We start from the raw sequence: 121,896 nt of genomic DNA on the forward strand, positions 1-121,896 counted from the left end.
TCATAGCCCTTTGGGGATCCCTCATTGGTGTGCTTTAATTGCCCATAGTATAGTGGAATGAGAGTCTGGTTTGAAATTGCAGAACATGAATTTGAATCTCATCTCTGACACTATCTGTGAGACCTTGGATAAGTCACTAGTCCAGGCTAAACAACTAAGGAGACTGTTCTCAGATTCTGTTTACCTCAATCTGCTGATCTATAAAAAAAGGAGGTTGTATTAGACAAGCTAGGTAGGGTCTCCTCTAGCTCAAAATCTACAATCTCAGGGCTGCAAATTTACTGACGCAGGGTCTGTGTCATATTTGTATACACAGGGATTTTACACATTAGGAGCTTAATATTTATTTCTTGAATGTATGTTCCTTTAAAACAAATGAAGCCTCAACTCAACTCAATTCCATAAACATATATTGTGTCAAATTTGTGATTTACCATATTATCTGCTGGGAAGATGTAAAATTTCAATAAGAAAGTCCTTTCTCTCATGCTGTTTATGGCATAGTAGAGAGATAAGGCACAAAGATTGAGTATAATACACTAAACTAAATCAGAATATAATAACAAACTAAATCAGAAATATGAAAAAACAAAGGGTACTAAGTGAGGTGCAAGGAAAAAAGTTATTCCAGGGATAAGACAAGTTTTCCTGGAGGATGTTAACATTTAGGCTAGGGTTGAATAGGTTGAGTTAGTGTACAGATGAGAAAAGTAGAGGATTCTAGGGAAAGGGAAAGAACAAAAGAAGCATTTGTATACTGCCTACTATGTGCCAGGTGTTTGTGGAGGGAAGCAGTAGAAGGCTGGAAAGGTAGAGTGGCACCAGTATATCTTTTCTTGTATTCCCAATACCCAGAACAGTACTCTCTTACATGTAGAAGACACGATGTTTGAATTGAACTGAAATTAAATGATTCAAAAAAAATAAAAAAAATAAAAAAAAAATAAAAAAAAAATTAAAAAAAAAAAAGAAATTAAATGATTCTTCATTCATTCATTCATCTATCAATCCATTACTGAGAGCCTTGAAGCCAGGCACTGATGGGGAGATATGGGCATAAGTAGTTCTGCCCCTGAGGGAGATCACCATAGGGATGCCTCTTATCTCTAACCAGCTTGAGGTTTGAGGATAATGTGAGCACAACTAACTCACAAAGACTCAGTAAACGTATGGTGTTCTGTCTGTGAACTCTGTAAAAGGCAGGTCAAGGACCTTATTCCTCTTCCTCTTCATTCACCAGTGCTGAATAACAGGCTTGTTGTATTCTGTCAGAGCTTTCAGCTTAGACTCCAGTAGCATAGTGGGAGTATCTCTCCCTCCTCCTCCTTCTCCCTCCAAGCTCCCATATTTCTAAGTTTTCATTTCTCTTTCTACCAGGCATAAGGAACCAAGTGGTCAAGGGAGAGGTGAGAAGCATTTCAGATGTTAGGAAAAGAGCTTGTATCTGTTGGAACAGAGAACTTGGTAGGAATACACTAAAGTTCTTGAGGATTGAGGGGGAGGATATTTAGGGCACCTGGAAGGCAAAAACAGCCACTTAACATTAGGAAAACCTAGAAACACCACAAAACTTGATTTTTATTGGCTATGTGCCCATGGAATGTCTCAACTTAGATGAGCCTCAATTTCCTCATCTGTGAAACAGATATAATATCCCATCTACCTCACAGGTAAAAGGAAGTACTATACAAACCTTAAAATATGATAAAATGCAAGTCAGGGAGAAAAAATTTGGGGAGGAAGCAGTTTCTGTAAGCTTACTGGGCAAGGAGCTAGGGGTAAGAAAGTACGCTGCTCTGGCTCCCCATTTCATCTGGGGTGTTGTTCTGGATGGAATGAGGGCGGGCCAGGCAGCACTGATTCAACCAGACAAACCAAACCGGCTACTGGGTGTTTCCTGGGGAGAGAATGCTGGCTAGATGCCTGCCCTACTCAGGGATATTCAATGTCCCTCAATCTCCCACCTTTAAGCTGTTCTCCCAACATCCAGGATACTTGGGTCTTCAGGGAACTACCTCATCTTTCAAATTCAGGATTTAGTTAATAAGGCCCCATTTCAACAGTGCTTCTGGTTGCCAAAACCCTTAGTGTAATTAGTATTATATCCATTTTACAAATGAAGAAATTGAGGTTCAGAGAAAAGTGACTTTTTTTTTTTTTTTTTACTGAGGCAATTGCCGTTAAGTGATTTGCCCAGAGTCACACAGCTAGGAAGAGTTAGTGTCCGAGACCAGATTTGACCTCAGGTCCTCCTGACTTCAGGGCTGGTGCTCTATCCACTAGGCCACTTAGCTGCCCCTGAAAAGTGACTTCTACACAAAGCTCACAAATAGCAAAGTAAGATTGCAAATACAGGTCTCTCCAACTCCAAATTCAAGGCCTGCATAGCTTATTCTACACGGGACTTTTGAGTCCGTGGCAGGGTAGGGAAAGCTCAGGGCACCTTTTTCAGGGAACCAGCAACTTCCCTAAAACAAAAGATGAGGTGGAGGTGGTGAAACCTGTAGCAGGTGACCACCCCACCCATTAGGGACAACTCGAGCATGAGAAAACTGGCGTCCTGACTCACAGGAGCCAGTCACAGGAGCTCCAAGGGGAGGGGCTCAGCCCTCACAGCCACACCTCTCCACCCTGGGCTGGGGATACTCTCCATGAATCTCCTACGGAGTCAGCTCTGGGTGGAAAAACCGGAAAACCAGAACCAAATTCGCTCCCTACATCATCAGTCCCGTCTGCAGAGGATAAAGCCCCAGGTTTAAGGGAGCCTTAGTGTGGAGGCCAGGATATAGGGACTCGGAAGGGGAGCCCCTTCCTGGGAATCTGTAAAGCCAATCTAGGACTTGAGGTTTACGGTCCCGGCACCTGTCCCACCCCCTTCCCGCCTCCCCTCGGGGTCTCTCCCCACCGGCCCCCTAACCACTCCACACTCTGGGGAGCTGGCCGGCCTCTCGGCTAGCTGGAGCTACGTGATTTTGGGGAAGGTGTTCCCAGATGCTCTCTAGGCCTCGGGCCTTCGTGTCCAGCGCCACAGCACGTCCACACCCCACGGTGGGACAAGCCCCACGCCCCCATCCATCCCCGCCTTCCCGCGTGTCCCAGCAGTGGCGGTCACTCCAGGTACCCACTCTCGCGCCGCCTATGTTCCCGTGCCCCGCACTGGCCGCTGCTCGGCGCACGCTTCCGTGTCCGTGGGCCTGCCCCACTCCTGTCCTTCCCAGTCCCGTGTCCCAGGGTGTCACGGCTAGTCTCCATCTCCACCTCAAGGATACTTGGGCTCCTCCACTGGCCAGGCCCCTCCCTGCACTTCCCCCGTGTCTGCGCCCTCAAATCCCCGTCGCAGGACCCGCTGCCCTCTCCCCCCTCCCCCCGCCCCTCGCGTGCCGGAGTGCTCGAGCCCCCCGGCTTCCCAAGCCAGTCAGCTCCGTGCTTGTGGGCGTCCCTGTCCGCGCGCGCTCGGGACCCGCGACCACTCCCGACCCCCGTGCGCATTAGTCCGGCCCCCAGGGGGCACTCACCTGCGGCCGCCGCCTCCGCGAGAGGATAGTCCCTCCGCGAACTCCAGCCGGCCGCTGTCGGGGCCTCCCTCTCCCGCAGCGGCGCCCAACAGAGGGGCGGGGCTGAGTCCTGAGGAAGACCAATCGCTGACCGCCTCTCGGGCCTCTGAACCAATCAACGCTCTTATAGAGTCGGGGTGGGGTCGGCGGGACACATTCCAGAGGGATCCCTCCGCCTCGTCCAGCCTCTTCTTCATCCACCCCACCCCACACTCCCCCGTTCTCTGTCAGCGTGAAGCAGTCCTACCTCTCTAAGTCACGATGGGCCATACCACGTAGGAGGATTCATAGGGGGAAGAAGGAAATACTCAAGAGCAGAGGCCTAAAACTCTGAGCCAATCACAAGAATGGAGAGGAAGTGTGAAACCAATCAGATCGTAGGATTTCAGAACCACGTGCTGCACACTGGGTGTCAGTCAAAAGGGTGTCTGGAGACTGGTATCCACGGGACGGGAATCTAGTGAGTGAGGGTGGAGATGAGGGCGCGGACCCCGGAGGCAGAAAAGAAGTCAGAGACCGGAAGAGCGGGGGCCCACTCTAATGGCCAGCATTAATTCTACCCCTATAGGTCTGGAGCAAGGCCTCTCTAAATAAGAATAAGCTTTACTCTTTACATTTCCCTAGCGCCCTAATGTTCGCAGTTATTTTGGCTAGCGTCAGCATCTCCATATTGCAGCTGGAGAAACTGAGGCACCAGGAGTGAAGACATTTACCGAAGGTCGCAAGCTGGTAAATGTCAGAGCCAAGATCTTTTTTTAAATTTTTACTATAGGAAGTAGGGAAAAGTCGGAAAATCCCTCTACCAATGCAGTTTGGCAGGCCCTCAGAAACTGGAGAGTCCGTAAGAACTGCCTAAAGAGAGTTTAAGTCACTTAAGTTAGAATTAAGTCACCCAGTTAGAATGTCGCCATTTGCGTCTTTGCAACCCATTTGCAACTTTGTTGCGGCTTTGCAACCCTTAAATCACTAAATTCTTGTTGCTGTTATTAGTTAATCAAGATGAGGGCGAATTCCACTACATCATGCTGGGTTTTCCTAAAATAGCCTCCTCCCAGCCTGGGGCTCGAGATTCCAGATCCTAGCGCGGAGTCAGGAATTACCTGTTTCAAATTCGTCCTTAAGACACTTAGTTTAGCAGTGTGATCCTGAGCAAGTCACATACCTGCGCCTGCTTCAGTTTCCTCAACTGTAAAATGTAGATCAAAATAACACCTATCTCACAGGGTGGTGAGGATCAAATGAGGTAATTATAAACCACTTAGCACACTGCCTGCCACCACCTAGCAGGTGCTTCATAAATGCCTGTTCCTTTCCCTTCCGCTTAGCCTTACTTTCATGCTGCTGCGAGGGAAAACAGGGGCCATTGGTAGGCAGAACCTTATCCTCAGAGCCTCCTTCCCCTTCCCCTAAAAAGCCCAATAGAAAACACTGAATAGAGTTTTAAGTGCAAAAGCCTTGGAGCAATGAGATTTTATGAATCATTCCTGTACATCTGCAGGAAGAATAGGGCTCAATAGAAAAAGCTGGGTAAATTTCCTTTGGGACTTTCTTCCACTGTAAAATGAGAAAGTTGGATTAAATTATCTCTAATATTTCTTCTGGTTCTCAGAGAATTGGATGATCCATTCCAGGGATCTAAAAGATAGCTTTTTTAGATCTAGATAGAAAAGGAGTGAATTTTTTAGTAGGCATTCTGGGAATGGTAGTTTTCTTAGCCTCCCCTGGGAAATAGGCAGAGTGGGTGGTGTTTGTTCCCCTTCCCCTTTACTTCAAGATGGAATTAATTCTTGCAGTTCCCAGGCAGAAACGAAAGATGGGAAGCTGCTCTCGGAGCAAGTTTTTGGGACAGACTAATAGACTGAGGGATTTGTGGGTTATAACTAGCAAATGGAGGAGCAAAATAGAGGAAAAATCCACAGGAGAAATGGAAGCATCTCCTACTATCACCCCTTTAGGGCAAACAGATCAATCTTGTGTATCAGGAAGTTAGGAACAACAGAGTTATTGTTCCCTCTCCCTGCTGGGATAGGGTTTGGTGGGGGTGTGGGGGGTGTATAATCTCTGCTATTCCAGTGGAGTGACTGGTTGTCATAGTGAATGGCAACAATACTGTGGGGTTGGCAAACCAACTAGTCCCCCAGCACCACAAACTTGTCTCATCCCAGCAACACTTACAGGATCTAGAACAGGAAGGAACCACAGAGAACACTGAGTCCTCTCCTTTTACAGAAGAAGAAACTGAGGTTAAAAATGAAGGGACTTGGCTCAGGTCAGGCAGCTAGTAAGAACTAGTGAATCGGGGTTGTGGTCCCTTTAAGATCCTTTCAGATTGATTTGTGAATCAAAGGAGTAAATGCATCAGCCAAGAGGGGCTGGGAGTAATCTGAAAGACAAATCAATCTGAAAGAATCTTAAAGGGACCACAATCCGCTTCACTAGAATTCAATACCAGGTCTTCTGATTCCAAATTCAGTGTTCTTTCCACTGTTCCCCACCTGGGTTTGGAATGGGAAAAGTATGGATAACAGGAGACAGACAAGGACTAGCAAGAGTCACCTGTTCCTAAGGGATTGAAACTTCCGAAGGCAATCAATCAGTAGGGAGCAGTGGGAAAGAGCCTGGATTTGGAGTCAGCCACACATATTAGGCTTATGTTTTTGGATTACGTGCTCTACCTCTCTGTTTTCTCTGTTAAATATAGACCTAAAATCCCTTTCCGTACCAAATTCACTATCCTAAAGATTGGACTTAGTCTAATTTTGCCACTTTATGGACAGGTAGAATTAACCACACAGATTAAGTAGCACAACTGAGGTTCTAATTCATTTCCTCCCCTACCCCGGACTATAAATCAATCCAGGGCATTTTGCTTGTTAGATAACCTCTAAGCTCCCTCCCAGTTCTAAATCCTATCATTTGATGACCTCTAGATACTTTGCTTAAAAGTAAGAACACCATTGCGTCACCAGGGAAGGGGTAGAGAGGGATTGTGAGGATGAAGGAAATGAGAAAATAAGTTCCTCTGGAAGGGAAGACCCTAAAGAAAATGAAAGAAGCCTGGGCTGGGAAGGGGCTGGCCCACAGAAGCCTGGAGGGCAATAAGAGATTAGTTTGCCATCTTCCCACCCCCACCCCCCAATCTCTTTTTACAGGTGAAGAAACTGAGATCGAGATCAGAGGCAGTAGCTCACCCAAGATCACATAATAGCAAATTAGAGAAATGGGATTTGAATGTGGGTCTTTCGATTTGCTCCCCTCACCCCTTTGCCATTTCCCCACCATTCTAGGATGTACTTTATTGATATGCCTGAATGAACCATTTCAGTGTTCATGCTGCCCTTCCTGAGGCTCTAGCTCACCCAACCAGCCCAACAGGATCAGACTGGGCAAGGGCACTTTTGGGAAAGGAAACCTGAGGTGGAAAGGCTGGAAGCAAGGGCAGGAATTCAGGACAGAGCCTTTTCTTGGTCAAAGAGACCAACCCCAAAGCCAAAGGGATAGCAAACCTCAGGAAAACAAGCAGGATTTGCTTTTAAATTCTGGGGTGAGGATGTTCAAAGAGTGCATGGAAATAGGTGAAAACCCCATTTGGAATCAGTTAGGCTGACTCACTCAGAGATCTTGTGGTCTAGTGGAAAGGGCCCTAGATTCTGCCTCAGAAGGTTTGGCTTTGTTTCACTTTTTAACATTCTTTTTACCTGAGTGACTCGAGCAAATCTCTCTGGGCCTCTTCTGAGGCACAAGTTGTACTAGATTAATCAAACAGCACTTATTAGAAGCTTATTGTGTAGCAGATCCTGTGCTATTGGAAACACACAAAAAAAGGCAAAAGAAGTTCCTGCTCTGAAACAGCTTACATTTTAGTGGGGCAGACTGCATGTAAAAAATGACACATATAAGGACAAAGAATAGTTTGAAGAAATCAGAGTAAGGTTCTAGCAACTAAGCAGGCTGGGAGGAGGAAGGAGGCAGGAAAGCCCCCCTTTAGAAAGTGATCTTGCATGGGATTCTAAGAGGTAGGGAGTGAGGAAAGTGAGAAATCTAGGTATACCAACTGCTTCATGCATGTTACTTATCTTCTGTGACCCTCAGAGTAGGCCTGGTGTGGCTGGAGTGTAGAGTGCAGGAGTGAATGGAAGGAAGTAAAGTGTGAGAAGACTGGAAAGGCAAATTTAGGAATAGCTTTAATACCAGAACAAATGACCTTAATTTCTAAGTTCTCTTCCAGCTCTTCTGATTCTGAATACTGTATTACGAAGAGAACACTGTATTGATGAGCAGAAGACCTAAATTCAAATTTCATCTCTGCTGCTGTGTGAATTTTACTCAAGGCATTTTATCACTCTCTGGGGTTATTTCCATCTATAAAATGAGGGGACTGGTCCCTTTCAGCTCTAAATTCTTTGATTTTCTCACTGACTTAAAACGGGCATTTTCCTAGATGGATGAAAGGCAGTTTAGTATAGACAGAGTCCTGGAGGAAGGTCTGGGTTTGAATTCTGCCTCAGAAGTTTAGCAACTGGGATCCCAACTCGACTGAAGTACAGAAAGTGTTTGGGAAAACTTAAAAAAAGATTTTATATATCTATATCTATATATCTAGAGGAGGTTATATGAGGGTGCCTTCCAGCTGACAATCTAGGATTCTGGTCCTGTCTCAGTAAAAAATTATCAAGTACTTGTATGTAGACCTAGAAGCAGGGATGGGGAGAGGAAAAGACTAGAAAAATGCAGGCTACCTTTGGCAAAACCTTTCCTGAGCTTTCTAGTCACCACCAGAGAGGCCAGGCATGAAAGAGCTAAGCTGCCAGTTCTCAAGTCAGATCACTGGGGGCACAGAGGGGTTAGCTTTAAATTCCAAAGCTCAGCAGAAAAGGGCATTATCACCCTCAGCTGACAGCACAGCCACTGAATTCCTTTCAAAGCCAACTTCCAAGCCTACTTTACATGAGCACTAGCTTTCTTCCTCTCTAAAAACTGACTCCTAATCTATTTTTTTTTTTGAATCATAGGATTATTTATTTTCAAATTCCATTTTAATGACAAACATTTGAATTTGTAATGCCAATGAATGAGAATATAGTGTGACTCCTAATCTAACCCTTGTCCTGGGAGATTCCCTACTAAGCTCTGGGAATGAGTTCTACACCAGTCCCTTCCTGAAGAGGGATCATGAAGGTCTAGAGAGGGGAACCCATAACAGCAATGAAACCAAAACAGGGACTGGAGTAAGATCTAGAGCTGAAAGGACCCTGGGAAATTGATTGCAATCCCTATATATGTAAAAGAATAAAGTGAGGTCCACAGAGATTGTGACTTGTATAAAATTGCACAGGGTAAGTAGCCAAGCTGGGGTTTGATCCATGTCTTCTGGCTCCAAATCAGTCCACGATTTCCATATTAATGTGTTAGTGACGCCAACCTCATATTTTCATCATATATCTAATCATATATCATATTGTATCTCATCCCATAAAAATGTATTCCCAAGAATAGAAAGTTTCATTTTAATCTGTGTACTGTGCCTGGCACATAGCAGGTGAATAAATGCTTCTTGATCAATTTTTAATCAGAAAACTGGAGCTTGTGGTATAATCGGTCAGTAACTTTATCCTTCCAAACTTTTTTGATCTGAAAATGAATTGGGTATTGTATGCCCCAGAAGATTCTCATAACATTCAAGGGGTAGAATACATGCCAAGTCCTCGACCAAACATGCAGATGTCAATCATATGATTATAGGGTATGCAAACTGTTTCATGCATGTTTCTGAGACCCTCAAAAGTAGGAATCATTCACAGGACTTGCCCTAATCACACAGCCAGAAGCTCCACACGTCGAGGTCTCTCTTAAATTTGGCCTCTAGTATGCCATACTTCTACATGTAAATAACTTTCCACTCTGCTAGACAGCTGAATAAAGTAGTTGATTGGAAAGGATTTCCATCTCAAAGTACCTTCAACTTCCAACAGAAAACTACCTTTAGCCCTTCCAGGTCAAGGAAGTCACACTTCTGATCCTATCACCTTGTCTTTTAAGGTCACCTCTATTTTTTTGCCTTTAAACAAAGCTCTTTTTCACTCATTTCAAGGCTGATATATAGTGGTGCTTGTCGTTAGAAAGGAGGGGGACTGGTAGTTGTGTTAGAAGAACTTCAAGAATTCATAAGTTCCTCTTCAGTATGTCAACTCCTTGAGGATAGTTTATTTTTTGTATCCCTATAGTTTAGAGCATGGTAGATGTTTGACAAATTTGCTTGTTATATTGAAGTCTTTAAGCAGGAAGCAGGCCATATCATACAAGAAATTGGTCAGATTCAGGGTTTGATTTATTAGGACCAAAAAAAAAAATATATTCTTAGGTCAGCCCTAAACCAGCCAAAACAGCTACTATTTACTCTAGGAAAAAAAAAATCTAAGTTTTCAGAAGGGTTACTCTCTGGGTAGATTCCCCAGGTGGAAGTAGTTAACACAGTGGCTTTAGTTAATAATTCAGGTTTAACTATTGCTTCTCAAACCTGACTACTTTGTTTTTAATATTTGAACTGTACATCTGCCTTCCAAGGAAGTGGTCTTAAGAACCACTGTAGAACTGGTTCTATGGCAATCAAAAACCCTCAAGAATGCCTGAAAAAATCGGAGGATCTTTTATCCACAACTAAGTCTTCAGGCCTTAAGAAAAAAGGTCTCCTGGTCACTTCCCTGCATTCCCAGCCCAGCCCAGCCCAGCCCAAGTAGTCCCACCCCTCCAGATCTAGAATACCCCCCAAACAGAGTCGTGGGAAGGCTTTCCTGGGTTTAGCATCAGTCTTTAATCCTGACGTACTGCACATTGACAAGTCATATGCTTTGGTCTCGTGTCTGCAGCAGCAACCTTACAATTAAATCTATAGGCCTGAGTACCAGACCCATTTCCAGGGAAGAGACAAAGTTGTTCCAAAAAAAACAACCCCAAAAATTTCATTTTAATTCCAATATGGCCCCATACAGAGAGCAGCAGCTGTAATGCATTGGGTTTTTTGTAAGTGCACACCAAATTTATACAGATTTATACAAAAATTATTTACAGAAGATCCATGGTGCTCCTGTATCAGAAGCAAAGACCCTTTTATCAAAAGGGATTATAACTAGGGCTGTGCTAAATTCAAAAGGATTAGATCCCTTTGATAAGAGTCCAGAGTCCATTTCTTCAGATTGGGTCAGGGGTTAAGGGATTCAACGGGTTAATGCGAAATCCTGTACATCCCAGGTGAGCCAATAAGAGGAAAAGACAATAATGGACCCCAGCCTATGAATGGGCTATAAATGACTAGAGAATTTTAGAATGCCCCACTGGTTACCCAAGCCAAGTCTCCCATTTTCTCCCTTTTTGTTGGCTTTTGGACACCATCAGGGCAATTCTCAAGGTAAATTATAAGGTTTCAATCTGGGACAGCAAGAAAGGATGTAATTATTTTCAGAAGCAAAAATGAGACACGTGAAGACAAAGTTGGAATAAAATACATATCAGTAACACCACAAACAGCAATGAGGAGCAGAAATGGTCTTGTAACCAGGACTGTACTCCAGGCAGACATCAACTAAGAGTAAGAGCCAAAAATGCTAAAGAACAGCAGAGTCCAATTATGGGTCTAATGCTTTCCATCTAAAGGAGGGAGTGTGTATATTCGAGGGTAGTTGATACAACTCAGGGTCTGAGCTGGAGATGACAGAAAACTTAATTGTTTCTGGGAAAAGGGGGAGGAGGTTAGTTATACTGGCACCATTAAAGAGGGTCAAATTCCTTGGAATGCTTTTGTGCTACCCCATTACCTGTGAACCTATTGTTTGAAAAACCACTGAAGCCTAATGCAAGACTTTGAAAGATTGTAATATATTCTCTGGAAACATTCAGCATATGAAAACCCTCTGTGGTCCCTCCCACCCTGGGGGCCCACAACTGTTGGAGATGGTCCAGAAAACCTTGAGTTTTGGAAATGTCCTTGGTTCAGTCCTTGAGGAGCAGAGATTGCTATATAGGCAGGATCTGCTCCAGGACGGTTCTTGAAGACGGGGGAATTCTGTCAGGGAAATTCACTTCAAATTCAATAATGAGGTCCCCACGTTTTTCTGGTGTTTTGGGGAGGGGAAGGCCTTCTCCAGGAACCTTCCGCCTCATTCCGGGCCTGATGACATCCTTGAACACTATGGGTATGGTCCTGCCATCCAGCGTTGGGACATTCACTGTACAGCCACACAGGGCCTAAAAGCAAAGGCATATGATTAAATAGATGAACAACTAAGGAGGAGAGTGTTCTTCTATAAGATAGCTTATAGGACTTTATACAATGTTAGTAACTAAATATTACTAACTAAATGTTAGTAACTAAAGCTTTCACTTCAACTTGTTTTATAGGAACCCCTAGTACCGGTTCTAGAAAGCGTGGCATAGTTTGCACAGATCTGCACAGCTAACTACACATGAACACTCAAAATATAGAATTCCTCTAAATTGTGCTGAGAGTGTTATGTCTCTAGTAAGGCAATGTAGTGTGGAATCAAAAGATCCAAACCCATGTTTCATTACTGGTGGTCACTTTCAGGCTCAAAGTCAAATTCTCTAAGATTATTAAAGTCCAGAATCCTATGACTATAAATCACAGCTGGGGACCTGTGTCTTACCTCACGGAGGGAGATCCTTGCAGGGTAAATCACATCAGACCCATCTCTCTTAAATATATTGTGTGGCTTGTCCTTTAAAACAAAGACAATGTCAGCTGGAATGTTGGTAGAGGTTTGGTCCCCCTCTTTTGGGAAGGTAATCTTGGTCCCCTCTTTCCACCCTCTTTTCACTTCAATGGTCAGGATCTTGTCCTCATTGCGGATGCTCTTCCCATCAGGGTTAAGCCGCTTGTGGGAGATCTTCATCTTTTTGGTACAACCACTATAGATCTCCTCAAGTGAGACCCGCAGATCATGGGTGACAGGGGGATCCTGTTTTCGGCGGCTGTGTTCCTGGGTGGGGCGGGGTCGGCTAAAGTTCATATTGGTAAAGCCACCCATGCCCACTGGGAAGCCAGAAAATGGGTCATCAATGTCCATGCCTTCTTCCCCGTTTCGTTGACCAAAAAAGGTGTCAAAAGGATTGCGGCCACCAAAGAACTCAGCAAACATAGCATGAGGGTCCCCATGGAAAGTGTAGCTGAAGGAGGCACCGTTAGGACCAGTACTGCTACCACTACTAGGGCCACCACCCTTCAGTCCTGAAAAAGAAAAAAAAAAAAAAAACCAAGAATTCAAAATGTTGGTCAAATAAACAGCTCTTCTTGCTCTAGGACTCCTTCCCCACCCCCCACCCCCCAACTAAGGAAAGAAGAACATCTGAACATCATTAGAGAATTAAAAAGCATTGCTTCTATTTTGCTTGTTTTTCCCATTTAGAAACAATCTTGTTTCAGGACAGAGAAACAGTCTTATCTATAAAGAGGATGAAGAAGTTGCTAGGTTTTTTGCATCCTAGCCTTGAACTGCTAAGCCTGTGAGGGAAATTGCTAGAACATAATATAGTGCTAGCCTGAGCAATAAAGATCGAGAATTTAACAGGTTATTATTGACTTCTATTCTCCAACCTAGATTTCAGCTGGTTACTCTTTGAGGTCAAGATATAAAAGCCATCCCCAAAAGTTTTATTTCAGTTTTAAGCTTTATAAGGTTAAATTTTATAAAGAATTCTGTTGCATCATATAGAAGAATGGTCTTGTTTTTCCTAAATGGCAAAAATCGCAATTTCCAGTTATTTATAGTTAACCCTTTAAAAGAATGGTTATTGTTTTATCCCCATGCCCTTTCAACCCTGACTGACAGATCAGTACTTTTAGATTTTTCTCTTACAGACCTTTAAGGTCCGTAAGAAGCTTAGAATTAATCATTTTACTTGAAGCTGGGGAAAAAAATTAATCTCCCCTCCTTTTTTCAAAGCAAAGTTCACCTAGTTATAGCATCCTGCAGTTCTGCAACTCCTGACTGAAATACTTCATATGCAAGACATCTCTATCTTTCTTTTACTGGAATGAGGTAGAGAAAAGCTCCAGGTTAACCGCTGGATTCAGAAGACAGCTTAAACTATCATTAATATTCTCATATGAAAGCATTCTAGGTGAATTTCCAATACCTATCCTGCAGGAAAATGGAGATGAGGGGAGTCATCAAACAAGTCTGCTCAAGAGTGGGGAAGATGAAAAGCAGGCCCCGCCCAATGTACCAGTAGATTCTCCAGTCCACACCCAAAGGCTGGGGAAGCCCGCAGTAAAACCTGACAATCTCCCTATCTCCTGTCTAACTTCTCTCGGGGAATGACTAACAAACATGCTAGAAGCTTCTACAGACATGACAGCCAGCTGCCGAGCCAGCCAGGTCTCCACCTCTCATCCAAAGGCTGCCAATCGGAACGCAGAACAGCACAGCCAATGGGCACCGGGGTCGGGGGCCAGCAACCCCAACGGGTTAGAGGGGTAAAAGTAACTCTTGTTTATTGCAAAACCCACAGCAGGTCTCGGGGGCGGGCAAGGGCCGAGCAAACGTCAGAGGCGCCCCATCCCCCGGCAGAAAGGCTCCAGGAGGACGGCGCAGGCTCGCAGGGGCCCGGCCTCGCCGCGAGCGCCGTGCCCGGGCCCAATGACTCCGACCTCAAGGAGACGCCTGGTTTTCCGGGAGCGGCCTCTTGCAGCGCCGCCCGGGCCTCTCTCAGCTAACCCCGCTCCCGCTTCCGCGGGCCCCGGACTCACCCTCCTCCCCGTAGCGGTCGAAGATGTCCCTTTTGCGCGGGTCGCTGAGCACGTCGTAGGCCTCGGCGATCTCCTTGAACTTCTCCTCGGCGCCAGGCTCCTTGTTCTTGTCCGGGTGGTAGCGTAGCGCTTGCCGGCGGTAGGCTCGCTTGATCTCTTCGTCCGAGGCGCCCCGGGCCAGGCCCAGCGTCTGGTAGTAATCCTTACCCATGGCCCCCACCCTCCCGCCGCCGTCCCTACGGCTCCGCCGCCGCCCCGGCCCGGACGCTATATACCCGCCCGGCGGAAGCTTCCAGAGCCCGCCAGCCCTCTCCAGAACCTTCCGCTCCGCCCCTCGCGCCGCACTGCCCAATCCCGGGCGCCCGAGTTTCAACACGTGATCATGGGGGCGGGGTAGGATTGCCAACGGTTGCGGGCTCGAGACGCACTCCTCCGCCTTCTTTGCTCCTCCCTTTTGCAACGCCCCCACCCCCCGCGGGGCGCGAGTCAGCTCTCCCGGGGCCTTCTGGGACCTCCACCTAGTTCAACAAGCTCCACCCCTTGGCTCCGCCCTCCTCGAATTTCTATTCTTCCGGAGCGTCGAAGACGCAGCCTCCGTGCCCTGCCCACACCTGGGGAATCAGAACAAGCCCCACCCCCTCGCCTGGATCTCAAGGATAGACCCTGGCTTAGGCAATTCAAAGGGACTGGAGATCTGATCTCTTTGAACAGAAAAAGAAATTGAGGTTTGGAGAAGGGAAGGCACACATTCTGGACTTGTTTCCTTTTTGTCTCTACCTAACAGACAAGCCTTTAAATATTTGCTTCTTGAACGACTAGTAAGAGGCAGAAGGAAGGATCTGTTGTTTTCGATTCCAAATTCGTTGCTTTTCCCTTTAGGATTTAGTTTAGCTCCACATTTTTCTCCAGTGACACTGTCACTGCCCAGGTGCAGGCCCATCACCTGTCTGCCTCCAGTCCATCTTCACTCAATTCAGCAGCAAAAGGGACCTGCCTAAAGCTCAGATCTGATCGTGTCACACACTTGTCATTTTCAGAATCAAATACAAAATCTTCTGGCATTCAAAGTCCTTCATAACCTGATTTTTTTTTTTTTTTTTTAAACACTTATGTCTCCTATACTCTCTTAGATCCAGGGAAGCTGGCCTCCCATTCCACAAACAAGACACTCCATTTCTTAGTTCAGGCATTTTCTCTGGCTGTCTCCCCAGCCTGGACTACTCTCCCTCTTCTCTCCTGGCTTCCCTGGTTTCTTTCAAGTCCTAATTAAAATTCCATCTTCTAATGGAAGCCTTTTCCAATGCCCTTTAACACTAGTACTTTCCCTCTATTATCTACAATTTATCTTGTATATAGCTTTTTCTATATATTTGTTTACATGTTGTCTCTTCTCCATTAGACTGTGAATTCCTTGAGAGCAGGGCCTGCTCTGCACCAACACTTACCACAGTGCCTGGCATATAGTAGTCATTTAATAAATGCTTGTGACTTATTAAATACTTATTGTGTGCCAAAAAAGAAAATATCTGTCCTCTTGGAACTTACATTCTATTGAGGGGAAAGGGAAGAGAATGAGGTAAAGAAGTAAATACAAAATTTATACAAAATTGGGGGGCCTTTAGAAAAGGTTTTTTTTTTTTGTGAGAAGTGGCACTGAAGCTGAGCACTGAAGGGATTCAGAGATTCTTAAATGAAGATAGGACAAAAGGACAGAATTTCTTGTTGGGAAGTGATTTTGTTGCAGAAGCAGCAAAGTAAATATGTCTATGAAGAGGCTATTATAAGTATTGAATTTGGCTAGAATGTAGTGTGTGTGTGTGGCTATGAAATCAGTCTAGAAATAAAAGTTGGAGACAAGCTGTGAAGAGCCAGAGCAGTCTACATTTTATCCTGTGGCAACAGGGAGCACTGAACTTTCTCCAGAAGGGAAGGGACATGGTCAGACCTGTTCTTCATCAAGAATAGCAATTTGGCAATGGTGTGGAGAAAGAATTGGAAAAAGGAGAAAAGAAAGGGAGAGCAATTAAGAAATTACTAAAGTAGTCAGGCATGTGGTAATGCACATGCAGCTTGTAGCTTGATTGAATCTAGAAGTAATGCATATTTGCAACTGATTGAATATGGAGGGTGAAAGAGGAAAAGATGAGTAACTGTGAGAGTTGAGAATGGGAGTGACTTGGATAATAAACTACCTATGATTCCCTTTCATTAAACATTTGAGGGAGAGCCAATTTCCTTGATTCTCCCAGTTTCCATCAGAGCACTCAGTTCCACTTCTATGGACCTGACTTTTTCTCTTCGGAGAGTTGTATTCAACTGGGACACATCTGAGCCAGGGTACTTTTCTCCAAAGCTGCTTTTCTGAATTTGTTGAAGAATCAAGAGGATTTATTTAGTACATCCTTTCATTCTAAAGATGAGAAACCTGAGGTCCAGAGAGTATGAATGACTTATTCAAGCTTATAAAAGTAAGTAAAAAATAAAAATCTGGGATCTTTCCAAACTCCCATTTAGAGGTATTTACCCTTCTTAAATGTAAAGATATACTCAAAAGAATAAGAACAACAATGATAGCAGCAGGAATTTGTAAATTACTTTAAGGCTTGTCAAAGTACATCTATTATCTCATTTGATCTTCAAAATAAGTCTCTTGAATCAGATGCTATGATTATCCTCATTCTAAGTTGGGGCAGAAATTAGGTGTCACACAAGTATCTGATGTCATGTTTGAATTCAGATCTTCCTGATCCCAGGTCCAATGCTCTGTCCAAGTCATCTTTAAAATATGCCTCTTCATTGAAGTCTTTGCTCTAGAAAAGGTTAGTTTTTACCCTTTTACACTCTATCAAGGATGACTTCTTCATATATTTTCCTACAGGCTAATCTTTGGACTTGGAGTCTAAAAAGGAATCTGAAGAACTGGACAGATACTGGAGTGGGGAGATAAATTGGGTGGACACATACCCAGTTCCCTGAAATAAAGTTAATGCAACTATGTAACCCTTTCAAAGAAACCTGTTCTCTGGGGAACTTTGCAGCATTAGAGATATGGAGTTCCAGATGAGTGGCTTTTGGACCAAATGAAGAGCATGCACAAATCCATGACGTGAATTTTGTCCTTCACTGATACTGTGAATTGTGTGGACTGTACAGATTTGGGTAAAGATAATAGTTCCCTAACAATACTAAACACTTTCTAATTTTAAAGTTCTCATCCCCTGTGTAGTACTATAAATTTGGAAGAGTGCATAGATCCCTGAGAAAAGTAGAACATACTGGACAGGGAAGGATAATGGTCTTAACTGTACATGGCTTTGTGTACAAGTTCTTTGCAAAGCCTGTGTTATATGCCAACTTTTATTAGTTTCAGTGATTTCAAGGGAGCTGTGTAGGCCTTTTCCCTTTTATTTTTGGTGGGAAAAGGGAGAAAAGTTTTAACTATGATCCAAATCTTAAGGGAAATCCGTAAGTGGGGGGCAAGAATCAAAGGGATCAATATTTAGTAAGAGACTTCTAATGTTAAAGCTAGTCCATGCAAAACAAAGTACTTCAGTTCTGGGTCACAAGTTACAAAATTATAAGACATCCTGGTGTCATGACTCTTGAATTCCATAGTCCTGACTGTGCTTTTCCTGAGAGACATAACAGTGGATAAGTAATTTAAGCCCTTGATTTTCTCATTTGTAACATGGAGAGACTTGCCAAACTTAGGGTTGAATAGGGTTGTTGATAAATAAAATAATGTATTTGAAAACTTTGAAAAAATCATCATTATACTTCTACAAATAGCATTTATACAAATAGTCCTAATCTCTCATCTGAAATGCAATCATTTCTCCAAGTAGACATCTTTACTTATATGTTCTGCTCACATCTAAAACTCAAAATTAGGTACTATACTATACTCATCATAATTCTCACAATGCCTGACAAATAGTATGCACAAAATAAATAACTTTCTTGCTTCCTTTCTTTTTCTTTTATTCTACTAATTCTGTTGATGGTACCCACTATCAAAATGGTGGAGTCATCTATGACATTTTGCTGATTCTATCTCTATAATCTTTCTCATACTTGGCGCCTCCAATCTACTCATAGAATCTTAGCATTGGAAACTATCTGAAAGACCAGAGATCTAACTTTATTAGGAAGTCCCTCCAGCTTTTGCTTGAAGAACTTCAGTCAGTGGGAATCCACTACTTCTGGGAGTATTTGGCTCCCCTTTTGGACAGTTCTAATTGGTAGGAAGTTTTTGCTTATATGGCATCCTAATACATCACTCTGTGAATTTCACTCATTTCTAGTGCCCTCTGCACCTAAGAAAACAAGTCTAATTTCTCTTTTACACAAAAGCCTTAGGAATATTTGCAGACACTTATGAAGTTCTCCCAGAACTTCTTTTCTTCAGGATAAACATACATAAATCCTCAAATGCTCCTCATACAATTGAGAATAGAGGACCTTTGCCATTCTGATCACCCTCTTATAGTAACTTTACAATTTCTAAATCCCCTTCCTAAAATATGGTACCTAAAATGGAATGCAATATACTTGATATGGTGTGACCAGGGCAGAGTACAGCAAATTCTTATTATGTCACTCTTTAGAAAGCTTACAGATTCATTAGCTTTTTTTCAAGTTTATATCAAGCTTTTGGTCCACTAAAATCCCAGATTTTTAAAAAGATGAACTATTATCTAGACAAACCTTCCCCATTTTGTACTCGAAAGAAAGAATGAGATTTTAATGACGTCTTTGAGTTAGCAAGGCCTAGGTTCTAATCTGGCTTCATATACTTCCTAGCTGTGGGGTCCTGGGCAAAGCCATTTAACCTCTGTCTCAGATTCCTTAACTGTAGTCAAGATTATAATAGCATCTACCTTCTCCCAGGATTGTTGTAAGGATTAAATTAGATATTTATAAGGTGCTTAGCACAATAACTGCACATAGTAGGTACTTAATAAATGATTATTCCTCCTTATGTCTAGTTCATGTGACTATTTGGCATCTACGCCTTTTTTTTTTTTTTTTTTTGCTGAGGCAGGTGGGGTTAAGTGACTTGCTCAGGATCATACAGCTAGGAAGTCTTAAGTGCCTGAGGTCCTGAGGTCAAATTTGAACTCAGGTCCTCCTGACTTCAAGGTTGGTACTCTATCCATTGTGCTACCTAGTTGCCCTCTCCAATTCATTTTATAGCAGAGGAAGCTGAAGCAAACAGGATCAGATGACTTGGCTAGGGTAAGAGGTAATTTGAACTCATGTTCTATTGACAGCATTTTATCTACTATGCCACCTAGCTGCTCCCATGTTTTCTCTTATCAAATTTACTTTTATTGGATTCAGTCAAAATCTAAGAATCCTGTATTATTCACTGTTAACTATCCTTTCAGCATTGTCATCCACAAATTTTACAAACATGCGATTTATACTTATATCCAAGACATTAATTAAATAGCACTAAACCAAGAATAGATCCTAAGGACCATTAACAAGAGTTGTCTAAGTTGACACTAAGCCATTCATGATGATGGATTGTGATCTGGCCATCAAACTGCTCAAATCCCCTAATTGTTAGGAAGAGGCAACCTGGAGAACTTGTTATCAAGACTTTATCCCAATTCTGTCATTTATTAAGTGTATAATCTTAGGCAAGTTCTTTCTCTTTTCTAGGATTCAGTTTCCACTTCTGTAAAAAGAGACTTGTTAAGAGGACCTATAAGTATGGGGAGGTGGGGGGAGGCTCCTTTCCTGATCTAGATCTGTGAGACTAGGATCCCTTTCAACTCAAAATCTGAGTTTATTGTTTAATCTGTATCTTTTTGATCTGAATAGCATTAGAGATTTTGTCAAATGCTTTGCTAAAATCTAGGTTAACTGTATCTATAGCATTCCTCAATCTACCAGTCTAGTGAATCTGTCAAAAAAAGGAAATGAGGTTTATCTGGCATAACCTATTGATGAAGTAATTGTTAATTTTGTGATCATTTGTTCCTTTCCCACATGTTAACTAAGTATTTCTTTAATAATATGTCTTAGAATTGTATTGCAAACTTTATTCTTTAATTTAAAAAAAAAAAAACTGGGACATTTGGTCTCTACTCCAGTACCTCCAGTTTGATCTTTTAAAGATCAAATCTGCCAGTTCTTTGAAAATCCTAGGATACAAACAAAGCAATTTTAGTCAAGTGATTTGAATTTGAGGGCAGGTTGGCATTCTTTCATGATTGCCCTAGTTCTATTGGCTAATGTAAAGTTGATGTCCATTTTTTGTTTTTGTTTTTTTCCAGGTTCCCATAACATTCTCCTTGAGAAATAGAATAGAATTCAAAGCATTGGGACAGCCAGTTCTTACTTCTCTCTTTCAGTATCTCTTCCTTCTTCATGTTATCTCACCTCTTTCTCATATTTCCCCTCCCTTCCATAGCTTTGAAGCTCCCTTTTGGTTGTTTTGTTTTCCCCATCAATTTCCTCTTTACTGGACCATGCCATACTCTTGTATTGATACTGCTTGCTACTTGTTCTTCTTGGTTCTTCAGCATTTTTGCTTTTAAACTCAAAGTTGGCTAGGGAACTCTCTATGTAGACTATTGTACCTTTACCTCATTTGAGTTGCTTTTCTTTGTGACTTCAGAATTTCTAGAAAGCTCCCTAGCTTTCTTGGGCTGATTTTCCCTTCAGAATTTTAGTCCATTTAAATCAACAATTCAATGAAAAAAAAAAAACATTTATTTAGCACTAATGGTATGCAAAGCACTGTTCTAAGTGCTGAAACTATTTTCTACTTAGGCAGAAAAGTAAGACAATTTCTGCTTTTAAGGAGCTTACCTTCTAGAAATGACACACATAGGAGCTTTTAGTTGCAAATCTAAGGGCCCAGTAGGGATGGGAAGGCCCAGTAACACTGAACCATTTGAAGATTCAAAGAATTCTTCTGGTGAGAATTTTATCTGGTGATTCTTTAGTAGGGGCTGCCGAGTGAGGACAGCACCATCTGCAGAGGTCATTGTTGAGCTTCATCTCCATAGTGTTATTCATCCCTTGAATTGGGAAAAAAGTTCTTAGTCTAATGGGCGGGGAATACTGCTGTCTCATATAGTTCTATTAGGGGCTTTCCTGTCTGGTGCAGGCAGTTGATGATGGCAGGCATGTTGGGTCTCTTCTTCTCAAGAGTTGATCACTTCAATGAGGGATACAAGATCAGATTGGAAAGAGAGTTGGGATCCTGCACAGTGTTGCTACTGCTACAGCTTCTGAGTTCAAGGTCTTCACTGGCAGGCTGTTTTCAGTTGAATCTGAAGATTGGAAGTGAGGTGGGTTGGCTCTTCTGGCACATGTAGTCCTTATTTTCCTCAATTAGTGTTGATGCTTCAGCCATTCAATAACACCCACAATGTGGAAAGTGTTATTTTAGTAGCAAGGGAGCCAATGTAATGAATTTTGATTAGGAGTGTTCCTTTGATCAATTTGATGAACTCAAAGGGAATGAGCCTTTGTCTAAGGACACACTAGCAGCTCCCCGTGGAGACTGGGCATGGCTTTTGGTGATTTGTTCAGAGGACAGAGAGGGTTCCTGATTGAGTTTCTAGGGTTAAGGCTGAAGCCTCAAGGTGATTGGTTGGCTGTATTTTGGGAGAGTGGACTCTTATTAGAGAAGCCATCTTTTTAAAAAGACCTATAAAAGACAGCAACAGGTTGTTTGCCTTTTTATTTATCTTTCTCATTCAGAAGACAGATCAACGACTACACTGATCAGTGTAGTCACAGAACAGACCTATTTTCTTGTGTCAAAGCACACCCTTTCCCCATAATAGTTGCTCTGGGTTAGAAAGATATGGTTGTTGTATACTGCTCTACAGCTTTCTGTTCTCTCAGTCTGAGAGTGCCTAAGAGGAGTGTTTCCTAGCCCAAGAGAGGCAGCAGATAAAGTTCATATAGAAGCACTTGAGCAGATTGTAAGAGAAGCAGAAAACTGGGAAATTTTGTTTTACATCCAAGGGTTCTGACAAAAATTCCTAACATATAGAGAACAGACTCAAGTTTATAAGAATACAAACTACTCTCCAAGTGATAAATGATCCAAAGATGTGAACAATTTTCAAACAAAAGCAAGTTATTTCTAGTCACATGAAAAAAATGCTCTTAATCACTATTGATTAGAGAAATGCAAATTAAGACAGCTTTGAGGTACCACTTTCCACCTCTCAAATTGGCTAAGATGACAGGAAAAGATAATGATAAATGTTGAAAGGGATGTGGGAAAACTGGAACACTAATATATTGTTGGTGAACTGATCCTAACATTCTGGAGAACTATTTGGAACTATGCCCAAAGGACTATCAAACTGCATATCCTTTCATCCAGCAATGTCTGTATTGAATCTTAACCCAAAGAGATCATAAAAAAGGGAAAAGGACCCACATGTGCAAAAATGTTTGTAGCAGTCCTTTTTGTAGTGGCAAGGAACTGAAAATTGAGTGGATGCTCATCAACTGAGGAATGACTGAATAAGTTATGGTATATAAATGTTATTGTTCTATAAGAAATGATCAGCAGGCTGATTTCAGAAAGACCTGGAGAGACTTACATGAACTGATGCTAAGTGAAGTGAGTAGGACCAAGAGAAGATTATACACAGCAACAAGATGATACAATAACCAACTGTGGTGGACTTGACTCTTCAACGATGAGATGGTTCAGACCAATTCCAATAGATTTGTGATGGAGAGAGCCATTTGCATTCAGAAAGAGAGCTGAACATGGATCATAACATAGTATTTAAATCTTTTTTTGTTATTTGCTTGTTTTTTTTTTCTTATTTTTTCCCCTTTTGGTCTGATTTTTCTTGTGCAGCATGATAAATGTGGAAATATCTTTAGAAAAATTGAACATATTTAATCTGTGTTGGATTGCTTGCTGTTCAGAGAAGGGGGAGGTGGAGAAGGAGGGAGAAAGATTTTGAACACAAGGTTTTGCAGGGGTGAATGTTGAAAACTAGTTTTGCATGTATTTTGAAAAATAGAAAGCTATTATTTAAAAAATAAAGAAGTACTTGACAGAAGTAGACATACAATATTCCTGAATCCCAATTTCCCATATAGAGGAAGGCTTTTTTTCTCTCTGCCCCTCTCTCCCCACCTCTTGAACAGCAAATTTTGTAATCTGGCCTTCTAGTCAGAGAAGCGGGGGTTTTCCAGGTAGCATGATTCTGGATTCTAGATTTCTAGTTTAGAAAAAGGAACTGTAACACTGACACTCTTGGGGTTTGCCTCATGAGTAAAATACAAATTAAAACACAAGTTCAAGAGTATGGAGACCTGCAAAGGATATGAACTGGCAGTTTACAGAAGAAATCAAAGTTATTCATAGTCTTATAAAAAATATTCCATATCATTACTGATTAGAGAAATGCAAAGTAAAACAACTGTTTAGATACTATCTAACACCTATTAGATTAGCTAACATAACAAAAAAAGGAGAGGATATGGAAAAATTGAGACATTATAGCACAGTTGGTAGAATTGTTAATTGATTCAATCATTCTAGAGAGCAATTTGGAACTATGCCAAAGGGCTATAAAACCTTTTGACCCAGCAATACTACTATTAGATCTATATCCCAAAGAATTCAAAGGGGAAAAAAAAAACGCTATAGATGCAAGAATATTTATAGTTGCTCTTTTTGTGGTGGCAAATTATTGAAAATTGAGGGGATGCCCATCAATCTAGTAATGGCTGAACAAATTATAATACATGATTGTGAAGGAATATTAATGTTCTATGAGAAATGATGAGCAGGATGGTTGCAGAAAAACCTGGCAAAAACTGTAATGCCAGAGAAACTGAGGCAAGACAGCGATTGGTTTTTAATCTTTTAATTGTGGAGAGTTTAGACTAGCCAATCAAATTGAACACATGTTCAAACATCATTCAGTCCAGAGTGACTGGGGAACAGTGTTTATATAGCAAAGCAAGCAGGTAATACAGAAGCAAAAATAATGCAATTAGGTCATCAGGTAGCTGTTATACAAAAAAATTAAATTTCTCATAGGCTAAAATAATAACTGGATGCATTCAATGATGGAAATGGGTTTGGGTTTGGGATGTATACAATAATGAGAGTAACAGGATGGGAATGGGCTCAGGATATAGACAATGATGGGAATGAGCTTAAGGGGACCTTCCAGGGTCATTTTTGGGGAATGATAACTGATCTTAGCTACAGAAGCACTTCACAGGTGATACCCAAGTAAGCAGAAGAACAGAAATAGACAAGGTCACGCTAAGGTCATACTTGTCACTATCTAGTGTATAAGGCTAAGTTCAGGTTCTTATGAGAAACTTACAAGGTCCTTTTTGGTTCAGCAAGACTTATATGAACTCATATGCAGTAAAATGAACAGAATCAGGAGAACATTGTACACAATCAAACATTGTATGATCAATTGTCAATGACTTAGCTTTCCAAACCATTTCTGAAGGATTTATGATAAAAAAATATTGTCCACCTCCCAAAAGAAAACTGATGGAGTCTGAGGGTAGATTGAGGCATATTTTTCTCCACTTTATTTTTCTTGTCCATTTTCTCCCTTTCTTTCACATCTCTCTCTTTCTCTTTCTTGCAACATGGCTAATATGGAAATATGTTTTGCATGATTTCACATGTATAACTGCTGTCACATTTCTTATCTTCTCAATAGATGGGGAAGAGTGAGGGAAGAGAGAAAAATCAGGACCCAAAATTTCAAAAAATGTTAAGATGAATAAATAAATTCATTAAGAAAAAACAACTATTAAGGGATAATTCCTTTTTAGAGAAAGAAGGCAGTTGCTTATGTGATCCCTGCTACAAAAAAAAGGCTTAAAGGCCAATCACAGGAGAGGTAGGTAAGAAAGGAGGCAAGGAATACATACATACATACATATATATATATATATATATATATATATAGTTTTTTAAAATGCAGGTCCAATGGGATAACAGGATAAAAGATTGCCTGCTTAGCAGCTCCAAAGCCTGTTTGTTTTCTAGAGGATGATCAAACTTCAGGGTGACATTATGTATCTTAGAAGAATGCTGAGCATTATAGGAAAATTAGGAATACATTGTAATGTCAAAGGATTGTTCCTTTGACTCAAATTCAGTTCCTTCAGAAAGAGGTTACTGTGAATGCTCTAGGTGTTTTCAGTAGTTTGGTCAGACTTGGTTACCTATGCTTTCTGTGAGGTGAAATAAAGGCCCTTTTATATTTGATTTGCATTTGTTATCTTGAGGGTTTGGATGAGAGATACAAGTGATATTTGGAGATTTTTCCAGAATTCTGGGTGAAGGCAAAAAAGCCAAAGAGAAAATATCATTCTCTTGGGTTAGTCCCTAAGATTGGATCTAGTCTAAATGAACCCAGAGCTCTGGGTTCATGAGGCCATGAATAATCTAAAGTCACAAATGAAATGATTCCCATATTCATGGTGATGTAAATTGTGTCCTCTTTAACCTTTTGGGGGGGGCCTGATGTAAACTGTATTCTCTTTGGGGGGAAGAGTGATCCTGACTCTCAAATCCTGGGAGGGGCACACCTTTCCCAGACAACTCCCAGATAAGTAATCTCATTCAATTGGAAATCTCGGCCTGGGGCATAGTCAATGTCTTCTATTGAGTGACTCAAACTGCTCCCCAGCCCCCAATATATAATCAAGGGTTGTTAACCCATCTTCACTAATTCCTAATCAGGAAGGTCTGTCATTTGGGACTTAGTCTACTGATGGAGATATTTTCTTCTCAGTGTAAACCCATCTTTGCAAAATTATCTTTACAGGATTCTTTGTCTACTAAGAAAGCTGTCTTTTTAGCAAGCTGTTTTCTTAGTGTAAATAAATCCTTTCCCCCCCTCCCCCCCCACAAACCTGTATTAGGGTTTGCAAATTCTTTCACAAAACCTGCACAACCGACCAAAGGGATCCCATTGCCATTAGGGTATCTCTTACCCTCAATTCTCACACCTCATTATTTAGTGGCCTGTACTGTATCCCCAAGAGTCTGGCTGAGGTAAGCCCCTTTTTGCTGGTTATCTATTCTATAGCTAGGACACCCAAATTCCTGGGGAAAGTTTGTGTTGTTTGGAGCTCCATGCTTAGCAGAATTCTCTGTCTGGGGACGCTCAGACAGGAATTCCTGCGTTCTGACAAAAAATCCCCTAATCATGGAACAATTTTATCATCTCTCTCTCTCCCTAGGGATACCTAGGAGAATGAGGAACTATAGAATTGGAGAAATCTAAGGCTTGTGGCAAAATGGGACAATCTACTTCTGTCTCTATCCCTAAGGATTCTTCCTTAGGCCATCTCTTAAAAAACAGACAAATTCGGCTTAAAAGATCTCAAAACTAAAAAGCACTGCAGGATGCTACTTAAATTTGCTAGAAGGAAATAAAATTCCCTCCTTCCTGCTCCTCTAAGGACACAGGATCCCTTCTCTGCACCCCTATGCAGTCCTTATCAAGAGGCTTTTGAATCCCTTCCTGAACAGGATCTTATGTCTGACAATATTTCTTTTTTTTTTTTTTTTTTTCTTTTTATTATAGCTTTTTATTTACAAAACATATATATGGGTGATGTTTCAACAATGATTCTTGCAAAACTTTCTGTTCCAACTTTTATCTTCCTTATCCCCACCCCCTCCCCTAGATGGCAAGTAGTCCAATACATGTTAAATATGTTAACATATATTTTAATCCAATATATGTATACATATTTATATAGTTATTTTGCTACACAAGAAAAATCAGGTCTAGAAAGAAAGAAAAAAAACCTGAGAGGGAAAACAAAAATGCAAGCAAACAATAAGAAGAGTGGAAATGCTACAACAATATTTCTTTAACTCTATCTCCTTTACCTCCTGAACCAGATCCTGAGACTTTCCAGCCTCCACTCCTCAATCTCTGTGATACAAGGAGTGGGACCCCTTTTTCTCCTTCTCAGGATGCTCAGGATTCAGCTACCCCTTTTAACCTCTGCCCCCTGGGAGAAGCAGCAGACTCTTAGGGAGAGACACTCAGAGCAGAGGTACCTCTTTCAATGTCAAAACTCTCCCATTCTATTACTGTTCTGTAAGAAATGACCAACAGGATGATTTCAGAAAGGCCTGGAGAGACTTACACGAACTGATGCTAAGTGAAATGAGCAGGACCAGGAGATCATTAATATACTTCAACAACAATACTAGATGATGACCAGTCCTGATGGATCAGGCCATCCTCAGCAACGAGATCAACCAAATCATTTCTAATGGAGCAGTAATGAACTGAACTAGCTATACCCAGAAAAAGAACTCTGGGAGATGACTAAAAACCATTACATTGAATTCCCAGTCCCTATATTTATGCACACCTGCATCTTTGATTTCCTTCACAAGCTAATTGTACAATAATTCAGAGTCTGATTCTTTTTGTACAGCAAAATAATGTTTTGGTCATGTATACTTATTGTGTATCTAAGTTATATTTTAATATATTTAACATCTACTGGTCATCCTGCCATTTAGGGGAGGGGGGGGGTAAGAGGTGAAAAATTGGAACAAGAGGTTTGGCAATTGTTAATGCTGTAAAGTTACCCATGTATATATCCTGTAAATTAAAGGCTATTAAATAAAAAAAAAAAAAAAAAAAAAAAAAAAAAAACTCTCCCATTCTAAGGAAAAACTTGGCCATTACTCTGAGGACTGCACCCAATTTTTTGAGGGATCCAAGGTCAATGCCCTCTTTGATCTTTCCTGGAGAAATGTTAATAATAAACAATCTTCCCCAGATATACAGAGAAAGCTGCAGAAGCCACCTTTGGGCCCTCAAATTTATCCCCCTCTGCTGTTAGAAACAGCTCTTGGAGTTTTTAATAATAGGGATCAAACTGCAGCAGAGGAAAAAGAAGGCAAAGACATGGTTTTTAAAGCAAGACATGGAGAATAATCCCTATTTTTGGCTGCTGATATTTCCAGGAACCATAGAGGTTTCAACTAGGAGGGCTGCCTACAGGGGACAAGCTGCATCCCCAATGCCCTGCCTTCCAGCAGGAGTTTGGGGTTTGGTCAAACTCCCCCTCGATCCATCACCATAACCCAACACCCAACAGCCCCGCACTTGGATGTGTCCCATAAGACTATTGGATTTCTTTTTGCTATGGGGACGTCTTTATTTTTGCTCTGGTACTCTGGTTTCACTTGCTCCTCTCCCCATAGAATGGGTATTTCAGGGGAACTTAAGAATTGTTTGGAGACTTTCCTTCTTCCTTGCCTGTTTGGTGACCTGTTATTTAAACACTCATTTCTTATTCCCTCCTATACTGCTCCCTTATTGGGGCATGATTTAATGGTGAAATTGAGGACCCAATTTTCTCTTTTCAGACCTCTTGAAAGTCTTTTTGTGCTATTCTCAAAGCTCTCTCTCCCATATTCCCTCTGAAATCTGGGAGAAAATATATTCCTCTGTTTGGGCCACTCCAGCTTTAGTCAGGATTGAGAAATTTCTTAAGCACAAACTTTTAGCTAAAGAGTTAAGAGATTTGGAGCCACTTAACTGCATTCTTATCTTGATATAGAGTCTTGAAAAGCAGGACTGGGACATCTCACACCAGTTGCCTATTTCTCAAAGGAACTATACTCGGTTTCCCTAGAATGGCTCTTGTGCCTTAGAGAAGCAGCCTCAAAATTTACCCCAAGGCACCAAAGCATTTTAGAAGCCAAAGGGCATCAGTGACTTGCTGGTAGGAGGCTTACTAGATATCGGGCTCTTCTGTTAGATACCCCTGACTTGATTCTCCGGGTGTGCCATACCCTAAATTCTGCCACTTTACTCCCTGACACCATTCAGTCAGGAAACATCACTCATAATTGTTAGGAAGCTTTAGATTCTGTCTACTCCAGCCAACCTGACTTAAGGGACATTCCTCTTGACAATACAGATGGTGAATGGTTTACAGATGGGTGGAGCTTTCTTGAAAACAGGGAAAGAAAGGCAGGATATTCTTTTGACTCTGAATAGCACTCTGGAGGCTAAGCTACTTTCCCTGGGGCTTCTGCCCAGAAAGCCTAACTCATTGCCCTAACCAGAGCTTTGGAACTGGGGAAGGGAATGAGAGTGAACATCTATACTGACTCCAAATATACTTTTCATATTTTGCATGCTCATGGGGCTATATGGAAAGAAAGAGGGCTTTTGACAGCAAAGAATTCTCCTATTAAATATGCAGGAGAATTTCGACAGCCACTATAGGCTGTCCATAGACCCAGAGAGGTTTCAGTCCTATTTTGTAAAGAACACCACAAGGGAGATTCACCTGTGTCCTCTTTTCTCTCACTCTCACTCTTCTATGTAATTTTTTCTCACTCCAAGGATGAGAACTTTGCTCTTAGCATCTTCTCTCCAGCTTTTATTGATGTCATTCTATAGTCCCTGCTAGTAGTTAACTCCTTCTTAGCCTTTCAGCTAGGGAATTCCATGGGCAGCAGGGTCATTCAGGATTGCCGGGTGAGCCATCAGCATTCTCAGGGCAGCCCACAGATGGAACCCGATGCACTATTTGCAAAGGCTCCATTCCCATTCCCAAACATCATCATCTCCACCATGGATGCCACCTCACTTTTAATCTGCTCCTGAGATTTGTTTTCTCCAGGCTCTAAGTGAACTTCTAACTACTCCTTCAACCTAAAATCATGGGATACTCTACATCTCCTGGCCTGAATAGCTGCTATCTTCAGATCTCACACTTCCCCTCCTGGCCTGAACCCCCACTGAACATAGTGACAGCTAGTTCTACGACCCTTCAAACTGTATTCAGCTTGAAGCAATACAGAAGATGAGACCTTCGTCCCGTTGTCCCAAATGAATCTCGGGGGGTACTGCTTGAAGGGGGAAAATGATTGGGAAAATGGGGTTGTAACATGTATTTATCCTGTCTCTGAACTTTGAAATCTGCCCTTCCAAATTCTAGAATGCATGTCTATGTTCAGCTTTCTTCTCTACTACAAATTCTAAAGTTGAATGTTGACATTTACCCTAACGGTCTCATTATTTTTATCATAACCATCTGTTCTTCCTTGATGATTAGTTCCAGAATAGAATCTTCTAGTCTGCTGTTAGATGCTGTACCTTTTGAAGAAAGATTTTAAGGCAAAGCAAGACATAATTAGCTGTTTTGCTTTTGGCAGAGAATAAACTTTAGTAGCTGGGTTAATGAATGCCCCCATCATTGCTATATCTTGAATACTGCCTTTTTCTTCTTTCTCTAGTGAAGTGGTCTCTATGTTGATTCTTCCCCCCAATGCTTTTCACTTAAATGCTCTTCACTTTGCTTCTCTCCTTTGGTTGCTAATTTCCTCATGAAAATATTTTCTTAAAATGCTAGGCTGTTTCTTTCTCTTACGTACTTATTTATTTGGAATACAGTGCTCAATCTGGGGTACCCCAGTGTCAGTGCCCTGATTTAGTGATTCTAAGTCTGATTGAGGTTTCATATTCCTATCAGTCTGTGTATTTGCATAAACCATGAGTCATGGCTCTCATTCTACCAAGTTTCAGTAATACCTATGAAGTCAAATTTGCCTCCTTGAATTAGGATCTTTTATTACTCATGCTTTGCAGCTGTGTGTATACAACTAGGGATTTTATTACTGGTTCATTTCTTAGATTTTCTTTCTTGAAAACTTCTGGGTCTCTGTGATAGAATGAAACAAATCTAGTGTTTTTGGTTCTTTTTGAGATTCCTAAGACTATATGAGTTTGCCTCTGCTTTGGAAATCCCTCTTCTTCCTGGCTGACACCCCTTCTTCTCTCTGCCACTTCTTTTCTGGAATCCTGAATCTTCCTTATGTCAAATCTTACATGCTATCAACTTGAAGTTTCATGTTATATTCAACTGGGTCCTTTTAGTCAATTCCTGATGCCCCTTTGCCTGTGACATCAGAGGCAGGGGTGAAATCAGACCCTATAGTTTCCTGGAGACCCTACTCTTTATAATGTCCTTTACCCCCATACCTTATCACCTAGCAGCATTCATGTATGAAGGATGGAACCCAGGTATTTTTATATTGAACTAGAAGGAAAGGTTTGATGTAATCTGGGTAAACTAATCTAAAAGACAGCCTCAAACAATTCTATGAAATGAATTTAATCATTCAAAATAAGCATGACCAAGAAGATTTGCAACCCCTTCTAATGTTGACAATTTTCTTAAATGCTCAATTTAAAAATTTCATGACCTGGTAGAAGCCTTTCCTCCCTGGTAGGACCTGCTAGAGCTTCTGTTCCGCTGGAATAACCTTTAAGAACTCAGGATCACTTCCAAACAATTAAAAGATCTATGACTTTTAAAGTACAAGAGAACTTTTTTTTCATCTTCAAATTAGGAAGGGAACTTCTTCTTGTTTGACAAACTCACATATGGAAACAGAGAACTGGTTAAGTGATGTGCCAGTGATTCATACGGGTAGTAAAGTAGTAGAGTTTGAATTTGAATCTAGTTTTTCCAACTGTAAACTCACTGTCCATTCTAGAATCACAGAATCCCAGTGGTCATCTACTCCAACTCATGCTGAAAAACAAGCAATCAAATATCAAACAAGTAATCATCCACATTCTCTGCCTGAAAGTCAGTCAGGGGAAACCATCAGCTCACAAAGCTAGTTCTACTTAGGGATACCTCCAGTTATTAGAAATGTTTTCTTAATTTCATGTCTATATTTGCAGCATTTCTATAACTTCTAACTTAGTTGGTCATAGATGCAGCCTAATGCTTTGGTCTATCAAAATCTTTTTGGATCTTGCAGTGTGCTAGTTTTATCTTTCATATTTGTGTCATTTGTAAACTACATAAGCCAAGTCACTGATGAGAATTTAAAACAAACTGTCCATAGCTATGATTTAGCATTACTACTACTAGGAAAAGATAAGGAAAGAAAGGACTTATTTATATGTACCAAAATATTTCCAGTAGTTTTTTCATAACATAATCACACCCCTTTACTGAGAATGGCTAAATACATATTGAAATAATACAAGATGACAATGGAATATTACTGTATTATAAGAAATGATGGAATAACTTCAGAAAAAACAGAAGACCTCTATGAACTTAGGTAGAATGAAATGAGAAAGTACATGAACAATTTATAAGATGATTAAATTAAGGGGAAAAAAACAACAATTTTGAAAGACTTTAGAACTCTCATTGATGCAATGATAAACCATGATTCCAGAGAACTGAAGATGAAACATGCTACTCACCTCTTGCTACTAAGGATACTAAGGAGATAGACTTGAAATGTAGAATAAAACATTTTTTCTTGCCAAGATCTACATTTTTGGACATGACTAATATAGGAATGTTTATTGGATTATGTATATTTGTTTTTTTTTAATTTTCTTTTTACTGCTCATAGTGGGGGGAACTTGGGGGAGGTAATTTATAAAAATGAAAAATAAAAACATTAAAAATGTAAAAAGGGAGGCCAAGAACAGATTTCCTGGGGCACTTCACTGGAGAATTCATTCCTAGCTAACACTGAACCATCAAGAATTATTCTTTGAGGGGCAGCTAGGTGGTGTAGTGGATAGAGTACCAACCCTGAAGTCAGGAGAACCTGAGTTCAAATGTGATCTCAGACACCTAATACCTCCTCTACCTGTGTGATCCTGGGTAAGTCACTTAACCCCAATTGCCTCAGGAAGAAAAACAAAAAGAAATCAAGAATTACTCTTTGAGTCTATTGCAAGTATACTCAACACCATTCTACCAGTTTCACCTAATTTGCGTTTTTCAGTGTCTCAGAATTAGGTTAAAATTAGCTTTGTGGCCTTGGATACATCACTTCCTTTTCTCTTGGCTTCACCTTCCCTAATTGTGAAATGAGGGAACTAGATGTCTAAGGTCCTTTTCCACCTCTGTTTATGATCAGTATATAGGAAAACTTGATGGAAAGACTTACATGAACTAATGCTGAATGAAGTCAGCAGAACCAGGAGAATATTTTAAAACCAAGATTATGTGGTGATGATCAACTATGATAAGACTTCACTCTTCTCAGCAATTCAGTGATTCAAGACAATTCCATCAGATTTCGATTAGAAAGTGCTATCCTCCCTCATCTAGAGAAAGAACTATTAAGACTGAGGATCAAAGAATACTATTTTCACCTTTTCACCTTTTTTTTTTTTTTTATTGTTTTATCTTTTCTTTCTCATGGTTTTTCCTTTTTTTGTCCTGAATTTTTATTTCACAACATGACAAATACATAAATGTGTTTAAAATAACTAAATGTATAACATCATATTGCTTATTGTCTTGAGGAGAAAGGAAGTTGGGGAGGGAGAGAAAAATTTGGAACTCAAAATCTTACAAAAATGAATCTTGAAAACTATATTTACATGTAATTGGAATACATTATTTAGAAGAAAAAAAAGTTAGTTTAAAGGCAATCTAGAAGGGAAAAATCACAGGTAACTACCAGGAGTATGTGGAAAGGAGAGAGACAATTCTACTTTTTTTTGCCTTGGTGAATACATTTGGTAAAACTAAAGTAGGCCAAAATCTTACATTGTTGGCACCTGGATTTCTTACTTCCCTACTTATACCTTTAATGCTCAGATAAGCAAAGAGGGATGGACTTTGGACCAAATCTTAAGCTCACACTTGAGAAGTGTGGTCTCCTCTTTATCTTCTAGAGTCTCTCCCATTACTGAGAAACACCAAAGTGCTGGGACCCTTAGAGCATAGGTTCTGAACTTATTAAGAAGTGAACTCAACTTGGTGATTCTAAACTACTTTTATCACCTACAGGATATGGCTGCTCTGGGAATCTCCACAGCAGAAAGGAATAGGCATCATTATTAGGAATCTTCAGTTGGGAAAATTCCATTGTTATTTCCATGCCAGTTTTCACAGGATTTCAGAACAAGCCAGACTAGAGCTGGGGAAACACCTCTACAGATCCTGACGCAGCAATTCCTTTTTCACTAGCCTTGGCCTGTCCTGTGTTAACTCCACCTTCTCTTCACATAGTTCTGAGAATAGTCTAGCTTACATGCTGAAAAACAGCCAAACTAGGATCTAATTAAATTATGATCTAGAAAAGCTGGAAAAGTCCCATCTTATCCACCCAATGGGTTTGTTTTGAGGTAACATGAAGAACTATATTTTTTCAACTATAGCCCTTTGTAGTTTCCCAAAACTTCAAAAGACCATGTAGGATTGTTATGAACAGTTTCTTTATCTATGCAAACCATAGTATCACTCTACATTTTAGTCAACTAGTGGTCTATTAGTGATGGTTACCTTCCAGCAATGAGGCTTTCTGAACTGGAGGTCCGCTGTTCTTCAATCACAGATTGAAAGTTTATCACCAGACTATGACTTAAAAGTCTTTTTTGAATGATGGGCCCTTTTAGAAATTATACAACATTGGCAATCTCCACCACAGGATCAATGAAGAGTACTTTAGTGAGGAATAGCAAAAATGTAACATTATTAGAAGTAGAAACATATACCTGGTGAAAAATCACATATGATGCTGCTTATCTTCCTACTTCTTTAAATTAGCTTTTGTTGTTATCTTTACAGCATCTCTGAGAATATCTTCCTACTTCTTTAAATTAGCTTTTGTTTTTTGTTATCCTTACAGCATCTCTTATGTATATTCCTTTTCACTCCACTCGCATAGCCATCACCCTAGTTCAGGACCTCATTACATCTTGTCTGCACTATTGCAATAAGTTTCTAATTGATCTAACAGCTTCAAGCTTCTACTCAGTTGGAAAAGTGATTTTTGTAAAGTGTACGTTTGACCATTCTATTTTCCTGCTTAATAAACTCCAGTGGCTTCCTACATCGACATTTAATGTACTTCCTTTCCTATCTTTCCAGCCTTATTACTATACACTTAGTCATAATGGACTATTACCATTCCTCATCAGCTTCTGTCTCCATGTCTTTGCACTGATAGTCTCTCCATATTCTTTCTTCTTCAGCTTGTTAGTATCTTTGGCTTCCTCAGGCTCAACTCAACTATACCTTCTTTAGGTCTTATCTCCTCTAGTTGCAGGATTTATCCAGTTACCTTTTTTGTATGCTGTATCTTATATAAACCTGTTTATGAACATATCTATATTAGAATTTAAGATATCTGAGGACAGAGATTATTTTTGTCTTTTCTTTGTATCTCTGGCAAAGAGTAAATTTTCAATAAATACTTGTTGACTGAATAATTACCACATTTATAACTCTATAACAAATTGAATTGACTGAATGATTACTAGGTTTATAAACCTATAACAAATTGAAAGTAGCAAGGGAGAGAACTACAAGAGTCAGACATTCTGCTAACACAGTTAGAAAAAAAGCTGATAAGAAGGCAAAAAATATGTTAAAATGGAGACACTTCAATATTTCAAAGATCTGCAAATTACCATGGCTTCTACCTTGACAAATATAGACTAAGACCTCTCAATAACTTTTTTTTTATGCTGAGGCAATTGGGGTTAAGTGATTTGCCCAGGGTCACACAGCCAGGAAGTGTTAAGTATCTGAGGTCAAATTTGAACTCAGGTCCTTCTGACTTCAAGGCTGGTACTGTATCCATTACACCAACTAGCTGCCCTTCTATATCTTTTTTTTTTTTTTAAAGTTTCTCATTATGTAACTTATTAAATAATCCTTGAGAATAGCTGTGACTAAAAATCACTGAGCAAAAAGCCTGATGATTGGCTGTTTTGAATTTAGGAGGTCTTGTTATCAGACAAATTATATAGTCCATTGACCAGGACCAGAAAAAACAGGCTTTTAAACTTTAAAAAGCATCATGGTTTGGGACCATAAAATGAATGTATCAGCAAAAAATTCTACACATTTAAATAAGGGCTTTTTTTTTTTTTTTTTTGGTTTTCTATCAGTAAAGTGTGATAATTTATGTTTATAACCAGATCTTGAGTCATTGAGAAGAGGTTAAATTATGTTTGGTATATTTGCTTTACAAAAGCGAAGAATAAGGGGGGCAACTAGATGCTGCAGTGGATAGAGCACCAGCCCCCAAATCAGGAAGACCTGCATTTAAATCTAGCCTCAGACATTTACTAGCTTTGTGTCCCTGGGCAAGTCACTTAACTCCAACTACCTCATCAAAAAATCAACCAATCAAAAAAAAAAAAAAAAAAAAAACCCAGAGGCAAAGAGTGTGTGATATGTTCTTCAAAGATTTTCAACCAAAATGGTTAAAAATAAAAAGATTTCATTGTATAACAAGTTATTTTAAATTTAATTTTTAAAGATGTCTTCTTGACAAGTCATTGTAGCATGGAAATGACCCTGGACTGTTTTTCTTTTTAAAATTTTATTTAAAACCAAATAAAATGGGGCATCTAGATAGTGCAGTGTATAGAACATCAGCCCTGAAGTCAGGAGGGTCTGAGTTCAAATCTACCTTCAGACCCTTAATATTTCCTGGTTGTGTGACCCTGGGCAAGTCACTTAACCCCAATTGCCTCAGCAAAAACAAACAAACAAACAAAAAACACCCAAATAAAATGAGCATTTCCATCTACAATGTAGAACAGAAATGGGAATCTCTTATTAGGAGATACAGCTTGTTTTTCAAAATAAGTTCAAGATATAACTTTTAAAATCTATCCTGCTTGATGGTGATTCCTTCAATTCTTTTCTATTTTTGTTTAAGAATTCTGTTGTTAATCCCTTCTCCCCTTTTATTCTGTCCTCTCCCTTAAACCAAAAAAAAAACCAAACCTTTTTGGTAAATAAGCATAGTCAATCAAAACAAATGTCCACATTGGTCAGTGTAAAAAGGTGTCTCATTCTGCATCTGAAGTCTGTCATTCCTCTGTGAAGAAGTGGGTAGCATGTTTCATTACTGGTCCTTTGGTATTGTTATAACTCTGAATTCTCGAAGGCTCTGCTATTGACATTCAGACATTGTGGTCAGTCCAATAGGGTTGTGCTCTCTGCAGTAGAGTTGGAGTGCTTACTAGTTTGGTTCAAGAAAGGACCTCTGTCCTTTCAATATCAATATCTCTGTCAGATCCTATCCAGTCTGAATGATTATTATTATAGACCTGGGAAAAGTGTTCTTGCCAAGACTTAGTCTAGCTAAACTTGGAATCAGGTTAGCTACCAAGGGATGATTTTTTGGTTCCAGAAACTTACAAGAACAATTTGTTCTGGTATAGAGAATAGTCACATCAAGAAAATATGTTTTGGAGAAAATATTGCCCTCAGGCTTGGAATGTGTTTGTTTAAGAAAACTAAGTTTTATAACTTTTATAGCCATATAAAGAGGTCTTCTCAATCTTCTTAGGTTGTTCCAAGAAAAAATGTATCAAAACTGCCCTACAGTGACTGATAACAAAGCTTTAACATTTAGAAAGCTTCTCAAGACACCTGGGGGCTGCTAAATCCCACTGCTGCTTTCAGTGTAATGATGACTTTATGGCCTGAGCTTCCTGTGTGCAAGGTTTCAAACTACAACTCCCAGTATTTCTGTACCTACTATTTCATCACTTGCCCATCATCACAGGACTTTAAGATTGGTAGAAATGGTATGGTGTTGTTTTTTGAATCTTGTGTAAATTGGATTTAGATGAGGCATTGCTGCACAAAGTCATCAGGCTTTATTTATGCTCTCTTCCAGTGGTAGGACAGAGTCAAGAATCAAGTTGCAAAAGATAATCTTGGTGTTTTCTACATCTAACCAAACTCTAGGCACTCCACAGCACCTGCTTCACTTGCCTTCATGGCCATTGGAACAAACTGTTATTTGTTCATTCTGGAAGCCTTCACATTACTGTAGGGTTTGAGACTCCTTGGTTACTCTCAACCTCATTTAGCCTGTCTGCTGAAATGATTTATTGAGATGCTGGGCATGCTACAGTTTCTTAGAGCCATAGGTAAGAGTTAATTAGATCAGGTGAACACCAAATTGGCCCTGTAAAGGATTTGGCAGCCCTCATTTCAGACATACTAGTTTTCCCTGACCACATCCTCCACTCAGAGGTTGGTCAGAGAAGTTCATTAGTATAGTAAATGCATTTCATGATGACATACTTGCCCAGGTTTCTGGACAATGGACAATGCTCTTCCACTTTCCCAGTCACCAATGGAGTGAAACAAGGCTGTGTGCTTGCTCTCATGTTTTTTAGCATGATATTTTGATGTCTTCAATGAGGACAAATATAACATCAAGGTCAGCTATCACATTGATGGTAAATTCTTCAACTTGAAAAGATTATAAGCCAAAACTAAGGTGGAGGGAGTGTTGGTGCATGATTTTTTGTTGGCAGATGTTGTGTACTCAATGTAGCCTCCAAAACAGAGATGCAACAAAGTATGGATTGATTCTCTGTTGTTTGTGCTAATTTTGGCCTAAAATCAACATCAAGAAAACACACGTGTTCCATCAGCTCACGCCACAGCATCTCTATGTGGAATTATCAGTTACAGTAAATGGAGAAGTCTGAATGCTGTGGATTCAGTTCACTTACCTTGGCAATATACGTTCCAGGGATGAATACATGATAATGAGGTTGACACAATCATTGGCAGAGCTAGCTCATTGTTTGGAAGGCTGAAGGAAAGTATGGGAGAGGAGAGGTATTAGATTGACTACCAAACTGAAGGTCTACAGAGCTGTTTGTGCTGACCTCATTGTTGTGTGTCGGGAAACCTGGACGGTATATCAACACTATGCCAAGAAACTGAATGGCTTCTTTTTAAATTGTCTTAGGAAGATTCTGAAGATCACCTGGCAGGATGAGATACCAGACACTGAGGTCCTTTCTTGAATTAAACTGGTAAGCACTCCAACTCTACTGCAGAGAGCACAACCCTGTTGGACTGATCACAATGTCTGAATATCAAGAATACACTTGCCAAAAAAGTATTTTATGGAGAACTCACACAGGATAAGGGTTCACAGAATGCTCAGAAAAAGTGATAGATAGAAGGACTTTCAAGATTTCTTTTAAGAACTCTAGAGTTGATTGTATGACATGGGAGACAATGGCATGTCTGCCCATGGTATGCCCTCATCAGAGAAGGTGCTGTTGTGCACTATGAGCAAAGCAGAATTGAATTAGTTCAGAATGTAAGATGTGCAAAGTTTGAGAGTCCACCCCAAATGTTCATAAGAATTACTTGTGATCAACCTGTAGCAGAGCATTCTGATCAGCAATAATCAGACATACTAACCTGACTCTAATATAGAAATGTCATTGTGTTCATCTTTGAGAACAAAAGACAACCAATAACTAACTACAATTTATAATGCATATATTGTATCTAGTGTATGTATATATCTTTTTATAAATACCCCATCCCCATATATTTTATATATGTGTGTGTCTGTATATACATATGAACATATAATCATATATTTTACATCTTTAATACTCATGGAGACTTACCTTCCTCTGAAAGACAATGTGCCCTTGACCCTCCTTTTAAACAGGGCTTCTTAAACTTTTTTCACTCTTGACCCCCTTTTTTACCAGAGAAATTTTTGCGTGATTCTGGGTATTTAAAATAAATATGCAAATCAAACATTTACTGATAAATCATAATTTTGTGACTTCCATATTCAGTTATGAGAATCCATATGGAGTTGAGTGTGTCCTGCTTTGCAAGACCCTACATTTCTGATTAAAATTGAGCTGATTTGTACAGAACCTCACCAAGAGCCCTCATTTGGGCACCAAATGTAAAGTCTGGACTAGCTTTCTGGAGGGCCTCAGGATCAGCCCGAGTCCTTGGTCTTAGTGGAGGAGTGAAGGAGGCAGGAGAGCCACCATGAGGCTGGTCATACATAGATAGAAAGTCTATCTTCCGGTCCTTTTTATCTCTTATATATTATATTATTATCATTACAGCATACTGATTATGTGTGAATTTAGAGAACCATTACATCACCATACTAAGTATTTGAACTAGAGAATCATCATCTCATCAATTCCACTAAGTTAACACTTTGTTTCAAGTATACTTCTCCTGTGTTCCAGCCGGCTACAATTGAAACCCACAGTTTAAGAAGCTTCGCTTTACTGTCCTGGAAGTTAACTACTTCCAAAATTTCTCTCTGCTGTCATTCCTTGGTAACTTCTCTATCTGCAGCTCCATCAAGGCTAACTCTATCCAAATATATCACCCAATCCAGATTTGGGTGGCAATTATCTTATCAACACCAAGTCATTCTCCCTCCTTTTCCCCAAGTACAACAGTACTTGTTTTCACAGAATCCCCTTCCACCTCTAATCCTGCCCTTTTACTGGGGTATTTCAAAATGCACATCAATTTCCCTCAAATACTCTAGCTTCACAATTCTTCTATCTCAATTACCAAGATTTACAGTGGCACTCTTAATTCATAGTCAATCCCTTCAGCTAGCCATTAACCACACAATTTCCACTTCTATGAACAGAAATTCTTTCATTCACACAGAGCTACCTTATGCCTCACACCTTGGTTTTGTTCTCACCTCATTCCCTCTCAGTACTCTCTCACAAGCTATTATCCTTACTCTGGCTCCACTTTGTTCTCTTACCTAGGACCTGCACCAGCTCAGTACTGCACTTTCAGTTTTCTCTTTTTAAGCTTCCCATAGCACCACTCTTTTCCCACTCTCTCAATTATTGATAATTACCATTGTTTGCTGGGAGAAGAGCTTCCTCTTCCCCCATCATCATTCAGTGGAATCTACTCCAAAAATTAAAAGATCTCCATCGCCAAATCTGATACCATTTTCTTCTCCTTTGTCTTTCCTGATTTCTTGACAACACTTTTACCTCTCTTGGTTTTTTTAATTCTATTATCTCTTAGTTATTCTGTGTGACCTGCTCCTTTTTATTTACTTTAAATAAATCATCATTTATTTCATACTCACTAACTGTGGTTCATCAGTCAAAGCTCTGTCTTGGGCCCTATTGGTATTTTTTTTTTTTTTTTTTTTAACATATTTCCCTTCTTGGGTGACTTTATAGTTCAATGACTATTTTTGTGTATAGATATATAGATCTCACTCATCTATAAACAACAACAGTATTTATATAGCATTTTCTTATTTGATTCACATTAACAAGTGGCAAATGCATAGTGTATGAGATAGGATTTAAACTCAGGTTGTCCTAACTCCAAGCCTAGCAGTTCATCTTTAGCAACTTTGAAAGTCAATGCTTGTATGTTTAGCCATAGTCTCCCTTTTGACCTCCTATCCCACATTACCAACAGCCTACTGGGCATTTGGAGATGTAGGTATCTCCAACATCCAACAGAATTCATCACCTTTTTCCTCAAACCAGCCCCTCTTCTGAATTTCTCTATTTCTGTTGAAGGTGCTACCTACCATCTTTCCTGCCATTTAAGTTCACAATCTTGGAATCAGTTTTCTTCAACTCATTACTCTTCCTCATTCCACTTATTCATCATTTCTATCTCCATGACATCTTTTCATCTTTTTCCTTTTCTCTACTAATATGTCACTACTGTGGTTTAGTTCATCCTCATCTCTAGCCAGGATTGTTATAATGGCTTCCTCAATGCTGGCTGCCTTTTGTAATCTTATGTTCCACACAGCTGCCAAACTGATGTTCCTAAAGCACAGGTCTGCCTATGCCACTTTTCTGCTCCACAAGCATTATTGGATTTCCATTGCTTTTAGGAAAAAAGTGAACTTCTGAGTTCAGCATTTAAGGTCCTTCACAAACTGGCTTAACTGTCTTTTTCTAGCCTGAAAACTCATTCCTCTCCCTTTAGGCAGAATGGCTTACTTACTGTTCTCAGGGCCTTTGAGCTTCTTTCTCCTGACAGAGGAGGGAGTCTCTCCCTGTTTACTTTCACCCCTGGGAATTCTTTGTTCCAGGGACTCAGCTTCAGAGTTGCTTTCTTCTGTGTAATTATTTTGCATATATCCCACATGTACTTATCTTTGAATACCATTCCTCCTAGTAAATTACAAATTACTTGGAGACAGAGATTTTTCTCATTGTTGTATTTGCATGCTTAGCACTTATACAGTGTCTGGTTAAGTGCTTATTAAATGATTATGGCTTGACAGAGAGGAACTACCTGAGGCCAAAGAGAGCAGAGGAATTTCCTAGGAGCTGTAGAAAAGCAGCAGTTTAAGCTGTGGATGGAAAGCAGCTAAGAAGAAATGCAGGCTCCATAGGAACACTATATTACCTGTGATTTTATTGCTAAGGAGTGAACAAACCTTATCAATGCAGATCAGCAGCTGCTGCACACTGGAATAGTCTTCGAGTCTCCAGGGGATCTTTAAGAGGCTGGGTAATTGTCTAAGGTCACAGTGACTAAATGTGCAGAAATACAACTTGAGTTTTGGTTATCACCACTCCAAGACCAGCCCAACAACTTGCCCTGTCATGTTTTCTACTATCATTTTACTTCAGTGCTATACTTTATATTTTCTTTAAAGAGTTTTGACCTTTATCGAATCCTAAAATCACCCCTTGATTTAGGGATTAGCAAATAATGAACACTTCTATGGAATTTAAGATTTGAAGGTTGTCACAATCATTAGTGAAAAATCCAGGCGGATACAATAAAACTGATGACATTGTTTCTATGACCTTACAGATTTAGCCCAATACCAAACTGCCAAGGGGCTTCTTTATAGAGCAAGACAAAATCAGAACAAAATCCATCTCTCAAAGGATGATCTCCAGATCTGTACAGTGATAGGTGGTGTTAAGACTGGACTATAGTCTCAACTCTCACACCAAGTCTTCTAGATATCTTGAAATGGATATCTTGCAGTCATATCAAGCTCAGCATGTATAAAATATCCCCCTCCTTTTTTTCTTAAACTTCCCTATTAATATTTTAGGCACTACCATTTTTTCTTAGTCACTCAGGCTCAAAACCTTGGGACCTCCTCAGCTCCTCACTTACTCTGTGTCCAGTCGGTTGTCAAAAACTCTTTCATATGTGTCCCTTTATTTCTTCTCACAGAGTCACTCTTTGGATTCTCAGCACCTCATAAAATCAAAATTGCCATAGCCTTCCAATTGGTTGCTCAGCCTAAGTCTTTCTTTACTCTAATCCATGTCCTACACAGTTGCCAAAATGACCTTCCTAAAGTCTGACCTTGTTATTCTCCTCATCTGATATATTCTACTGGCTCTTCATTACTTCTAGGATCAAATATAAAGTCTTCTGTGTAACATTTAAAGTACTTCATAATCTAGTTCCTTACTATATTTCCACTCTTCTGAATTTTATTTCCCCTTACACCTAAGTACTGACTTCCTTTCTCTATCTCCTATCTCTGAATCTTTGCATTTGCTGTTGTTCCCCTTGCTCAGTTCTTTAGAATCTCTTGCTTCCAATGAGTCAGCTCAAGCATCATCTTTTGCAGGAAGTTCACATTCTGCTATTGCCTTCTCCTCTATGGCTATATATTTTTTAATGTAGCTAGTTATTTTCATGTTGCTTCTTCCACAGAATGTGAGTTTCTTGAGGGTGATGATTGTTTTGCCTTTCTTTGTATCAAACAATTAGCATAATGCCTGGCATAAACTATAACCCTAAATAATTGCTTTTTGACTGACTACAAAATATCTATAATATCAAGTGAAACAATGAAGAAAGTAGGACTAAACTGCTCTCTCCAAAGTGACTAACAATCTCTTTATTGCCAAATCTTATGGTCAATCCTCATTCTCTTTGACCTCTCGGTTGATTGACTTCAATACTCTCTCTTTTCCTTGATATTCTCTCTTCTCTCTAGGTTTGCATGAGATCCTTCTTACCTGTTTCTCTGCTTACCCATCTGACTGATCCTTCTCAGTTTCCTATATTGAATTTTTATCCATAACATTCTCACTAATTATGGGTGTTGCACAGGATTCTGTTCTTTCTCTATTTCATTTAGTGAACCCATCATCGCCTATGGATTTATTTATCATATCTGTTGATTCTCAAATCTACTTATCCAGCCCTAATTTACCTCTATTATGACCTTTAATTTTGCATCTTTAACTTTCTTTTGGACATCTTAACTGGACAACTCAAACGCAACATCTACAAAACAGAACTCTTTGTTTTTCCCTCCAGGGGTCCTCAAATTTTTTAAATAGGGGGCCAGTTCACTGTCCCTCAGACTGTTGGAGGGCCGGACTATAGTAAAAACAAAAACTTTGTTTTGTGGGCCTTTAAATAAAGAAACTTCATAGCCCTGGGTGAGGGGGATAAACGTCCTCAGCTGCCGCATCTGGCACGCAGGCCATAGTTTGAGGACCCCTGCCTTCTAAACCATTGCCCTTTCCTAATTTTTCTACTATTGTTTAGGATACCATCATCCTTCCAGTCATCCAGCTCACAATGTAGGTATCAACCTCAGCACCTTACTCTCTCACCTCTCATATCAATTTATTTAAAAAGCCTGTTTGCAATATTGTGCCTTCCTAACACCTTCCCTTTTGCTCTTCTGACATTGACCCTACATCAGCATAATTTCAATAGTCTTCTGGTTGGTCTTCTGCCTCAAATCTCTCTCAGTCCATCCTCCATTCTTCTGCCAAAGTTATCTTCCAAAAGTGCAAGTCTGTCTAAATCACTTCTTTAGCCACTTCCAGTGGCTCCCTATCATCTCCAAGATCAAATAAATAAAAAATTCTCTCTGGAGTTCTCAGTCCTTCATAACCTTCTCCTTTATTCCCCAGTTCCATTCTTATTATATCTTACACCTCCCCCATACCCTTTGATCCTAGTATTTCCTGATGTTGGGCATTTTAGTGGGTATCCTCCCATGTCTGGGATTCTCTCCCTTTTCATCTCTGCCACCTGGTTTCCTTCAAATTTCAGCTAAAATCATATTTTCTACAGTCTTTTCCAATATCTCTCACTTCTAGGACCTCCCTTTTATTGAGCTGCAATTTATCCTGTATTTAGCTTATTTGGACATAGTTGTTTGCATATTGTATTTTCCCCATTAGTCTGTGAGCTCCTTGAAAGCAGTGGACTGTCTTTTGCCTATGTATCCCTAGTAGTTAGCACAGTAGTAAGTGCTTAACATATGTTTGTGGCCTGCCAACAGACCTTAAATTATATAAAGCACTAACAATAAAAAACTATTTGGTACTGGCTAAAAAAAGTAGAAAAATACATCAGGAGAAGATTAGATAAGAAAGAGTCAGAAACAAACCACAAATGAACTCAAAAATCTGATGTTTAATAAATCCAAATTATCTGGAGGATTTCTATTTAACATGAATTAATAAGAAAACTGGAAGAAACTTTAAAAAATTTGTTTTAGGCTAATATATTATTTCGTATTTCACAATAAATTAAAAATGGGTCTCTATGACCTGTGGACATAAAGACCACAGCATAAAAAGAATAGAGGACCACCATATTGGAAACTTTTCACAGTATAGATTAATGTGTGAAGTCTAATGAGGTATAGAGACAACCATAAAAAGATAAAATAGATCATTTTAATTACAGAAAATTGAAAAGAATTTCTAAACAAACAATATGAATACAACTGGAATAAAAGTGATTGATTGGGGGAAAAGCTTTATATTAAATATCCCTGACAAAGATCTGATACCCAAGACATAGAGTCATCTTTAAAAGTCTTGTTGTACAACAAGATTATACAGTGCTCAATTCTGATGGATGTGGTTCTCTTCAACAATGAGATGATTCAGACCAGTTCCAATGATCTTGTGATGAAGAAAGCCATCTACACCCAGAGAGAGGACTGTGGGAACTGTGTGTGGTTCACAACATAGTATTTTCACTCTTTTTATTGTTTGCTTGCATTTGACTTCCTTTCTCAATTTTTTTTCTTGCTTGATTTGATTTTTCTTGTGCAGCAATACAATTGTATAAATATATATGCATATGCTGGATTTGACATATTTCTACCATGTTTAACATATATTGGACTACTTGCCATCTAGGGGAGGGAGGAGAAAATTGGAACACAAGGTTTTTCAAGGGTTAATGTTGAATGAATGCACGTTATTCCATGCATATGTTTTGAAATATAAAAACCTTTTAATAAAAAAAACTAAAAATAAACAAAAAGTCTTGTAGCTTAGCTTAAAACTGCACTAAGATTTTTGGGACTCCCTGTATATGCAACTAAAATATTCAAAATAAAAATATTTCCAATAGATAAATGATCAAAAGATACTACCAAATTGTTCTAAAAAGAATTGTAAACCATTAATAGCTCGTTCCCATATAAAATAATGTTTCAAGTCACTAAAAAGAGAAATGCAAATTGAAACAACTGAGATTTTATCTCACATTCAGCAAATTAGAAAAGATAGGAAAAGTCAATGTAGAAAGGGTTGTGGAAAGATGGCACACTATAATGCACTGGAGCATATAATAGGTTTAGCCACTCTGAAAAGCAATTTTGAAATATGCAAAGAAAGTTATAAAAATGTTATTTGATTATTTATATACATAAGCATATATATATATATATGTATGTATAAAACTTATGCATCAGGCACTGTGCTAAGTGCTCTACAATTATATTTCATCTGATCCTCACAACCACCACAGGAAGTAGTTGTTATTATCCCTATTTGGCAGAAGAAGAAACTGAGGCAAATAGGGTTAAGTGACTTGCCAAAGGTCACATAGCTAATAAGTATCAGAGACTGGATTTGAATTCAAGTATGGATCATCCCAGCATTCTATTCACTTCCCCTTTTAACCCTGCCAGCTCTGCCTCCTCCTCCAATTCCTTTACACATTGACCAGAGAGATCAATGACAAAAAGAAAGGTTCCTTCTATACCAAAATATTTGTAATATTTTTTGGAGTGGCAATAAAGGAAACAGCCATCTGTTGACTGGAGAAGAGCTTAACAAACTGTGATTTTGAAATGTAATGGAATATTATGAAAAATGATAAATGAATACAAAGAATCACAGAAAGAAAGACTAGTGAATTGATACAAAGTAAGCCAAAACAGAAAAAATAATACACATAATGATTATTACAATACAAATGGAAACAAAACAACTGAAACAAAACACTGGGAAATTATAATGACCAAATGCAGCTCCAAGAAAGAGATGTGGGAAAACACCTCAGCCTTTCTTTTCAAAGATATGGGGCTCTGGGCCTGGAATACTACACATAATATCAGTCTTCTCAATATCGTAGCTTTGCTGAACTGTTTTTCCCCTTATTTAAAATTTTTTTGCTTTCTGAACACAGGGGGGAGGGATTTGTTAAGAAAAGTAGGTGAAACAAAAATGAAATCTATGTCAATAAAATTTAAAAAACATCAATATTAGATTGTTTTCTTCAAGACACATTTGTGATGTAAATAATACATTGTTATTGCTGTTCTGTGGATAAGGAAAATGAAGCTCAGAGACAAATGACTTGCCAAAAAAAGTTAAGTAGTTAGGGATACAGTCAGGTTTCTTGACTCCAAATCCTGTGCTCTTTTCACTCTAACATCAAATAACTAACTTAATATTATCTCTTTATTCCAGATTCAAATTTTCACTGAAATTCTGTACCACTGTCTCATCCTAGCCTGCAGGTGAGTCATGCTGGGTTCTCAGAGCCTCTATTAAGTGAACACAAACTCTAACAGGTCCTACCAAGCTGGAAAGCTTTTCCCTGTTGGATGACTATCATATAGATGGCCTACCTAAGATCAGAAATGCTGGACATCTGGTAATTAAAAAAAAAATTTTTTTAGACATGCCAACTTATTAATCTTTATGAAAGATACAAGAGAAAACTGAGGTTTAGAAAAATTAAATCATATTGCTTCTGGTCATTCTTAATTTTAGTGCTTTCTACTTAACAAGGACAGGGACTGGACCAATGATTTCACCATATAGGTAATTCTTGGAAGAGAAAACTCCCTCTCTCTATGTAGGGTCAGCATCTTCTCAACTAATTGTCTTATTGCCTAGCAGATTCATTTAAGTGACTTGCTGAGTGTCCCATATCCTGTAAGTGTCACAGGTAAACCCTGAACTCAGTTCATTTAGGCTCCAAGGCCAATTTTCTACCCACACACTACACTGCTATCTCTTTCTACTGCTATCTCTTTCTAGAGCTCTATTAACAGTTTTTTGGGACTAGGACCAGAAAACTTATTCTTTCCCTCTGGAAAATAAGCAAAAAGATGATAAATTGGTATAAGACATATGACTTCCCGATAAAAATATACTAAAAGGTAATGGAAAATCATGTTTTTCAGAAGACTAGACCAGGATGACTCACTGACATAGAATGTGCCTGAAGCCCTGTTTCTCTGTAAGTCAGGAGGTTACCTTTGCTGATTTCTGTGTCTGCCCATGCCTTCAATCCAGGTCGAAGTTGCTTGCAAGTTAGATTCAACTACCAGAAGCTGAGTAGTTCAATGCTGATAAGTGGCTGGATACTGTCATTGGAGGAAAGAATGATGAAAAAGGTGAAAAAATGTGATCTTCTAAACATTCTACAGGTCTGCTCCCACCTAGTTAAACTTAGGAGGAAACATATGCCATTCTCAGCTTTCTAAGACCCAAACCATGTCATATAGTTGATGAATCTGAGCTAGAAGGGACGTTAGAGACCCATCCATAGGAGGCTTCACCAAAGTCACACATAATAAATGAGGTGAGATTTAAACCCAAGTCTTGTGGCTCCAGTTGTAGTTCTCTTTGCTCTGGATTTTGCCAGATCCCTGCTAAAAGGGGGGGCTCCCTTCTCTTTAGGAGTTGGCCATTTCCTATTGATCTTTGGGAATTGAAAGAGAACCCAGTGCACAATGAGTTCCTAGGATATCACGTTCGAGATCATATCTGGCCTTTTGATGCCTTGCACTCTGCTTTCTCCTTTTTGATCCTGCTATCTTTCATGTCTTAGAACTGCTACAGAGAGGCTTGCTGGAATGTTTTCCAGTTGGAGCTGATTCTTACTATTATGGACCAAGGTAGGATGACTGTCCAGATAAGAAAGGCTCTAGGCTTCATCCAATTCCATGCAACAATCATCATTTCAGTAAATTTCCTCATCTGTAAATTTGGCCCTGTAATTTAGATAGTCCAATATATTCCTGGCTAAGCCTTAGGGGACTCCCAATTAAATACTAGTAAGCAGGCAGATGAATATATTTTAAAAATATGCATAGATAGATACCCATACATGTACACCATTCCCATAACAGAGGAGTAGCTAGGTGGCTCAGTGATAGAATACCGAGTCTGGAGTCAGGAAGAGTCATGCTCCTGAATTCAAATCCAACTTCAGACACTCACTAGCTGTATGATCCCGTTCAAGTCATTTAACCCTGTTTGCCTCAGTTTCCTTATCTGTAAAACGAGCTGGAGAAGTAAAGGTACACCCTTCCAGCATCTTTGCCAAGAAAACTTCAATTTGGGTCACAGAAGGGTGGGACACGACTGAACAACAAATTATAACTGTGTATATGATTACCTGCAGGAGTTAGGGGCCATGCAGTTCCTCCCCCTCCCCCCCTAAAGCCCGTAGAGATGGGGAGGCCTCTAGGGCCCCTTCCCCTGCGGCCCAGGGGGCACTACGCTCCCCCGAGGCCCTCTAGCCCGCCGGGCCAGCCAGTCCTTATCCTCCTGGGGCGGGTCTCTAAGTCAGAAAAACATCTCTGCGCCTGGGGTCCGGAGACGCCCACCTATTATTCTCGCACCTGGGTTCCCCCACCCGCCATGTTTGCTCCTCCTTCAGCTCGTCCCACCCTCCTGTCACTCAACCGCTCCTTTCCCCGCCCCCAATAACCGTCGCTGCCTTTGGTTTCCATAGGGAAGCGTGGGGGTGAGGCAAGGATAGCGCTGATTCCCTTTTCTGATAGGCTGCCTCCCCCCCCCCCCCCCCCCCCCCCCCCCAGTCTCACTACCCCCCAGCGGCCGCCGGTTCCACGAGCTCATTGGTCCTCAGTGTGGCGCGTGGAGGTAGCCCGCTAAGGTCCAGCTGAGCCTCTTGCCGCGGGTCTAGGTCAAAGGTGGGAGAGCTTCCCTCCTTCCGTCCCCTATCCCCGCTCCGCGCCGTCTCTTCCTGCTTGGCGTTGATTGGTCGGCCGGGCGCGCGCACGAGGCGGGAGGGGGAGGGGCAGGGGGCTGGTGGGCGGGCATCGTTGGTCGCCGAGGCCGGGGAGTGAGGCTCTCAGTAGTAGTGATTGTCGCGAGCTGGGAAGTGGCTGTGGCCCGCGAGTTAAGAGGGAGCCATGAAGCACTATGAGGTAAGGAGAAACAGACCCCTATAGCTGCGGGGAGGAGGGGGAGGAAAGTAAGGAGACGGGGAGGGACGTCACCGACATAGGGGGAACTCTACTTTGCATCGAGGAAAAGACCCCTGCCATTAAAAAAAATTAACTACTCAGCGCAAACCTTAAATAGCCCCGTGACCCCCAGCCCCAAACAGCCCCATGCTCTGTGGCTGCGAGAAACACGCAGGCGCAGTTAGCGCATGAAGTGCCTCCGGCCCCTGTTCGGTCTCAGTGCGCATGTTGGGGAAGGGTGGGGGGCGGTATTTATGACCTGGAAATGGAGCCTGGCGACCGGAGGGAGGGGAAGGGTCCCAGCTCTGGCTGTGTGCATGGAGCAGGTTTTAATTCTCCGAGCTGGAAGGGTCTCTTTGTAAAGAAGGAGAAATTAAGGCCCAGAAAAGGCAAAATGACTTGCCACAGATGATACTGCTAGTGAGGGACGGGTCTAGGGCTTGGGTCGAGGTGTCCTGAACCCACTTTCCCCAGTACCTTTGCAGCTCTGGCTCGTCATGGATTGATCGATCCTATTCCTCGTTAGGAAGAGTTCCCGGTCTCCTGATCCTGGTGGAGGATGGGAGGGAGGAGAATTTGCCCCAAGCCTGCTGCTCCTTTCGGGAAGGGGCTTCTTTCTCACCTTTCACCTGTTTGACCTTTGTACACCTTTTTTTTTTATCCCGCCTCGTGAGCTGTGCAACTTGGTGTGGTAGCAAGCCTTGGTAGCAGCATCTCCAGACTTGTCCCGGATGATCAGTACAGTTGATAAGGCTTCTTGGTGATCTTAAAATTTCACCATCTCAGTCAGGCCAATCTGCCCATTTCACAATTGGTAAAGATGAGTGGGAAGTAGTTTGTAATTTAGCTTACAATGTGGGTTCCGTCAGGCTGAAGTTACTGCAAGGGATGCCATCAGAACTTTCCCAGTTCATAGGAGCATGACGGGCTCTTCATGTAATCTCATTCCTTTGTTTTGTAGGAAACTGAGGCCCGAGTTAACACGGGTAGTAAACAGATCCCAAACCTCCAGGTTTCTTTTAACTCCACATCCTACCTCTTCCTTACTCAGTCTGGGACTTTTGTGTCATCATCATGTCAGTCTAATGGATTGTAGAATCATTGGTATTTGGAAGAGACGGTGGAGGTCATCCAACTTAACCCTTTTCATCGGGGCTTGGGAGAGATTACGTTAACAAAACTGAGTCTGAGTCTTTCCGACTACAAGTCCAGTGTTGTATCCACTCTGTGTTTTATGCCTTTATTTTTTGGGAGATTGCTGTCTTTTTCCCTTTTAAAAAGGGTTTTGTGAGAATTCTTCCTATAGGACCAATTTTTTATTTGTTGGTAAAATTAAAGGCAGCTAAGTGGGTGAAGTAAGTAGAGCTCCCAAGAGGCAGGAAGACCTGAGTGCTAATCCAGTCTTAGACACTAATTAGGCAGTATGGCCCTAGGTAAGTGACTTCTTCTCTTTCCATAAGTTTCCTCATCTGTAAAATGAGCTGGAGAAGGAAATGGCAAACCACTCCAGCATCTCTGCCAAGAAAACCCTAAATGAGGTCTCAAAGAGTTGGACATCACTGAAACAAATGAACAAATTAAGGGTGTTGTATCAGATCTCAAAGTTCACTTTTTAACTTTATGCTTGCTGTGACTTTCTAAAATAATCTCCTTTTCCTTTTCCTTGCCCTTGTTGTAACATTTGTAAAAAAGTAAAGTTTGATTTGATAATGTAGGATTTATATGTGCCCAAGTTAATTAGGCTGCTTTTGGGTTTTGTTGTATTTAATACCATTGAAATTAAAATAGTTCCCCTCACACAGGTTATATTACACAGAAGACATTGCACTCACCTGCAAATAACTCCAATTTTGTATTCTAACAATAAAAGATCTCTTGGTTCCTTTTAAGAAAGAGGTTGCTTTGTATCCATTGTTCACAATGACTGAACTTTGACAGGACCTGGGGGGAAAATATCATTATTTGTTAGTAATTCATTAACATCTGTGAATGTGTTCTTCCCTGCAGAGAAGGGATAGCATTCTTAAAGTTCTATAGTTTATAGAGGAGCATATGAGTCACCAGTACCTCAAGTTGGCAACTACAGAATCAAAATGTCAGAGCTAGGCTTTCCCAGACAGATTTGGCTGTGGAACAATTTGGGGTCAGCTCTTGATAGAACTTGTAAATCCAAAGGATTATAGGACAGAGAATATGCAGCATTTAAAGCAGCTCAGAGCTGTTAAAAGTTGGAAAGAATCATAGAAGTCTCCCCATGTCTTACAGTTGAAGACATTTTAGGCCCAAGATGTTAAGTAACTTCTAAGGTGTCACAGCAAGTAAGAAGCTGAGTTGGGTCTTCTAATCCTCATTTTGTCTACCATGCCTTTATTACTGGGATAACGCAGAGATTGAGGAAATTTTAGAGCAAAGTAGGGGAAAATAAGCCTATTTTCAAACAGAAAAAATTGCTTCAAAATTTTTTTTTACTCAATTTAATATTTCTAATGCTTAGCAGAGCAGGAACTTAATAAATGATTATTGAAGGAATTAGTATTTCTATGAAAACTCATTATGGAGTAAATATGCCATGAGGTGACTGGAGACTGCTGTGAGAGAGAATCTTTTGAAGGGACTAGGGGTGATTATCTTGGAGAAGAGAAGACTTATCAAGTTGCTGCTTTCTTTAAATTTTGAAGGGTTATTGTATGGAAGAATGGTTGGCAGAACTAGCAGAGACTGGAAGACCTTTCTGTGAAGTAAATTTCTGTGAAGTAAATTTCTGAAAGAGTTTGAACAATAATATGGATCATCTTTGGCAGTAGTGGTGCCTGATCACAGTTTGGAAAGTGACAATTCAAGTCAGCTTCTTCATTTCATATTTATAGTGGTTCAAGTAAGAACTAGTATGGATATCTATTGTATGTAATGTATTGATTGTAATTCATCATGCAGACTATTATTTGGGCCAATGAAGAGTCATTGATTGTTCAGTGGCAGAAACCAAATGTTAGAAAGCCAGCCTTGTGTGAGTGCTTTATTTGGAGTCAGGAAATCCTGTATTCATGTTGCAGTTTTTTCAGTAGCTATATGATCCTATATCCTATTTATAAAAAAGGGGACTAATTACCTGAATTACCTAACTCATGGTTGTTTTGGAGAAAAATGCTTTATAAACTTTGAAATACTATGTAAATGTTTGGTGTTTCTCCCTTCTCTCTCATCTCCTTTTGATTATTATTGCATGATAAATGTGGACTAGATTGGGATGTGCTTTGATCTTGTGTATCTTCTTGAGAGTGAACTCCTTGGAAGCTAGAACTGGATTTAGAGTCACCTTAGGATAAAAATATAGAGTGAAATTGTTAGTTTCTCACACTGAAAGTAATTGCCTTTTAAAAATTGCTCTCCCCTCTACAAATGGGGAATAAAACTTAGGATTAATTGGAGAAACAGCTTGCTACATCTTGTCTTTGAGCCCATGATCATCTCTAAACAATTTTGGGAAGCTCAGTCCCTCTGTTTTCTTTAGACCAAACTATGATTGTCATTCCTTGCTACAATTCACTTGCAGTAGACAGCTGGGTGGTGAACTGGTGAGAGAGTCAGGCTTGGAGTCAGTTCAAATGTAGTCTCAGACACTTGTTAACTCTGTTAAGCCCTGGGTAAATCATTTAATTCTATTTGCCACAATTCTTCATCTGTAAAATGAGTGGAGAAGGAAATGGCAAACCACTATTTTTGCTAAGAAAACCCCAAAAGAATTAACAAAAAATTGTACATGTCTGAAACAACTGAACACATAGGCCCTTTTTAACTAAAGTTGAAAAGATATGATATTTTGGTTTCATATCTGTCACTTTCCAATCTTTACTAAACCATAACTGGTTTCTATAATAATCTTTCAAAGTTCTTTCTGGAAGGAAGTGGAGATTGAACCAAATCTTACTCGTGAGTCCCTTTTTATTTTCCTTTTAAAACAAAATGACAATTTTATAGTTTTTCATTTTTACATAAATTGTGAGGGGAAAAAAAACACACTTCTCTCCCTCTAGTGAAATCTCCCTGCCACATGTAAAACTATCTGATCTACTGATCTGCCTGATGGTATTTAGTGATCTGTTTTAGGACTTGACTTCTCTTCCATTAAGGGGACGTCTTTCTTTCTGTCTTGAGGATTATTAGTGTTAAAACTAGAGATTCGACCCCTCATCTTCCTTATTGTCAGCATTTAGAGTTCCACGGTTAGAAGCTAGAAGGAGGTAATTTAACCCAGGAGGAAACTGAGCCTCAAGTGACCAGCCCAACTCATACAGAACTAGCCTCTTTAGGGCTTTTTGGCAGATAGTAGATGGTAGAGAATGATATTGTTGGATCAGGAAGAAGCAATGAAGGTTGGCTGCTTTGTGAAGAGGTTATAGAACAAGTCTCTTCATCTCTTTGGGCCGCAGGGTCCTCTCAAGGAAGAAGTTGATGTCCACAAACTCTTAAAACCCTTCCATTTCTAAAAATCTCCCTCTTCTATGAACAATGTGTGTGGTGTCAGAGGTCCCTTAGGGGTGGGAAGGTAGTATGTTCTGATCTAAGGACAGCCCTAGGTTGAGAAGGATGTGTCCTGCTGCTTGCAAGTGGCTCAAGGGAGCCAGTGCAAGTGAAGGTACTGTTCAGAGCAGACATTGCAGGACATTTGCACCTGTCACTGACTCTGTAAGGAGATATATGCTGGGATATTAATATTGCAATCTCCAGACTTGCTGCACCAGCAAGCTCAATAGTCCTTCTTGGTAAATAACATTTTCAACTATTAAAACATTAGACAGAGGTAGAAGAAGGTATTTGATACATGAATATGGTTTGTTTTCAGGAATGGGGATTTCAACTCTGGCAGGTTGTCACAGCCTACAGAATCCCAATACTTTTAGCACAGAAATTGATTACTTTGTCAGATCATTGTCATAGAATGCTAAAACTGAAAAGGACTTTAGAGGTTATAAAGTCCAGTTCTCCTCTGACTTTGTGTCAGAGGATCTTGATTCATGTCACAACTTTTTCACTTACTAGCTTTATGAGCATTGGAAAGTCAGGAAAACATACTTTCCTAGAATGTCTAGATTGTTGTGGCCACTTCTTGGTGCCACATTTTAGAGATGACACTGGTAAACTGAAGTTTGTACAGAGGAGAGTGACTGAAATGGTGAGAGAATTGGAATTATGCCTTGTAGTGTGGATTGAAGGAACTAGATGCTGTTTGGTCTGTAAAGGAGAAGATTTACAGAAGACAATTGCTGTCTTTTAAGTATTTAATAAGATTGTCCTGTGGACTTGTTCTCTGCTTGGCCTCAGAAGGCAGCTCTGAAATTCAACTTCTTACTTGTTGAAAGGTATATTTCCCCTCAAAATAAAGGTGTCCTAACAATTAGAGCTGTCTAGTTGTACAATATTTGTTGGTGATTTTGTAGAGGGCATTTCCTACTTAAGTCTAGACTGGATATTTTTCACTTTGTAATTCTGTGAATTTCTGTATATTATAGTAATCTCATCTGTAAAATGGGGGTAATACTACCTTAGATTGTTATGAGAATGAAGTGAGGTAATATATGTGAAAGTACTTTTCAAAGAATTTGTTGAGATGCCATGGGTGGTTGCTCATTATTAATTGGAGCTTTACATTTAATTTTACTTGATTAAACCTTGATTTTGAATAATCCAGTTTTTCCTTGCCTTTATTACTTTAAAAAGTATTTTTTGGGGGGAACAAAGTATTTTAAATATCTGAAATTTTTTTCTTCACAGCAAAATATTTACATGACTTCAGATACTATGAGAAAGATATATATATATGCACCTCCATACACACACACACACACACACACACACCCATTATGAACAAACAGCACAATCATTTTAAATTATAAATCAGTACACCTTTCTGTACATCTCATGCTACTGGCAGTGAGATTGCACATGCAGAATCAAGAACAGGACATAGACTTATATCAAAACTATCCCCTGAACCTTGGTTTTCCCTTCCTTCTTTATAGTGCCATGAAGTACCTGGCTACAAGCTGTGAAGGTTTATTCAGGCCTTCATAGCCAGGTTAGCTAGAGTGTTTCAAGAACAAAAGCTTGTCCATGGAAGCAACCTGGAAGCACCTGTTCTGTGAAGTTCTCTACTGCTGAATTTGGGGAAAGTAGATTCTGAACTGACTTTGTCAGCCCAGAGACCTGAAAAACTGAGGGAGTGGGATAGCTCACCAAGACAGAAAACTGTACGTGGAGGCTTTTCAACACTCCATCAAGTATAAGGGAAGAGCATAGCATCCAGTTGGGGCCAGGTCTAACCACCCAAAAGTCACTTGAAGACAGAGACATAGTTTAGTGAACCATGCATTTAGTGAACCCAGCATGGGAGGAGATCCTATGAAATCCAGCTCCTAAGGAAACTATAATCAGAAGGTAGGAAGCAAGAAGTAAATTATTATTTTTTTTTAAAAAGAGCAAAAGATACTGAAAGTATACATTTCAAGGAAGAAAAAACCAAAGAATTTGAACAAAAACATAAAAGAAAAAACAACAACAGAAGGAAATATAGTCTCCAGATCTATTAAGTTCACTTGCTTTTATTATTTTAAGGCAATGGAAATTTGGCACATGTATAATTTGAGTATGAATCTTCTACTTTTCCCTCAGTTATTTCAGTTGTATAATTGTCTACCTTGGAAGTTTCTCAGATTTAAGACTTGGTTTCTGTACTGGCTATTGTTGGGGCTCAGTCCCCTTAGTTTTGCCAACTACTTCATGACTTGAAAGGACTTTTAGATCTAAATCTATCTAAGGACATATAGATAATTTTATGTGGTCTTTGTATTGCAAACTTTGACTGATGCAACTTCCTTTGACTAAAGGGAAAGAGGCATTGGGTCAATTGGGTTGTCAGTTTTTTGGAAAGCCACCTTAGGGTCTCCTAGGCATCCTTTTCTCCTCTCCTCTTTTTAGGCATTTGTGGATTTCAAGTAATTTATCCTTGTTGCTGAGCATGTTTTTCTTAAGTGTTTACAGCTGTTTGGAAAGTTTATTTTGCTAAAGAGAAAACAAAGATGGCATGGTGAGGGAGTGATCACTGAAATTGGAATTAAGAATACCTAGGTACAAATCTTGACTCTGACATTTCATTTACCATGTACTTATTAAATACCTTACCATTATGTCAATTATTATATTAGGCATTGGGAATGCACAGACAACAGCGTCCCTATCCTTCCCTCTTTTGGAGGAAGACAACATGCTCCAGAACATTGTTACATTACATACATTAAGTACAAAATATATACACAATGAGGAGGACATACCCTTCAGGCATGAGGTATGGGGATAGGAGATGAAATGATAGGGATAATCAAGAGCAAGCAGGCTAGTTTGGCTGGGATGCACTGTAGGTGAAGGAGGAAAGTAATGTATATTAAGTCCAGAAAAGTATGCCAAAGGCAGTTTGTGAAATTTTAAAAGTCAAACAAAGGAGTTTAAAAGCAGCTGTAGGAGCTTCTTGAGCAGGATAGTGATATGGTCAGGCAGCTATATGTGAATGATTTAGAAGGTATTGCAATAGTCTGGGTGTGAGCTGATGAGGCTGTGAATAGAGAGAAAGGGGATGGAAGGAAAGCAAAGAATAGAAGATCTTGCCAAGATGGTGAATCTAGGTGACTAGAAAGATGGGGGTGCTCTCAACAGACATAGGAAAGTTAGGAAGAAAAGAAGAATGCTTTGTTTTTCCCCAACAAATGATGAGTTACTTTGGGCATGTTAAGCTTGAGATACCAAATCACCCCTACTACTACCTTCACCTACTACTCCTCCCTTTTAAACTTCTGGAGAAAGGCCAGGATTCAGAGCTCAAGAACCACAGAAATTGCAGTGCCTCCCACAGTAGGGAGCAGGGACTTGCCAACTGTGCATCCACAGATCTATCCACTAAGCAGCTATCATCATTGGACAAGTAAGCTCAAGAACCTTGGGAACAACAGTAGTCTTCTTCAGACCACTAATGTTACCAGCTCAGCCCCCAAAACCATCATCTAAGGAAACAGTTCTTGTGGAATTGAATTCTGTCAACTGCCATAGCTACTAAACAAAAGAAAATTCTAACTACAAAAGCCCTTGACACTTTGAAATGAATCTGTATCAGAAATTGATACTCATCAATGGAAATGATTTTAAAATGATGCCTTACCAGCTGTTTTGTTACTTCAAACTGTAGACTACTGGACTTTTCCATTTAATTTTCAGCTAAAATCTAAATATATTGTCTCTCCCTGTTATAATGTGAACCTAGAGCAGGAACTGCTTTGTTTTTCTATTTGGATAGCACATTGTAAATGCTCAGTAAATATTTTTTCATTCATGCATTAATTTGAGAAGCCAATAGAATATCCTTTTGGAGATGTCCAATAGATGTGGATGTGGAAGTTGAGCTCAGAAAAAATAGTAGGATTGTGTATAAAGATATGGGAATTAATCTACATGAGGTGATGGCTGAATCTGTGGAAACTAATGAGAGGAGAAAGCAAGTGGGTGCAAGTTTCTCAGGGTATGCCTAGATATGAGGGGGTGGGACAAAGATAATCTAGCAAAGGAGATTAAAGAGTGGCCAGATTTAGAGAAGAAAAACCAGCAGAGTGTTTAGGAGGAGAAGGAGGAGATAGCCAGCACTAGCAAATAGGGCAGACTGGACAAGAAGGATAAAGACTGAAAAACCATTGAATTTGTTAATTAATAGATGATTGGTGACCTCAGAAAGTGCCGTTTCAGTTGAGTAGTCAGGTCAGAAGCCAAATTGCTAAGAATTGGGAAGTGGATTTGAGGTGAGGAGGTGGAATAACAGTTATAGACACTTTGTGAGTGGTTGGCTGTGAAAGGGATAGGATGATTCTGTTCCTTAATGGTGATGTGACCTTGGGCAAGTCATTTCACCTTCCAGATAGAGTTTCTTTTGAAAAATGAAGATAATCTCCTAGTGTTATTAGAAAAGTTCTTTGTGAGCTTGAAAGTTCTACTATTATATTACTACATTAATAATAGTGCTGGCTAATGGATGTCGTCCTGTATATTTTTTGATGGACCATTTCTAGCTCTTTTGATCTTGGGTCATTTGAACAGTTGTCACTATAATATTAAACTTGTGCCAGGTATTGACTTTTTAAAACAATTTTAACTTGGCACCAAGTGGAAGATGAGAGGAGGAAAACTAAAGCCAACTTCAGTTGTATACTTTGATAAATTAGTCTATTTGATAAACCAGTCTATTTGATAAATTTGGTAGGGTTAGAACATGTGCTTTACTACAATGAGGGATCTCAGAAGGGGACTTAAGTGGAAGAAGTGGCTAAAAATTGTACTTAATTGACAAATCTTAGGTGGAAGAGAACCTTCCTAAAAATCAGGGATCTCTGCAGAAAAAAATGGTTGGGTCTTTTTGCTCTAGACTAATTGAAATTTTGCTAGAATTTCCATGGATCAGTGATCCAGACTGGAGTTGTTCTGCGTTAATAAGTAATATGAGTTTGTGTTTGAATTCATTAACCTAAATTTTGTGATTTGGGGTCAAATACAAGAATAGAGCTGTCCAGGGCTTGGGAATTGGAGTGTTTGATGTAGGTGGCTAGAGGCTTTCCAAACCCTTACCTCTAGCCATAGTAACACTCTGTTACTAGTACAGCACCTTTATATGTATAAATCTGTTGTAACTGCACTTCAGGGGATGATGGAGAAATCAAGTCTTTCAGGAAAAGCCATTGAAGTTCAGAACAGTGTTCGTAAGTAGGCAGATGTTCTCATTTCTTTGGTGTCCCTGGCAGGTTCCAGAGCAGAGAGAAAATATTAGTGACAATGGGAAGGGGAACAACTTGAGGGCTAACCTCTATTCTAACTCCTTTAGAAAATTGAGCCTTCCCAAAGCTGTTAACACAAAGGAAACTTCATCTATAGTTGGATAGCTCTGAGGCTGAAAGATGCTTGTTTTTGTCTTTTTTAATAAGGGGTTGGTTTTTATTTGAATTGGAGAGCCCTTTGCTATTCCTCTAGACCAAACGCCGCTGAACCCTGGCAGAAATACTTAAAGAATCATAGAGTGGATCATAAGATTAGCTGGGAGGGACTTTTGAGGTTATCTGATCTAGGAGACAAGCCTAGGGAGGGCCCACTTGCCCAGTGCCATACAGAGGAAGGAGGTGTAGCCGACCTCCTGACTCCATAGCCATCCTCTTCTGTTGTACAGGGCTGCACTCACTTGATTGGGATTGAGTACAGGACTACCCCTAGGTTTTGAAACTGAAACCGATGACTATTGAAAGAAACAGAGAAGATAGGAGGTGGGGTAAGTTTGTGGGAAAATATAATTAATTCTGGGGGCAGCTAGGTGGCACAGTGGAGTGGATAGAGCACCATCTGTGAAGTCAGGAGGACCTGAGTTCAAATATGATCTCAGACACTTAGCACTTCCTGGCTGTGTGACCCTAAGCAAGTCACTTAACCCCAATTGCCTCAGCAAAAAAAAGATAATTCTGTTTTGAATATGTTGGGTTTGAAATGACTATTTAATGTCCAGTTGTAACATCCAGTAGATAGAGAGATAAAACTGCATGAAACTTGAAAAAGGGAGAGAAGAGAGGAAAAAGATAAAAAGGGAGGGAAACAGAGATACTGGTTATGTGGATTTTCAGCTCAGAGGTGATGGATTAGTAAAGTCGCAAATTTAGAGCAGTAGAAAAAGTTTGGGATGGAGCTCTGGGTTACACTCATCATAGAGGGGGGGAGACTTGAATAAAGATCTTCCAAAGGAGTTGTGAAGATTAATTTGTTAGGAAGAGAATGAGCAAAAAGTAACATTACTGAGAATGTGATGTACAGTGTGATATTTAAACTGAACAGTATTCCAGAAGAGGTTTGACCAGGGCAGGAATTATAGCCTCTCTTGTATATCATAGAATTAGATTGTTTTAGAGATCATTGGTTCAACTTCTTCACTTCGCTGAAGCTTAACAAGAAAGTGTATCACCTCAGCTCAGAGAGAGGTAGGTAGCCAGCAAGGAGCAGAAGGGGAATTCAGATGGAGGATTCTTTAAGGAGGAGGCAGTTTGGTGCTATGAAATTAAAACTTTGTGAAAGACTAGAGTTTCTGGGTAAATTAAAATCAATTTTATTGACTACATCTAGAAAGCAATCAACATAACAATAACCTAAGAGACTGATCCTGTGGAACCTTTAGGTATTTATGGTTTTTTGATAATACACCTGAGAGTGAAAATCAACTCTGATTGGTTAACAGGTAATTAGTAGAGAATGAATATCATAATAAAAGGTGGGCCATTTTATAAAGGTGGGAACACTATCATTTGGATCACAACTTTTGGCTAGAAACTTTATCAGTTTCCATATCACCTGACAAAAGAGAGAATTCACATTTTCCCAGACTTTATCAGAAGAAATAAAGTGAGTAGGAATTTACCCATTCATCTAAACTGAGAATTTCTTTTACTGTTTTTTACTATCTTAGATTTTAGCTATCTTTCCTGAGTAAGTCTTTCAGAATTGGCTGCTTGATATATGAATGGAAAAGTAGAAAATGATAATTTTTTCTTTTTCTTTCTTTCTTCCCTTTTTTTTTTTTTTTTAGGTACTACAAATTTATTTCCTATAAATTCAGATTGATCACCACAAGAGCTTGGAACTACTTCTACTCCACTCAAATTGCAATGCTATTTATTTTTAATTATTTTTTCAATAATTAGTTATTAATCCAAGAGAGAAACTATCATTTCTCAGTGTAATGGAACATGTGTTGGATTAGAGTCAATAAATCTGGTTTTGTCCTGACTCTGCTGTATTGAATAAATGTATGACCTTGGGTTAGTTACTCTAGTTTACTGTTAGTCAGTCTAGTCTAGTTTGTTGTTTCCATTATGTCCTACTTTTTGTGACCTCATTTAGGGTTTTCTTGGCAAAGATCAATATCTTCTCCAGCTTGACAGATGAGGAAACTGAGGCAGGTAGGGTGTGATGACTGCATTTAGAACCCAGAGTATATTAAAATCAGCCGGAGTCAGAATAAGGGAAAATCCTTGATCTTTATTCTTTGCAGAGGTGAAGGGGAATGGTGATACGAAGTGAGAGCAATCTCAACACAAACCCGGCCAGCAATACCCTTGCCTCTCTCACTCCCACCCATCAAATCGTCTGCAATCTCCTATACAACACACCCAACTTGCACAGAGAGTGGGCGGGGCCATTCTTTCTCCAAGCATATATTAATATTGTCCAATTGCTAATCAGCCTCAAGTGCTTGGGACCTCAGTGCAAGGAGTGCTTCAAGAGTTTCAGCCCATTACAGCAGGGTTAATAACTTGCCCAGGATCACCCAGCTAGTAAGTGTCTGAGGCCAGATTTGATTTTGGGAAAAGACTTTCTGACTTTGGGCCTAGCACTTATCCATTGTACTCCCTAGCCACCCTGTCTCCAAATACTGTGAATTCATATTTTTAATAGCACTTGAAGGTTTACAAAGTTCTTTTCACATTAAAGTCTGTGAGTTAGATAATGTCAATATTATTGTCCCCATTTTAGTGATGAGAAAAGTGGAACCCAGAGTTAAATTGCCTTACTCTTGACTATACTTAGTTAATATTTTGATTTGGGAGCGTCTTGACTTTCTAAAAGCTGTTTTTAATTCACTATATACACCTAAGCAGGAATCCTTTCTATGACTTAACTAATGTCTTTTCCTCGATGGGGCACCTACTTCTTCAAGTTTTATTTAGGTCCAGCTGTTGGATTCTTTCCCTTTATTTTTTAACTGGTGGTACATTTATTTCTAAATATTTGCCCCCTGAAAATCATTTCTTGTAACAGAGATTAAAAATGAAAGGGAAAAAGCAAACAACTTGTTGGCATTGTCTGATTGTATACATATAGTATTGCTATGCAATGCCCCATAACTATACCTTCCAGTGAAGGGTGGGAGATGCAGTTTCTGGACTTTGGGTGCTAAACTTGGTTATTATAATGAACACATCAGTTGTTGGCTTTCATGTTCATAATCCAAGCTAATTAGGACACTATTTTTTTTTTTTTTTGGTGGGGGGGAAGGGCCTGAATTTTAGCTTTGCTCTTTCTTGCAATCTAGATGCTTCACCTTCACTGGAATAGTTTTCCTGCAGCTGGAAAGATAACTGGATGTGGCCGTTCCCTGGCAGGCAGCTGGGCCCTCTGTTGGTCTCACTGGGTCAATCACAGTTTCTTTTGTTTTGTGAAGTTTTCCTCTGCCCTTAGGTGAGATTTCACCTTGTCTTTTGTGAATCAGAGCTTCCATTTTGGGGGGAATTCCTGGAGGAAAAGTATATTATAGAGTATTATATAGTGAACTAAGCAGCAAAATTTTCCTAACTTCATGAATTGAGGCAGTCTGATTTCCTTTACTTCCTTTGTTTAGAGTTTGACCAGGAAAAAACCTGCAAGGGTTAAGACCTTCTTTAAAAAAAAAAAAAAATAAGTTTCAGCTCACCATTTGCAATATAGCTTATTTGCCGAGAATTTTGTTTAGGTACTCAGCTGGTAACCAGTTGAGGATTAAACGTGTTGTGTAGATTCAGAAGCTAGAATTCTATTTGTTTGAGCAGGGGTGACTATCCAATGAGAGTTGGGGATGTAGAGGTTATGTCAGTGCAGGATTATAGAAAGAATATTGGCTTTAGAGTCAGGATACCTGGGTTCTGATCCTGCCAGATCCTTGGCAAATAAGCCTCTTTGTAAACTACCTATTATTTAAATGTATGAGAATAACAACTTATAAATTTAAAGAGTTATATTAGAAATAATTGTATTTATTTTTTTAAACAGTAAATATTCTTTTAAGCAGTATATAATGTAGGATAAAAGAATGACTTTGGAATCAGTGTTTTCAAGATTTGCTTCTTACACTAGTGTACATAGATCATAGGCATGTCGCTTGACTTCTCAACTCTCCTAGACTAAATTATATGTTACTGATCTGCATTGGTGGAGGGAATTTTCATGATGGAGTTGACTGTTAATGATGAAATCACAGTAAGGCCAAAAATCCCCCAAAGGGTTATATATCAATGTGACTTTCTCCCCCTCCCCTAATAAGTACATAAATTATGTCAACATGTGTGGAAGGCAGTATTCCACATACAAAGAATTCTCTATTTCTGTTGGGCATTTACTACTTTGTTAGTCCTACCTTGACTACCTATTCTATTCAAAGAGTACCCTCAGCATAATAACTAGACCAAAATGTCATTTTTAATTTTGAGATTCAAAACTTGCTGTTGTCACATGGAGGTTTCAATCCCTTCTGCTTGCCCAGATTTTAGAGTTTAGGGAAAGATGTGAGATCTTTTTTATAGATCTGAAAAAAGGAAAACAGAGCCAGCAGTTGTCAGAATGATTTCTTACAACAGATCTTTTACTTTGCTAATAGCTTGTTTCTAAGACTCACAGAATTTTGGACTTGAGAGGGTCCTTTGTGACTATCTAATCCAACACATACCTATAAATCTGGATTTCCTTAATGCTCTAGATCAGGGGTCCTCAAACTACGGCCCGCGGCCAGATGCGGCAGCTGAGGATGTTTATCCCCCTCATCCAGGGCTATGAAGTTTTTTTTATTTAAAGGCCCACAAAACCAAGTTTTTGTTTTTACTATAGTCTGGCCTTCCAACAGTCTGAGGGACGGTGAACTGGCCCCCTATTTAAAAACTTTGAGGACCCTTGCTCTAGATTCTGTAGTCTCCAAGGTGGTGCCTTAATATTGTGTATATGGATGCATTACAGGAAGATCAAAAGGTCCTAGAAGGAACAACAAGAACAAGTCTGATCCTCATTCTTTGTTAACAGTTCTTGAAAAACCCAAAGACACCTAATGTCTAATCCCTGTCCTCCAAGTCTCTCTACTCAACATTCTCCAGCTTAAGCATCCCCCTTTCTTCAACCAATCTTTGTATGACAGAATCTCCATTGCTTTTGAGCAACCTGGTAGTCCTCCTCTTGAACTGTTCAATTTTACCAGTGTCTTTCCTAAAACATTAACTACCATAATTGAAAGGAGAACTGACCAGTTCATCACAATTATCACCTCCCTCATTCAGGATACCAAATGAATGCCAAAAGAAAAAAAAAAAAAAGGACCCCTCCTTTTAGCACATAAACTGATTAACTAGGACAAGTTCTAAAGAAATCCTAAAACCTCCTTTCCTTTGGTCTCATTAACCCTGTTATTCTGTTAGAAAGGCTTTCAGCAATTCCAGTGGTCTTATGATGGAGAGAGCCATCTGCACTCAGAAGATTTTGTGGGGACTAAATGTGGATTACAGCATAGTATTTTCATATCTTAGTTATAGCTGTTTGTTTGTTTTTTTCTTTTTTTTCCCTTTTTGATCTGATTTTTCTTGTGCAACATAATTGTGGAAATATGTATAGAAGAACTGCACATCATGCACATGCCTGTACCTGCATACACACGTAATCTTATCTTTTCTTTGGAGGTGCCAACAAAACCTGCTGGAGATCTCGTTGGCTTTTACTTTTGTCTCCATTTCCTTAAAGGGACTGTCGAAGCTGGTCCACACCTGTGGGTGGCAGCAGAGGGAAGGACAGTCAGCTCTCTGGTGTGACACGGATCACCTTTGGCCTTCAGAGAGGACTCCTTGCTAACTTGGGGCCGGTGGTGGGTTTGGGGAGCTGTCATCACCCTCCCATCAGCTGCTGTGGGCTTTATCCCTCTCCCTGGCCCGGTCTATTTTTCCTTGTATTGTGTCACTCCAGAGTCTAAGGGAGAAGGTCCTGGGGAGGATTGTGTGAACATCTTGCCAAGGATCACAGGGTAATTTGAGTTGGGCATTCATCCCTGCCAGGACCTTCTTGGAGTGCTACAGCTGTTAGCAAGATGGGCCACACCTCTACCCTGCTTCTTTTCCTCTCCCACCCCCTGCCCTCCGAACTCTTTGGGGGATTGGGCTAGGCAGTCTGAAGCACAGTTCTAAGATCCAGGTGTCTTCAGTCATGGCTAGAAGCTACTGTTGTTAATGAAACATCACATGGTGGTGATAGAGATGTGAATTTTTGACCTTATTAAGCTATTGGGCACAGAAAGCTCTCATAGAGATGAATTTTCTCTTGGGGTTCTTACAGAAGATCAGCTGCTAACAGTCCCATGAATTTAAATGCTGCCTGGAGTTCTGTGCTAGCACGAGTTCGCTTTGGCTAGACACTGGAATGTTAGGCCTTTCAAGTGAGAATTCCTTCCAGGCTACTGGAACTGTCATCAAGTAGACACCCCTTACCCACGGGCCAGGACTGCTTCAGGACTGTCCTTGTCTCTTCTGCCTTCATCTTATCCAACAAAGGGCTAGTGGATATACTCTTATCAGCATCCAAGAGGAGAAGAGATTGTCTATGTTCTCTGCCTGCTTTGCTTATATGGGGTCCCCCCCATCAAAAACTCTCCTTCTGGTTATTTTCCCGTCTAATAGTTCTCAACAGAACTCATTGGTGGCCTTAGTTTGATGCCATTTTGGACATTTAGTTTCCTGTCCTCAGGTATCTCCTAGGGAGCTAAAAAATGAGATTATACTAGAGTTGGTAAGATCTTTAGGACCCAGTGCCCTTGGAGTAGAAGGTGCTGTATTTGTAATAGACTAACACCAGTCTTCTGGTTCTTGGGGCTCCTTCTGCTACAGTCTGCTTTCTGCTTTTTCACTTTGGATGCTTAGCTAATTGAGGGAGACAGAGATGTATGCATTTTACTCTGGGTTGATCCAATCTCACTGGGACCAATCCCTGGGCAGAGTTAGAGGGACTTTTTACCCTGTAACTGGCATACTGAGGTCTTCAAGGTAGCAGAACTATCCTATAGATATTCTCACATTTTTTGGGGACATAATGGGTCCCTTCTAGATTTTCTTTATTGCTACTTTTCCTTTTCTGAAAGGTCATTCCATGAAACACACTGTTCTGTTAGGCAGTTCCTGGACTATAGTGGGACTGGCTGGTTGGGATTGTAGCAGTGTTTTATACTTTTCTTGCTAAAGGGACTTTGGGTGTACCTTTTCACACTTTATCTCTTAGTCATGAGCCTATCCCTCTTTCCCCAGGGAGAAAGCATTTACTTTGTCTGAAGGTTTGGCCATGGAAAATGAGGGATCCTCAGAAGTACTCTTCCCTGCTTACTGTCCCAAAGATAACAGTCCTATTTTCCCCAGCTTTGGGTGGGGAGAGAACAGAATGGAGATGCCTTTAGGAAGCTTGTAGCAGCTAAGTCAGTGGTGCTGGCTTCAGCCTTGAGCAGAGGTGTCATAGGGACTTAGAATCATAGAGCTTTTTATAAGTAGAAGAGCGGCTACTTGCTAGTTGTGTGATTTTGGAAGAGGCCCTTCTCTCTGATCCTCAGTTTTCCCATCTGCCAAATGAATAGACTCTTGGACTGTAAAATGAGGGGATTAGATGAGCTGATCTCTAAGAGCTTTTCTAATTCTAAATCTTACAACCTAGTTCAATCCCTTCACTTTAGAGATTAAACAAAGGCCCAGAGATTGTATTTTGTCTGAAGTCTTTATCAATTAATCGAAAAAATATTTATTATGAAGAATGAATAGCTGAGTTATATGAGTAATAAGTAGCTGAGCCAGGATTTGAACCCAGGATTTCTGACTCCAAATTCAGTATTTTCCACCATGCCATGATTCTTTCCTTACCTCATGTTGTCATTAAGTTCTGCTGCTCTCAGGGTTCCTGCCGTCCTTTTTGGTGAGCTGGGGCTTCCTACAGGGCTGCTCCCTCCCTGCTGGATGGTAAGACACTATGAGTGAGCTAGCAAGCTGTTTCCTGTGTGCTGGGCTCCTCCTTACAAGCTTGGGTTTTGGCTGTCCTGCGATTTCCCACCTGGCGCCAGGGTATCATGCCAGGCAGGGGTTGAATTTCACCCTAGCAGCTGGCTGGGCACAAGGTCTGATTGTATTTTAAGCCATTGAGTATCTCAGCAGGAACTCAGAGCCCTCCGTTTTTTGGGGAGAGGTTGTTGTGTCCTGTGGGCACAGCTCCCCCAGGAGCCCAAGAACTATTAATATATTTCGTAGTCAAGGCTGGACTTTTTGCTGAAGGGGCAGCACATAGGCTGAACAAGCTGTGTGAAGAAACCTTGAATACCTGAGCAGGGCTTTTCCTATGAGAATAGGTGCACAATAGACCCTCCCTTAAGATTTAGAGTGGCAATAATATCAGGGTATCACATATATTGTGATGATAAAGGTGGAAATGGGAAGAGGAGGGGAAAACAGAATCCTGAATCATTTGGCTAAAGAATGTAATTTTTCAGAAAAAGCACTGGCTTTGATATCCTTGTACTTGGGTTTAAATCTTGATTTTGCTGCTTATTTACCTGTGTGAACCTATCCTTAGTTTCTCCATTTGTAAAATGAGGGAGTTAAACTAAATGATCTCTAAGATCTTTTCTAGCTCTTAGCTCTTAAGTTGTGCTAGATAGCTGGCTCCTGAGGAAGTGGAAGAAGAATTCAAAGGGCAGAATCAAGAACAGTGCATTAAAATTACAAAGAGGCATTTAAAGTTAACATAAAGAAATTTTTTTACCTTTTAGATGTCTCAATATGGAAAGGGCTACCATAGGTGGTAGCATGCTTTTTATCCCTAGAGATCTTCAAGTAGATGCTGAAGTCATTTATTGGGGATTTTTGTGGAAGAAATCCTTATTCCAATATTAGTTGGACTAAGCTATCCTTGGAGTTCCTTTCTAATTCTAAGAATCTCTGATTCTACAAGTGTGATATTTTTTTCTAACCCTTCCAGAAATGGTACTCACTGTGCTATTGTGGTCTAATAGGGCCTTGTTGAGGCTCTCTTTTCTGTTGGTTTTCTCAAATTCAGATTTTTTCAGCTAGACCCTCAGCATGGGAACAAGTTGTATATGAGTTTAAATGACTTTGTTTTGACTTTCCTTTTCTCCCTTGTGTCTCAAAGTAGTTTCTTTGGGCCAGAGTGCACTTTGATTAAAGGGAAAAAAAAAAAAAGGGCAATCAGCAACTACTTCTTGGATGAAAAAATATATAAGCATAGAATATGCCACATAATTGAGATATTGAGACATTATACATGTGAAAGCTAGCCATGCTTGACCAAAGTTAATAATGATCTCCAGTTGCCAAATCCAAGGCCTTTGCTCAATCTTCATTCTTCTTGATCTTTTATTCCTTTATACTCTTCTGTTATGGGCCAGAACTTGAAATAAGGTGCTAAGTCAGTGGAATCGATAGAGACAATGGTTGTTTAGCATGGTGCTTAACAGTTCTCTAGTTCAGTATATGTACTTAGTACTTATTATAGTTTTACAACATTTACACCTTTGATAAGAGAGGATATAAGCTCGAACAAACTCAACCAGAATCAGAACTAGGAAGACCAGAGAAGTGGTGGCAGTCCTCCTGCCTCCCCCACAGAAACCAAGACACATTCAAGAGAACCTCAAGAAGCTGGCAGAAGCAGAGAAGACAAAGGACTGGCGGCAGGAGCTTAAGCTCTCAGAACCAAGGAGAGAGATAGGTCTCTAAGAAAGCTAACCAGGCTTCAGGAAAGGAGATAAGACTTGGAAAAAGAGAAAATTTTAGACCTTAATCCCTGGCTGTTCTGGTGATTACTGAACTGAAACGAAGGCTGCTCCCAGAGACCCCAAGAAAATCTCAACAGAGAATATTATATTTTAGAGAGAATATTACACTCTTCTCTCTAGGTTTTTGGGATACCACTTAATCCTGAGTCTCTATTCTTCTTCTTTCTCCTTTGCTGGATCCCCTTCCAGTTTACATCCTCTTATTGTAGGTGGCTCTCAGGATTCTGTCTTGGGCTTTCCTTTTCTCCCTCTGTATTACTTTATCATCATCAGCTCCCATGGATTTAATTTACATTTCTATGCTGATGTTTCTCAAATCCACATTTCTTGCCCTGATCTAATCTCTTTGCTGACCTCTAATCTCACATCTCCAGCTGCTTCAATTTGAATGTCCTGTAGTCATTTTAAACTCAATATATTTAAAACTGAACTCATTTCCCACCTTTCCTTATTGCTCTAGAGGGCAACATCATCATTTCAGTCCCTCAAATTGAGTAGTCACCTTGGATTCCTCATTATCACTGTCTCTCTACTGCTCCCCCTCAAAAGGCATGTTTCCATGCCTTTGCTCACAAAGTCTTTCAAAAATTTAGAAGTCTTTCAAGATAAAGCACAAGTTTGACCTCTTCAGGGAGACCCAATCTCAGTCCATAGTGATCTGTCTTTCTTAGGAGTTCCTCTTGTCTCATCCTTTCAATGGCACAGTGAATAGAGCACTAGTCCTGGAATCAGGAGACCTAAGTTCAAATGTAATTTCACATACTTATCACTTACTAGCTCTGTAAACTCTGGCAAGTCATTTAACCCTAATTGCCTCTCCGAAAACAAAAAACAAGGCGTTTCTGTAGCCTAACTCCTGTTTTGCTTATTAAGAACTTGTCACACGATGAATCAATAATCATTTATATATTCAATAACTAATTTGTTGCCAAGGCCTGTTGATTTCAACTTTACAACATCTCTAGAACACACCCTCTTCTCTCCTGACACTGCCATCACTTTGGTGTAGACCTTCATGAACTCAGGTCCGGATTATTGCAGTAACCTACTGCTGGGTCTGCCTATCTCAAGTGTCTCCCTTTTCCAGTCCATCCTCCATTCATCCACTAAAAATGATTTTTCTTAAAGCACAGGTAACAACCATATTACACTAACCTTTCTCCTCTCTCCCCCAATGCAATAGGCTAGTGGCTTCCTGTAGCCTTCAATATCAAATGCAGAATGCTATTTGGAATTCAAAGCCCTTCATAACCTAACCCCCTCTTAATAGTCCAGTCTTCTTAAATCTTAACTCCCCAACATGTAGTCCTTAATCTTGCTTGCTGACTTTCATGAACAAGACATTCCATCTCTCAGCTTCAGGCATTAACTGTCCCCCAAAGCTTTCCTTTTTCCTCTTACTATTGACCTTCCTGGCTTCCTTTAATTCTCAGCTAAAAATCTCACTTTCTGCAGGAAGCCTTTTTCTTCCCTTATTAATGCCAATGCCTTCCTCCCATTAATTATTTCCTATTTATTCTATATATAGCTTGCCTTATATATATTTGTTTGCTTATCATCTCTCCTATTAGTTTATAAGTTCCTTGGGGCAGAGGATTGTCTTTTGCCTCGTGTATTCCCATAGTTAAAGACAGTCCCTTAATATTTATCAATTGATTATGTGACAGGTTCTTAGAGAGCAGAACAGTAGCTAGGGCTAAAGGAATTCATAAAAGAGACAAATTACTGTGGACTGAGATGGAGTCTCCCTGGAAGAAGTCAGATTTGTGCTTTTATCTTTTTTAATTTCAATAATGTTTTATTTTTCCAATTAAATGTAAAATTAGTTCTCAATATTCATTTTTGTTAAGATTGTATTGTCTTCCTTTACCTCCCCCTTTCCAAGACAGCAAACAATCTAATATAGGTTATACCTATAAAACCTATTGGAGACTATTTCTGTATTAGTCATGTGAAAGAAAAATCAGAATAAAAGAGAAAAAAAACATGAGAAAAAAAGCAAACAACAAGAAAATGTTTTTTGAACTTCATTCAGGCACCATAGTTCTCTCTGGATGTGAAAGGAATTTTCTATTCCAAGTCTTTTGGAATTGTCTTGGATCATTTTATTACTGAGAAAAGCTAAGTCTTATAGTTGATCATCATACAGTGTTGCTATTACTGTGTACAATGTTCTCTTGGTTCTGCTCACTTCATCAAGCATCAGTTTCTTAAATCAGTCTGCTCATCATTTCTTACAGAACAATACCATTACAGTCATATACTATATCTTATTCTGCCATTCCTCAGTTGATGGGCATCCACTCAATTTCCAATTTTTTGCCTCCACAAAATAAACATTATTTGTGCTTTATCTTGAAAGACTTCTAGGATTTTGAAAGAAGATGGAAGAGAAAGATTGATCTGAACAAAAGCATGGAGGTGTGAAAATGCAAGTTTTTTGAGGGCAGTCAGGGAAGAGACTGGTGGCTGGAGTGGAAAGAAAGAATGAAGAACAGTGTAATAGGAGACAAGTGGAGTTTGGATTCCCAGAACTTGAGGATATCATTTTTCAGGAGATTCCTACTCAAATATGACTTGGGTTCTAAGTTCCTTTTTTAGACCCTGAGATTGGATATAGGTAGGAGGGCTTAAGTGCCTGGATAAGAAGTTGGTCCTTTTCCCACAGATCTTGGTGAGCTCTTGATATTTTTTGTTGAAAGCAGTCTTTCTAGTTATAAGTTCACAATTATGTAGTGTTTATAAATTAACAAAAGGGCTAACTTTACCTACAGGGAACCTGTGAAGTTCGGTAGAGCAAATGATTGATGTAATTGCCATTTTTCCCAATGAGAAAACAGCCTCAAAGAAGTTAAAAGACTTGATCACAGCCTCATAACTGGTAAATGTCAGAGATGGTATTTAAACTCAAGTCCGTTCTGACTTAAAAGTCCAGGATACTTTTTGCTTCACTCATATTGCTTTTGACTATAGACTTTTTTAGGTTTTTTTTTTTTTTTTTAAGGAAGCATATTGATTTTTGAGTTAATTTGCTTAGACTTGATCTATATATGACATTTCCTAATTTTTCCTTTATGTATCTCTGACCCGAGATTGTAGGAATTTGTCACCTTCTTGGGAGCATAAATGCTCAAGGAAAATAATCCAAAGTGTCTGGAGCTGAAGGGGAAATGGATGCTGGCGACTCAAAGATTCTCAGAATAGCTGGGATTTCTCAGCAGCTGGTAGAGCTCTGGCTCATGCTTTAGCTTCCCACCCCTGTGTAGCCCTGAAATTTGATTGAGTCCTGATCCCATAAGTAGCCATGAGAAAAAGAAACTGGGGTGTCAAGGTTGGCAAAGAGTCTGGGGGGTTGAGAGCAGGCAATGGGTCAAGTTCCAAATGTGTTCTAGAGATCATAAGGTCATAGATTTATACAGATCTTGTCTGACTCTTCATTTTAGAGATGAAGAAACTGAGAAGTTAAGCATTTTGTTTAGGATAATATAGCTAGGAAGTGTGGGGGGGTGAGAGGGGGAAGGAGTGTCTTACCCAGGTGTTGTGTTTGTGCATTTGACTATTCTCCAATTTAGTTGGGATGTGGTAGCTACCATTTGGCAAGGCAAGAATAGTGCTTTTTAAAGTACCTGACATCTCTGTGTGTCCTCATACAAAAGGGACTGGACACAATAGGACCTGCTTTGGCAACTCAAAAAAGAGTAGGCTAATGGCACATTTGGGATTCTTTGGTATCTTTTTCCTACCTGTCCCTTCCTTAAGTCCAAAGGCTCCTTGCTCTGGTGCCCGTGGGAGACATAGGAACCATCCTGCCATGGGTCCTTTTTTGGGGTTCCCTCAAAAAGAGGGCCTTGGAGTTTATCAGGACTTCATTTTATATTTAGCTGAAAACAGTAATGGTCTATGTCTAAGCATGATCAGATTACATCTGGGAGGAGAGTTGGCAGTGCTGGGATCAGGGACCAGCTCTCTTCCCAGCACCGTGGCAGAATTTGATCGGACTCTAGGGCTTGGGTCATACAGGCATTTCTGCGCAGGGAAAATTGGTTTGGGGGCTGATTTGAAAAGCTGATTGGTATCTGGGTTTAGCAGTTGGAGTCATACCTCAACCCCTTCCCCAATATTCTTGGAAGTGGATCTGCTTAAGAGCACTCCCCAGTGGCAGAGAGTGGAGAGGCTTGAAGCATGGATATGAACCTGGTGGCCCGAGAGGCCAGTCAGGGGATGGCCCCCAGCATAAACAGCCTCCCCCTACCTGTTCCACCAAAAGCCACTAAGAAACCCAAAAAAGCTGTTCTCTTCTTTGAGGTGGAGATTCTGGATGCCAAGACACGGGAGAAGCTGTGTTTCCTGGATAAGGTAAAGAGACTCCTTTTTCTTGAGTGACTTCTGGGACCCATTTGGTGGGTGTTTTGGGAATTCTGGCTCAGCCATGGCTGCAGCACATTCCTCAACACCTTTTCTTATTTTTCTCATACCCTCCTCCTCAACCCTCATTGCCCAATCTGTGTACTGACTAGTAAAGAGGCCTGTCTCCCAAGGCAGTGGGTGGGGCAGGGGGGAAGGGGAGAATTTTATAGAGAGTACAGTTTAAGTGGAACTATAAATGCATGTTCTCACTTTTGTCTTATTTCTGGAAATCATGCCATACTCTGAGGTGGAGAGAATGCAATTCACTTGAGGTATATGCATAGCCTTTGAGAGGTGGGGGTGAAGAAGGTGGGGTACAGACAAGCCACAGAATCATGGAATTTAAAGCTGGAGAATCTCATAGATCATCTAGTCCAATCCCTTCATTTTATAGATGAGTAGACAAGTGCTTTTCCCAAGACTGCTGGTATTTTGTAGCAGAGCCAGAATTTCCACCCTGTTCCTTTGACCCAAATTCCCATCATCTTTCCCCTATGCCATGTTTGCCTCTCCAAACTGACTTTTCTGTCTTCTTCTACTGTGGGCTTTTTGCACATTGTGTGGGTACTTAATATCTGTTGCCTGCAGTACCCATCAATGTCACTAGAGAATATTTAGTAAGCTTGGCCATTCCGAGAGATGGGTGAATGGGTGACCAGCTAATAGGTTTTCTGCCTCCCATTTCCTATCTGGAAAATGGACAGGTACAAACCCCTAGTGATGATGCATGTGATGGTGTATGAACTGTCCCTGAAGTTCTTTTGAACTCTTGGAAAGAGGATGAGCCCCAAAATACAGGTATTCAATTCCATCTTGTCCTTTAAACCTTGAGTGAGGGTTTGGTTTGATTGATACCTGTTACTTGTCAGGAGGAAGAGGAAATACTTTTAAGTATAGATTAAAAGCTCATATAGTGATCTGGATCTTCTCAAAGAAAACCCAGCTTCTTGAATCTTAACCTATTTTCTATTTTTCTGTCAGATCTAAGAAGGTACATGTCCTCTGAGGTGTTTAGCCCTCTCTATCAGCCTTCACCCAGAGCTTTCACACCTTTAAATCCCTTCTGACAGCTGTGACTTAGACAGATTTTCCCTGTTGGTTGAAGGGTTTAGGGCTTCTTTGCCAATGTAATATTCCTGTCCGTGGCAAGAGTGCCACCTGCAGGTGTTTGTTATCTGTTTCTCATATCTTTGAGGGTCTATGCCCTTGGAAGAGAAATTTTCTCTTTCTTACAGTATTGGATATAATAGTGAGTATACCTTTGCTTAAGGCAAGAAAGGTCTAATGGGAATCTCCCTTTACTTCCCCTTCTTCCCCACGCTTGCAGTTTGGGAAGAATAAGATTCTCTGTGCTTCCTCTTACCTTTGTGAGAGAAAGCTGAGTGGGCAAAACTTAAGATGGCTCTAGTGCCAGAGTAGCTGAGGCAGAACCTGGGATGGGGAACAGAAGTGTCCAAATTTTCTCTCAGAGCTACATACTCTGGGGTTCCCATCTATTCATGGTCTTTGCTGATCCTCAGTAGACCTGTTGCCATCTTATAAGCATTATTTCCTAAGTTTTGTTTTGAGGCTTATGATTTTTCCCATTTAGCTTTTGTTTCCTTGATGAGGGCAAGGCACTCTTATACTTTGCTATATAACTAGTAGCAAGACCCTGGGGATGGGTTGGGGTAGTAATGATAGTGACTTGAGCTGGCACCCTTCCTCCAGGAGACATTCCCTTTGCCTGGCTGTCTGCTTTGATCCATTCTTCTTGCGTAAAGAAGTCCCTTTATCTTACCCTTTCCCCACCTCCAACACCCCTAAGAAGAGGTGTGAGATCCTGGCTCCTGGGACTGCCCTCATGCCAGAGCTAACGCTTCCCCTGGTGCACTTCTTCCCAGGTGGAACCCAATGCCACCATTGCTGAGATCAAGAACCTCTTCACAAAATCACGTATGTATCTTGGCCCCAGAGGGGGGCACTGGGCCTCTCAGGAGTCTCACAGAATAACTGTCAGAGCTAGATGGGGCCTTCATGGTCTTCTAGTTCAGACTCCTCATTTTACAGATGAGGAAACCAAGACCCTCCAGAGACTGACTCCAGAGGAGTAGCAATGATGGGGAGGCACTGGGTTAAAACTTTGTGGTTTACTGCTTCTCTTTGGTCCTTGTTAAGATTCCCTTTGTTGGTAGTGATGGAGTAGATACCACTTATTTTGGGGGCATGCAGGCTAGGCTGGAATTGGGAACCAAGAACAGAAGTCAGAATACACCAGTGTCATGGAAAAGGAGCAAAGTAATGAAAGGAAAAAAAACAAAACTAAAGTCCTAGTCTTGCTATGAGAATGATTTTTGCTGTTGGTTGATGAGAATTCCCTCCTGTGTGATTTGTAATATTGCAGTGTTATTTTAAAGACATTTCTTGCTTTCATGATAGTCACTGTGTGCTAGAATAACATTCATTAAGTAAATACAGAAATGAATGTATTAATCCTCAAAATACTTGGTAGATTGATTTGAAATGCTCCAATTTTTAAGCAAAGATAAAACATTGATGAGTTGGAATTAGGACTTGTTCAAAAAAGAAATAATTTGCTTTTTTCCTGTTAGGGTATATTTTGCTGATAGGAGAGTATCTCTGGAGTTTAAGCAACAGAGGGCAGAGAGCTTGGCCACTTGGCTGGGGTGTGTGAGATGTTTAGGGTTGTTATAAGGTTTGGTGAGCCACCCTAAGGCTATGTTCCTTGAAGTGATAAAATTACCAGGACAGGGTCTTCTATCTTCTCTGCTTCTCTTTCCCTAGATCCCCAGTGGTATGCTGCCCGGCAGTCCCTGCGGCTGGATCCTAGTAAGTAACTGCTTTTATAGGGATCCCATCTTCTTCCCCTGACCATCCATCACAGTGCCTTTGAAGTAGAGGTATCATCAAATACTTGTGAGAACTCATACTTGTGGGTCCCCCTCTCACCTTCTTTATTGGTTTTCTTCTCCCCTTTTCTCATACAGAGGGGAAGTCCTTGAAGGATGAGGACATTCTGCAAAACCTGCCTGTGGGGACCACAGCCACACTTTATTTCCGGGATCTGGGAGCCCAAATCAGCTGGGTGACGGTGAGATTCATGCTCTTTCCTTTTGGAGGCCCTGCCTCAATATGTGGCCCTCTTCCCCTTCCTATCCTTTACTTATGTTCCTTACTGCCCAGGTATTCCTGACAGAGTATGCTGGCCCTCTCCTCATTTATCTACTCTTCTACTTCCGGGTACCCTTCATCTATGGTCACAAATATGACTTCACATCTAGCCGGCACACTGTGGTTCAGTGAGTATGGTTTTTGGGCAGGGGAATGGGCCAACTCAAGCCTGTGTTTCCAGCTCTGTCACCTCCCTCTTGTCCCTGGTTTCCTACCCCATCATTGGAGGGTCTGGATGAGGGCTTGCTGGAGCAGTGGGATAAAGAAACTCCTGCTCAAGAACAGGTCAGTCTGGATGGCGTCATTGGAGAGACCAAGTGGTGGAATGGGTTTGGAATTAGGCTTGGCTTCCAGGCCTGGCTCTCCTACTTACTGCCACTTTTGGGATGTTGGGCAAATCTTTCATCCTCTTGGGGCCTCAGAGCCTCTTCTATAAATTGTTGGGGTTGGACTTGAAATCTCTTAAGATTCAGTCTAGCTCTGATCCTTTGATTCTTGACTTCACAGATTCCAATTCAGTGATTTCCTTCTCTTATGATTAGCAGGGCCTGGGGGTGGAATGGGGTGTGGGATCCCATAGTTATGAGCTAATCCTCTTTTCTCTTTCTCCTCCTCTAGTCTTGCCTGTATTTGTCACTCATTCCACTACATCAAGCGCTTACTGGAGACACTGTTTGTTCATCGTTTCTCTCATGGAACAATGCCCCTGCGCAACATCTTTAAGGTTAGTCGTTGGTGGGTAGAGGGAAGGGAGCAAGCATTGAGACCATGCCTTGATTCTGTCCTACATGAGAAGACTATGTTTTCCCATGGCCAAGTAGGGATTTTGTTGGTGTTGAGGTATGGAACTTTGTTAGGGTCCTGCCATGTTGGAGACCATCCTGTCAGTTGGCTGTGGTCTTAGCAGTTTGGTGACTAGATGTTGCCCTGAAGCTCACAGAGGCTTCAGTGCTGCTGATCATATTCATTAAAAGCTGAAACTTTATTGTAGACCTTGTCAGAACTCCTTAGGGGAAACTTGCTCTTATCTCTCCTCAGACTCATGACAGTATTGCTTTGCTGGCTCTTTGGATCTTTTAGTTGGAGATAAGGCTATCAGTCAGCTTGCCTGCTTCCTTCTCTTTTCACTCTTGTACTCACTTCCCTAGAAGTAGGCCAGTTTGGGATTTATTAGAGGGGCTGCATTAATGCAAAATAAAGTAGTTGAATCAGGAGAAATATACTTTTAATCCTGGCTCTGATGTATTTGTTGTGGGAAGTCACAGTCTCTAGCTCTTTATCTATAAAATGTTAATAATACTGGAAGCTATCTACCTTACAGAGGTATTGTGAGTAAAGTGTACTTAAAAGTTGCGCCAATAGTGAACATTCTTTCTTTTCTTTTTTTTTTTTTTTGGTGGGGGGGAGAGAAAAGCAGGATGCTATACTTAATTTTACAAGCTTAAGATGGGGGAAGTTTGGGTGAGAACCTATGGAAATAAAGCAAGGAATTTTGAGGATTCTAAGCTCAATATGAGCCAACAATTTGTTGATTATTGTTGCTGTTGTTTTATCCATGTTTGATGACTTGTGACCCCATTTGTTTTTTTTTTTTTTTTTTTTAAATAGCAGATACTAGAATGGTTTGCTATTTCCTTCTCCAGTTAATTTGACAAGATGAGGAAACAGGCAAACTGGGTTAAAGGACTTGCCCTAGGGTCATACAGCTAGTAGTAAGTGTTTGAGGCCAGATTTAAATGAATGAAGATGAATCTTCCTTACTTCTTGTTCTATCTGCTATGCCACCTGGCTAATAACCCTGATGGGCTAGTATGGTTGCCAAAAGCCATTATAATCTTGGATTGCATTAACAGAAGCATAACTTTCAAAAATGAGGTGATAATCTCATTTATCTATTCACTGGTCACCCCTCATATACAATGTTATGCAACTAACATGTCTATGGGCCCGGAATATAATAATGAATTTCAAGGGATGGGGGCTAGTAAGAGTGAAGAGAAGACTTAGGCATAAGCTAAATATCTTCTAGTATTGGAAGGGTTTTCATGCAGAAGAATCAAACTGTTTCTGTTGAGCCTTACAGGGAAAATCAGAGTAATGAGGGGAAGCTTCAAAGGAGCCTCTTAGAACTTGGGTGTCAATGTCCTGAGAGTTTGAGAAGGGGCTACTTCTGAGGGTGCTGGAGGCATCTTTCTACAAGGTGGATGAGCACATTGTGCAGCGGAGTGGGGACAGGGATTCTTGGAAAGAGCCAAGTAGCTCTTGAGCTCTGTCTATTTGGACACTGGAGACAAGCATTAGTTCTGACACTTAATTGTGTCCTTTACTTCTTTACTTTACTATCCTTTACTTCTATAAAGCTTTATAGTTTTCTCACAATGATATGAGATAGTAGAATTATCATCCCTATTTTATAGATGAATCAAGATTTATAAAATTGAAGTTCCAAATGTTCTTACTCAGTTGTTTCTCTTCCTGTTTTTAGAATTGTACCTACTACTGGGGCTTTGCTGCCTGGATGGCCTATTATATCAACCACCCTCTCTACACTCCCCCAAGTGAGTGGCCCAGTTTCTGCTCTATCCCTGGGAACTCTTGGGAATCTGCTGGCCCTTTCAGCTGACATTCACCCTTTTTCTTCTATTGTTTCCTCCCTCTCAAGCATATGGTGGTCAGCAGGTGAAACTAGCACTTGGCATTTTTGTGGTAAGGGAGCTCTTGGGTATAGCAAGTGATATGGAGAGAGAGAGAGAGAGTGTGTGTGAGTGTGTGTGTGTGTCTGGTGGGGATGCAATGGGGGGTATATGGAATTCATTTGGAGGGGGTATTTTGGAGGCCAGAACCTTGTCTAATTATTGCCCTCTCCCAGCTCTGCCAGCTTGGTAACTTCTCCATTCACATTGCTCTGAGGAATCTGCGCCCAGCAGGTGAGTGCTGGTTGTCTGTGTACAGTAGGTGCTTGCTAAATGCACCAGGTTGTATTTGCTGGGGATGTGAATGACTTTGGACAAATCATATAACCTTTGTGAGCCCCTCTCCCACATCTGTAAAATAAATGGGGCTGGACTAAATGATCTCCAAGGGCCCTTCAGGTATTACATCTAGGGCTGATATTACGTTTGTACTCTTACAGGTTCCAAGACCCGGAAGATACCTTATCCAACCAAGAACCCCTTTACATGGCTTTTCCTGCTGGTGTCATGTCCCAATTACACATATGAGGTAAGATCCTCTCCCCTTCAATTTCTGTATGTGAAGATCGTGTATTTTTAAATCAGCAGGAGTCAGGAATTCAGGTTAGGGGAAAATCGTCAGTCTTTATTCTCAGTGAAGAAGGATCGGAGGTGGAAGAGAATCAGCGATAGCAATGTGTGCAGCTGAGTCAAGAAGCTAGCTAGATCAGCAGCCACACGACCAGCAGCTAGGAGTATTGAACCCAGGCCCAATCTCTCCCAGCTTCTCTTCCTGTCTCTCTCTCTGCCTCCACCCACCAAAATTGTCATTTCCTGTACAACACATCAGGACTTGCACAGAGAGTGGGCAGGGACCATTCTTTATCCAATCATGTATATTAATAGAGTATAGTCCAATTACTATTTAGCCTCATGTACTTGGGACCTCAGTGCATCAACTCAAACCTCAGCCCATTACATCTGTATTTGCTTTCTGTGGTTTGTTAGATTCAGGATTCTCTCTTCTGCCAGCCTTAGGTTTTCTCTCTGGAGTCCTGGGTCCCATAAGTCTCCAGTTACTTTAGAGAGTGGGTGGGTCTATAAGGATCATCATGTGTTGGGCATGGATACCAGGTCTTAACTGTATCCTTTTTTCTTTCCTAGGTGGGGTCCTGGATTGGGTTTGCCATCATGACCCAGTGCCTCCCAGGTGAGACTTGTTTCTTTTTTTTTATCCCTTGAATAAACTTAGGCTAGACCTGGGAAGCAAAGGAATTCTTTACTCCAGCAAGGTAGCAACCACTAGATTGAGGAGACAGGGGATTTGGGCTTTAAGAACTCTTACTGCCTTTGTGTTATTGGTGACATTTCCTCACTTGTGAAATGAAGGGGCTGGACCAGATAGGCAGAACCAAAAACTTCCCTGACTCTTAATAAATTTCAATATAGCCTATTTACTCTTGCCTCTCATTCTCTCCTCCACAGTGGCTCTCTTCTCCCTCGTGGGCTTCATCCAAATGACCATCTGGGCCAAAGGGAAGCATCGAAGCTACCTGAAAGAGTTCCGCGATTACCCCCCACTTCGCTCTCCCATCATCCCCTTCCTTCTCTAACCCACCTCCCTGGAGTGACCTCTTCCCTTTGTGATGATTATTGGGCAGCTTCTTGGCCCCTGCTTCTGTGTCCGGGGTGGGAGAGGGGCCCAGGACTCCCACCCTCTCTTCTTAACCCCTCCCCTGACCCTGGGAGCCAGTTTAGCTATTGCCTGGACAGAGGGCTTGGTCGTCCTCCCTGCTTTTCCTGACTCGAACATAACATGGGCTCTGCAGGAGGGATAATGTTATTAGAGGGTCTTGTTTTCTGGCTACAGGAATAAAACACATTCTAATTCCAGGAGCTCTGAGTGATTCTTTGCTGGAAGCCATTGTGGAAGAGACTGGATAGGAGCCTTAGAGCTGAGGCAAGCATAAGCCCAAACCTGGTGAAATACACTTTTAATAGCTTAATTGTTAAGGGTACTTACAGACAACCTAATCTTGTGTGACTGCAGTCTGTGTTTATACAAGTCTTACACGGAAGCCTCATCCAGCTCACTGAAGGCGTTTCCCTTGTATAGCAAAGAAAATAAACATTAGGATGCCTACCCAGCTTGAGGAAGTTAAGAGACACAAATGGGTAAACATGGGTGCTGGCTGGAAGGCTCCTCCAATCATGGTATAGTTGAAAGCAGAGAAATCTTGTAAAATTCAAGACAGTCGTTAGGTAGAGTGCAGACTTCAGAGGTCATGCATACCCTACCTGGGGACCTCTGCCTTTTCCCAAAATGCTTCAAGCACCAGAGAGAGCCAAATGGGGAGAGGGGAATTAGAGTTGGGAGCTGGTCAAAGAAGGCCTTGAGGCCCCAATAAACAGATAGGTGGTGCTTGTGATGGCAAATACAGGCCTTTGAAGGGGCCTGGAAGTTCAAAACAGTATTTATTTATCCAGCTGGTACATGATTATGGGGACAGAGCTGGGGTCTTAGTATAATCATGGGTATTTTCACTCTGAAGACTTGCTCTTCGCCTGCCGCTTCTGTCGTGCCAGCAAACGCCGTTCCCGCTCAAACTCTTTCATGCGGCTCACATAGCTAGGAGACAGATGGGAATGGGTCAGACTTATCATCAAGGCTGCTTCACCTTCAGGCTCATAAACTGCCAATGTTCCCTGCTGACATGTTATGCCTCCACACCCCACACCACCACCTTGGGGAGCATGAAAGGGTTGTCCCTCCCTCTTTGGGGTCTGTCAAACAGCAGCAGCGGCTCTCCCTCATAAGACAGCCACTCTGGGGTAGGTGGAGTAATTCAGAAACCAATCAATTAATATTCTTAAATATTGGGCCGATTTTGAAACAAGAAAAGGCTGTTAAGGGCAGAAGGAAAACCAATCAATTAATATTCTTAAATATTGGGCCGGTTTTGAAACAAGAAAAGGCTGTTAAGGGCAGAAGGAACAACTTTTTAGTACCTACTTTTTAGGTTGGCTCACTGACTCTAGTTTACAGTTCCTTAGGAGTTTTAAGACCAAGGCCTAAGGGTTCCAGTCCGAAGCAGATCCCTCTCATTTCCAAGGAGCCATCCTTTCCTTTCTATTGGGTTTAACCTCACCTAAGTTTGGCATACCCTGGGCTCCCAAAAGCTGTTCTAGGATTTGCCTAACCAGGCAGTGTCTTCCTACCCATCCCTGGGCACAGGTTCTATACACTGGGGAGAGAGTATCAAGCATGTCACCTTTTTAAGGCTAGATCTACTAGAAATGGAAAATGATGGGGCTGTACCATTCCCAATGGATTTCTCAATCTCTTAACATGCAGCCTTAACTTCATGTTTGGGACCTGCATTTCCAATTATCTCCTGGACATTTCTAGAATTCTGCCAGAGGTGAAACTTAATATGGACAAAGCTGAATTCTTCATCTTCCTCCCAAGGAGAACTTTCAATTAGCAGGTTTCTTTTGATAATGGTCCCATCTTGGGACTTGAAGTATTGGTTATTTTTAGAATTACTTGTATACATTAATTTTCAACTGGGCCTCATCCCTCACTTGGGTTATTGAAAAAACTTTCCATTATAACCAGTCTCCCCAACTCTAGTGCCTCTCCAACATATATACCTTCAGCTACCTTCCTAAATCACAGTTATGATCACATCATTCCTCTGGGCAGGAATCACTCTCATTAGTCTAAAGGATCAGATTCAAATCTATAAGGCTGATAGTGAAGGTTTCTTCACAATTTGGCCTCCACTTCCCTTTCTCAAGCTTCCTCTTATTTCCTCTGTGCTTGTCAAGTTGATTTCAGTGATTTTTCCTCTTATTATATTATTTCTCACAGGAGATAGGGGGTAAGGTAGGGAGTAGGGCAGGTAGCTATGGACTTATTCCTGGTGTTCAAGGTTTGAGGGTGGGGGAAAGGAAGTGGGAAGGAGGGACAAGAGCTGTCTTTGCTTAGTGTATGGTGGGAAAGATGAAATGAGGCTTTACTTGTGGTATTTGGTGATAATGGGAGTGTAACCTGGGCTTTTGTTTCCAGTATGGACAGTGCATAGGGGTGGGATTGGGGAATAGAGAGAATAAGTTGGCCCAAGAAGGGACAGATAGGAGACGAGGGTGGTGGGCTTCTAGTAAAACATTGATGAAGCTTACTCTTGATGCTCGCAGAGGTCCCAGATGTGCTTCTCATGGCCACAGGCCAGGAAATTTGGAAAACTGTCCCGCTTACACTTGAGTAGTCGGATGAGATGGTGTGCGCAGTAATCCCGCTGTTTCAGCAGTAGTTGTGCATCATTCATTTCCTGCTGTGTGGCCACCATCACTGTACCCATGAGAGAACCAGGACAAAGGCTTTAGCTTGGGGTCTTGCCCCATTCTCTCAATTCCTTACCTAAGGCCCTTTTCCTCCATTTCCTTTAAGGAACTTCCCTGACTATGCTCCCTCACTTAGGAGAGCAAAGAAAATGGCAAGGAGAACTGTTCTATACCTAATTCTGAGCAACAACGAAGAACCAACTGTAGAAGTAGAAATGATGGAGACTGGGGGGGAAGTGACTGCCACAGAATCAGAAGGCAGGAAAACCAGAAAAAGCTAGATATTCTTCAGATGTTGGGTAAACATTTTAAAGGAGATCTGAGGAAGAACAAAGTATTAAAATATAAAACAATTCTGAGGGGAAGAAAGGAGGAACTACTTAAAGAGAGCACATTGGATTAAAAAAAATTTTTTTTTTTTTTTTAAAGATAGAAGATATATAAGATAGAACCAAGGATGAGATAGATGAATAAAGAAAATGGCATAATACTCTTAGAACAGTGTCAGTAGAGGTAAAACTCAAAATACACTGAAATTGGTAATGGATAGCAGAGTAAAAGAGGGCTTTCAAAAAGTTACTTTAGAAGCAATAAACTGGGAAAAGTTTTACAGTCAAAATATATAGAGAATTGACTCTAAAAGAAATCAAGCCATTCTCCAATTGATAAATGGTCAAAGGATATGAACAGACAATTCTCAGATGAAGAAATTGAAACTATTTCTAGCCATATGAAAAGATGCTCCAAGTCATTAATAATCAGAGAAATGCAAATTAAGACAACTCTGAGATACCACTACACATCTGTCAGCTTGGCTAGAATAACAGGGAAAGATAATGCGAAATGTTGGAGGGGATGTGGGAAAACTGGGACACTAATACATTGTTGGTGGAGTTGTGAATACATCCAGCCATTCTGGAAAGCAATTTGGAACTATGCTCAAAAAGTTATCAAACTGTGCATGCACACCCTTTGATCTAGCAGTGTTACTACTGGGCTTATATCCCAAAGAGATCATAAAGAAGGGAAAGGGACCTGTATGTGCAAGAATGTTTGTGGCAACCCTCTTTGTAGTGGCCAGAAACTGGAAACTGAGTGGATGCTCATCAATTGGAGAATGGCTGAATAAATTGTGGTATATGAATATTATGGAAGATTATTGTTCTGTAAGAAATGACCAGCAGGATGATTTCAGAAAGGCCTGGAGAGACTTACACGAACTGATGCTGAGTGAAATGAGCAGGACCAGGAGATCATTATATACTTCAATAACAATTACTATATGATGATCAATTCTGATGGACGTAGTCCTCTTCAACAATGAGATGAACCAAATCAGTTCCAATAGAGCAGTAATGAACTGAACCAGATAGACCCAGCGAAAGAACTCTGGGACATGACTATGAACCACTACATAGAATTCCCAATCCCTCTATTTTTGTCCACCTGCATTTTTGATTTCCTTCACAGGCTAATTGTCCAATTCTTTGTATTTAACTTATACTTCAACATATTTAACATGTATTCATCAACCTGCCATCTGGGGGAAGGAGGAGAAAAGTTGGAACAAAAGGTCTTGCAATTGTCAATGCTGAAAAATTATCCATGCATATAATCCTGTAAATGAAAAGCTATAATAATAATAATAATAAAAAAAGAAAATTTATGTATTTGAACTCACAAAAATGTCTATATTAAATTAAAAGCTGAAAATGTGTAAAAAAAAGTTACCTTAGTGGAGAGAAATACTAAAGAAGGCTCATGAGTTGTGGGTGGGACTGATAACAATTGATCTTTCCCACCCAGAACAAAGCCAAAATAGTTAAAAGGACTATTGACTAGCTGCCCTCAATGAGTTCTACCATTGGTCTGTTCCACCACAATGGACCACCATTCCACATCCCAGGATACACAAAAAACTACCAGTTAAATTTCTGAGCTGCTGTTGGTCAACTTTAGAAGTCCTTGGAGGACAGGAGAAATGCTACAGGAGTGAAGCAAATATCATAATTTTCCAAAAAGGATAAAAGTATAAAAAAAGTATAAAAAAGTATAAAAAAAAGTATATAAAGGGTGGTAGAAAAATTCTGCAACATATAAAAAGGGGTAAAGAATGAAAAACAATCTCATCTCAAGGGAAAGCTTTCAAGGAAATCTACTCAGGTTTGAACTGACAACATCTCTGATACCATCCTTGTGAAAGATAAAAATTAGATATGTGACACCAGATACTCAGGTGGACTAGGAATTGTATTAAGGGGGTTGATATAAAGGGCATCTATTCTTGTTAAAAGTTTCTATCAATAATTTGGGTAGAAGTATACTCTTCAAAACTATGTGGATGACACAAAACTAGGGGAGATAGTTAACAAGCTGGATAACAGCTGACTTCCAAAAAATCTCTATCAGGTTTGGCTATATGTAATAAGATAGACTTTAATAAAGATAAATACAAAAACTTTATATCTAGATTCAAGACCACTCAACTTTTAAAAATATAAGTCTGGAGAGAATTGGCTAGATAGGGGAAAAATTAATATGGAAAGCAAAAAATCAAACCAAACCAAAAAACCCCTTTATGTTGCAATAAGAGTAATGGATCCACTGTGCTGTCTTCGCCTGGATTACTGGGTCTTTTTAAACCACTTCTGGGACATTGTGTTTAGTTTTGCCGGATTTGAATACTATCTCTCTCCCTCCGTGTTCTGGGTCAAGCCATTTAATCCCTATAAATCAAAGTTTCCTCATCTGAAATAAGAACAAGAAAAACCAATGATCTTTCACGTTTCCATAAAGTTTCTGTGAGAATCAAATGAGGTAATTTATATAAAGCACCACTTACATATGGATTATCAAAACTATTCTGGGCAAGTTTTAGGAAACACAGAAACTGGAAAGCGGAACAGACCATGTAAAGCTATTCAGACTAGTTGAAGGGACAGAGGATGTTTAGTCTGGAAAAGAGAAGGTTTATCCATATAGGACATTTTAGCTGTCAACTACTCTTAATTATTAGCTCTATGATTCTGGGCATATCACATAAACCTCCTTCAGCTGTACTTACAGCTGAAGCCAATAATAGCACTTACCTCTCAGAGTTGTCATAATAGGCAAATGAGATAATTGTAAAAAGTGCTTTGCGAGCATAGTACCTGGCACATAGTAGGTGCTATATAAATGTTTACTCCATCCCCCGTTCCCTACAGTGCATGGTATATAATAGGTGCTACATAAATACTGTTTCCCTTCCCCAGTGGCTAGCACACTGTAGGTGTCATATAAATGCTTACTCCGCTCCTCCTTCCCCACAAAGCGCGGCACACAGTAGGTGCCATATAAATAAATGCTTACTCCGCTCCTCCTTCCCCACAAAGCGCGGCACACAGTAGGTGCCATATAAATAAATGCTTACTCCGCTCCTCCTTCCCCACAAAGCGCGGCACACAGTAGGTGCCATATAAATAAATGCTTACTCCGCTCCTCCTTCCCCACAAAGCGCGGCACACAGTAGGTGCCATATAAATAAATGCTTACTCCGCTCCTCCTTCCCCACAAAGCGCGGCACACAGTAGGTGCCATATAAATAAATGCTTACTCCGCTCCTCCTTCCCCAGCTTTGTAAGCTACGGGCCGTGTAAGAGCTTACTCCACTCCCCTTCCCCACCGGGCCCGGTGCATAGTAAGCCTTCAACAGACGGCCCTCTGAGGGAAGAAGGAGACTTCTGAGTTGGAAGCTCCGGGTGGAAGTTGGCGCGCTTTTCGGCACTCAGAGCCGTGCCCGGATGGGTCCCAGATTTGGAGCAAGCCCTTGGGGGCGATTGGGCCCGAGCCTCTCATTTCACAGGCGAAGGTGGCTGTTAAACTACAGCAGCAGAGCGATTTGCCCAAGGTCACAGAAGCAGCAGCCTTAGAGGCGGGATCGCGCGCGGCCTTCAGGCCCCTCCTTCCCTTCATCAGCTCCCCGCTGCACCAGACTTCCTCAGGGGGTCCCAAGCCCTTTCTCCGCCGGCGTTCCCGCACCGGACGCCGGAAGGCTTTTTTCCTCCCTCAGATCTTCGTCCCCTAATTTCTCCTAGCCCCCTCACCTCGCTCCTTGCGTTCAGGGAAGCCATAATGCGGGGGAAAGGTGGGCATCTGCAACGGGTCGGGCTCCACCTCCGAGTCCAAAAAGTACCGTCGAACCAGGTGCGCACCCATTGCTGCGGCCGTCTCTGAGGCCTCGGCCTCAGCCTCAGCCTCGGCTCCGGCTCCCGGGGTCACCTCAGCCCTCCCTCCTACTCCGGAAGCTCTAGCCCCCGGAGAGCTTCCACTTCCGGGACAGTCTGTCCTTGTTCACTGCCGACGATAGAGTGCTTTCCGCTTGCGCCCTCTTGCGGGACCTCTGGAAGGCTGCAGTTGGGAATCTAGAGAGAAAAGCAGGGACTAGGACAGACAGCTCAAGCGCAAGCTCAAGCGCAAGCTCAAGCGCAAGCTCAAGCGCAAGCTCAAGCGCAAGCTCAAGCGCAAGCTCAAGCGCAAGCTCAAGCGCAAGCTCAAGCGCAAGCTCAAGCGCGGATCGTTAACTATAGAGTGAGGAAGCAAGTAAACATCTTCCTCGTAGTGGCGGGGGCAGGAGAAATGGGGATTGAGAGACAGAAGGACTGACTCTAGTCTTGCCTTTCCTCATTTTTAGTAAGGGACTGGCCCAGGGTCACGCAGCTAGGAAATGGGGTCTCCTGACTTCAAGGCGGGTGCTCTCTCCACTGCGCCACCTAGCTGCCCCTAAACAGACATTTCTTAAGCCCATACTCTGTGCAGGGTTCTGTGTGCGCCGCTAGGGAGAGAGAAAACGCAATCAATCACTGCTCCCCGCCAGCTTGCATCCCTCTGGGAACTGCCCAGTATGTAAATAAGTAATAAAAAAACCACCAAGCATCTAAAAGCAGCGTGTGTGTGCGCACGCGCGCCACTCCTGCTCTTGTGGGCCTTACCCGCCGTCAGAGAGACAAAATGCGGCTATGATTGGGGGTTTTGTGGAACGCTGTAAAGCAGTTACTTTTTAATAACATCCAATCGGGTTATAGATTCATTCCCTGTGCAATCTACCGCTCAAAACAATTCAGGGATGTGCTAGGAAACGGGCTAGTATCTGTAGGATTGGGGGCGGGGTCAGGGGCGGGGTCAGGGGCGGGGTCAGGGGCGGGGCGGGGTGAAAAAGATATGCACATAGACTTTTTTTTTTTTTTTTTTTTTTTTTTTTTTTTTTTTGCTGAGGCAATTGGGGTTAAGTGACTTGCCCAGGGTCACACAGCTAGGAAATATTAAGTGTCTGAGGTCACATTTGAACTCAGGTTCTCCTGACTTCAGGGCGGATGCTCTATCCACTCCACCATCTAGCTGCCCCCCTGTCTTAGAATTCTTGCATAGAATTTTTAATTGACAACCTGATTAAAACTGGGTAAACTATGTCTTCGATATAGTTTCTTGGTGGGATACTTTCCTTTGCTGACAGGTCCTAGTTTAGTATAAGAAATGAAATATTGATAAAATATTAAATTGATCACATTTATATTTTTTTGGTCCATCATTCCCCCACCTTCTCAGATTCATTCTGTTCTCTTCTCTCAGCATCCATAGGATATATATATATATACATAAAATAAATATATTTTCTTTACTAAGCCTTAATAACATGAAATTAAACTACAAAAGGAAATATATAGTGACCATTTTGGTTATTTCTTTCTGACCTGGTATCATGTTGGAAAAATTCCCAAATACACATGCTTTTTGCTCATATTTGAATTGGGGAGATGCATTTATTCCTTACTCTCTAGCTCATAGATTTAAAAAACAAGAATCAGGACTCCTCGGCTGATAAAACAATATTCATAGGATCATAGAATCATAGATCTGGAAGGATTCTCAGAGGCCAAGATTAGCATTTCTATTTTACTGATGAGGAAACTGAGATACAAAGGGTAAGTGTCTGAGGCAGGATTTGATTTCAGGTCTTTCTGATTCTAATTCTAGTGCTTTGTCCATTATGGTAGTTGCCAGTAATCACCCGATTATGGGTGAAATTAATAGATATTTGTGGCATGGCCCCCATTCCTCAATGTTCAGATTGGCTAGCCAGTCTCTCAGCTATCAGTGTTATTTGATTTTGGACTGGAGTTCTTTATATATATATCTATATATCCATCTATCTCTCTCTATATTTTTTGTGTTTGTTTTTGCCTTTCTTTGTATGCCCTGTGTTTGGCAGTGCCTGGGCAGTTAGGTGGCTCATGGCTAGAGTACTGGACCTGGAATCAGGAAGACCTAAATTCAAGTCTAGTCTCAGATACTTACTGGCTGTGTTTGCTTCAGTTTCCTCATCCATAAAACGAGCTGGAGAAGAATGGCAAATCACTCCATTATCTTTGCCAAGAAAACCCCAAATGGGATAATGAATAGTTAAGACATTACTGAAAATGACTGAATCACAATGAAAAGCAAAGTGCCTGGCATATAGTAGGTGCTTAATAAGAGCTTGTTGACTGACTGATTCAATAGGGAGAGCAAGTAATCCCTTTTCTGAGTTAGTCTCAAAATTTTCTCCATTTGCCTTCCTCCGTGGATTATTTCTTGGGGATCCTGAGGACCCCTAAAGTCAACAAACAAATGAAAAGTTCTAATGGGCTGCATTACCTTTGTGTATATTATTGCCTCATTGGTTTTGTCTATTTTGTTCCACATCATAGAATCATGGATCTAGACTTGGAAAAGGCTTTGGAGGTCTCTAGTTCAATTCTCTCATTTTACGAAGGCAATTAATTAGAAAAGTGGATAAAGTCCAGGACACAGAGTTAAGAAGTCTGATAATGACTAGCTCTGTGCGATCTTCATTAAGTCACTTAAGTCTGTGCCTCAGTTTCTCCATATGTAATAAAAGGGGATAATAATAGAAACTACACATCTGGCTTGTTGTGAGGATCAGTTAAATAAATGAATATAGAAAGCACATTGCAAACCTTAAAGCAGGATATAAATGTTAAGTATATCCATTATTACAGATGAGAAAATTAAAGATCCATAGGGAGTAAAGTGACTTGCCCAAGATCATATAACTGATAAGTGATAGAGCTAAAATTTGCACTCAGGTCTTGCAACTCATATTCCATGCTCTTTAAGTGCAACACCCTTCCATTTCCATGAATCTTCTTATGTTGCTCTGAATTCCTCGTATTCATTATTTCTCATGGTTTAATAATATTTCATTAAATTCGTATATTGTGATTTGTCTACCATTTCTGAGAGATTTGTCTACCCATCTGTTTCTTAGTTTTTGGATATCATAAAAGATACTACTGTTCATATTTTGGTATCAATATGGTCTTTATTTTTCTCTTTTATTTTCTTGGAATACATGCACAGTAGTGGTATTTCTGAATCATGGTAGATGAATAGTTGAATGACTTTTCTCCATTAATTCTAAAGTTGTTTTTTAAAAAGAATAGTTGGACTAATTTGCATGACATGCTATTCACACATAGTGTGTCTGACTTCATCCAGTATTTTCACCATCTTTTATAATCATTTTCAATTTAATGGAAAGAGGTAAAACCTGAATTGTTTTAATTTGAATTTTTTCTTATTATTAGTGATTTGGAGAATTTTCCCATGTGGTTATGGTTTTTGCATTTTTTTTTTGAAAACCATTCATATATCTTGACCACTTACCTATTGTGAAATAATTGAATTTTACATACTTATATTCATCTCCTATATACCTGGCAAGTCCACATTTATTTTATCAGATAAATTTGGTGCCATGAATTTTCTTACTTTTTAATCTGCAAAACTTTAAAACTTTTAAATAATCAAATTTGCATATTTAAAAATTTTGAGCATTCCTTTTAGCCTATGTTTAAGAAATCTTCTCCTAGAATATTTCAATGTAGTTATTCCATATACATAATGCAAAAATAACAATGATTTTTTCAATTCTGCTGATTTCAATTCAGCAGAAAGTTTTCAATATAAACTCATTCCTCATGTTTTATGTTCAGTGGATAGTTTCATACCTTAATTTGTTGTTCATGTTTGTAATTTTAGTTTTGATTTTAATCAGTGTAAGTGAAGAGGTGAAACATGCACTAAGAATGGTGATATGAAGTAGATTCAGGAGAGCAATACCTTATAAAATAATATTATATAAAAATAGCATAATAGAGAGTCAGTTCATGACATAAAGAAATTGTTATAGGCATACATTATAAGTTACAAATTTTTATAATTTATTATGTGAATAGCACATAGGAATTAGCAAGGAAAAGAGTTTTAACAATTAACAAGGGGAAAGACAAGTTCCCTAGTGGAACTCATAATTAACTGGGAGAAAGAAACTAATAGAGAGAAGATGCTATAAGGTGGGAGAGTAGCAGGCTTAGTCTAAAAAGTAGTTAGCAAAGATCTTTTATAGGAAAAGTTTGACATCATAACTTGGAAAGTCTCAGGGGAGGAGGGAGAAATAAAGATGGGAACAAGGATGTGTATTGAAATGAAGATGCTAACAATACAGTTTGAGAAAGACTGGGAAAGGCTGGATTCCCATTATAATTATCTTAAAGATATGAAGAAGTCAGTCTGGATACATTATGTCTGTCTTACCTGTGATAATAGACAGTCTGGGAAGCTAAGTTCCCATTAAGATTATTCTACTTAGACAGTCTTGGGAAACTGACTCAATCAGAGCTGACAAAAGGGCAGAAAGGGATTCACATCATAAGAAATAGGAAGAAGGCCAGTTGGCTGGACAATAGAATCTAAGAAAGAGAATAAAGGTATAATAAAGCTGGAAAAATAAGTTGAGGCTAGGCAGTGAAGAGCTTCGAAGGTCAACTAGAGGAATTTATATTTGATTTGAGAAGTAATAGGAAACCACTGGAGTTTATTGAGTAGGGATGGCCATTAATGCTCCAATCCTTATTTTAGGAAGATCTGGAGGATGCATTGAAGTGACGACTGGTGGAAAAGAGAGAAAGAGATAGATGTGAGAAATGTTGTGGAGATAGAAAAGATAAAATTTTGCAATTGTTGGAATATATGGAGTTATTTAGAGTAAGGAATTGACTATCATAAGGAGGTTTTAAGCCTGGTGATTGGAAAGATGGTGCTGTCTAAAGAAATGGATAAGTTTGGAAGATGGGTTGACTTGGAGGAAAAGATAATATAACAAAATCTGCATGCAGATTGTGACCCATCCATGTCATCCTATGCAAATTGCTTTGTTTTTATACAAAAAGGAAAAGGGGAGGGCAGGATCACTGACCCAAATTAGAGAGTCACCCTTTGAGGAATGTATTGAAGCATAAGGAAATCTGGGGGACTAAGAGAGGCTATGTTGAGGGTGGGGAGGATATGTTGAGGGTGGGGATTTTCCCAATAGTACTTATGCAGCTGCTGTTAGGCCTGTCTGGTTATGATTAGGTTATGTAAGTGGGCTATAATCCAAAGCCAGGATGTTTTGAGTATAGTTACATTTGTAGGAAATGATGACTGTAAATTGGTGGAGAAAATGCTAATATTTGTGTAAGGACCTTAGGGAATTAGTTCTAGGGCTTATCTGGAGAAACTGTTGGACTGAGGAAGTGAAAGAAAAAAAACTTGCAAATAGCAGACATGCTTGGAAGTTGGTCATATGTTCTGGACTCCCTTGAAGTTTTAGAGGTTGCTGAAATGAACCTTCTTTGGATGAGAGTTCTTTCTTTCCTGATTTGAGCTGAGATATTATCTCACTCCCAGATGGAGAATTCAATAATCTTTGTGTATTTTTCTGGCATATTCTAATCTGTTGAATTTTTTCAGTTTCTATTTGTTGTTTTGCTTGGATAAAGGGGTTTACTCTCTATTTGTTATTTGTGATTCTTCTTCTTCTTCTTTCTTCTTCTTCTTCTTCCTTCTTCTTCTTCTTCTTTTTCCTTCTTCTTCTTCTTCACCATTATTTGATAGGAAGGAAATAAGCTGGTGAATCTAAGCTAAGGGCTACTCTCCCTCTGAATAGTAAACAAGGAAATAGCTTTTCTTCTGAACCTCTAAACACTCTTTCTTTAGACTGAACTAGAACTACATGAGAGGGGTAGAGAGAAATAATTCCAGTCCAATATCCTCTGCAGAGACTGTAGGAAAAAAACACCTGACCTTATGGCTTTCCTGGAAACTGCCTGTCCATACCCCCAAGTTCCAGCTAGAATTTAGACATTGCCCTTGATTTTCTCCTCCACAGAGATGAGCCTGGTCTCTGATTATATCTATGCTGCCCATAAGCTTTGTCTATACATTTAGACAAATCATGTAGATGTAACACCTGTCTTTTATAAACACATACCTATCTTTCTAACTTGAGGGGCCAATGTCCATTTCAAAAATAGAAAAGTTGAGAGTTTGCCTGGTGAATGGAAGGGGTGCATTGAGGAAGTATTTGGCTGAAATGAGTGAAGATTGATGTAGCAGTATTGGAGATAAACCCCATGATTGGTGGGAGAGTGAGATGCAACCCATATTCCCACCAGCTAAGGTTCCATCCAAGCCTCACTTGACCATTGTTTGGGCCCTCATGGTTCAGAGAATGAAAAAACAATTATGTCTCTTCTGGCCAGAAATCCTGAGGATCGTTTCCTTCCAGATTGATTTTTTTCCTATTGACTATTGCTTCATTTCTTGCCTAGCCTTTATCACTGAATGAGTGTTGTCTTGATCAAACTGAGAAGTGGGAAACTGAGACTTTAGCTTAAAAAGTCCAACATCTCTCACTGCATTTGGGGCCATCTTCTGTTGTTCTGATCTTGCCACTGGACCCAGATGATTCCAGATGAGAGAATAAAATAGTGACTTTGCACAACCCTCCCTCACATAAGTCCAATTCACTCACAAGTCATGGGAGCACCTTCCTGATGTCATGGTCCTCTTCAAGTACAAAAGACAAAAATATCCCTACCCACTTCTGGTTTATCACAAACTCCTTGGGACCATGCTATGGCTTCTGAGGAGGCTTTGGTGCCCATTTTAGAGACCATTGTTTAATTTTGTTAATCTTTTATCTAGTAGTATATAGCAGTCTTTTGGTAGTTTGATAGATATAGGGCTAAACCTGTGAGTCAATGTAGTGGTGTCATAATTTTAATTGTATTGCCATGGCCTGGATAGAATGAACAATAGGTTACTCACAAATTATTAAAGTGCCATCATTTCTGTAAAAAGTGCTTTATAGTTGTATTTATATAAATTCTGAATATCTTCTGATAGCTTAACTGTCAAATATTTAATATGATTTATAGTTATTTTTAATGGAATTCTTCTCTCTCTCTATTCCTTTGGGATATACAGAAAAGCTGATGATGTATGTAGATTTTCCACCACATCACATCGTCTTCTCATTTTCTTCACTCTCTCATTTTACAAAGGAGGAAGCTGAAGTCTAGTCAGTGGACCCAAACGTGGCTGTTGTTGAACAAATTTTCAAGGGGATTTTTGTTCAGTACAAGTTAGACTAGAAGGGGGGGGGGTAATTCACAGATTTAGTTTTATACCTGTTAAACTACCAAAGGACTACTTTAAAAGATTACCAAAATTCATCTCAAGTAATGGTTAACTTTGCAACTGAATTGGACTTAAGTGAGGGAAGGCTGTGCAAAGTTACCACTTCAGTTTCTCCCTTCATGTTCTTTTTAACTGAGAATCTTAGAGCTAGAAGGGACCTTACCCTTTAACTAGTTCAACTCCTTTATTTTATATGAATACATCTTCTTCACTGTTTTCCTCCATCACCACTGTTTCACACAGAGAGGTGGCTTTTCCCCTTGCTAAGGCAATCTCTTTTACATTCAGTGATCTTCTCCAGCAGATTGAATCCCACTATCATCCTTACTCTCTCATTTATCATCAGTTTCTCCCAGCCTATTGGCTTTCTTACTGCCCACAACCTTCATCCTCAAAAAAACCTTCTCTTGATCTCTTTATACCCACTAGCTATGCTTGTATATCTCTTTCACCTTTTGTGACTAAACTTTTCACAAAGACCCCCCATTTCCTTTCCTTTCTTCTTAACTTTAACAGTCTGTTTTCTGACATCATCAAACAATGGAAACAATTCTCTCCAAAGTTACCAGATCTCTTAATCAACCAACCTTATGGCTTTTTCTCAGTCCTCATTCCTCCTGACCTCTCTGTTGTCTTTTATACTGTCAGTCCCCCCTTATACTGTCAGTTCCCCTTCTTCTTGATATTCTCTTTTCATAACACTGTTGGGTCCCCTGATTCTCTGAATGACCACTCTTATGTTTCCTTTTTTGGATCTTCATTATTGCTGGACCTACTAATTCTAAAGGTTCCTCAAGGCTCTGTCTAGGGCCCTCATCTCTTTTCACTGTACATTATGTTTGTGTACACTGTACACTTCATTTGGTGATCTTGTCACTCCCATAGTTTCAATTATCATCTGTATTCAGAAGAGTCTTAGATGTACTTGTCCAGTCCTGACCTCTCTGCCAATCTCCAGGAGGTATTGGATCTTCAACTACCTATTAAACATCTGGAACTGGATGGCCTATAGATATAGTAAATATAACATATTTAAAACTGAACTTATTATCTTTCCCCTCTTCCCCAATCCTTCCCTTTCCTTAACTTCCCTAGTACTGTCAAAGATACCACTGTCCTTCCAGTCACAGAAGCTTACAACTTAGGGGTCATCCTTGAATTCCCACTCTTTCTCACTCCCTACTTTCTATATCCATCTGTGATGAAGTCTTATTATCTTTACTTTCTTAAAATCTCTTTTCTTTTGTTCCTTCACTTTTCTAACTGCAATCATTGTGGTGTATACGCTCATAAATTCATATCCGGATTATCGCAACAGCCTGATGATTGGTCTTCTTTTCATAAGTCTCTCTTTACTCCAGTCCATCCTTCTCTCTGCTGTGAGACTGATTTTTTCATTACTAAAGTATCATATTATTCTTCATCTCCTCCATTCAATAAACTGTGGTTCTCTTATCTCTATCTCTCTGTCCTCCAGGATAGAATGTAAAATCCTGTTTGGTTTTTAAAACCCTTTATAACTTTTCCTTTCTTTTCAGTCTTTAGTAGGGAATGGATCTAAACCTCTTCCCCAAGTATTTTGTTATCTGTAACCTAGAGCTCATTTGCTGTTCCTTATATATGACATTTCAATTCATGACTTTGAATGTTTTCATTGGCTGTCCCCAAGCCTAAAATCCTTTTCTTCCTTCTCACCTCCTGGCTTCCTTGACTTTCCATAAGTCTCAGCCGAAGTCCTTCCCAGTCTTCCTTTATCTTAGAGCCTTCCCAATTAGTCTTGCATCTTACTTGTAGTTGATACTCTCTTGGAATCAGGAATTCCTTGAAAGCAAGGATTTTATTTTTTTGTCTTTCTTTTTCCTCCTAGTGTTTAGTACAGTCTTGGCACATAGAAGGTGCTTAATAAATGCCAACTCAATGGCCACTTGACATAGGGAGGACAATGAATCCCAGAGAGTTTAGATGCTTTCCTTGAGGTCACACAGGTAGCAAAAAGCAGAGCTGGGGTTCAACTCAGGTCCTATGACAACAGATGTTCAACCCTGGGTTCCCCAGTTTTCCCCTGGGAGCCTAGATTATTGAATACCTACACGTAGGATGGCTAGCAGGGGACTGGATTTGCATGTTCTTGCCCCCCGTGACAAAGAGGGAACTGAGAAAAGGTGGGTCTTAGCGCGTGGTTATATGGGAACTGGAAGGTAAGGAGGATGAGACTTGAGTCTGAACGACTCAAGAACTGAGCAGCAGAGGTATCCTGGCTCCTCTCCTTCCAGGCTGTAGACAGGGATGTCTTTCCCTAGTATGTATAAAAATTTCCTGTTCAGGGGACAAGCAGGTATGATTTTCAGGCAGGTTTTGTGTGGAGGTTAGGGGACATCGTGGCTGTGGGAGTGTTATGTCAATAGTTTGGGCTATATAGTGCCTTCATCTGAAATAGGGTTGTGGGGCAAAAGGTGGACCTGGGGATGGATGCTAGGGAGGAATGTTTGGAGTGGAAGTTGGGGATGACAAAAGTTGATATGGGAGTTTGGAGCACTGTTATGTCCCAGCTCAGTTCTCACATCTGCTCTGGCTGTCAGAGGAGCAATATTCATGAGTGGAAATTTTTTTTTTTTTTTTGGAAGGAGTAACTGAGAACACAGAAGGGGATGATTATGAGAACATGGCTCCAACTGAAGAAGACCTTCCTCCTGAGCCAGGGACCAGGAAGTTTCCACGTCCAGGTAGCAGACTGGGATGGCTAAGAGGTAAGGAATACAGGGGTATTGTCTAAAGGAAGACTTCTCACCACCCTATCCCAACCTCAATTGTTAGTGAATCAGATAATTTAGGCTTGTCAGAGACCTTGGACATCAACTAGTCTGAGTCCTTCACTTTAGAGATGGGAAAATGTTTAAAAAGGGGAAGAAATTGGCCCCATTCCCAAAGTCAGAACCTATCAGAGCTGGGATCTGATTTTAAATCCTTAATTTTCTCTTCCATTAACTGACCAGCTGAGGACTAATCAGGAATGGGAGAAGAAGTCTTTGTAGGCTGGGCCTCCATGTACCCCCAGGGAGGAAGGTATACCCAAAGACCCTTCTCTAGCCTTGCCTCCCCTGTTCCCCACCTCTTCCCCACACTACTGCCCACATCAGTGGGCACACTTTTGGAGATCTGGCTCTGGATACTTGGTCTTGGGGCCAGAGGAAGCTTGCAGAGGCTGGTCTAGGGCAGCGGTGTCAATCTCAAACAGAAATGGGGGCCAGTAATCTGTACATAAGGATTCTGATGGGCTACATATTGACTGGGTTTTAAAATGTAATGTTATCTAAGTCTTATTAAAGTTTTATTGATTTTGCTAAATATTTTCCAATTATATTTTAATCTGGTTGGGCTCTTAAGTGTCATATGTGGCTTTTCCCTCCCCCCTCCATTTGATATGGCTGATTTAGGGAATAGAGAATTCTACTCTGAGGAGAAGGAAATGGAGAAGAAATAAGCTAGTAGGGAGGTAGACCAAATCAGGTTGTTTTATAGAATTAGAACTGAAAGAGACCATAGGGGGATATCAAATTCAACTTCTCATTTTACAGATGAGGAAATGGAAATCAAAAAAGGTAAAATGACTTGTCCAGGATCATATAGATAATAAATGTCTGAGACAGGGTTTGAATTCAAGTCTTTTTGACTTAATCTGAATGCCTCTTAAATGACAAACTAATAACTTTATACTGTCTCCCTTAGGTTCAATAGTTCCCCCAAGACCTCCCCGAGCAGGTGAGCTGATTTGGGAAGTGTTTTGGGAATGGGAGTAGGGTTCAGCAACTCAGCAAAGACTGAGTGACACAAAGTAAGCAGGAGGGGGCTGGTCCTGGTTTCTTGATTCCCAAAGAAAGAACTTGAGACCAGACTATATAATTTCATAGAATCAAAGAATCACAGAATTTCAGAGTTAGAAGGTACCCACACCTAAGAAAAGAATTACCACCAATACACATTGGACCAAAGTTGTTTTCTTGGAGAAGAGAAAATTTAGTGGAAACATGATCATTGTGTCCAAGAATTCACAGGTTAAAAAGAAAAGAAAAGAAGAGAAAAAGAATTCACAAGCTCTTGTACTGAAGAGTGATAAGGATTCTGCTTAGCCCAAGAAGACAGAATCAGGAGCAATGGTGTGAGGTTACAGATTTTGGTTTCACATAAAAAGTACTTCCTGTCAATGAAAGCTATTTAATAATAGGATAGACAGCCTCAGGAGGTAATCAGTTCTCCATCACTGGAAGTATTCAAGAGGAGGTTGGATAGCTTGCTGTAGAGCAAAATTTCTTAAACTGTGGGTCAAGATCCCATATTGCAGGGGGGAGGAAGGGGGGTCACAATAATGTGGCAACAGTAAAAGGTATCAGATATTCCACCAAGATTTAATTGCTTATGTAAATATAAGCAAGCACATCCATCTCATTAGTATACAAACTTGCTTTCATCTTTAATAAATGATAAAATTATATGTATACCAAATACTTGCCTTAAAATAAATTGATTTATGATTTATTATCATAAATGTTTGATTTGCATACCTATTTTATATACTTATATACCTAGGGTCATATAAAAATTTCTCTAGTGAAAAGGGATCAGGAGTAGAAAAAGTTTAAGAAGTCTTGCTGTAGAGGATATTGCTTATGTGTAGATGAGATTAGTGGTCTGAGTGCTCTTTCAGCTCACAGATTTTACTATTATCTGTCTCTCTCATGCCCAGGGAAGAAAATAATGAAACCAGCACTTCCCAGCAAGTCCCCACAAGCAGCAGGTGAGACCCTGACCCATTTTTTTTTTTTTCCTATCTTCTCTTCCACTTAAAGCTTTGTCCCAGGCAACTCTCTTTTTTCTAGGCTTGAGTCCTGCAGTTGTGAACTGTCCCACACTTCCCCAGATGGGTAAGTCTCAATGGTCTCTGCAGAGAAGTATGTATATAAGTATCAGAAACATCCTTGAGGCCTTCCCTGCCCTTTCCCCCTACCCTTAGGCTCTTCTCTGACCTCACTTTAGAGCCCTCTGTTCCCTGTGTTCTGCCCATTCTGATCAAAAAGAGCATTATAACTCTGGCTTCAGAATCAGGAAGATCTGGATTCAAATCCTTTCTCAGATTCTTCTTGTGGGACCATGGGCAAGCCATTTAATTTATCTGGGCCCAAATTTTCTCATTTGTAAAACGCAGAGATTAGACTTTCTATATATTAAACTTTCTAAATCTATAATTGAAGTTTGGGGGAGGGGACAGGTGGGATTTAGTGTGGGTTTGCTTTCTTGGGTGACACAGTCACTTTTCTCTTCCATAGGCTTGCACCTGAACTCCCCTGCCTATCAACTATCCCAGATGGGTGAGTCCTGATTTCCTGGTGGACTCTGTTCCACATTCAGAAGACCTGGCACCTGAAGTTCTTGAGTTTCTCCAACACTTATAAAGCTCAAGGATCCTAGAAATCAAGTGCAATATTCTTAGTCATGAACTATTATCTGGAATACAGTGTGGAAACTTAGTAAATGTTTATTGAATGAAGAAATTAGTCAAAGCTGACTTAGCTATAGAACCTCAGAGACTAGATGCAAAACCAAGGAAAGAAGAGTTCCTGTCATTGCCCTTTTCTGCTAAATTGTCATTCCCTAGAAAGAGATGCTCTTAGGATCCCTTTTGCTTGGGAAGGATATTATATCATTGGAGCATTTTGAGTCATTAGTTCAGGACCTCTCTCTGCCAAACTTCATTTCTTTTCACATTTCATTCCAAAAAATTATTCCTGAAAAAAATGATACCCATTTCTTCTCATTAATTCAAACCCATTGGATTTTCTTTTACAACAGAGAATCAGTGAAATGTAAGAAATCTGCAAAGCAACTAAGCCTGACAATGTAGCCCAAATCTTGTAGCTGTAATCTCACTTCTCCCCTAAGAGGAGGGATGCATGTCAGTCATGTCATATGTTTTCTGGAAGCAAAATGGTTCATTGCATTTAAAAATCTGAATCCAGCTGCCTTGAGGTGATGTTTTCATTGTGGTGTAGTCACTGTGCATATCATTCTTTTGCTTCTGTTAAGCATTCTTTTTAAACCTATTTGTGTTCTGGTATCTTATCTATATCACGACTAAGGAAAACCTCTTTAAACTTTCTGAACTACAGTTTTCTCATTTGTAAATAAGAGTATTCAACTTTTTTTTTTTTTTTTTTTTTCTGTCCTGGATCCCTTTGACACTTAGTGAAACCTGGGGATCCTTTTTCATATAATGTATGGTCGTGTGTGTATTTTTTTTTTTTTTTTTTTTTTTTTTGCTTTTTACTGAGGCAATTGGAGTTAAGTGACTTGCCCAGGGTCACACAGCTAGGAAGTGTCAAGTGTCTGAGGCCAGATTTCAACTCAGATCCTCCTGACTTCAGGACTGGTGCTCTACCCATTGTGCCCCCCTGTGCATTTTTAAAAAAATAATTGAAGAAGGTACCAATTTTCAATTAGAATTCAATAAAAACAAAGTGTAATTTAAAAAATCTAAGTGCACAGATTCCCTGAAATCTATTCACAAGGCTGTTGGAATCTATGAATTCCAGGTTAAGATATCCTGCATCAGATGGTCTCTAAAGTCTTTTCTATCTCTGGAATAAATATGATCCTATGATTCCTTCCTTCTCTTTTCAGGAAAGGTTTGAGGAATCATCTCTCTTTTGTCTCAAGTTTTGGTGTCTTTTGCTCTTTACAGCTGCTCCCAATCCCCAGCCCATTCAGGAGTTTCAGCCCAGCCAGGTACCCCAGCTCATCCAGATGCCCCAGCCCAGCCAAATGATCCATTCCAATCAAGGATTTCAGTTCACTCAGGTATCTCAGCTCAGCCAAGGATCCCAACTCACCCAGAAGCTTGAGTCCAGCCAGAAAAGAAAGATCCCCCAGTTCAGTCGGAAGGAGAAAATGACAGTGTGTTTTTGTATACTGGTGGGGATATCATTGCTTCTGGGAGTGACAAGCCTTGCTGTGACCTTGATGAAGTGTGAGTATGATTTGTAACATGAACATAGAGAGCTAACTGAATGCAATACAAGGGAACTAGTCTCATTCCAGAGAAGCAGAGAAGAATGTAAGAGTCAAGGGAGGTAGAGAATATTTACAATAGCAACAACTCATATTTTTATAACTTGTGGCTTGTGAAATGTTTTTCTTCCAATAGCTTTGTGGGGTAGATAGAACAAATGCCAATAACCCAGTTTTACAAATATGGAAATTGAGGCTCAGAAACAAAATGTGGTTTAGGGGGGAAAGGATTAGATATGGAATCATAAGATTTAGGCTTAACTCTTGTATCTACTTTGTATCTGTGTAATTTTGGCCAAATCACTTAACCTTTTAAAGTCTCAGTTTCCTAAGGTTTAAAATAATGATCTTTAAAATCTTTTCTGGCTTCAAATCACAGGATCCTATGCTATTTTTATCATGGAATTGTAGGCCCTAATTTTTATAAGTGATTTGGATGAAGGCATGGTTAGCATGCTTACTGAGTTGAACGAAACTAGGAAGGGACAGCCAATCCACTGAATGCCAGAACTGAGATACAAAAATTTTTTTCATATAATTTTTCATTTGATTCTTTTTAAAAATAGTATTTTATTTTTCCAAATACACGCAAAGATAAGTTTTCATCATTCATCTTTACAAAACCTTGTGTTCCAAATTTTTTTCCCTCTCTTCTTCCCCCTTCCCCAAGACAGCAAGCAATCTGATATAGGTTAAACATGTGCAATTCTTCCAAATATTTCCATAATCGTCATGCTATGACATCAGATCAAAAGTAAAAGAAAAACCACGAGAAAGAAAAAAACCACAAGCAAATAACAACAAAAAGTTAAAAAACTATTCTTTGATCCACATTGAGTCTTTATTCTCCGAGATGCAACATTAATAGTAGGCCAAAATGAATGAGATCCTTTTCATTAGGGATAAATGTAAAATTCTATACTTGGATTCAAGAAATTAGTCTCACAAAGGATGGGGGAATTACAGCTAAATAACAGTTTTTTTTTTCTGAAAAAAATATCTGGTGATTTTAGTCGAAGGCAAGTTTAATTTAAGTCATCAAGTGTGATTTGGTAGCCAAAAATGCCTTCCCTATCCTATCCTGCTTTAAAAGAAGTGAGGGGTCCAGAATAAGGAAGATGATAGTTCTGGTTTTGTTTGGAATGTTGTGTTCAGTTTGGGGCTTGCTTTAGGAAAGACATTGACAAGCTAGAACAAGCTTTTGTGTATGTGTCATTGATGGATTCCTTTGGTAGTCTGACACAGGTCTCCTATTCCAAATTCTGTGATGAGTGGGAATTCATATAGTTTTTTCCCCCAGATCAGATGATATTAGAAGAACTGAAGATAGCAACCTTTCAACAAATATAGTGGATAATGCATGATCATGAGTCAAGCAGGCAATTGGTCACTAAGGATTTCTTAAGTACACGTTATAAATCAGGTACCATGTTAAGCAATGGGCACATAAAGACATTAAGGAAACAACCTCTGCCTTCAAGGAGTTTATATTCTGTAGGGGAAGACAATATGTATAATATGTAGAAATATATAAAGTTGATATTAGATGATATAAACAGATATATACAAAATAGATATCAGATAATTTTTTTTTGAAGAGGATGGTAGTGGTAGAGAGAGGGCAAGAGATATCAGTAGAAAGGGGAAGGGATCAGAAAAAGCTTTCAGAAAAAGCTATTTTTAGGTGATATTTGAACTAAGTTTTGAATGAAACTAGGGATTCTAAGGAGTAGATTTGAGGAGACAGTTCATTCCAGGCATGATCTATGCAAAGTTACGGAGATGGAAATAAAGTACCATGATGGAGAAACAGAGGGAAGATCAGTTTGATTAGATTATAATGGGTGAAGGGATGTAATGTGTAACAAAATTAGAAAATTAGGTTGGAACTAAGTTGTAAAGAGCTTTAGATGCCAAGCAGAAGAATCTATATTTGGCTGTAAACATAACAGGGAGCTGCTGGGATTTATTGGGCAGAATGAGATGTTTGAGAACTTATGCTCTAGAAATATTACTTTGGCAGCTACATGAAAGATAGATTAGAAAGACTTAAGGCAGGGATTTCTAAGGGTTGGTTATTGCAGCAGTTCAGATAAACTAGGATGGTGACTGTGTGACTGGAGAGAAAAGGACAGTATAGGAAAAATGGAAGCAGAATCGATTGGCAACTGACTAGTTACAGGTCTGAAGGAATGGAAAGAGTTGAGATAAGCCTTGGGTTTTGAACTTGAATGACTGGAGGGATGGAAGTGACTTCAGACTTTCCTTCTAGTTGCCTCCATCCTATTTCCATCTAGGTTTACAGACTGTCTAAAAAACTTAACTTTGGCCTTCTATTCTCTGTGTCTTGATTGAATGGTTTGTCAAGGGGAAGGAAGTTCAGTTGCTCCGCTGATCACTTTGACCTTCTGACTTTTTTTCTGACTTCCACTTTCAGTTACTTGACCCTTTATGGGGTCACAACCCAAAGTTTAAGGAGTTTTGAGCTATACTACACACAATCATATGATAAATGTCATTGAGAGGGGCAAAACAAAGTTGATATGTGTATATAGGGAACATTGCTCCTTGGAGGAGATGGTGTTTGAGTTGACCTTTAAAGGATAACTGCTAGTTAAACAGATGAAGATTGGGAAGAAGGGAATTATTAACAAAGGCACAAAAGTGGAAGAGTATAGAATGTATTTGGGGGGACAGAGTTTGGCTGGAGTAAAAGTTGGGATAATGTGAGAAAAGGAAGGAAGGAAATAAGCATTTTTGAAATGCCCAATATGTATCATGGGTAGCTAGGTAATGCAGTGAATAGAGCACTGGGCTTAGAATCAGGAACTCATCTTCATGAGTTCAAATCCAGCTTCTAGTTCTGTGACTTTGGGCAAATCATTTAACCTTGTCTGCTATTGTTTGGTTTCCAACACTGAAGATGCTTTATCCAGAGAAGGCAGGGTCAAGAGAAATGCAAGCCTACAGTCAGAGAAGTGATCCTCCTGATTGCTAACCCTTGAGCCCTGTGTCCCCTTCTCAATAAGGCCATTTTTCCTCATTTAATTGGAAGATAATTAATTAGAAGAGGAATAAATGGCCACAACAATTGAGGGAAGAAGGTGGGGAGCTGGGAGCAAGGAACACCTTCAGTTAGTCAAGCAAGAGAGAGGGAATGACTGAGGAGAAGGCAAGAGTCATGCAGAAGGTTCTTTGCTCTTTATCTCTGCTCTAGTTCCATTCATCCATAGAAGGCTACAAAGGAGTGGGGAAGGACCTTCCAGAAAGAGTGAGTGTTGAAGAGGGATAGTAATAACTAGCATCTATATAGCACTTTTTGTTTTGTTAAGAACTTTTACACACATAACTTCACTTGATCCTTATAACAAACCTGTGAGGTCATGCTTTTCTCATCCATTTTACATGTAAGGAAACCAGGACTCAGTTAAGTGACTTATCGTGGTCAATAAGTGTCTAAGGCAAGATTTGAAACCAGATTTTCCTGACTTCCATTCCATTGAACTATCAATGTGCCACAAGAAGGAAGATGTGTATTCTTCAGTGTGGACATAATGGAAGACCACTGGACTTGGGATTTGGGAAAGTTGAGTGAGAATTCTGACTATATACTGTATTAGCTCTATGGCCTTTAGGAAACTACTTAACCAGTCTTAAGTCTCTTCATTTACAAAATAGGTTAGATGTCCTGCTCATCAAATTTGCAGATGACAAGTCTTGCCTTTGATGAGAGAGATCATACCTTATATGACAGATTTGCAGATGACAAGTCTTGTCTTTGATGAGAGAGATCATACCTTATATGACAGAGGCATTCCTGACTAGCTAGAACAGTAGTTAACAGACCTTTTAGTATTAGAACCCATTTATATTTTAAAAAATTAAAGAGCTTCCCCAAAGAACTTTTGTTTACGTGGAATATATCTGTCACTATTTGTCATGTAGAAATTGAAATAGCTAAATTTAAAAATATTAATTCATTTAAAATAATGATAAAAATCCAATATGTTAAAATAATGTTTTAAAATTTAAAAAAATATATTTTCTAAAACATGAACTTAGTGAGAAAAATGGAATTGATTTACGTTTTGTAATTCTCTTTCATGACTGCTTAATAAAAGCTTGGTTTTCAAATCGGTTCTGCATTCAAATTATTGTGATAAGATGCTCTGGCTAAAGCATATGAAGAAAATTCAGCCTCACCAGGTATGTAGTTGGAAAAGAGAGGAGTATTTTTAATAGCCATTTGAGATAATTATAGCTATTTTTCTTTGAACTTGAGAAGTTGATTCTATAGATGCAATACTAACTCAGTCTTTTTGTTGGTAGTTACATTTTTAATTCATTGATCACGTTCTCTTAAGACAGTGAGAGTGAAAAAGACAAATAACATATGAAAATAGGTTTGACCTTATAGGCCTCCTGAAAAGGTGTCAAGGACTCCCAGAAGTCCAATGGACCATACTGACAACTTCTGAGCTAGAGCATGATGAAGCTGAATCTGATAGTATCAAATTCAGTAGAGATCAATGTGAAGTCTTACTCTTGGGTTCAGAAATCAACTAAATAAATTGAGAATTGAGGAGATATTGCTGTACCGCAGTTTGTCTGAAAAAAATTTTTGGGGGAGATTAGTGGATTTCAAGGTAGTTATGATTTAGCAATCAGAAAAGATTATCTGCTTTTGGGTTGCATTAGAGAGGGATGGGACAGTACTGAGTTCAGTTCTAGGTGCTACAGTTTAGGAAGGACATTGATAAGCCAGAGAATGTCCAGAAGAGGGCAGCCAGGAGAGTTAGTGAAGAGCCTGAAAGTCATCCTCATATGAGAATCATTTGAAGAAACTGGGGATGAATAACCTGGAATAGAGAAATAACATTTCTGGGGAGACATGAATGAAAATAGCATTTGAATAGCTATAATGTAGAATATGGATTAGGCACATTCTGCCCCTCCCAGAGGATGGAAACCAGGGCAGTGGGTAGAAGTGACTAAGAGACAGTTTTGGGCACAATGTCAAGAAAAACATGTAACATTTTAGAGATCTACAAAAATGGATGGATTGCTTTCCCTTTTTCTGCGGGTCTTCCAACAGAAGCCAGATGTCAGGCATGTTAAAGTGAGGATTTTTTTTCCATGTATATGTTAGACTGATCACTGAGTTCTCTTGCTTTTCCAACATTCTGTGCTTTTGGAATATATTACAAGCCTCACCAAGAAAATGTGAAGTTCATGTGAGATTAGAGATATAAGATGTCCGTGCATTGTTGGTGGAGTTGTGAATTAAGCCAGTCATCCTGTAGAGCAATTTAGAACTATGTCCAAAGGACTACAAAACTCTGCATACCCTCTGATCCAGCAGTCTCACTACTGGGTTTATACCCCAAAGAGATCATAAAAGAAGGGAAAGGTCCCACCTATGCAAAAATGTTTGTAGTAGCTCTTTTTTATGGTGGTAAGGAATTGGAAAATGAGAGGATCAATTGGGGAATAAGTTGTGGTACATAAGTATAATGGAATATTATTGTTCTATAAGAAATGATGAGCAGGCTGGTTTCAGAAAAGCCTGGGAAGACTTACATGAACTGATGTTGAGTGAAGTGAGCAGAATCAGGAGAACATTGTACACAGTAACAGCAAAATTGTGTGATGATCAACTAAGACAGACTTAGCTCTTCTCAGCAATACAGATTTAAAACAATTCCCCAGACTTTGGATGGAAAGTGCTATCCGAATCCAGAGAAAAAACTATGGAGACTGAATGAAGATTGAAGCATATTATTATTATTTTTTCTTTTTTTTATTTAATAGCCTTTTATTTACAGGTTATATGTATGGGTAACTTTACAGCATTGACAATTGCCAAACCTCTTGTTCCAATTTTTCCCCTCCTTCCTCCCACTCCCTCCCCAAGATGGCAGGATGACCAGTAGATGTTAAATATATTAAAATATAAATTAGATGCACAATAAGTATACATGACCAAACCGTTATTTTGCTGTACAAAAAGAATCAGACTCTGAAATATTGTACAATTAGCCTGTGAAGGAAATTCAAAATGCAGGCAGGCAAAAATATAGGGATTGGGAATTCAATGTAATGGTTTTTAGTCATCTCCTGAAGCATATTATTTTCTCCTTTTTTTGTTGTTTGCTTTTTTTTCTTGTGATTCTTCCCTTTTGTTCTGATTTTTCTTTCATACCATTCCTAATATGGAAATATGTTTAAAATGATTGTACAGGTATAAGCTATATCGGATTGCCTGATGACTTGGGGAGAGGGGAGGAAAGGGAAGGAGAGAAAAAAGCTTGGAACTCAAAATCTTAAAAAGATGAATGTTGAAGACTATCTTTACACATAATTGGAAAAAACCAAAATACTATTAAGTGAAAAAGAGAGAGACATAAGGTGTCTTATAAACTCTGTGGTGCTATAGAGATGAGGATGATGATTATTACATAAAAGGATATGAAGCCATGAGAATGAGCAAAACTGGGTTTGAAGGAGCTATATGTAGATCTATTGCCTTTTGTGGGGATGGCAAAAAGGGAATGCAGAGCTTTTGGTATGAAACTCTGCTCATCAGAATGTTGTCCATATTTTCAGTGACTGGACCAAGGGATCTGGTTGGACTAAGGAAGTACATTGATCGAATCCGAGATGACACCAACCGAACCATAACTGAACTTCGAGATATAATTGGTGAGAAAAGATTGCTGAGACCAAATTAAGGGGAAAAAAAGATGGAAGCATGAAAGCATTGTGATATAGAAGAAAGAATGCTGGATTAGGGATCAGAGGCTCTGTATTTCGGTTCAGACTCTTAGTTATTAATTGTGTGATCTTGGACAAGGTCCCTTTACTTCTTTGGGCCTCTGTAAAGGGCTGAAACTTTGAGTAGGTACACTGGATTCAGACAACCGAGTACTAATTACCCATTGGACAGTACTCTATTAGCTTATGCTTGGAAAATGGCCCTTCCCACTATTCTGTGCTAGCTCGATCTTTTGGTATATACAGAGAATTGTAGGAGGCACTAGGGGGTGGAGTAAGACAAGCCAGAGTCATTTTGGTGATAGACGAGGAAAAGAAAGGTTGTGGAGATCCTGTGTCCATTCCCTTGACTTTGACCCCTAAAGACCAAGAATAAAGACCAAAGACTTTTGCTTATACTGACTCTGGCTGATTCTAAGGCATCCAGGGTACTAACTCGGCCCTCACAGGCCTCTATTTCCTCATCTGTAAAATAAGGTAATGGTGATGGAATCTTAGCTGCTCTCCCAGCCCCAATACCTGACTCTCTCTCTCATGGACCTTATTAGAACAAAATGACTTTTTATCTTTTTTCCATGAATATCTAGTTGCAATACCTGATTCTCTCTCTCCATCTCTTTTTCTTTCTCTCTCTCTCCCCAACCCTCTCTTTTTCTTTCTCTTTTTCTCTCTGTCTCCTGCCTTTCCTCTCTCCCTCTCTGCCTCTGTCTCTGTCTCTCTCCCTCTTTCCCTCCCTCTCTTCTTCCCCTTTGTCTCTCTCTTTGACTTCATTAGAACAAAAGCACTTTCCCATGCATATCCTATCTGAAATATATCTATTCACGGAGATTTTTTTCCCCATGCTTATCTAATCTAAGATTATCCAATTTTTTTTTGTGTTGCCCAATTCTCCTGTTCTTTCTCACTCTCCCTTCTCAATATCAGCCCTCACCTTACTCTGCTGGGTAGCTGCTGCCTCCCTTGAGGAGAACAGTCTGAAGGTGCATTACCCCAAATATAATAAGTGTGCTTGCTTGGGCTGTAGACTGTGTGAACCTGAGCTCTTTCAGAGACAACAGCATGACCCCTCCTCATGGCCCAGCAATTAGACAATTTCATCTTTAAGGACCCTCCTCACCCTAAATCGTCTGGTGCTGTTACTGATACTGTAATGCTGAAGAAACTGAGCAAGACAGAGATTAGAGACCAATTCAATAATTTATTAAATGGAGAGAAATACTGGGACCAATGGATCCATGTTGATCTAGGGCTAGACGAGACTATCATCTCAAAGAGTCTAGCCCCACATATTGGGGCAGCGAGCTTTTTATGGAATAACAAGAACAATGACATAATGGAGGTACTAGGTAGGGATAACCTAATAGAGAGAGGTTACTGATATTCTAATGACATCTAAAATGGATAAACCTTTATCTTGTCAAACATTAAGGAATGTCTATAAAACCTTTATCTCAAATATTGAGAGGGGATGGTTATAACCTAAGGCAGAATAATGAAATAGGACAATTGGAGGAACTGGTCACCCCTTTAAAAGGGAACTTTAGCATAACATTCCCCACTCTTTCTCTTGGAACTATTCAAATCTTTGAATTACCTTCCTCTAGAAGACCTTAGCACCACAATTTGAACAATCCTATGTGAAATAAATAGACCAAATAAAAATCAAAATAAAGCTAGACCAATGCAAGGACTTATGGCAAGGTCAAGTCTCTCTCTGATAACTCCCAGAGTTAATCAGCAATACACAAAATTCCTTATTTCAATTATTTCTGACAATCAATTATCAGATTCTCTGCAGTTGGGGAGCATATGGACAGCTGTGGTCATTTGTGGATGACTCGGCCTCTGCTTACAGAGCAGCAGGCTCAAGGCAGTTGTGTTGCCCATTCAGAGGGCCGGCTCCAGGGGAGGAGGGTGAGGCTTGGAGCAGCTCTATCTGTCCTGCCCAGAGGAACAAGCAGGGCTGCCACTAGAATACAGATTTCTGAGTAGATTATGCACAGTTAGGCCAAGGCAGGCAAACCCCAAACTTTTAGAGGCCTCGATATCAACAAGGTCCTTTTAAGTATGTTGAAATAGTAATTAAGGACCTGGGATAACAGGAGTGGAGAAACATCTCAGAGAGACTGCCAGTTCCAAGACAGGTATCCAATTTCTGGTTGTTTCTAAAAAAGAATCCCCCAAAACTGAGTCTGCCAGGGCAATTCCAACAGAATAAGGGATTTCAGGGTTAAAGCACAACCAGCAAATCATAGTCTAGTAAATTTAAGCAAGGAGTAAAGGACTTCCAATTAAATCTGAACTAGCAGGAGATAAGGCAGACGTGCCTAAGGAAATACACCAGTTTTCCCAATTTCCTATTTCTTCTCCTCCCTTTTTTCTTTTGGAAAGGAATTATCATATACATATGCATATACATAACAGACTAAAAGTCCCTCCAACATAACGACTATCGTTACACTAGTTTAACAATTTCCATCCCAAGTCTTAAACAAAGCATAGTAATACAGTTACAATTCTAACAAGTCAACCATTTTCCCACTCCCCCATATCAGTCCACATTACATCAGGAAAAGTGGACGATGGCTTTCAATTGCTTTTTCCTGCTGAATAGGGACGATGTCAGCAAGAGGGGTGGGTCTGTAGTGTGGCGTGCTGACAAGCAAAGGTTGATCTAGGTCCCAGAAGCAAGTCAATATAGCTGCAATTTGACCAAACCTAGAAATAAAAACAAATCTAACAAAGAAAAATTAGGGCAGTCTGAGATAGAAAGACTGGTCCACAAGGACTGCTACAAGATGTGGCCTCTCATTAGTTAAAAACCTTAAAAAAATTTGAATATCCAGACACAATATCTAGTAACCAATAGATGACTAGACCAAATACTTATTTGCTCAAGTATTTAGGATATAATGATTACTGATGACCAGATTGGAAACAGCAAGGTATGACATAATTGAATTAACAATTTCTTATTGACCATTGCTCTGATTATAGAAATCAGTTACAGGAGGAAAAAATGCAGTGACATATTAATTACAAACCCAAGATATTTTACCTCTAGTAACAAATCCTAAACAGATATTTACCATAACTTTATCAGTTTGCTGCTTTTAACCAAGAACCAGGTAGCTACAACTTGATTAAAAAAAATGTCTGGAACAGTTTAGAGGGAGGGGGGAGAATAGGATTCCATGTGACTACCCTTCCCCCAACTTCACTTCCAAAGAGACAAGGGTGGGGAGCGAAGTCGAACTAAATTTCACTCCAGGATAACTAAATGCTCCTATAGCTGAAGGAGCAGCAGTGAGGGGCGAATTTAAAGTTTTACAAAAGATCCCTACCCCACCCAACATTTATAGTAGCAGAAATCAGTGGGTGGATGGGGGAATTCCATAAAACCTACATGTCCAGCAGAGCTGGATTTAAAGCATATAATCCATTTCTATCTCATTTCAAATAATAAAACAACATAGCTTCTTTCTCTCCTTCTGGCCCCATGTGGCCATTATTCCCAATGGACTTCTCCTAAGCCCAGCTTGGCCAGGGATGAAGCTTTCAGAAAAGTCCTTGTTACATACTTTAGACAAAATTAGAGGCACATGCCCTCTTTCAGGCAAGTTAATAGAACTTCTTTAACAAGCTATTGTTCCTTTAAGATATTATACTTAAGGATAACCAATTCATTTCCCAAATTTAGAATCATCTTTAAATTCCTAATCAAATGTTTTCACCAGCTGGGGTTCAATATTGAAATAACCAATTCCCAAATTTGATCATTGTTCTTAAATTTAACAGAGCTCTTAAGTTAACAAAACAGACAAACAAATTACAAACAATTTAACACAGACAAAAATCACACAGGACACAGAGCACAACTAGACTGTCTAATAACATACAAGACATACAGAACACTGATCACACTTAGACTGCACAATTACAACATTCAGGAGGACCCTAACATTAAAGCCAAATCAAATGGCGTTTTAAAATCCCCAGTCTTTGTAGATAGCCCCCTGAGCATGCAAAAGCGGAAGGGGCAGGCATTGCTCTAACTAACAGAGGATGACCCAAGCAGGGAAACCGAGTATTGTTTTCAAATGTATATACACCCCACTCCATGGAAGAAGTGGGAGGAGAGGCCAGAGCTAGGGCTGGGGAGGACCTCTCCTAGAAATGCATTGAGATGCAAAAGATGGGCCTTTGTCTCTGGAAAAGATTTTTTGGACAGAGTTTCCTCAAGCAAAGCATCTGCTCCAGGAAAAGATTTTTTTTTTTTTTTTTTTATTTTGAGGCAGCGGATTGTCTAGATTGTGGACAGGTAAAAACTTAGTTTTCCAAATCTTTGCAGCCTCCCTCGCATCTCTTCTTAGAGATAGAGCTGCGGCAATTCCTGAAGAATTGTGCCAGAGCTCCTAAGAGCTCCAAACAACAACTGTAGTCTTGATGACTGCAGAGTCCACCACACGATAAGGGAAGAACTTTGTCCAGAGTTCCGTATTTCACACTCCAGTAGTGACCCCCGCGTCCAGTAGGCCACTCATCAACCAAGCAAATGGTACCCCCAAAAGGGCACCCCAAGTGACAACCGCATCCAGTTAGTCACTAATCAACCAAACCAACCAGTACCCCAAGAAAAGGGTACCCAAAAGTGACAACAGTGTCCAGTTAGCTACTAATCAACCAAACTACCCAAACCAACTGGTACCACCAAAAAGGGCACCCCAAAAGTGACAACTGCGTCTAGTTAGACACTAATCAACCAAACCAATTGGTACCCCCCAAAAAAAGGCACCCCAAAAGTTACAACCGCATCCGATTAGACACTAATCAACCAAGCCAACTACAAGCACTATTTCCACACTACTGAGAAGTAGTGGGCTACTGAGAACCCAGGTGTTAGCATGAGCAAGTGTATTCTAATTTTGTGAGAATCCAGATGCTAACACAGACAGACAAAAACAAATCAGATTGGACTTACTCCCTCCTGGCCAAAATGGGGTTGTCTACCATCAGGCTATTGTGGCTCGAAACTGCTCTCTTTCCCGGAGGCTCTGGAAAAAAATCCAGGAGGATCCAACCTTTCCAGGCCAAGAATTCAGATTCGCAGCCACCCTACCCAAAGCAGAGACCGGAAAGTCTCTTATCTCTAATCTTGCTCATTTTCTAATTATCTCGTTGGGGGGCCTCCAAATGTAATGCCAAAGAAACTGAGCAAGACAGAGATTAGAGACCAATTCAATAATTTATTAAATGGAGAGAAATACTGGGACCAATGGATCCATGTTGATCCCAGGGCTAGACGAGACTATCATCTCAAAGAGTTTAGCCCCCAGTATTGGGGCAGCAAGCTTTTTATGGAATAACAAGAACAATGACATAATGGAGGTACTAGGTGGAGATAACCTAATAGAGAGAGGTCACTGATATTCTAATGACATCTAAAATGGATAAACCTTTATCTTGTCAAACATTAAGGAATGTCTATAAAACCTTTATCTCAAACATTGAGAAGGGACGGGTTATAACCTAAGGCAGAATAATGAAATAGGACAATTGGAGGAACTGGTCACCCTACTAAAAGGGAACTTTAGCATAACAATACCACTTTGGCTGGGGTTCAAGAATGACCTACAGATGGCATCATCTTGTCCTCCAGACTGTGCCAGAAAGTCCTGTCCAAAGAATTGGCTTCTTTTTGGGAACAGCTGCTACTTCTTCTCAACAGTAACCAAGAGTTGGGATGCTGCCAGTATATTTTGCTTGGAGAATTACTCTCATCTGGTTATCATCAGCAGCACTGAGGAACAGGTGAGCCATTCCAGGGGCTGGGGTAATTGGGAATAGGGAAGTATTTTAGGTAGGGACCAGACCTTTTGATTTTCCAGGGGTGTATATACTGATATAGTGAAACAAATTCTGGATTGGGAGTCACTAGATGTGGATTTCAGTTTTTGTTCTGACCCTCATTGATTGGGACAAGTTATTTAATGTCTAACTCAACCCCAAATAGGGTTACCCAAAACTGAATAGGACTGGAAAATGACAACAAAAATCTTATTTGAGTCCCCAAACTATCTGAGGTTACCATTATTCCAATTTTATAAGTAGAGAAATTGAGGCCTAAAGAAGTTAAATGATTTGCCCAGTGTCACCCATGAATGTCACAGATGGGGTATTCAAATCCAGATCTTGTCTGGATCTGATGAGGTACAAGAAGTCATGAAGGTGGGGAGTTTATAAGGTGGGCAAGTTCTCTAGTGGAACTCACAATTAATAAGGGGAGGGGTGGGACCTTTTAGGGGAAAGGGCTCAGAGCAAGGTGTGCTAACTTTGCTAATTGTGTGCATCACTCATGGCCATAGTTGTCCTATTTATATAAGATAGCCTCGGAGGTGAGGTTTATAGCTTAACCTCCATATTGTATGAGGTCACAGTGTGTGTCAGTACTGGATAGCTCTGTCTATACAAGATAATTCTGTTCGTGCAAGATAATTCCACCTGATCAATTTGTTTCTCATAGGGGCTCACTTAGATACTATATATAGTGTGTGTATGAAACATATATATATATATTTTGCTGGAGTCCATTCACCCCATCAAGTCCACTATGCTACCTCAGTAAAGCAGTATAATGAATAAAGCATTGAAACCAGGAAGGTTTATGTTTAAATCTAGCCTCATATATTTACTAGCTGTGTGACCCAGGGCAAGTCACTTGACTATTATCTCAGTTTCTTTATTTGTAAAAAAGGGGATAATAATCAATCTCCTAATGTCATGAGGATAAAATGAAGTAATATTTCAGGAACATGCCTGAAAGATAGTAAGTACTAATTAACTTCTTGGTAAGGAAAAAAAATAGTAAAAGAACGACCTGTGGGTTTGGAGTCATAACCTAGAACTTCAATTGTAGTTCTTAGCTTCTGATGGGATAGTTGTGAAGAAAATATTTCATCAACCTTAAAGTATTATGGAACCAGAGTTACTATCTTTTATTTTTTTTTTTTATTTTTATTTTTTTTTTTTATTTAATAGCCTTTAATTTACAGGATATATACATGGGTAACTTTACAGCATTAACAATTGCCAAACCTCTTGTTCCCAATTTTTCACCTCTTACCCCCCCCCCCACCCCCTCCCCTAAATGGCAGGATGACCAGTAGATGTTAAATATATTAAAATATAACTTAGATACACAATAAGTATACATGACCAAAACATTATTTTGCTGTACAAAAAGAATCAGACTCTGAATTATTGTACAATTAGCTTGTGAAGGAAATCAAAGATGCAGGTGTGCATAAATATAGGGACTGGGAATTCAATGTAATGGTTTTTAGTCATCTCCCAGAGTTCTTTTTCTGGGTATAGTTAGTTCAGTTCATTACTGCTCCATTAGAAATGATTTGGTTGATCTTGTTGCTGAGGATGGCCTGATCCATCAGGACTAGTCATCATCTAGTATTGTTGTTGAAGTATATAATGATCTCCTGGTCCTGCTCATTTCACAGAGTTACTATCTTTTAGATGCCTTCTGGGGTTAATTAAAAAAAAAAAAAAGAAAAGATGGAAACTCATTGGTAGTTAAAAACCATATGTAAAGGCTTTTGATGAAAACTTGTTTTGAAGTCACAGAACCTTGGGAAGAGTGTTCATTTTTATTTAGGGAAAGGAGATGAATTCCAAAGGAAAAATCTAACCAGGACCTTTGAATAAGATTAAAGATAAGAATAAATGGCTAGTAATGAATGGAGCAGGTACCAACTTTTATTTAGGTATTTGATTTCTTTAATAGCTTATTATAAAGCCATCCTCTTTTTAAAGAGATTTAAGAGGTCTAGTGATATAGAATGGAAATAACAAAAGATGCTGCTAAGAAGCTGTATGACCTCAAGTGAATAATCTGGACTTGTTTGCCTTCTTTTTTAAATAGATGGTATTGGTCTAGATCAGGAATTCTTAACCTTTTTGATATCATAAACTCTTTTGGCAATCTGGAAACGTTCTAAGACCCCCTTCTCTTAATAATGTTTGTAAATGCATAAAATAAAATTATTTACATTACAAAGGAAATTATTGTCATGTTTAAAAAGTTTGAGATAATTTCTGAGTACTTAATCATTTTATTAATAATGCTAGCATATTACCAATAAATGGGTCAATGACACTCTCAGTTGCCATGATACTAGATTCATAGTTTATCTACCCTTGGAAGAGTGGGTATTGTGAAGATGACCATCAAATTTGATTCATTAACAATTAATGAGAGTGATTTATTCTAATGAGATTCTAGGAGGAATTTTACTTGGATATGACACTTACTTCTAATTTAATCTACCTATCTAACCTAGTCTATCTAATCAAAGAATTTATCTCTACCTATACCTGTGTCAAGCACAATGAGATTCCCCTCCTTATATTAAATTCCTTGTAAGGTTGGGTGGAATCTGAAGAAGATTGAAGAGAAACTTAATTCAATCTCATTATCAGCAATGTCTTTCAGATACCAAACAGCCCATATGTTTTTGAAAAAATATTGGTCCTAATTAAATGAAAAATAATTATGTATCTCACTATATTAAAAATATAGTTATCTAAATAGGCTTTTTTTTTTTTTAAGATTGAAAGAACCCAAGATGAAGCATTGTTTGTCTTTGAAAGCTCCTTCAGTTTTGACTGAGATTCTTCTGCAAAAGCAATCTTCTGGTTATAATAAAGCATCTTCATTTTTGTTATTGTCAAGAGACATGTTAGAAACCACAAAACCATACAAATTGGAGGATCCAGTGTAGTTGCTGCCAAGGGAATTGTGATCCATCATGTAGACAGAGGAATAAAAGGGAGTGTACAGGCACTGCTGGCAGTGCTGAGTTACTATGTTAAGGGGAGTCCAAAACTGGCTTGGGAAATTCTCAAAAGCATTTTCTTGAAACAGAACCAATGAATGAAGGTGGTTAGAGCATCAGGAAGGGAAGATGGGATAATACTTTTGATCCAATGCTCTGGCTCTTGGCTCATCCAGATTTCTACTTCCAGAACTTTGTGACCCAGGCCCGTAGCTTATTCCGGACCTATTGGCTGGGGCTGACTGACAGAGAAACGGAAGGGAAGTGGCAATGGCTGGATGGTTCTTCTCTTATTTTAAGGCAAGTTCTGTTGTCTCCAAGGTTTCTACCTCTCCTGCAATGGAGCCAGATTGTGTGGATAGAAGAATTTTGAGGAAAACAAGTATACAGATAAGTGAATGCAAAATATATACAAAAAGACTTTGTATTTGCAAAGTTGATTAGTCCATCAATTTGTTGAGTAGGAAGTGCATTTCAGGGATGGAGGATGCATCAGATACAGAAGAGTTAAAGAAGGCAAGATTAATTCAGGTGATGGCTTGTCTTCCCATTTGAAAAAGTATGTAGTTTGCCTGAAGGGGAGCAATGTGAAGAAATGACAACTAAGACTGAAGCCAGATTGTGAGAGGCTTTAAACACCAGAATGAAGAGCCAATATTATCCTTGCTGACACAGAGCATGATGCAAAGCTGGGAACAAAGGAGATACTTAGTAAATAAGGTTAATAGAATGGGGATAACCCTTTCAAGACAACCAAAACTTAGGGGAGTTCTGACAATGACTTCCTGTTAAAAAAAATTATCCTTCCTAGAAGCAATATTTTGAGCGAATTAGGGGAGGAGAAAGAGTAGGAGGAGGAAGAGGAGGAGAAGGGAGAAGAATAAATTAGTTTGAGAGAGACAGATTTCCACTTGAATTAAGGGAAATTTTCCTAACAATTAGACTGCTCCAAAGTGGGATGAATTATCTTGGTATGTCTGGTGAAATTCCTAGACTCTACCAATGGATATCATCAAAAGCTGCATGACTACTACTAATTGTAGATATTGTACAAAGGGATTCCTGTTCAGCCTTGGGCTGATACAGATCTCTTTTAGCTCTAATAACTGGTATTTATATAGCACTTGAAGATTTGCAAAGTACTTTAAAAATATCTGTTTGGATCCTTACAAATCCTGAGAGGTGGAGGATTTTATAATTCTCATTTTACAAATGAGGCGACAGAAGCAGATAAATGTTAACTGACTCGCCTAGAGTCACATAGTAAGTATCTAAGGATTTGAATTCAGATATTCCTGACCTGGAGTCTATCATACCACCACTGTGCTTCTCAAGTGGGAGAGAATAAGTGATCTGAGATAGAATTATGCAGTACTCAAGAGGAAGGACAAGAGCTAGGAAGAGTAAATTGGAGCAGGAGATGATAGAAGTGCTCATCAAGAAAATTTAGTTCTGAAGTTTAGGGTCACTAAACATGAATACCTTTATTGTTTTTACTATTCTCTCTTTTCTCTAGCTTCTGGAAAGATGGAGAGCCCAATAATAAATTCAATGAAGACTGTGGCTTCTTGCTCCCAGATGGTCAATGGAATGATGCAAATTGTGATATCGCCACATATTGGATTTGTGAGGGGAAATCTACTTGTTGATTTTCTTAAGTGAAGTTGTGGGTTAGACCCAGGACTTATTCTTCTAAGATGAGTGTTCAGATTTAGGGTAGAAACTTTCCCTCCCAGAAAATGGTCCTGTCCCAACTCTTTGCTTGCCAAGGGCCTCAGATTGCTATGACAAATCTGTGGTCACTGATTTCTTCCCTACAATACCTGATTCAGCCATATCCAGTAAGATGGATATCAATTTAATTTCAAGGACCAGCATTTGGGTCAGAATATTCCATAATGTGACAATGAGCCCTGAGCTAAGCCCACTATGAGGTGAGTAGGATCAAAGTATGGGGGAGAGGTTCACTTTGGGCCTTAACACTTAGTTCTCATAGCCTTGATGCCTTGTTAGGTCATCATGCAGCTGAAAACCATCACTAGGAGTTTGAGCTAGGGGTTTAGGCTTGCTTTCAGATCAAGGGTTTGCTTTGCTCCAAGAATCTCTGCTTGATCCAATATGGACTGAGCTTCAAAGAAGTCTCTTGGTGTTATAGAGTCTCTTGGATGAGGGAAAACATAAAATTGAACCAAGTCACTGAGCTGGTGTGACTTCTCTAAGTCCACTCAAGAGGCTGAGCAGAACTGAACCAACCTTTGAAGAATAGGTGAAGAAAGATATCTCTTCCCCCTCCTCTCCCTCTGCCCCCGCCCCATATTAGTCATGTTGTGAAAGAAGAATCAGAATAAAAGGGAAAAACCATGAAAAAGGGGGAAAAAGCAGAAAAGTGAAAATAATATGCTTTTATCTGCATTCAGACTCCATAGTTTTTTCTCTAAATGTGGATAGCATTTTCCATTGTGAGTCTTTTAGAATTGTATTGCTGAGAAGAGCAAAGTCTATCAAAGTTGATCATTCAGACAATGTTGTTGTTTTTATGTACAATGTTCACCTGGTTCTGTTCACTTCATTCAGCATCAATTCATATAAGTCTTTCCAGAGTCTTCTGAAACCTGCCTGCTCACCGTTTCTTATAGAACATAATATTCCATTACATTCATATACCACTATTTGTTCAACTGTTTCCCAATTGATGCACATCCTCTCAATTTCCAGTTCTTTGCCACCACAAAGAAAGCTGCAATAAACATTTTTGTACATGTGGGTCCTTTATCATTTTTTATTATCTTTTTG

The 121,896-nt window shown here is 40.0% G+C and overlaps 5 protein-coding genes across 8 annotated transcripts in view; 2 read left to right on the plus strand and 3 right to left on the minus strand.

Moving 5' to 3' along the window:
- Positions 1-3,742, minus strand: part of GIPC1 (GIPC PDZ domain containing family member 1) — a 13,725-nt gene extending 9,983 nt beyond the window's left edge. Inside the window, exon 1 of the mRNA XM_031947712.1 lies at positions 3,516-3,742. The gene's annotated coding sequence lies outside the window, so the exon portion shown is untranslated. The remainder of the gene's footprint in view (positions 1-3,515) is intronic.
- A 6,604-nt stretch (positions 3,743-10,346) lies between these two features.
- On the minus strand, positions 10,347-50,079 carry DNAJB1 (DnaJ heat shock protein family (Hsp40) member B1). Of its 3 annotated transcripts, none has more exons than XM_031947708.1 (4): positions 50,009-50,079; positions 48,636-48,745; positions 12,215-12,795; positions 10,347-11,795 (listed from the first exon to the last, which is right to left on the minus strand). In XM_031947708.1, exons 3-4 carry the CDS (start codon positions 12,704-12,706, stop codon positions 11,565-11,567), a joined length of 723 nt encoding a protein of 240 aa, XP_031803568.1. In that variant the 5' UTR covers positions 12,707-12,795; positions 48,636-48,745; positions 50,009-50,079; the 3' UTR covers positions 10,347-11,564. The 3 variants fall into 3 exon arrangements, with proteins under 3 accessions (XP_031803568.1, XP_031803569.1, XP_012397530.3); XM_031947709.1 differs by having other exon boundaries at positions 49,994-50,055; XM_012542076.3 differs by lacking the exons at positions 48,636-48,745; positions 50,009-50,079 and adding an exon at positions 14,317-14,685.
- Positions 50,080-50,403: 324 nt separating this feature from the next.
- On the plus strand, positions 50,404-82,405 carry TECR (trans-2,3-enoyl-CoA reductase). Its single transcript, XM_003760653.3, has 13 exons — positions 50,404-50,557; positions 74,568-74,618; positions 76,553-76,604; positions 77,454-77,498; positions 77,657-77,760; positions 77,853-77,968; positions 78,459-78,564; positions 80,326-80,398; positions 80,503-80,546; positions 80,710-80,767; positions 80,974-81,062; positions 81,677-81,722; positions 81,998-82,405. The coding sequence occupies exons 1-13, from the start codon at positions 50,543-50,545 to the stop codon at positions 82,123-82,125; spliced, it is 927 nt and encodes a 308-aa protein (XP_003760701.1). The 5' UTR covers positions 50,404-50,542; the 3' UTR covers positions 82,126-82,405.
- An 85-nt stretch (positions 82,406-82,490) lies between these two features.
- On the minus strand, positions 82,491-89,168 carry NDUFB7 (NADH:ubiquinone oxidoreductase subunit B7). The gene is made up of 3 exons (XM_031947714.1): positions 88,945-89,168; positions 84,698-84,866; positions 82,491-83,141 (listed from the first exon to the last, which is right to left on the minus strand). The coding sequence occupies exons 1-3, from the start codon at positions 89,054-89,056 to the stop codon at positions 83,054-83,056; spliced, it is 369 nt and encodes a 122-aa protein (XP_031803574.1). The 5' UTR covers positions 89,057-89,168; the 3' UTR covers positions 82,491-83,053.
- Positions 89,169-98,618: 9,450 nt separating this feature from the next.
- CLEC17A (C-type lectin domain containing 17A) lies at positions 98,619-121,456 on the plus strand. 2 transcript variants are annotated; one of them, XM_031947711.1, is made up of 11 exons: positions 98,619-98,756; positions 99,046-99,168; positions 100,148-100,180; positions 101,163-101,213; positions 101,296-101,340; positions 101,743-101,784; positions 103,155-103,439; positions 110,087-110,182; positions 115,914-116,065; positions 119,294-119,403; positions 120,620-121,456. In XM_031947711.1, exons 1-11 carry the CDS (start codon positions 98,708-98,710, stop codon positions 120,750-120,752), a joined length of 1,119 nt encoding a protein of 372 aa, XP_031803571.1. In that variant the 5' UTR covers positions 98,619-98,707; the 3' UTR covers positions 120,753-121,456. The 2 variants fall into 2 exon arrangements, with proteins under 2 accessions (XP_031803571.1, XP_031803570.1); XM_031947710.1 differs by having other exon boundaries at positions 98,619-98,720; positions 119,294-121,456.
- The last annotated feature ends 440 nt before the right edge of the window (positions 121,457-121,896 follow it).

The sequence above is a fragment of the Sarcophilus harrisii genome, chromosome 1, assembly GCF_902635505.1.
Source record: "Sarcophilus harrisii chromosome 1, mSarHar1.11, whole genome shotgun sequence".
NCBI classification, from domain to species: Eukaryota; Metazoa; Chordata; class Mammalia; order Dasyuromorphia; family Dasyuridae; genus Sarcophilus; species Sarcophilus harrisii.

What these genes read in the sequence shown, in the direction of transcription:
- DNAJB1 (XM_012542076.3), bottom strand. Translation starts at nt 14,527, where the DNA reads ATGGGTAAGGATTACTACCAGACGCTGGGCCTGGCCCGGGGCGCCTCG. An exon ending in CGACCGCTACGGGGAGGAGG is followed by an intron (nt 12,796 to 14,316) that starts GTGAGTCCGGGG and finishes TTTCTTTTTCAG; the next exon opens with GACTGAAGGGTGGTGGCCCT. An exon ending in CAAGGATCTCCCTCCGTGAG is followed by an intron (nt 11,796 to 12,214) that starts GTAAGACACAGG and finishes CTTTGCTTTTAG; the next exon opens with GCCCTGTGTGGCTGTACAGT.
- TECR (XM_003760653.3), top strand. An exon ending in CCCTCTCTACACTCCCCCAA is followed by an intron (nt 80,399 to 80,502) that starts GTGAGTGGCCCA and finishes CTCCCTCTCAAG; the next exon opens with CATATGGTGGTCAGCAGGTG. An exon ending in TAGCACTTGGCATTTTTGTG is followed by an intron (nt 80,547 to 80,709) that starts GTAAGGGAGCTC and finishes GCCCTCTCCCAG; the next exon opens with CTCTGCCAGCTTGGTAACTT.
- NDUFB7 (XM_031947714.1), bottom strand. Translation starts at nt 89,056, where the DNA reads ATGGGTGCGCACCTGGTTCGACGGTACTTTTTGGACTCGGAGGTGGAG. An exon ending in CCCTGAACGCAAGGAGCGAG is followed by an intron (nt 84,867 to 88,944) that starts GTGAGGGGGCTA and finishes TCATGGGTACAG; the next exon opens with TGATGGTGGCCACACAGCAG. An exon ending in GACCTCTGCGAGCATCAAGA is followed by an intron (nt 83,142 to 84,697) that starts GTAAGCTTCATC and finishes TCTGTCTCCTAG; the next exon opens with CTATGTGAGCCGCATGAAAG.
- CLEC17A (XM_031947711.1), top strand. Translation starts at nt 98,708, where the DNA reads ATGTCTTTCCCTAGTATGTATAAAAATTTCCTGTTCAGGGGACAAGCA. An exon ending in CCCAAGACCTCCCCGAGCAG is followed by an intron (nt 100,181 to 101,162) that starts GTGAGCTGATTT and finishes TCTCATGCCCAG; the next exon opens with GGAAGAAAATAATGAAACCA. An exon ending in TCCCACACTTCCCCAGATGG is followed by an intron (nt 101,341 to 101,742) that starts GTAAGTCTCAAT and finishes TCTCTTCCATAG; the next exon opens with GCTTGCACCTGAACTCCCCT.